Source organism: Phyllobates terribilis, unplaced genomic scaffold (genome assembly GCF_046119375.1).
Source record: "Phyllobates terribilis strain yellow unplaced genomic scaffold, ASM4611937v1 Scaffold_8__6_contigs__length_399053987, whole genome shotgun sequence".
Classification (NCBI taxonomy): Eukaryota; Metazoa; Chordata; class Amphibia; order Anura; family Dendrobatidae; genus Phyllobates; species Phyllobates terribilis.
The window spans coordinates 391863153-391985260 of NW_027362768.1; the positions used below are offsets into that span (position 1 = coordinate 391863153).

A 122108-nucleotide genomic window follows, 5' to 3' on the forward strand; every position below is an offset into this window, starting at 1 on the left:
CTGTCCTCTACCTGAGTAGGAAACTGTCGGCATGTGAGAAAAATTATTTCATTGTAGAAAAGGAATGCCTGGCCATAAAGTGGGTGGTGGACACATCATGGTACTATCTGTTAGGGTAAACATTTAAACTAGTGTCAGACCATGCCCCACTCAGGAGGCTTAGGGAAAAAAAGGGGCAAAATTCTCATGTTACCCGCTGGTTTCTAGCCCTGCATGATTTCCGCTTCCATGTAGAACATAGAGCCGAGAAGTTACAGTGGATACGGAAAGTATTCAGACCCCTTTACATTTTTCACTCTTTGTTTCATTGCAGCCATTTGGTAAATTCTATAAAGTTAATTTTTTCTCCTTACAGTCCACTCCGCACCCCATCTGGACTGAAAAAAACAGGAATGTAGAAATTTTTGCAAATTTCTTAAAAAAGAAAAACTGAAACATCCCCTGGTCATAAGTATTCAGACCCTTTGCTCAGTATTGAGTAGAAGCCCCCTTTTGGGCTAGTACATCCATGAGTCTTCTTGGGAATGATGCAACAAGTTTTTCACCCCTGGATTTGGGGGTCCTCGGCCATTCTTCCTGGCAGATCCTCTCCAGTTCCGTCAGGTTGGATGGTGAACGTTGGTGGACGGCCATTTTCAGGTCTCTCCAGAGATGATCAATTGGGTTTAGGTCAGGGCTCTGGCTGGGCCAGTCACGAATGGTCACAGAGTTGTTCTGAAGCCACTCCTTTGTTATTTTAGCTGTGTGCTTAGGGTCATTGTCTTGTTGGAAGGTGAACCTTCGGCCAAGTCTGAGGTCCAGAGCACTCTGGAAGAGGTTTTCATCCAGGATATCTCTGTACTTGGCTGCATTCATGTTTCCTTCCATTTCAACCAGTCGTCCTGTCCCTGCAGCTGAAAAACACCCCCATAGCATGATGCTGCCTCCACCATGTTTCACTGTTGGGATTGTATTGGGCAGGTGATGAGCAGTGCCTGGTTTTCTCCACACATACCTCTTAGAATTATCACCAAAAAGTTCTATCTTCGTCTCATCAGACCAGAGAATCTTATTTCTCATAGTCTGGGAGTCCTTTATGTGTTTTTGAGCAAACTCTATGCGGGCTCTCATATGTCTTGCACTGAGGAGAGGCTTCCGTCGGGCCACTCTGCCATAAAGGCCTGACTGGTGGAGGGCTGCAGTGATAGTTGACTTTGTGGAACTTTCTCCCATCTCCCTACTGCATCTCTGGAGCTCAGCCACAGTGATCTGGGGGTTCTTCTTTACCTCTCTCACCAAGGCTCTTCTCCCACAATTGCTCAGTTTGGCTGGATGGCCAGGTCTAGGAAGACTTCTGGTGGAGCTCCTTGGGCAGTTCCTTTGAGCTCATGATTCTCATTTGGTCTGACATGCACTGTGAGCTATGAGGTCTTATATAGGCAGGTGTGCGCCTTTCCAAATCAAGTTCTATCAGTTTAATTAAACCCAGCTGGACTCCAATGAAGGAGTAGAACCATCTCAAGGAGGATCACAAGGAAATGGACAGCATGTGACTTAAATATGAGTGTCTGAGCAAAGGGGCTGAATACTTATGACCATGTGATATTTCAGTTTTTCTTTTTTAATAAATTTGCAAAAATTTCTACATTTCTGTTTTTTTTCCAGTCAAGCTGGGGTGCAGAGTGTACTTTAATGAGAAAAAAATGAACTTTTTAGAATTTACCAAATGGTTGCAATGAAACAAAGAGTGAAAAATGTAAAGGGGTCTGAATACTTTCCATACCCACTGTACATGGTAATGCCGATGCCCTCTCGAGAATCCCGTGTCTAGTGGTAAAATGTGCCATGCTCCCGGCTTTAGGCAAAGGGGGAAGGTATGTAAGGCAGCTACCAGTCACATAATTGATGGGAGGTATGTATCACAGAGGTGGTTGTCCTCTGTGATGTAAACCTTTAGTATTGCTCTAGTGCACAAGGCGGCTTGTTTCGTGGATCTGGGCCAGGTTTTATGGGCAGCCTGAGAGTTGGGCGGGTCTGGCTGCTCACCATATCTCCACCCCTGGGTGGGGTCCACAGGGTAAAAATGGAGTCTGTTTTGTTTGACACATGGTCTGTGTGTGTGGAGGTAAGAAGACGTCCTGTGTGATGGCTCCAGACTGAGCTGGTGTACGGGATGCTATCCAGCCTGTGTGGTGTCTCCAGACTGAGCCGGTGTACGGGATGCTTATCCAGCCTGTGTGATGTCTCCAGACTGAGCTGGTGTACGGGATGCTATCCAGCCTGTGTGACCTGGACTCTCTCTAAAATGACTTTGTTAGAACTGTTTACTTTCTTTTGCCTGCACTGAAAGGCTGTTTATTTTCCTTTGCTTGATGCACCAATAAACCAACATGGACATTTAAATGGAAACGGTTCGTGTGTTACCTCACCGCGCACTCAAGTGAGTAGCATTCCCACACTGTATATATGTATACATGTGTATGTGAGGAGCTCCCTCTAGTGGTGACTGTATGTATATATGTACACATCTATATGTGAGAAGACCCCTCTAGTGGTGACTGTATATATACACATCTGTATGTGAGAAGACCCCTCTAGTGGTGACTGTATGTATATATGTACACATCTATATGTGAGGAGCCCCCTCTAGTGGTGACTGTATATATACACATCTGTATGTGAGGAGCTCCCTCTAGTGGTGACTGTATATATACACATCTGTATGTGAGGAACCCCCTCTAGTGGTGACTGTATATATACACATCTGTATGTGAGGAGCCCCCTCTAGTGGTGACTGTATATACACATCTGTATGTGAGGAGCCCCCTCTAGTGGTGACTGTATATATACACATCTGCATTTGAGGAGACCCCTCTAGTGGTGACTGTATATATATATATATATATATATATATATATATATATATATATATATATATATATATATATATATATATATATATACACACATCTGAATGTGAGGAGCTCCCTCTAGTGGTGACTGTATATATACATCTGTATGTGAGGAGCCCCCTCTAGTGGTGACTGTATATATACACATCTGTATGTGAGGAGCCCCCTCTAGTGGTGACTGTATATATACACATCTGTATGTGAGGAGCCCCCTCTAGTGGTGACTGTATATATACACATCTGTATGTGAGGAACCCCCTCTAGTGGTGACTGTATATATACACATCTGTATGTGAGGAACCCCCTCTAGTGGTGACTGTATATATACATCTGTATGGGAGGAGCCCCCTCTAGTAGTGACTGTATATATATACACATCTGTATGTGAGGAGCCTCCTCTAGTGGTGACTCTATATATACACATCTGTATGTGAAGAGCTCTCTCTAGTGGTGACTGTGTATATATACATCTGTATGTGAGGAGCCCCCTCTAGTGGTGACTGTATATATATATATATACATCTGTATGTGAGGAGCCCCCTCTAGTGGTGACTGTATATATATACATCTGTATGTGAGGAGCCCCCTCTAGTGGTGACTGTATATATACACATCTGTATGTGAGGAGCTCCCTCTAGTGGTGACTGTATATACACATCTGTATGTGAGGAGCCCCCTCTAGTGGTGACTGTATATATACACATCTGTATGTGAGGAGCTCCCTCTAGTGGTGACTGTATATATACACATCTGTATGTGAGGAGCTCCCTCTAGTGGTGACTGTATATATACACATCTGTATGTGAGGAGCCCCCTCTAGTGGTGACTATATATACACATCTGTATGTGAGGAGCCCCCTCTAGTGGTGACTGTATATATACACATCTGTATGTGAGGAGCCCCCTCTAGTGGTGACTATATATACACATCTGTATGTGAGGAGCCCCCTCTAGTGGTGACTGTATATATACACATCTGTATGTGAGGAGCTCCCTCTAGTGGTGACTGTATATATATATACATCTATATGTGAGAAGACCCCTCTAGTGGTGACTGTATATATACACATCTGTATGTGAGAAGACCCCTCTAGTGGTGAGACAGAACATGATATATTTAAAGGGTCGGTGTCCTGTGTAAATGAATCTTGCTCACTGTGGATAGAGATCTGATGGTCATAGTGCAGGTACTCACAGGGGGTCCGGGCAATACTCGGGTTGTGGGAGACGTCTCCCCCTGTACAGGTATCGGGTAATATCATAAGGATCCACATCTGGATATGGGGGTGCTCCTCGTGTCATCAGCTCCCAGAGCAGCACCCCGAAAGACCACTGGATGGAAAGAGAATTATGTAAGGGGTGATTATGTTTGCAGATCCCGTGCCCTCGCCCCATTCTTCTAGCCTCTCACCACGTCGCTCTTGGTGGTGAATTTCTGGGTCTGCAGACTCTCCAGCGCCATCCACTTCACTGGCAGTCGCGCGTTCTTATGGCGCCGGACGCTGTAATATTCCTTATCAAACACATCCCGAGCGAGGCCAAAGTCCGCCACCTTCACCTTATACGTCTCATCGAGCCTGGAAGACACGGACGGCGGCATCAGCCACAGCATGGGGTCCACGCCATGGTGGAAGGTGTAACAGAGGGTGGATGCTGTGTCTCCGTGTAGGCAGCTCCCCCGCCATGCGTCACTCACATGCAGTTACGGGCGGCTAGGTCTCTGTGCACAAACTTCCTCTGCGCTAAATATTCCATCCCCCGAGAAACCTGCAGCCCGAAGCCGACCAGATCCTTCACTGTGGGGCTCTGCGGAGAGACAGCGGCGGCCATTATCACCTTGTAGTATATACCACCATATACTGTGCATAGGCCCGACCCCACCACTCACCCGAGCCCACCATACCAGACCCTCAGCCGACCTCGCTGCTCACCCGAGTCCACTGATTACCCGACCCTCAGCCGACCTTGCCGCTCACCCGAGCCCATCGATTAGCCGACCTCGCCACTCACCCGAGCCCACCGATTAGCCGACCTCGCCGCTCACCCGAGTCCACTGATTACCCGACCCTCAGCCGACCTTGCCGCTCACCCGAGCCCATCGATTAGCCGACCTCGCCACTCACCCGAGCCCACCGATTAGCCGACCTCGCCGCTCACCCGAGTCCACTGATTACCCGACCCTCAGCCGACCTCGCTGCTGACCCGAGCCCATCGATTAGCCGACCTTCAGCCGACCTCGCTGCTCACCCGAGCCCACCGATTAGCAGACCTTGCCGCTCACCCGAGCCCACCGATTGGCCGACCTCGCCGCTCACCCGAGCCCACCGATTAGCCGACCTCACCGCTCACCCGAGCCCACCGATTACCCGACCCTCAGCCGACCTCGCTGCTCACCCGAGCCCACCGATTAGCCGACCCTCAGCCGACATCTCCGCTCACCCGGCCCAGCCGCTCCTCCAACCCCCACCGAGCCGACCTTCACACGTTCCTGTTGCTCCCCTGACCCCGCCGCTCACCCTATCCCGACACTCACTCGACCCGCCACTCACCCGATCCTCGCTGCGGATGAAGTGTCTCAGATCCCCATGTGACATATATGGGAGGACGACAAGTGGGAGACCCTCCCGCGGCAGAAATATCCCAATGAGGGACAAAACGTGGGGGTGATGGAACTCCTTCATCAGGATCCCCTCCCGCAGGAACTCCTCCACTTCCTCCACATCAGTGATCCCTACAGAAGCAGACAGACACAAATCTCACCCTGCTGACATCTAGAAAACATATCCACCAGTCACCTCCAGAGCTGCACTCACTATCCTGCTGTTACATCGTGTCTTACTGTCACGGGTGTGTCAGAGGTGACAGACAATCGCCCTGTAGTTGGTTGCTGTAGATCTTTACATTTGGCATTACAGACATCTTCTTAGAGGCTGTATCTAGGACACAGCAGCTACCTCCCTCTGGCTAACTAGCTCCCTGGCCTGAGTGTATAAATACCTGTTGTGTTTCAGAGGGAGGTCCCAGCGATATTCATTACTACTTGTGAGGCTTTAGCAGGAGCAGTACTTCTTCCTCTCTGGAGCTTGAGGCAGAGTTTGCATTTGTCTGGAGTCGTCTAAAGCTAAGCAATAACCCCCTGTTTGTCTACCCTTGTTGTCTATAGCGTTTAGTGGAGATCGACTAGTGCTCATCTCCTCACCTCCCTAGCCTTAGCCATACGCCAGGGAAAGACAGGGCGAGGCACGTGTGCGGCGATTGGTGAAGAGCCAATACAGAGACAGGGTGATATTAGATCAGACTAGGAGGTCTCCACTCCCCCCTTTCCCTAGAGTCTGGGCTCCCTTTCCATCTTCCCTCTGTGTTGCACTAAGTCTTTCCCACACCCTGCGTGACACTTATCCTTCAGTCACCTCCAGAGCTGCACTCACTATTCTGCTGTTACATCATTTCTTATCCTCTAGTCACCTCCAGAGCTGCACTCACTATTCTGTTGTTACATTGTGTCTTATCCTCCAGTCACATCCAGAGCTGCACTCACTATTCTGCTGTTACATCGTGTCTTATCCTCCAGTCACCTCCAGAGCTGCACTCACTATTTTGCTGTTCCATTGTGTCTTATCCTCCAGTCACCTCCAGAGCTGCAGTCACTATTCTGCTTTTACGTCGTGTCTTATCCTCCAGTCACCTCCAGAGCTGCAGTCACTATTCTGCTGTTACATTGTGTCTTATCCTCCAGTCACCTCCAGAGCTGCACTCATTATTCTGCTGTTACATTGTGTCTTATCCTCCAGTCACCTCCAGAGCTGCACTCATTATTCTGCTGTTACATTGTGTCTTATCCTCCAGTCACCTCCAGAGCTGCAGTCACTATTCTGTGTCTCCCGCCTGGCCCTTACTGTTCAGGGACTTGACCGCACAGTGCTGCTCTCCTCCGTCCTCATCTTTGTATGTTCCATGGTAAACGCTCCCAAAATGACCTGAGGGCCAAGAAAATGGAAGTGAGCGGACGGCCGAGGGCTGGACATTCCCCTCCCCCCATGATCGGCGGTGTGGGGCATTCCCACTTTGAGGGGTCACCTGAAATCAGGGGCGGAGCTTACTCTCCCAGACTGACCCCTTGGGGGCGGGCTCTCGCACTTGGCGAGCTGACCTTTGCCGATGATCCGGTCGCGGTGTGTGGTCAGGCGGCTCTCGGGGATCAGGACGTCCTTCACTTCCTCCAGCAACTCTGGCCTCAGGTTATCCAGTAAACAGGTGAGGAGGATGGGCATGGATCCGGCCCCGATGCTGCCGCCAGAGTACAGGCCGCCGCGGTACGACGCTCCCCCGGAACTGCCGCTCGGAATATCTGCGGAGGAGGAGACAGTTCACACCATGACATGTCTGCCCCGCGTGTGAGGAGCCGCCATTTCCCTGGGATGTTGCGCACCGAACACTTACAAGACGCCCTGTAGTCACCGGAAGGGAAGATGCTCGGAGAGACGGGGAGGTCGCGGTTACTGGCCAGAAGCTCCAGGTGCTCGGCGGCTGCAAAGACGGAAGAGCTGGTGAAATGAACGCGCGCGCAGGGGGGCGGACGGACGGACGCGCGCGCAGGGGGACGGACGGGCGCTCGCGCAGGGGGGGCGGACAGACGGACGCGCAGGGGGGCGGACGGACGGACGCGCACGCAGGGGGACGGACGGGCGCTCGCGCAGGGGGACGGACGGACGCGCGCGCAGGGGGGCGGACGTACGCGCGCACAGGGGGACGGACGGACGTACGTACGCGCGCGCAGTGGGACGGACGGACGCGGGCGTAGGGGGACGGACGGGCGCTCGCGCAGGGGGGGCGAACGGACGGACGGACGCGCACGCAGGGGGACGGACGGACGTACGCGCGCGCGCAGGGGGACGAACGGACGTACGTACGCGCGCGCAGTGGGACGGACGGACGCGCGCGTAGGGGGACGAACGGACGTACGTACGCGCGCGCAGTGGGACGGACGGACGGACGGACGCGCGCGTAGGGGGACGGACGGGCGCTCGCGCAGGGGGGGCGAACGGACGGACGCGCACGCAGGGGGACGGACGGACGTACGCGCGCGCAGGGGGACGGACGGACGCGCGCGCACGCAGGGGGACGGACGGACGCGCGCGCACGCACGCAGGGGGACGGACGGACGGACGGACGCTCATGCTCTTTTCACCTTTCTTCTTTCCTTTCCTTCTTTGTTTTAGTAAAAGGAAAATTAAAACTGCAACAACCAGAATGGAGGCGACGGTCCCCAGCGCGATCCCTAGGAGCGGATCCAGGAGATTATTCACAACCACGTGACCCAGATCCACGCAGACACCGTCCACGCACACCTGACGAAAAGAGGAGGGTATCAGACGGGCGGGGGCCACGGTCACAGACAGGAGACATGGGCGGGGGCCACCGTCACAGACAGGAGACATGGGCGGGGGCCACGGTCACAGACAGGAGACATGGGCGGGGGCCACCGTCACAGACAGGAGACATGGGCAGGGGCCACCGTCACAGACAGGAGACATGGGCGGGGGCCACCGTCACAGACAGGAGACATGGGCGGGGGCCACGGTCACAGACAGGAGACATGGGCGGGGGCCACCGTCACAGACAGGAGACATGGGCAGGGGCCACCGTCACAGACAGGAGACATGGGCGGGGGCCACCGTCACAGACAGGAGACATGGGCGGGGGCCACCGTCACAGACAGGAGACATGGGCGGGGGCCACCGTCACAGACAGGAGACATGGGCAGGGGCCACCGTCACAGACAGGAGACATGGGCGGGGGCCACCGTCACAGACAGGAGACATGGGCGGGGGCCACCGTCACAGACAGGAGACATGGGCGGGGGCCACCGTCACAGACAGGAGACATGGGCGGGGGCCACCGTCACAGACAGGAGACATGGGCGGGGGCCACCGTCACAGACAGGAGACATGGGCGGGGGCCACCGTCACAGACAGGAGACATGGGTGGTGAGCTTGGCACGTGGACGGTACCTGGACAGCCGCTCCCTTAGAGGGGATAACGGCGTCTTTCGGGATCCTGCAGGTAATCTCGTTCTCCAGCACTTTGGGGTTACAGTCTTTGCCCTCCAGCATCATGGAGACATTGAGGCAGCCGTTCACCCGAGCCAGATACTTGTGCTGAAAGGATGGAGACGAGGAGAAGATTGTCAGTTCCTGGGGCAGAATGATGAGAAGGCGATACAGGTAAAGCCGAACCACAGCAGAGACCCCCAAAGTCACCTCACAGCCCTTGTACAGAGAGGTCCCAGGCTATCACCCACCCCATATCTCCAACCATACGTCATGTGGCCCCTCTACAAATGCCCACACTTGGCCTTTTTACACACCCACACATGACCTCACACCTGACGTGGCCCCTCTACAGGCCCCCACACCTGACGTGGCCCCTCTACAGGCCCCCACACCTGACGTGGCCCCTCTACAGGCCCCCACACCTGACGTGGTCCCCCTACAGATGCCCACACGTGATGTAGCCCCTCTACAGGCCCCCACACCTGACATGGCCCCTCTACAGATGCCCACACCTGACGTGGCCCCTCTACAGGCCCCCACAACTGACGTGCCCCTTTACAGATGCCCACACCTGACGTGCCCCTTTACAGATGCCCACACCTGACGTGGCCCCTCTACAGATGCCCACCCCTGACGTGGCCTTTCTACACCCCCCACCTGACGTGGCCCCTCTACCGGCCCCCACACCTGATGTAGCCCCACTACAGTTGCTCACACCTGACGTGGCCCCACTACAGATGCCCACCCCTGACGTGGCCCCACTACAGATGCCCACCCCTGACGTGGCCCCACTACAGATGCCCACCCCTGACGTGGCCCCATTACAGATGCCCACCCCTGACATGGCCTTTTTACAACACCCCCCCCACACACACACACCTGACGTGGCCCCTCTACAGATCCCCCACACCTGACGTGGCCCCACTACAGATGCCCACCCCTGACGTGGCCCCATTACAGATGCCCACCCCTGACATGGCCTTTTTACAACACCCCCCCCACACACACACACCTGACGAGGCCCCTCTACAGATCCCCCACACCTGACGATGGCCCCTCTACAGGCCCCCCACACCTGACGAGGCCCCCCTACAGGCCCCCCACACCTGACGAGGCCTCTCTACAGGCCCCCCACACCTGACGAGGCCCCTCTACAGGCCCCCACACCTGACGAGGCCACTCTACAGGCCCCCCACAACTGACGAGGCCCCCCACACCTGACGAGGCCTCTCTACAGGCCCCAGACACCTGACGAGGCCACTCTACAGGCCCCCCACACATGATGTGGTCCCTCTACAGTCCCCCCACACCTGACGTGGCCCCTCTACAGGCCCCCCACACCTGACGAGGCCCCTCTACAGGCCCCCCACACCTGACGAGGCCCCTCTACAGGCCCCCCACACCTGACGAGGCCACTCTACAGGCCCCCCACACATGATGTGGTCCCTCTACAGTCCCCCCACACCTGACGTGGCCCCTCTACAGGCCCCCCACACCTGACGAGGCCCCTCTACAGGCCCCCCACACCTGACGAGGCCCCTCTACAGGCCCCCCACACCTGACGAGGCCCCTCTACAGGCCACCCACACCTGACGAGGCCCCTCTACAGGCCACCCACACCTGACGAGGCCCCTCTACAGGCCCCCCACACCTGACGAGGCCCCTCTACAGGCCACCCACACCTGACGAGGCCCCTCTACAGGCCACCCACACCTGACGTGGCCCCTCTACAGGCCCCCCACACCTGACGTGGCCCCTCTACAGGCCCCCCACACCTGACGAGGCCCCCCTACAGGCCCCCCACACCTGACGAGGCCCCTCTACAGGCCCCCACACCTGACGAGGCCCCTCTACAGGCCCCCCACACCTGACGTGGCCCCTCTACAGGCCCCCCACACCTGACGAGGCCCCTCTACAGGCCCCCCACACCTGACGAGGCCCCTCTACAGGCCCCCCACACCTGACGAGGCCCCTCTACAGGGTCCCCCACACCTGACGAGGCCACTCTACAGGCCCCCCACACCTGACGAGGCCCCTCTACAGGCCCCCCACACCTGACGAGGCCCCTCTACAGGCCCCCACACCTGACGAGGCCCCTCTACAGGCCCCCCACACCTGACGAGGCCCCTCTACAGGCCCCCACACCTGACGAGGCCCCTCTACAGGCCCCCCACACCTGACGAGGCCCCTCTACAGGCCCCCACACCTGACGAGGCCACTCTACAGGCCCCCCACACCTGACGAGGCCCCCCACACCTGACGAGGCCTCTCTACAGGCCCCCCACACCTGACGAGGCCCCTCTACAGGCCCCCACACCTGACGAGGCCCCTCTACAGGCCCCCACACCTGACGAGGCCACTCTACAGGCCCCCCACACCTGACGAGGCCCCTCTACAGGCCCCCCACACCTGACGAGGCCCCTCTACAGGCCCCCACACCTGACGAGGCCCCTCTACAGACCCCCACACCTGACGAGGCCACTCTACAGGCCCCCCACACCTGACGAGGCCCCTCTACAGGCCCCCCACACCTGACGAGGCCCCTCTACAGGCCCCCACACCTGACGAGGCCCCTCTACAGGCCCCCCACACCTGACGTGGCCCCTCTACAGGCCCCCCACACCTGACGAGGCCCCTCTACAGGCCCCCCACACCTGACGAGGCCCCTCTACAGGCCCCCCACACCTGACGAGGCCCCTCTACAGGCCCCCCACACCTGACGAGGCCCCTCTACAGGCCCCCCACACCTGACGAGGCCCCTCTACAGGGTCCCCCACACCTGACGAGGCCACTCTACAGGCCCCCCACACCTGACGAGGCCCCTCTACAGGCCCCCCACACCTGACGAGGCCCCTCTACAGGCCCCCACACCTGACGAGGCCCCTATACAGGCCCCCCACACCTGACGAGGCCCCTCTACAGGCCCCCACACCTGACGAGGCCCCTCTACAGGCCCCCCACACCTGACGAGGCCCCTCTACAGGCCCCCACACCTGACGAGGCCACTCTACAGGCCCCCCACACCTGACGAGGCCCCCCACACCTGACGAGGCCTCTCTACAGGCCCCCCACACCTGACGAGGCAACTCTACAGGGTCCCCCACACCTGACGAGGCAACTCTACAGGCCCCCCACACCTGACGAGGCCCCTCTACAGGCCCCCCACACCTGACGAGGCCCCTCTACAGGCCCCCACACCTGACGAGGCCCCTCTACAGGCCCCCCACACCTGACGAGGCCCCTCTACAGGCCCCCACACCTGACGAGGCCACTCTACAGGCCCCCACACCTGACGAGGCCCCTCTACAGGCCCCCCACACCTGACGAGGCCCCTCTACAGGCCCCCACACCTGACGAGGCCACTCTACAGGCCCCCCACACCTGACGAGGCCCCCCACACCTGACGAGGCCTCTCTACAGGCCCCCCACACCTGACGAGGCCCCTCTACAGGCCCCCACACCTGACGAGGCCCCTCTACAGGCCCCCACACCTGACGAGGCCACTCTACAGGCCCCCCACACCTGACGAGGCCCCTCTACAGGCCCCCCACACCTGACGAGGCCCCTCTACAGGCCCCCACACCTGACGAGGCCCCTCTACAGGCCCCCACACCTGACGAGGCCACTCTACAGGCCCCCCACACCTGACGAGGCCCCTCTACAGGCCCCCCACACCTGACGAGGCCCCTCTACAGGCCCCCACACCTGACGAGGCCCCTCTACAGGCCCCCCACACCTGACGAGGCCCCTCTACAGGCCCCCACACCTGACGAGGCCACTCTACAGGCCCCCACACCTGACGAGGCCACTCTACAGGCCCCCCACACCTGACGAGGCCCCTCTACAGGCCCCCCACACCTGACGAGGCCCCTCTACAGGCCCCCACACCTGACGAGGCCCCTCTACAGGCCCCCACACCTGACGTGGCCCCTCTACGGCCCCCTGCAGGGGGTCACATCTCACATGGGTGTTGATCTCGGTCTCGCCCTTTTTCAGATAAAATCGCTTCTCATCATTTTCAAACGGGAAGATAATGTAATTCTTGAAGGAGGGGAAGTTTCCGGAGTGATTGTAGGAGAAGCCGTCCAGCTCCAGGCTCAGCCCCCCAAACCACGTCCTATCATCCAAGGTGGGGGTCCTGCAGACCACATGGTCGGGGGAGGTGGCGCCATCACAGACCTGAGGAGTATAAGGGGTTAATGCCACGTACGTATATACCGTATACAGACCGGCGCAGTACACACCACAAACATCAAGTAGCCGCAGTCACACAGTACGACCCCCCCGGGACCCCGACACCCACAGATCTGGGGCCGCACTCACCTGCTCCCGGCTCTGATACCGGACCGTGATACCGGACACAGAATCCAGGTGTGAACCCCGAATGGTCAGCAAGCTGCCCCTGTAAGGAGAGACCGGGAGTGAGCCGGGCACCAGCGAGACCCCCAGACCACTCAGCGAGCGGCAGGAGACCGCCAACTGCATGCTGACTGATTCCAGTAACAACCAGCTCCAGAGCATAATACAGGATCACTAATGTAATGTACACGATGACAGCACCAGCAGAATAGTGAGTGCAGCTCTGGAGTGTAATACAGGATGTAACTCAGGATCAGTAATGTAATGTATGTACACAGTGACTGCACCAGCAGAATAGTGAGTGCAGCTCTGGAGTATAATACAGGATGTAACTCAGGATCAGTAATGTAATGTATGTACACAGTGACTGCACCAGCAGAATAGTGAGTGCAGCTCTGGAGTATAATACAGGATGTAACTCAGGATCAGTAATGTAATGTATGTACACAGTGACTGCACCAGCAGAATAGTGAGTGCAGCTCTGGAGTATAATACAGGATGTAACTCAGGATCAGTAATGTAATGTATGTACACAGTGACTCCACCAGCAGAATAGTGAGTGCAGCTCTGGAGTATAATACAGGAGGTAACTCAGGATCAGTAATGTAATGTATGTACACAGTGACTCCACCAGCAGAATAGTGAGTGCAGCTCTGGAGTATAATACAGGATGTAACTCAGGATCAGTAATGTAATGTATGTACACAGTGACTGCACCAGCAGAATAGTGAGTGCAGCTCTGGAGTATAATACAGGATGTAACTCAGGATCAGTAATGTAATGTATGTACACAGTGACTCCACCAGCAGAATAGTGAGTGCAGCTCTGGAGTATAATACAGGAGGTAACTCAGGATCAGTAATGTAATGTATGTACACAGTGACTGCACCAGGAGAATAGTGAGTGCAGCTCTGGGGTATAATACAGGATGTAACTCAGGATCAGTAATGTAATGTATGTACACAGTGACTGCACCAGAAGAATAGTGAGTGCAGCTCTGGAGTATAATACAGGAGGTAACTCAGGATCAGTAATGTAATGTATGTACACAGTGACTGCACCAGCAGAATAGTGAGTGCAGCTCTGGAGTATAATACAGGATGTAACTCAGGATCAGTAATGTAATGTATGTACACAGTGACTGCACCAGCAGAATAGTGAGTGCAGCTCTGGAGTATAATACAGGATGTAACTCAGGATCAGTAATGTAATGTATGTACACAGTGACTGCACCAGCAGAATAGTGAGTGCAGCTCTGGAGTATAATACAGGATGTAACTCAGGATCAGTAATGTAATGTATGTACACAGTGACTACACCAGCAGAATAGTGAGTGCAGCTCTGGAGTATAATACAGGAGGTAACTCAGGATAAGTAATGTAATGTATGTACACAGTGACTGCACCAGCAGAATAGTGAGTGCAGCTCTGGGGTATAATACAGGAGGTAACTCAGGATCAGTAATGTAATGTATGTACACAGTGACTGCACCAGCAGAATAGTGAGTGCAGCTCTGGGGTATAATACAGGAGGTAACTCAGGATCAGTAATGTAATGTATGTACACAGTGACTGCACCAGCAGAATAGTGAGTGCAGCTCTGGAGTATAATACAGGATGTAACTCAGGATCAGTAATGTAATGTATGTACACGATGACTGCACCAGCAGAATAGTGAGTGCAGCTCTGGAGTATAATACAGGAGGTAACTCAGGATCAGTAATGTAATGTATGTACACAGTGACTGCCCCAGCAGAATAGTGAGTGCAGCTCTGGAGTATAATACAGGAGTTAACTCAGGATCAGTAATGTAATGTATATACATAGTGACTGCACCAGCAGAATAGTGAGTGCAGCTCTGGAGTATAATACAGGAGGTAACTCAGGATCAGTAATGTAATGTATGTACACAGTGACTGCACCAGCAGAATAGTGAGTGCAGCTCTGGGGTATAATACAGGAGGTAACTCAGGATCAGTAATGTAATATATGTACACAGTGACTGCACCAGCAGAATAGTGAGTGCAGCTCTGGAGGATAATACAGGAGGTAACTCAGGATCAGTAATGTAATGTATGTACACAGTGACTGCACCAGCAGAATAGTGAGTGCAGCTCTGGAGTATAATACAGGATGTAACTCTGGATCAGTAATGTAATGTATGGACACAGTGACTGCACCAGCAGAATAGTGAGTGCAGCTCTGGAGTATAATACAGGAGGTAACTCAGGATCAGTAATGTAATGTATGTACACGATGACTGCTCCAGCAGAATAGTGAGTGCAGCTCTGGAGGATAATACAGGATGTAACTCAGGATCAGTAATGTAATGTATGTACACAGTGATTGCACCAGCAGAATAGTGAGTGCAGCTCTGGAGGATAATACAGGCGGTAACTCAGGATCAGTAATGTAATGTATGTACACAGTGACTGCACCAGCAGAATAGTGAGTGCAGCTCTGGAGTATAATACAGGATGTAACTCAGGATCAGTAATGTAATGTATGTACACAGTGGCTGCACCAGCAGAATAGTGAGCGCAGCTCTGGAGTATAATACAGGATGTAACTCAGGATCAGTAATGTAATGTATATACATAGTGACTGCACCAGCAGAATAGTGAGTGCAGTTCTGGAGTATAACACAGGAGGTAACTCAGGATCAGTAATGTAATGTATGTACACAGTGACTGCACCAGCAGAATAGTGAGTGCAGCTCTGGAGTATAATACAGGATGTAACTCAGGATCAGTAATGTAATGTATATACACAGTGACGGCACCAGCAGAATAGTGAGTGCAGCTCTGGAGTATAATACAGGAGGTAACTCAGGATCAGTAATGTAATGTATGTACACAGTGACTGCACCAGCAGAATAGTGAGTGCAGCTCTGGAGTATAATACAGGAGGTAACTCAGGATCAGTAATGTAATGTATGTACACGATGACTGCACCAGCAGAATAGTGAGTGCAGCTCTGGAGTATAATACAGGATATAACTCAGGATCAGTAATGTAATGTATGTACACAGTGACTGCACCAGCAGAATAGTGAGTGCAGCTCTGGAGTATAATACAGGATGTAACTCAGGATCAGTAATGTAATGTATGTACACAGTGACTGCACCAGCAGAATAGTGAGTGCAGCTCTGGAGTATAATACAGGATGTAACTCAGGATCAGTAATGTATGTACACAGTGACTGCACGAGCAGAATAGTGAGTGCAGCTCTGGAGGATAATACAGGATGTAACTCAGGATTAGTAATGTAATGTATGTACACAGTGACTGCACCAGCAGAATAGTGAGTGCAGCTCTGGAGTATAATACAGGATGTAACTCAGGATCAGTAATGTAATGTATGTACACAGTGACTGCACCAGCAGAATAGTGAGTGCAGCTCTGGAGTATAATACAGGATGTAACTCAGGATCAGTAATGTAATGTATGTACACAGTGACTGCACCAGCAGAATAGTGAGTGCAGCTCTGGAGTATAATACAGGATGTAACTCAGGATCAGTAATGTAATGTATGTACACAGTGACTCCACCAGCAGAATAGTGAGTGCAGCTCTGGAGTATAATACAGGATGTAACTCAGGATCAGTAATGTAATGTATGTACACAGTGACTGCACCCGCAGAATAGTGAGTGCAGCTCTGGAGTATAATACAGGATGTAACTCTGGATCAGTAATGTATGTACACAGTGACTGAACCAGCAGAATAGTGAGTGCAGCTCTGGAGTATAATACAGGAGGTAACTCAGGATCAGTAATGTAATATATGTACACAGTGACTGCACCAGCAGAATAGTGAGTGCAGCTCTGGAGTATAATACAGGATGTAACTCAGGATAAGTAATGTAATGTATGTACACAGTGACTGCACCAGCAGAATAGTGAGTGCAGCTCTGGAGTATAATACAGGATGTAACTCAGGATCAGTAATGTAATGTATGTACACAGTGACTGCACCAGCAGAATAGTGAGTGCAGCTCTGGAGTATAATACAGGATGTAACTCAGGATCAGTAATGTAATGTATGTACACAGTGACTGCACCAGCAGAATAGTGAGTGCAGCTCTGGAGTATAATACAGGAGGTAACTCAGGATCAGTAATGTAATGTATGTACACAGTGACTGCACCAGCAGAATAGTGACTGCAGCTCTGGAGTATAATACAGGATGTAACTCAGGAATAGTAATGTATGTACAAAGTGACTGCACCAGCAGAATAGTGAGTGCAGCTCTGGAGTATAATACAGGAGGTAACTCAGGATCAGTAATGTAATGTATGTACACAGTGACTCCACCAGCAGAATAGTGAGTGCAGCTCTGGAGTATAATACAGGATGTAACTCAGGATCAGTAATGTAATGTATGTACACAGTGACTGCACCAGCAGAATAGTGAGTGCAGCTCTGGGGTATAATACAGGAGGTAACTCAGGATCAGTAATGTAATGTATGTACACAGTGACTGCACCAGCAGAATAGTGAGTGCAGCTCTGGAGTATAATACAGGATGTAACTCAGGATCAGTAATGTAATGTATGTACACAGTGACTGCACCAGCAGAATAGTGAGTGCAGCTCTGGAGTATAATACAGGATGTAACTCAGGATTAGTAATGTAATGTATGTACACAGTGACTGCACCAGCAGAATAGTGAGTGCAGCTCTGGAGTATAATACAGGATGTAACTCAGGATCAGTAATGTAATGTATGTACACAGTGACTGCACCAGCAGAATAGTGAGTGCAGCTCTGGAGTATAATACAGGATGTAACTCAGGATCAGAAATGTAATGTATGTACACAGTGACTGCACCAGCAGAATAGTGAGTGCAGCTCTGGAGTATAATACAGGATGTAACTCAGGATCAGTAATGTAATGTATGTACACAGTGACTCCACCAGCAGAATAGTGAGTGCAGCTCTGGGGTATAATACAGGAGGTAACTCAGGATCAGAAATGTAATGTATGTACACAGTGACTGCACCAGCAGAATAGTGAGTGCAGCTCTGGAGTATAATACAGGATGTAACTCAGGATCAGTAATGTAATGTATGTACACAGTGACTGCACCAGCAGAATAGTGAGTGCAGCTCTGGGGTATAATACAGGAGGTAACTCAGGATCAGTAATGTAATGTATGTACACAGTGACTGCACCAGCAGAATAGTGAGTGCAGCTCTGGAGTATAATACAGGATGTAACTCAGGATCAGTAATGTAATGTATGTACACAGTGACTGCACCAGCAGAATAGTGAGTGCAGCTCTGGAGTATAATACAGGAGGTAACTCAGGATCAGTAATGTAATGTATGTACACAGTGACTGCACCAGCAGAATAGTGAGTGCAGCTCTGGAGTATAATACAGGATGTAACTCAGGATCAGTAATGTAATGTATGTACACAGTGACTGCACCAGCAGGATAGGGAGTGCAGCTCTGGAGTATAATACAGGAGGTAACTTAGGATCAGTAATGTAATGTATGTACACAGTGACTCCACCAGCAGAATAGTGAGTGCAGCTCTGGAGTATAATACAGGATGTAACTCAGGATCAGTAATGTAATGTATGTACACAGTGACTGCACCAGCAGAATAGTGAGTGCAGCTCTGGGGTATAATACAGGAGGTAACTCAGGATCAGTAATGTAATGTATGTACACGATGACTGCACCAGCAGAATAGTGAGTGCAGCTCTGGAGTATAATACAGGATGTAACTCAGGATCAGTAATGTATGTACACAGTGACTGCACCAGCAGAATAGTGAGTGCAGCTCTGGAGTATAATACAGGATGTAACTCAGGATCAGTAATGTAATGTATGTACACAGTGACTGCACCAGCAGAATAGTGAGTGCAGCTCTGGGGTATAATACAGGATATAACTCAGGATCAGTAATGTAATGTATGTACACAGTGACTGCACCAGCAGAATAGTGAGTGCAGCTCTGGAGTATAATACAGGATGTAACTCAGGATCAGTAATGTAATGTGTGTACACAGTGGCTGCACCAGCAGAATAGTGAGTGCAGCTCTGGAGTATAATACAGGATGTATCTCAGGATCAGTAATGTAATGTATGTACACAGTGACTCCACCAGCAGAATAGTGAGTGCAGCTCTGGGGTATAATACAGGATGTAACTCAGGATCAGTAATGTAATGTATGTACACAGTGACTCCACCAGCAGAATAGTGAGTGCAGCTCTGGAGTATAATACAGGAGGTAACTCAGGATCAGTAATGTAATGTATGTACACAGTGACTCCACCAGCAGAATAGTGAGTGCAGCTCTGTAGTATAATACAGGATGTAACTCAGGATCAGTAATGTAATGAATGTACACAGTGACTGCACCAGCAGAATAGTGAGTGCAGCTCTGGAGTATAATACAGGATGTAACTCAGGATCAGTAATGTAATGTATGTACACAGTGACTGCACCAGCAGAATAGTGAGTGCAGCTCTGGAGTATAATACAGGATGTAACTCAGGATTAGTAATGTAATGTATGTACACAGTGACTGCACCAGCAGAATAGTGAGTGCAGCTCTGGAGTATAATACAGGATGTAACTCAGGATCAGTAATGTAATGTATGTACACAGTGACTGCACCAGCAGAATAGTGAGTGCAGCTCTGGAGTATAATACAGGATGTAACTCAGGATCAGTAATGTAATGTATGTACACAGTGACTGCACCAGCAGAATAGTGAGTGCAGCTCTGGAGTATAATACAGGATGTAACTCAGGATCAGTAATGTAATGTATGTACACAGTGACTCCACCAGCAGAATAGTGAGTGCAGCTCTGGAGTATAATACAGGATGTAACTCAGGATCAGTAATGTAATGTATGTACACAGTGACTGCACCAGCAGAATAGTGAGTGCAGCTCTGGTGTATAATACAGGAGGTAACTCAGGATCAGTAATGTAATGTATGTACACAGTGACTGCACCAGCAGAATAGTGAGTGCAGCTCTGGAGTATAATACAGGATGTAACTCAGGATCAGTAATGTAATGTATGTACACAGTGACTGCACCAGCAGAATAGTGAGTGCAGCTCTGGAGTATAATACAGGATGTAACTCAGGATTAGTAATGTAATGTATGTACACAGTGACTGCACCAGCAGAATAGTGAGTGCAGCTCTGGAGTATAATACAGGATGTAACTCAGGATCAGTAATGTAATGTATGTACACAGTGACTGCACCAGCAGAATAGTGAGTGCAGCTCTGGAGTATAATACAGGATGTAACTCAGGATCAGTAATGTAATGTATGTACACAGTGACTGCACCAGCAGAATAGTGAGTGCAGCTCTGGGGTATAATACAGGAGGTAACTCAGGATCAGTAATGTAATGTATGTACACAGTGACTGCACCAGCAGAATAGTGAGTGCAGCTCTGGAGTATAATACAGGATGTAACTCAGGATCAGTAATGTAATGTATGTACACAGTGACTGCACCAGCAGAATAGTGAGTGCAGCTCTGGAGTATAATACAGGAGGTAACTCAGGATCAGTAATGTAATGTATGTACACAGTGACTCCACCAGCAGAATAGTGAGTGCAGCTCTGGAGTATAATACAGCAGGTAACTCAGGATCAGTAATGTAATGTATGTACACAGTGACTGCACCAGCAGAATAGTGAGTGCAGCTCTGGAGTATAATACAGGAGGTAACTCAGGATCAGTAATGTAATGTATGTACACGATGACTGCACCAGCAGAATAGTGAGTGCAGCTCTGGAGTATAATACAGGATGTAACTCAGGATCAGTAATGTAATGTATGTACACAGTGACTGCACCAGCAGAATAGTGAGTGCAGCTCTGGGGTATAATACAGGAGGTAACTCAGGATCAGTAATGTAATGTATGTACACGATGACTGCACCAGCAGAATAGTGAGTGCAGCTCTGGAGTATAATACAGGATGTAACTCAGGATCAGTAATGTATGTACACAGTGACTGCACCAGCAGAATAGTGAGTGCAGCTCTGGAGTATAATACAGGATGTAACTCAGGATCAGTAATGTAATGTATGTACACAGTGACTGCACCAGCAGAATAGTGAGTGCAGCTCTGGGGTATAATACAGGATATAACTCAGGATCAGTAATGTAATGTATGTACACAGTGACTGCACCAGCAGAATAGTGAATGCAGCTCTGGGGTATAATACAGGATGTAACTCAGGATCAGTAATGTAATGTATGTACACAGTGACTCGACCAGCAGAATAGTGAGTGCAGCTCTGGAGTATAATACAGGAGGTAACTCAGGATCAGTAATGTAATGTATGTACACAGTGACTGCACCACTAGAATAGTGAGTGCAGCTCTGGAGTATAATACAGGAGGTAACTCAGGATCAGTAATGTAATGTATGTACACAGTGACTACACCAGCAGAATAGTAAGTGCAGCTCTGGAGTATAATACAGGAGGTAACTCAGGATCAGTAATGTAATGTATGTACACAGTGACTCGACCAGCAGAATAGTGAGTGCAGCTCTGGAGTATAATACAGGAGGTAACTCAGGATCAGTAATGTAATGTATGTACACAGTGACTGCACCACTAGAATAGTGAGTGCAGCTCTGGAGTATAATACAGGAGGTAACTCAGGATCAGTAATGTAATGTATGTACACAGTGACTGCACCAGCAGAATAGTGAGTGCAGCTCTGGAGTATAATACAGGATGTAACTCAGGATCAGTAATGTAATGTATGTACACAGTGACTGCACCAGCAGAATAGTGAGTGCAGCTCTGGGGTATAATACAGGATGTAACTCAGGATCAGTAATGTAATGTATGTACACAGTGACTGCACCAGCAGAATAGTGAGTGCAGCTCTGGAGTATAATACAGGAGGTAACTCAGGATCAGTAATGTAATGTATGTACACGGTGACTGCACCAGCAGAATAATGAGTGCAGCTCTGGGGTATAATACAGGATGTAACTCAGGATCAGTAATGTAATGTATGTACACAGTGACTGCACCAGCAGAATAGTGAGTGCAGCTCTAGAGTATAATACAGGAGGTAACTCAGGATCAGTAATGTAATGTATGTACACAGTGACTGCACCAGCAGAATAGTGAGTGCAGCTCTGGAGTATAATACAGGATGTAACTCAGGATCAGTAATGTAATGTATGTACACAGTGACTGCACCAGCAGCATAGTGAGTGCAGCTCTGGAGTATAATACAGGATGTAACTCAGGATCAGTAATGTAATGTATGTACACAGTGACTCCACCAGCAGAATAGTGAGTGCAGCTCTGGAGTATAATACAGCAGGTAACTCAGGATCAGTAATGTAATGTATGTACACAGTGACTGCACCAGCAGAATAGTGAGTGCAGCTCTGGAGTATAATACAGGAGGTAAATCAGGATCAGTAACGTAATGTATGTACACGATGACTGCACCAGCAGAATAGTGAGTGCAGCTCTGGAGTATAATACAGGATGTAACTCAGGATCAGTAATGTAATGTATGTACACAGTGACTGCACCAGCAGAATAGTGAGTGCAGCTCTGGGGTATAATACAGGAGGTAACTCAGGATCAGTAATGTAATGTATGTACACGATGACTGCACCAGCAGAATAGTGAGTGAAGCTCTGGAGTATAATACAGGATGTAACTCAGGATCAGTAATGTAATGTATGTACACAGTGACTGCACCAGCAGAATAGTGAGTGCAGCTCTGGAGTATAATACAGGATGTAACTCAGGATCAGTAATGTATGTACACAGTGACTGCACCAGCAGAATAGTGAGTGCAGCTCTGGAGTATAATACAGGATGTAACTCAGGATCAGTAATGTAATGTATGTACACAGTGACTGCACCAGCAGAATAGTGAGTGCAGCTCTGGAGTATAATACAGGATATAACTCAGGATCAGTAATGTAATGTATGTACACAGTGACTGCACCAGCAGTATAGTGAGTGCAGCTCTGGGGTATAATACAGGATGTAACTCAGGATCAGTAATGTAATGTATGTACACAGTGACTCCACCAGCAGAATAGTGAGTGCAGCTCTGGAGTATAATACAGGAGGTAACTCAGGATCAGTAATGTAATGTATGTACACAGTGACTGCACCAGCAGAATAGTGAGTGCAGCTCTGGAGTATAATACAGGAGGTAACTCAGGATCAGTAATGTAATGTAATGTATGTACACAGTGACTGCACCAGCAGAATAGTGAGTGCAGCTCTGGAGTATAATACAGGAGGTAACTCAGGATCAGTAATGTAATGTATGTACACGGTGACTGCACCAGCAGAATAATGAGTGCAGCTCTGGGGTATAATACAGGATGTAACTCAGGATCAGTAATGTAATGTATGTACACAGTGACTGCACCAGCAGAATAGTGAGTGCAGCTCTAGAGTATAATACAGGAGGTAACTCAGGATCAGTAATGTAATGTATGTACACAGTGACTGCACCAGCAGAATAGTGAGTGCAGCTCTGGAGTATAATACAGGATGTAACTCAGGATCAGTAATGTAATGTATGTACACAGTGACTGCACCAGCAGAATAGTGAGTGCAGCTCTGGAGTATATTACAGGATGTAACTCAGGATCAGTAATGTAATGTATGTACACAGTGACTGCACCAGCAGAATAGTGAGTGCAGCTCTGGAGTATAATACAGGATGTAACTCAGGATCAGTAATGTAATGTATGTACACAGTGACTGCACCATCAGAATAGTGAGTGCAGCTCTGGGGTATAATACAGGATATAACTCAGGATCAGTAATGTAATGTATGTGCACAGTGACTGCACCAGCAGAATAGTGAGTGCAGCTCTGGAGTATAATACAGGATGTAACTCAGGATCAGTATTGTAATGTATGTACACAGTGACTGCACCAGCAGAATAGTGAGTGCAGCTCTGGGGTATAATACAGGAGGTAACTCAGGATCAGTAATGTAATTTATGTACACAGTGACTGCACCAGCAGAATAGTGAGTGCAGCTCTGGAGTATAATACAGGATGTAACTCAGGATCAGTAATGTAATGTATGTACACAGTGACTGCACCAGCAGAATAGTGAGTGCAGCTCTGGAGTATAATACAGGAGGTAACTCAGGATCAGTAATGTAATGTATGTACACAGTGACTCCACCAGCAGAATAGTGAGTGCAGCTCTGGAGTATAATACAGCAGGTAACTCAGGATCAGTAATGTAATGTATGTACACAGTGACTGCACCAGCAGAATAGTGAGTGCAGCTCTGTAGTATAATACAGGACGTAACTCAGGATCAGTAATGTAATGTATGTACACGATGACTGCACCAGCAGAATAGTGAGTGCAGCTCTGGAGTATAATACAGGATATAACTCAGGATCAGTAATGTAATGTATGTACACAGTGACTGCACCAGCAGAATAGTGAGTGCAGCTCTGGGGTATAATACAGGAGGTAACTCAGGATCAGTAGTGTAATGTATGTACACAGTGACTGCACCAGCAGAATAGTGAGTGCAGCTCTGGAGTATAATACAGGATGTAACTCAGGATCAGTAATGTAATGTATGTACACAGTGACTGCACCAGCAGAATAGTGAGTGCAGCTCTGGAGTATAATACAGGATATAACTCAGGATCAGTAATGTAATGTATGTACACAGTGACTGCACGAGCAGAATAGTGAGTGCAGCTCTGGGGTATAATACAGGAGGTAACTCAGGATCAGTAGTGTAATGTATGTACACAGTGACTGCACCAGCAGAATAGTGAGTGCAGCTCTGGAGTATAATACAGGAGGTAACTCAGGATCAGTAATGTAATGTATGTACACAGTGACTGCACCAGCAGAATAGTGAGTGCAGCTCTGGAGTATAATACAGGATGTAACTCAGGATCAGTAATGTAATGTATGTACACAGTGACTGCACCAGCAGAATAGTGAGTGCAGCTCTGGAGTATAATACAGGAGGTAACTCAGGATCAGTAATGTAATGTATATACACAGTGACTGCAGCAGCAGAATAGTGAGTGCAGCTCTGGGGTATAATACAGGAGGTAACTCAGGATCAGTAATGTGATGTATGTACACAGTGACTGCACCAGCAGAATAGTGAGTGCAGTTCTGGAGTATAATACAGGATGTAACTCAGGATCAGTAATGTAATGTATGCACACGATGACTGCACCAGCAGAATAGTGAGTGCAGCTCTGGAGTATAATACAGGAGGTAACTCAGGATCAGTAATGTAATGTATGTACACAGTGACTGCACCAGCAGAATAGTGAGTGCAGCTCTGGAGTATAATACAGGAGGTAACTCCGGATCAGTAATGTAATGTATGTACACGATGACTGCACCAGCAGAATAGTGAGTGCAGCTCTGGAGTATAATACAGGATGTAACTCAGGATCAGTAATGTAATGTATGTACACAGTGACTGCACCAGCAGAATAGTGAGTGCAGCTCTGGAGTATAATACAGGATGTAACTCAGGATCAGTAATGTAATGTATGCACACAGTGACTGCACCAGCAGAATAGTGAGTGCAGCTCTGGGGTATAATACAGGAGGTAACTCAGGATCAGTAATGTAATGTATGTACACGATGACTGCACCAGCAGAATAGTGAGTGCAGCTCTGGAGTATAATACAGGATGTAACTCAGGATCAGTAATGTAATGTATGTACACAGTGACTGCACCAGCAGAATAGTGAGTGCAGCTCTGGAGTATAATACAGGAGGTAAATCAGGATCAGTAATGTAATGTATGTACACAGTGACTGCACCAGGAGAATAGTGAGTGCAGCTCTGGGGTATAATACAGGATGTAACTCAGGATCAGTAATGTAATGTATGTACACAGTGACGGCACCAGCAGAATAGTGAGTGCAGCTCTGGAGTATAATACAGGATGTAACTCAGGATCAGTAATGTAATGTATGTACACAGTGACGGCACCAGCAGAATAGTGAGTGTAGCTCTGGGGTATAATACAGGAGGTAACTCAGGATCAGTAATGTGATGTATGTACACAGTGACTGCACCAGCAGAATAGTGAGAACAGCTCTGGAGTATAATACAGGATGTAACTCAGGATCAGTAATGTAATGTATGTACACGATGACTGCACCAGCAGAATAGTGAGTGCAGCTCTGGAGTATAATACAGGAGGTAACTCAGGATCAGTAATGTAATGTATGTACACAGTGACTGCACCAGCAGAATAGTGAGTGCAGCTCTGGAGTATAATACAGGATGTAACTCAGGATCAGTAATGTAATGTATGTACACAGTGACTGCACCAGCAGAATAGTGAGTGCAGCTCTGGAGTATAATACAGGATGTAACTCAGGATCAGTAATGTAATGTATGTACACAGTGACTGCACCAGCAGAATAGTGAGTGCAGCTATAGAGTATAATACAGGAGGTAACTCAGGATCAGTAATGTAATGTATGTACACAGTGACTGCACCAGCAGAATAGTGACTGCAGCTCTGGAGTATAATACAGGAGGTAACTCAGGATCAGTAATGTAATGTATGTACACAGTGACTGCACCAGCAGAATAGTGAGTGCAGCTCTGGACTATAATACAGGATGTAACTCAGGATCAGTAATGTAATGTATGTATACAGTGACTGCACCAGCAGATTAGTGAGTGCAGCTCTGGGGTATAATACTGGAGGTAACTCAGGATCAGTAATGTAATGTATGTACACAGTGACTGCACCAGCAGAATAGTGCGTGCAGCTCTGGAGGATAATACAGGATGTAACTCAGGATCAGTAATGTAATGTATGTACACAGTGACTGCACAAGCAGAATAGTGAGTGCAGCTCTGGAGGATAATACAGGATGTAACTCAGGAGCAGTAATGTAATATATGTACACAGTGACTGCACCAGCAGAATAGTGAGTGCAGCTCTGGGGTATAATACTGGAGGTAACTCAGGATCAGTAATGTAATGTATGTACACAGTGACTGCACCAGCAGAATAGTGAGTGCAGCTCTGGAGTATAATACAGGAGGTAACTCAGGATCAGTAATGTAATGTATGTACACAGTGACTGCACCAGCAGAATAGTGAGTGCAGCTCTGGAGTATAATACAGGATGTAACTCAGGATCAGTAATGTAATGTATGCACACAGTGACTGCACCAGCAGAATAGTGAGTGCAGCTCTCGGGTATAATACAGGAGGTAACTCAGGATCAGTAATGTAATGTATGTACACGATGACTGCACCAGCAGAATAGTGAGTGCAGCTCTGGAGTATAATACAGGATGTACCTCAGGATCAGTAATGTAATGTATGTACACAGTGACTGCACCAGCAGAATAGTGAGTGCAGCTCTGGAGTATAATACAGGAGGTAACTCAGGATCAGTAATGTAATGTATATACACAGTGACGGCACCAGCAGAATAGTGAGTGCAGCTCTGGAGTATAATACAGGAGGTAACTCAGGATCAGTAATGTGATGTTTGTACACAGTGACTGCACCAGCAGAATAGTGAGTGCAGCTCTGGAGTATAATACAGGATGTAACTCAGGATCAGTAATGTAATGTATGTACACGATGACTGCACCAGCAGAATAGTGAGTGCAGCTCTGGAGTATAATACAGGAGGTAACTCAGGATCAGTAATGTAATGTATGTTCACAGTGACTGCACCAGCAGAATAGTGAGAACAGCTCTGGAGTATAATACAGGATGTAACTCAGGATCAGTAATGTAATGTATGTACACAGTGACTGCACCAGCAGAATAGTGAGTGCAGCTCTGGAGTATAATACAGGAGGTAACTCAGGATCAGTAATGTAATGTATGTACACAGCGACTGCACCAGCAGAATAGTGACTGCAGCTCTGGAGTATAATACAGGATGTAACTCAGGATCAGTAATGTAATGTATGTATACAGTGACTGCACCAGCAGATTAGTGAGTGCAGCTCTGGGGTATAATACTGGAGGTAACTCAGGATCAGTAATGTAATGTATGTACACAGTGAATGCACCAGTAGAATAGTGAGTGCAGCTCTGGAGGATAATACAGGATGTAACTCAGGATCAGTAATGTAATGTATGTACACAGTGACTGCACAAGCAGAATAGTGAGTGCAGCTCTGGAGGATAATACAGGATGTAACTCAGGAGCAGTAATGTAATGTATGTACACAGTGACTGCACCAGCAGAATAGTGACTGCAGCTCTGGAGTATAATACAGGAGGTAACTCAGGATCAGTAATGTAATGTATGTACACAGTGACTGCACCAGCAGAATAGTGAGTGCAGCTCTGGACTATAATACAGGATGTAACTCAGGATCAGTAATGTAATGTATGTATACAGTGACTGCACCAGCAGATTAGTGAGTGCAGCTCTGGGGTATAATACTGGAGGTAACTCAGGATCAGTAATGTAATGTATGTACACAGTGACTGCACCAGCAGAATAGTGCGTGCAGCTCTGGAGGATAATACAGGATGTAACTCAGGATCAGTAATGTAATGTATGTACACAGTGACTGCACAAGCAGAATAGTGAGTGCAGCTCTGGAGGATAATACAGGATGTAACTCAGGAGCAGTAATGTAATATATGTACACAGTGACTGCACCAGCAGAATAGTGAGTGCAGCTCTGGGGTATAATACTGGAGGTAACTCAGGATCAGTAATGTAATGTATGTACACAGTGACTGCACCAGCAGAATAGTGAGTGCAGCTCTGGAGTATAATACAGGAGGTAACTCAGGATCAGTAATGTAATGTATGTACACAGTGACTGCACCAGCAGAATAGTGAGTGCAGCTCTGGAGTATAATACAGGATGTAACTCAGGATCAGTAATGTAATGTATGTACACAGTGACTGCACCAGCAGAATAGTGAGTGCAGCTCTGGAGTATAATACAGGAGGTAACTCAGGATCAGTAATGTAATGTATATACACAGTGACTGCAGCAGCAGAATAGTGAGTGCAGCTCTGGGGTATAATACAGGAGGTAACTCAGGATCAGTAATGTGATGTATGTACACAGTGACTGCACCAGCAGAATAGTGAGTGCAGCTCTGGAGTATAATACAGGATGTAACTCAGGATCAGTAATGTAATGTATGTACACGATGACTGCACCAGCAGAATAGTGAGTGCAGCTCTGGAGTATAATACAGGAGGTAACTCAGGATCAGTAATGTAATGTATGTACACAGCGACTGCACCAGCAGAATAGTGACTGCAGCTCTGGAGTATAATACAGGAGGTAACTCAGGATCAGTAATGTAATGTATGTACACAGTGACTGCACCAGCAGAATAGTGAGTGCAGCTCTGGACTATAATACAGGATGTAACTTAGGATCAGTAATGTAATGTATGTATACAGTGACTGCACCAGCAGAATAGTGAGTGCAGCTCTGGGGTATAATACTGGAGGTAACTCAGGATCAGTAATGTAATGTATGTACACAGTGACTGCACCAGCAGAATAGTGAGTGCAGCTCTGGAGTATAATACAGGATGTAACTCGGGGTCAGTAATATAATGTATGTACACAGTGACTGCACCAGCAGAATAGTGAGTGCAGCTCTGGAGGATAATACAGGATGTAACTCAGGATCAGTAATGTAATGTATGTACACAGTGACTGCACAAGCAGAATAGTGAGTGCAGCTCTGGAGGATAATACAGGATGTAACTCAGGAGCAGTAATGTAATATATGTACACAGTGACTGCACCAGCAGAATAGTGAGTGCAGCTCTGGGGTATAATACTGGAGGTAACTCAGGATCAGTAATGTAATGTATGTACACAGTGACTGCACCAGCAGAATAGTGAGTGCAGCTCTGGAGTATAATACAAGATGTAACTCAGGATCAGTAATGTAATGTATGTACACAGTGACTGCACCAGCAGAATAGTGAGCGCAGCTCTGGGGTATAATACAGGATGTAACTCAGGATCAGTAATGTAATGTATGTACACAGTGACTGCACCAGCAGAATAGTGAGTGCAGCTCTGGAGTATAATACAGGATGTAACTTAGGATCAGTAATGTAATGTATGTACACAGTGACTGCACCAGCAGAATAGTGAGTGCAGCTCTGGAGTATAATACAGGAGGTAACTCAGGATCAGTAATGTAATGTATATACACAGTGACTGCAGCAGCAGAATAGTGAGTGCAGCTCTGGGGTATAATACAGGAGGTAACTCAGGATCAGTAATGTGATGTATGTACACAGTGACTGCACCAGCAGAATAGTGAGTGCAGTTCTGGAGTATAATACAGGATGTAACTCAGGATCAGTAATGTAATGTATGCACACGATGACTGCACCAGCAGAATAGTGAGTGCAGCTCTGGAGTATAATACAGGAGGTAACTCAGGATCAGTAATGTAATGTATGTACACAGTGACTGCACCAGCAGAATAGTGAGTGCAGCTCTGGAGTATAATACAGGAGGTAACTCCGGATCAGTAATGTAATGTATGTACACGATGACTGCACCAGCAGAATAGTGAGTGCAGCTCTGGAGTATAATACAGGATGTAACTCAGGATCAGTAATGTAATGTATGTACACAGTGACTGCACCAGCAGAATAGTGAGTGCAGCTCTGGAGTATAATACAGGATGTAACTCAGGATCAGTAATGTAATGTATGCACACAGTGACTGCACCAGCAGAATAGTGAGTGCAGCTCTGGGGTATAATACAGGAGGTAACTCAGGATCAGTAATGTAATGTATGTACACGATGACTGCACCAGCAGAATAGTGAGTGCAGCTCTGGAGTATAATACAGGATGTAACTCAGGATCAGTAATGTAATGTATGTACACAGTGACTGCACCAGCAGAATAGTGAGTGCAGCTCTGGAGTATAATACAGGAGGTAAATCAGGATCAGTAATGTAATGTATGTACACAGTGACTGCACCAGGAGAATAGTGAGTGCAGCTCTGGGGTATAATACAGGATGTAACTCAGGATCAGTAATGTAATGTATGTACACAGTGACGGCACCAGCAGAATAGTGAGTGCAGCTCTGGAGTATAATACAGGATGTAACTCAGGATCAGTAATGTAATGTATGTACACAGTGACGGCACCAGCAGAATAGTGAGTGTAGCTCTGGGGTATAATACAGGAGGTAACTCAGGATCAGTAATGTGATGTATGTACACAGTGACTGCACCAGCAGAATAGTGAGAACAGCTCTGGAGTATAATACAGGATGTAACTCAGGATCAGTAATGTAATGTATGTACACGATGACTGCACCAGCAGAATAGTGAGTGCAGCTCTGGAGTATAATACAGGAGGTAACTCAGGATCAGTAATGTAATGTATGTACACAGTGACTGCACCAGCAGAATAGTGAGTGCAGCTCTGGAGTATAATACAGGATGTAACTCAGGATCAGTAATGTAATGTATGTACACAGTGACTGCACCAGCAGAATAGTGAGTGCAGCTCTGGAGTATAATACAGGATGTAACTCAGGATCAGTAATGTAATGTATGTACACAGTGACTGCACCAGCAGAATAGTGAGTGCAGCTATAGAGTATAATACAGGAGGTAACTCAGGATCAGTAATGTAATGTATGTACACAGTGACTGCACCAGCAGAATAGTGACTGCAGCTCTGGAGTATAATACAGGAGGTAACTCAGGATCAGTAATGTAATGTATGTACACAGTGACTGCACCAGCAGAATAGTGAGTGCAGCTCTGGACTATAATACAGGATGTAACTCAGGATCAGTAATGTAATGTATGTATACAGTGACTGCACCAGCAGATTAGTGAGTGCAGCTCTGGGGTATAATACTGGAGGTAACTCAGGATCAGTAATGTAATGTATGTACACAGTGACTGCACCAGCAGAATAGTGCGTGCAGCTCTGGAGGATAATACAGGATGTAACTCAGGATCAGTAATGTAATGTATGTACACAGTGACTGCACAAGCAGAATAGTGAGTGCAGCTCTGGAGGATAATACAGGATGTAACTCAGGAGCAGTAATGTAATATATGTACACAGTGACTGCACCAGCAGAATAGTGAGTGCAGCTCTGGGGTATAATACTGGAGGTAACTCAGGATCAGTAATGTAATGTATGTACACAGTGACTGCACCAGCAGAATAGTGAGTGCAGCTCTGGAGTATAATACAGGAGGTAACTCAGGATCAGTAATGTAATGTATGTACACAGTGACTGCACCAGCAGAATAGTGAGTGCAGCTCTGGAGTATAATACAGGATGTAACTCAGGATCAGTAATGTAATGTATGCACACAGTGACTGCACCAGCAGAATAGTGAGTGCAGCTCTCGGGTATAATACAGGAGGTAACTCAGGATCAGTAATGTAATGTATGTACACGATGACTGCACCAGCAGAATAGTGAGTGCAGCTCTGGAGTATAATACAGGATGTACCTCAGGATCAGTAATGTAATGTATGTACACAGTGACTGCACCAGCAGAATAGTGAGTGCAGCTCTGGAGTATAATACAGGAGGTAACTCAGGATCAGTAATGTAATGTATATACACAGTGACGGCACCAGCAGAATAGTGAGTGCAGCTCTGGAGTATAATACAGGAGGTAACTCAGGATCAGTAATGTGATGTTTGTACACAGTGACTGCACCAGCAGAATAGTGAGTGCAGCTCTGGAGTATAATACAGGATGTAACTCAGGATCAGTAATGTAATGTATGTACACGATGACTGCACCAGCAGAATAGTGAGTGCAGCTCTGGAGTATAATACAGGAGGTAACTCAGGATCAGTAATGTAATGTATGTTCACAGTGACTGCACCAGCAGAATAGTGAGAACAGCTCTGGAGTATAATACAGGATGTAACTCAGGATCAGTAATGTAATGTATGTACACAGTGACTGCACCAGCAGAATAGTGAGTGCAGCTCTGGAGTATAATACAGGAGGTAACTCAGGATCAGTAATGTAATGTATGTACACAGCGACTGCACCAGCAGAATAGTGACTGCAGCTCTGGAGTATAATACAGGATGTAACTCAGGATCAGTAATGTAATGTATGTATACAGTGACTGCACCAGCAGATTAGTGAGTGCAGCTCTGGGGTATAATACTGGAGGTAACTCAGGATCAGTAATGTAATGTATGTACACAGTGAATGCACCAGTAGAATAGTGAGTGCAGCTCTGGAGGATAATACAGGATGTAACTCAGGATCAGTAATGTAATGTATGTACACAGTGACTGCACAAGCAGAATAGTGAGTGCAGCTCTGGAGGATAATACAGGATGTAACTCAGGAGCAGTAATGTAATGTATGTACACAGTGACTGCACCAGCAGAATAGTGACTGCAGCTCTGGAGTATAATACAGGAGGTAACTCAGGATCAGTAATGTAATGTATGTACACAGTGACTGCACCAGCAGAATAGTGAGTGCAGCTCTGGACTATAATACAGGATGTAACTCAGGATCAGTAATGTAATGTATGTATACAGTGACTGCACCAGCAGATTAGTGAGTGCAGCTCTGGGGTATAATACTGGAGGTAACTCAGGATCAGTAATGTAATGTATGTACACAGTGACTGCACCAGCAGAATAGTGCGTGCAGCTCTGGAGGATAATACAGGATGTAACTCAGGATCAGTAATGTAATGTATGTACACAGTGACTGCACAAGCAGAATAGTGAGTGCAGCTCTGGAGGATAATACAGGATGTAACTCAGGAGCAGTAATGTAATATATGTACACAGTGACTGCACCAGCAGAATAGTGAGTGCAGCTCTGGGGTATAATACTGGAGGTAACTCAGGATCAGTAATGTAATGTATGTACACAGTGACTGCACCAGCAGAATAGTGAGTGCAGCTCTGGAGTATAATACAGGAGGTAACTCAGGATCAGTAATGTAATGTATGTACACAGTGACTGCACCAGCAGAATAGTGAGTGCAGCTCTGGAGTATAATACAGGATGTAACTCAGGATCAGTAATGTAATGTATGCACACAGTGACTGCACCAGCAGAATAGTGAGTGCAGCTCTCGGGTATAATACAGGAGGTAACTCAGGATCAGTAATGTAATGTATGTACACGATGACTGCACCAGCAGAATAGTGAGTGCAGCTCTGGAGTATAATACAGGATGTAACTCAGGATCAGTAATGTAATGTATGTACACAGTGACTGCACCAGCAGAATAGTGAGTGCAGCTCTGGAGTATAATACAGGAGGTAACTCAGGATCAGTAATGTAATGTATATACACAGTGACGGCACCAGCAGAATAGTGAGTGCAGCTCTGGAGTATAATACAGGAGGTAACTCAGGATCAGTAATGTGATGTTTGTACACAGTGACTGCACCAGCAGAATAGTGAGTGCAGCTCTGGAGTATAATACAGGATGTAACTCAGGATCAGTAATGTAATGTATGTACACGATGACTGCACCAGCAGAATAGTGAGTGCAGCTCTGGAGTATAATACAGGAGGTAACTCAGGATCAGTAATGTAATGTATGTTCACAGTGACTGCACCAGCAGAATAGTGAGAACAGCTCTGGAGTATAATACAGGATGTAACTCAGGATCAGTAATGTAATGTATGTACACAGTGACTGCACCAGCAGAATAGTGAGTGCAGCTCTGGAGTATAATACAGGAGGTAACTCAGGATCAGTAATGTAATGTATGTACACAGCGACTGCACCAGCAGAATAGTGACTGCAGCTCTGGAGTATAATACAGGATGTAACTCAGGATCAGTAATGTAATGTATGTATACAGTGACTGCACCAGCAGATTAGTGAGTGCAGCTCTGGGGTATAATACTGGAGGTAACTCAGGATCAGTAATGTAATGTATGTACACAGTGAATGCACCAGTAGAATAGTGAGTGCAGCTCTGGAGGATAATACAGGATGTAACTCAGGATCAGTAATGTAATGTATGTACACAGTGACTGCACAAGCAGAATAGTGAGTGCAGCTCTGGAGGATAATACAGGATGTAACTCAGGAGCAGTAATGTAATGTATGTACACAGTGACTGCACCAGCAGAATAGTGACTGCAGCTCTGGAGTATAATACAGGAGGTAACTCAGGATCAGTAATGTAATGTATGTACACAGTGACTGCACCAGCAGAATAGTGAGTGCAGCTCTGGACTATAATACAGGATGTAACTCAGGATCAGTAATGTAATGTATGTATACAGTGACTGCACCAGCAGATTAGTGAGTGCAGCTCTGGGGTATAATACTGGAGGTAACTCAGGATCAGTAATGTAATGTATGTACACAGTGACTGCACCAGCAGAATAGTGCGTGCAGCTCTGGAGGATAATACAGGATGTAACTCAGGATCAGTAATGTAATGTATGTACACAGTGACTGCACAAGCAGAATAGTGAGTGCAGCTCTGGAGGATAATACAGGATGTAACTCAGGAGCAGTAATGTAATATATGTACACAGTGACTGCACCAGCAGAATAGTGAGTGCAGCTCTGGGGTATAATACTGGAGGTAACTCAGGATCAGTAATGTAATGTATGTACACAGTGACTGCACCAGCAGAATAGTGAGTGCAGCTCTGGAGTATAATACAGGAGGTAACTCAGGATCAGTAATGTAATGTATGTACACAGTGACTGCACCAGCAGAATAGTGAGTGCAGCTCTGGAGTATAATACAGGATGTAACTCAGGATCAGTAATGTAATGTATGCACACAGTGACTGCACCAGCAGAATAGTGAGTGCAGCTCTCGGGTATAATACAGGAGGTAACTCAGGATCAGTAATGTAATGTATGTACACGATGACTGCACCAGCAGAATAGTGAGTGCAGCTCTGGAGTATAATACAGGATGTAACTCAGGATCAGTAATGTAATGTATGTACACAGTGACTGCACCAGCAGAATAGTGAGTGCAGCTCTGGAGTATAATACAGGAGGTAACTCAGGATCAGTAATGTAATGTATATACACAGTGACGGCACCAGCAGAATAGTGAGTGCAGCTCTGGAGTATAATACAGGAGGTAACTCAGGATCAGTAATGTGATGTTTGTACACAGTGACTGCACCAGCAGAATAGTGAGTGCAGCTCTGGAGTATAATACAGGATGTAACTCAGGATCAGTAATGTAATGTATGTACACGATGACTGCACCAGCAGAATAGTGAGTGCAGCTCTGGAGTATAATACAGGAGGTAACTCAGGATCAGTAATGTAATGTATGTACACAGCGACTGCACCAGCAGAATAGTGACTGCAGCTCTGGAGTATAATACAGGAGGTAACTCAGGATCAGTAATGTAATGTATGTACACAGTGACTGCACCAGCAGAATAGTGAGTGCAGCTCTGGACTATAATACAGGATGTAACTTAGGATCAGTAATGTAATGTATGTATACAGTGACTGCACCAGCAGAATAGTGAGTGCAGCTCTGGGGTATAATACTGGAGGTAACTCAGGATCAGTAATGTAATGTATGTACACAGTGACTGCACCAGCAGAATAGTGAGTGCAGCTCTGGAGTATAATACAGGATGTAACTCGGGGTCAGTAATATAATGTATGTACACAGTGACTGCACCAGCAGAATAGTGAGTGCAGCTCTGGAGGATAATACAGGATGTAACTCAGGATCAGTAATGTAATGTATGTACACAGTGACTGCACAAGCAGAATAGTGAGTGCAGCTCTGGAGGATAATACAGGATGTAACTCAGGAGCAGTAATGTAATATATGTACACAGTGACTGCACCAGCAGAATAGTGAGTGCAGCTCTGGGGTATAATACTGGAGGTAACTCAGGATCAGTAATGTAATGTATGTACACAGTGACTGCACCAGCAGAATAGTGAGTGCAGCTCTGGAGTATAATACAAGATGTAACTCAGGATCAGTAATGTAATGTATGTACACAGTGACTGCACCAGCAGAATAGTGAGCGCAGCTCTGGGGTATAATACAGGATGTAACTCAGGATCAGTAATGTAATGTATGTACACAGTGACTGCACCAGCAGAATAGTGAGTGCAGCTCTGGAGTATAATACAGGATGTAACTTAGGATCAGTAATGTAATGTATGTACACAGTGACTGCACCAGCAGAATAGTGAGTGCAGCTCTGGAGGATAATACAGGATGCAACTCAGGATCAGTAATGTAATGTATGTACACAGTGACTGAGCCAGCAGAATAGTGAGTGCAGCTCTGGAGTATAATACAGGAGGTAACTCAGGGTCAGCAATGTAATGTATGTACACAGTGACTGCACCAGCAGAATAGTGAGCGCAGCTCCGGAGTAAATATAATTCATGTCTCACCGTGCCAGACTGCAGTTGGGTTGGATGCTACTGATTACGGGGTTTGGTTTGTAGGTGAAGGGTTGGGGGTGAGGGGTCTCAGCATCATTCAACCATAAGGTGATGTTCTTGAGTCCCAGGGAGGAGAGTGATGGGGAGATGCAGCAGATGTCACCGTCTGGACACGACCTGGAGAGCAGATAGAGAAGGTGAATTTGTACGAAAAAGGAGAAAATGTTTGAACAAGGAAAACCGTCCCCTCCCTTGTTAGCGCTCCCCTCGGTCTCAGGACCGTGTTCACATGATGGCGTCCGGCATCAGGATAAAACATCCAATTTATTTTAAGTGCATAAAAATCCAAAGTGCTCGAAGAAGGAGACGCCGGCCATCTCTACAGATGGTGCGACATCTGTGGCAGCCGGGGCAGAGACCCCTGGAGCTGCTGGCACTCACTGGTTGTATGTGGGGCAGTCCTGGTCTCCCACATTCACGCGCTGCCTGTCCCCCACCGTCAGGTTGTGACCCTTCAGAGTGACACGAGTTCCTCCAAGCAAAGGTCCGAATGACGGAGACACCGACATCAGCCGCGGCTCCTAGAGAAACATCGTCATAAAAAGCCGGAGGCCCCCCGAGCCCACAGACCCCCCCGAGCCCACAGACCCCCCGGGCAAGCAGACCCCCCATGCCCGCAGACCCCCCATGCCCACTGGGTAATGTCCTCACCACATAGATGAAGCCGCTGGCGGTGGCGCTGCCATACACGTAGTACGAAACGGCCCTGAGGCTCTCATTTATAGTAACGGTGACGTCAGCGGGAGAAGCGGCGTCCAGGGGTCCCGCGGGCTCTAACGTGCACACCAGGCTGTACAGACAAGAAGCGCAGTGAGACCCCGAGCCACAGAGTGCGGCCTCCACACCGAGCAGCGGCGCCCGGCCTCACCTTCTGCTGCTGCTCTGTTGCGCATCCACAGAGCAAGGCCGCTGCCCCACGACTACCCGGTGCGTCTGTGCTGTGATCGGTGCATTGGGCGGCCCCCCGTACACATTATGGGACTGGAAGTCTCTGCCGCAGATAGTGACAGTTGTCTGACCGTGCAGAGGAGCGACCCTCGGATAAAACTGCCGGGAAAAAAAGAGCATGATGAGCTGCGGTCACGTAATCAGCGCGGGGTCTCAGGACCCAGTCACGTGATCAGCGCGGGGGGCTCAGGACGCAGTCACGTGATCAGCGCGGGGGGCTCAGGACCCAGTCACGTAATCAGCGCGGGGGGCTCAGGACCCAGTCACGTGATCGGCGCGGGGGGGGCTCAGCACACAGTCACGTGATCGGCGCGGGGGGCTCAGCACGCAGTCACGTGATCGGCGCGGGGGGCTCAGCACGCAGTCACGTGATCGGCGCGGGGGGCTCAGCACGCAGTCACGTGATCGGCGCAGGGGGCTCAGGACCCAGTCACGTAATCAGCGCAGGGGGCTCAGGACCCAGTCACGTAATCAGCGCGGGGGGCTCAGGACCCAGTCACGTAATCAGCGCGGGGGGCTCAGGACCCAGTCACGTGATCAGCGCGGGGGGCTCAGCACGCAGTCACGTGATCGGCGCGGGGGGCTCAGCACACAGTCACGTGATCGGCGCGGGGGGCTCAGGACCCAGTCACGTAATCAGCGCGGGGGGCTCAGGACCCAGTCACGTAATCAGCGCGGGGGGCTCAGGACCCAGTCACGTAATCAGCGCGGGGGGCTCAGGACCCAGTCACGTGATCAGCGCGGGGGGCTCAGGACCCAGTCACGTGATCGGCGCGGGGGGGGCTCAGCACACAGTCACGTGATCGGCGCGGGGGGCTCAGCACGCAGTCACGTGATCGGCGCGGGGGGCTCAGCACGCAGTCACGTGATCGGCGCGGGGGGCTCAGGACCCAGTCACGTAATCGGCGCAGGGGGCTCAGGACCCAGTCACGTGATCGGCGCGGGGGGGGCTCAGCACACAGTCACGTGATCGGCGCGGGGGGCTCAGCACGCAGTCACGTGATCAGCACGGGGGGCTGCTCAGGACGCAGTCACGTGATCGGCGCGGGGGGCTGCTCAGGACGCAGTCACGTGATCGGCGCGGGGGGCTGCTCAGGACGCAGTCACGTGATCAGCGCGGGGGGCTCAGGACCCAGTCACGTGAACAGCGAGGGGGGCTCAGGACGCAGTCACGTGATCAGTGCGGGGGGGGGCTCAGTACGCAGTCACGTGATCAGCGCGGGGGTCACATAATCGGCCTTGTTTGTCCTTGGTTACCACATGATTTCTCCTAGATACAAGTGTCTGACAGGTGAACTGTTCCCATAGCAACCAGAGCGTGGTGCCAGGAAAAACACCCGACAACCAGCCTGTGTACCATGTGTGAGAGGCTGTCGGCCCGCCCTGGACACCCCGCTTCTTACGTCAGTGATGATTGGGGGGCAGGTGTCCTGGGTCCATCCTCCCGGACAATCCTCCCTTCTAGAGCAGCCATTGTTACACCATCCGCAGCCCATGAAGCGCGGGGCGCGCAGGCAGCGGCCGCAGCTGTGGAGGTGGCGGCAGCCGGGACCCGAGACATTGACCTGGGTGACCTGCGGAGAGACAGACAATGAGACTCCCCCCACGAGACTCTGGGTTCTGGGGTCATCTCCACCCACCTGGTTCCCCGTGGTGAAGAAAAGATGGCCGCCGACGCGGACAACGTCACGTGACACAGGATGAGCGCTGCTCAGGGAGAAGTTGGACAGGAACAGCGGGTTGCTGTTCCGCTGCAGGACGACCTGTGGAGGGAGAGGGGAGACATGAGCGACAGGCGGACGTCGTGACGACCCCTTGGACTGATGGCGATGCCCAGACCTGCAGTATGCGGCCGTCCCCGGTGCCCAGGTGACCGACGGTGAGGTGGTCCTGAGTGGTGACATACAAGGCGGTCAGCAGGATCCCGCTCAGACGTCCATTAAACAGATCCACGCGGTTCATGGGCGGAGTCACTAGCGTCGGGACCCCCCAACAGCTGAGGTCCGTGTCCGAGGACTGAGCCAAAACAAAACCACAAGATGTAAGAACATTGACACCCAACATATCCAACAATCCACCACCCAGAGGTTGTCAGAGCCCCATTACTGCACTCCTCCCGCCGTCCTTACATTCTGGGGGCAGTAGTGGTCGTCCTGGTAGTAGCGGAGGCCTCGGGAAGGTCTCTCTGTGTTACCGACGCTGCAGCACTTCTTCATCCCCTCCATGATGGACTGGTCTATTAACTTCAGGGGGAAAGCGCACACCGCCGACATCTTCACGGGTTTCTCGCTGTTTGGTTCGCTTTGCGCAAATGCAGCAAACAGCACGAGGTCCCCAAGGTCCAAGTTCAGCTCGGCTGCCAAGTCGTTCCCCACCCCCACAACATGCGCTGCCTGCAGGATATTGAAGCTCCTGGGCTCGGACCTGCGGCGCCGCTTCTCCTCCACGCGGCAATCCAGGACCAGCTCCCGGTAACTGCAAGGATACGAGAAAGGTGGGGCACGATCAGCAGAGAGCCACTGTCAGCAGGGTGTGACAGGGCAGCAGTCGGCGCTGAGAGCGGTGGGCACAGGGCAGCAGTCGGCGCTGAGAGCGGTGGGCACAGGGCAGCAGTCGGCGCTGAGAGCGGTGGGCACAGGGCAGCAGTCGGCGCTGAGAGCGGTGGGCACAGGGCAGCAGTCGGCGCTGTGAGCGGTGGGCACAGGGTAGCAGTCGGCGCTGAGAGCGGTGGGCACAGGGCAGCAGTCGGCGCTGCAAGAGGTGGGCACAGGGCAGCAGTCGGCGCTGCAAGCGGTGGGCACAGGGCAGCAGTCGGCGCTGTGAGCGGTGGGCACAGGGCAGCAGTCGGCACTGCGAGCGGTGGGCACAGGGCAGCAGTCGGCGCTTCGAGCGGTGAGCACAGTGCATCAGTCGGCGCTGAGAGCGGTGGGCACAGGGCAGCAGTCGGCGCTGAGAGCGGTGGGCACAGGGCAGCAGTCGGCGCTGAGAGCGGTGGGCACAGGGCAGCAGTCGGCGCTGAGAGCGGTGGGCACAGGGCAGCAGTCGGCGCTGTGAGCGGTGGGCACAGGGCAGCAGTCGGCGCTGAGAGCGGTGGGCACAGGGCAGCAGTCGGCGCTGCAAGAGGTGGGCACAGGGCAGCAGTCGGCGCTGCAAGCGGTGGGCACAGGGCAGCAGTCGGCGCTGTGAGCGGTGGGCACAGGGCAGCAGTCGGCGCTGAGAGCGGTGGGCACAGGGCAGCAGTCAGCGCTGCAAGAGGTGGGCACAGGGCAGCAGTCGGCGCTTCGAATAGTGGGCACAGGGCAATTTTGTTGCCTCCTTTTCCGCCACAGTTCTTACCTTCTCATGTTCGAATCCTCGGTGTCGAGGCGAATCAGCCGGCTCTGATAGGATCGGGCCTGAAGACTTTCCGGCTGCACGGTTAAGAAGTACACGTGTTCTGCGGTGCTGAAGGTGTGGACGTAGCGGATGGGGTAAACGTCTAGGAACGGCGGGATGACCGTCAATGACTGGAAGTTACCAAAAAAACCATCTTCTGATGAGAGGAAACGGCGAATGGACACGGATGTTGTGCCGTAATTCAGCATCACTTCAGAATCCACGGAAGACGCCACGTAGAAGTAGATGGTGCCCCTGCCCTGTACCAGAGCGACAGTGGTGCCTCGGGGGCTGGCGATACAGTCCGGGCACGACACCGCGGTGTTATCCTGCGGCCGGAAGAGGCAGGAAGAACTATAGATTTCAGAGTCATTAAACCGATGTAAGTAGCAGAGGCCACGTAACGAGGAGCCACAGTGGAACAGGAAGTTCTCCTCTGGATCCACCAGTAGGACGATGCTGTCCGTGTCCTCACCACGGCCAGGGTGGGCACTGCCCATCTCACACCCGGTACACAGGCTGCACCCAGAGAAATCTGTGGGGCCGGTGATGAGCTCCTGTAAAGGGTGAAGGTCGGAGCTGCGGACCACGTGCAAGCGGTTGGAAGTGGTGAGGAACAGTAGAGCGTCCGGCTCTTCTTTGGCGGCCATGTTCTGGATGAGGCCCGGAATGGTGAAATGCGGCAGGTCGTAGTGGATGTTGGGGTTCAGAGACTGGAAGGACCCGGCTGGACATTGCCACGTGGAGGCTGAGGAGGCCCAGATAACAAGGAGGATCCAGCAACGTGTCCACATCATGAAGGTCTAAAGGAGACGATACACGGAGGGCCACGTTCAGAGGGAAAAGGACGGCCACCGAGTGGCCATTGTGGAGAAACTGTGAAGAGAGACAGAAATCATCACTGTAAGAGGAAGGGCCCGACCGTCCAGTCATCACCGTAAGAGGAGGGGCCCGACAGTCCCGTCATCACCGTAAGAGGAGGGGCCCGACAGTCCCGTCATCACCGTAAGAGGAGGGGCCCGACCGTCCCGTCATCACCGTAAGAGGAGGGGCCCGACAGTCCCGTCATCACCGTAAGAGGAGGGGCCCGACAGTCCCGTCATCACCGTAAGAGGAGGGGCCCGACCGTCCCGTCATCACCGTAAGAGGAAGGGCCCGACCGTCCCGTCATCACCGTAAGAGGAGGAGCCCGACCGTCCCGTCATCACCGTAAGAGGAGGGGCCCGACCGTCCCGTCATCACCGTAAGAGGAGGGGCCCGACCGTCCCGTCATCACCGTAAGAGGAAGGGCCCGACTGTCCCGTCATCACCGTAAGAGGAGGGGCCTGACCGTCCCGTCATCACCTTAAGAGGCGGGGCCCGACTGTCCCGTCATCACAGTAAGAGGCGGGACCCGACCGTCCTGTCATCACCGCAAGAGGCGGGGCCCGACCGTCCCATCATCACCGCAAGAGGCGGGGCCCGACAGTCCCATCATCACCGTAAGAGGAAGGGCCTGACCGTCCCGTCATCACCGTAAGAGGAGGGGCCCGACCGTCCCGTCATCACTGTAAGAGGCGGGGCCCACCCGTCCCGTCATCACCGTAAGAGGTGGGGCCCGACCGTCCCGTCATCACCGTAAGAGGAAGGGCCTGACCGTCCCGTCATCACCGTAAGAGGCGGGGCCCGGCCGTCCCGTCATCACCGTAAGAGGCGGGGCCCGGCCGTCCCGTCATCACCGTAAGAGGCGGGGCCCGACCGTCCCATCATCACTGCAAGAGGCGGGGCTCGACCGTCCCATCATCACCGCAAGAGGCGGGGCCCGACAGTCCCGTCATCACCGTAAGAGGAAGGGCCTGACCGTCCCGTCATCACCATAAGAGGCGGGGCCCACCCATCCCGTCATCACCGTAAGTGGAGGGACCCGACCGTTCCGTCATCACCGTAAGAGGAAGGGCCTGACAGTCCCGTCATCACTGTAAGAGGAGGGGCCCGACCGTCCCGTCATCACCGTAAGAGGAAGGGCCTGACCGTCCCCTCATCACCGTAAGAGGCGGGGCCCACCCATCCCGTCATCACCGTAAGTGGAGGGGCCTGACCGTCCCGTCATCACCGTAAGTGGAGGGGCCTTACCGTCCCGTCATCACCGTAAGAGGAGGGGCCTGACCGTCCCGTCATCACCGTAAGAGGCGGGGCCCGACCGTCCCGTCATCACAGTAAGAGGCGGGACCCGACCGTCCTGTCATCACCGCAAGAGGCGGGGCCCGACCGTCCCATCATCACCGCAAGAGGCGGGGCCCGACCGTCCCATCATCACCGCAAGAGGAAGGGCCTGACCGTCCCGTCATCACCGTAAGAGGCGGGGCCCACCCATCCCGTCATCACCGTAAGTGGAGGGGCCCGACCGTTCCGTCATCACCGTAAGAGGAAGGGCCTGACAGTCCCGTCATCACCGTAAGAGGAGGGGCCCGACCGTCCCGTCATCACCGTAAGAGGAGGGGCCCGACCGTCCCGTCATCACCGTGAGGGGCCCGACCGTCCCGTCATCACCGTAAGAGGAAGGGCCTGACAGTCCCGTCATCACCGTAAGAGGAGGGGCCCACCCATCCCGTCATCACCGTAAGAGGAAGGGCCCGACCGTCCCGTCATCACCGTAAGAGGAGGGGCCCGACCGTCCCGTCATCACCGTGAGGGGCCCGACCGTCCCGTCATCACCGTAAGAGGCGGGGCCCGACCGTCCCGTCATCACTGTAAGAGGAGGGGCCCGACCGTCCTGTCATCACTGTAAGAGGAGGGGCCCGACCGTCCTGTCATCACCGTAAGAGGAAGGGCCCGACCGTCCCGTCATCACCATAAGAGGAGGGGCCCGACCGTCCCGTCATCACCGTGAGGGGCCCGACCGTCCCGTCATCACCGTAAGAGGAAGGGCCTGACAGTCCCGTCATCACCGTAAGAGGAGGGGCCCACCCATCCCGTCATCACCGTAAGAGGAGGGGCCCGACCGTCCCGTCATCACCGTAAGAGGAAGGGCCTGACAGTCCCGTCATCACCGTAAGAGGAGGGGCCCACCCATCCCGTCATCACCGTAAGAGGAAGGGCCCGACCGTCCCGTCATCACCGTAAGAGGAGGGGCCCGACCGTCCCGTCATCACCGTGAGGGGCCCGACCGTCCCGTCATCACCGTAAGAGGCGGGGCCCGACCGTCCCGTCATCACTGTAAGAGGAGGGGCCCGACCGTCCTGTCATCACTGTAAGAGGAGGGGCCCGACCGTCCTGTCATCACCGTAAGAGGAAGGGCCCGACCGTCCCGTCATCACCATAAGAGGCGGGGCCCGACCGTCCTGTCATCACCGTAAGAGGAAGGGCCCGACCGTCCCGTCATCACCATAAGAGGAAGGGCCCGACCGTCCCGTCATCACCATAAGAGGCGGGGCCCGACCTGTCATCACCGCAAGAGCCGGGGTTACAATATGGGTAACACCTGATATTATAAAGCTGGCGGCAGATAGCCCAGGATCTACCGTTCACCACAGGTCACAGCTCACCTCCTCCCCTCTCTGCACAGCATGCCCACATCTCTCCGCCACGTCTGCAGCGGATGCCGTGTTATGCTGTGACTTGTAGTTCCTCGGACTTGTACAATGCGGTGACAATCCGCCATTCTCGTGTGACCTCGCCCGCACAGTCGCCTCAGAGTGATACGTAATATCGCGGTGACTGGTCGCCATGTTGGAGTCACCCCGATATCACAGGGTGCCACGTGGGGGGATTCTATGTACGTGGGAGAATTTTCACCATCCAGAACAAAAATATCCCTCACACTGCCAACCGGGAAAGTATACACCCCCTGTAGTGGCAGCACTGCAGCGGGGTCGTGACAGTGTGTCAGCGCAGTCCTCCGATCATAGACATTACTGGACACCGAGTTTCCACCATATTGTCCCGCTGCTGCCCCGATCTGCAGCCGCACAACCCGTCACCGATAGTGGAGGACGAGAATGGAGAGAATGTGCAAGAGAAAGAGGAGAAGCTCATGGGCTCCGCACACGACCGACAGCAAGGCCAAGAGGAGACCACCAAGACGGAAGAGGATCGGAAAAGATCGGTGGGAGCCGGGACAGGGCACCAAGGGTTAATGGCAGGAGGCAAAATCATAAAGGAGAGATCACCCCGGGGGTCTCACCGGGAAGCACCCACCCTGAATGTCGCACCCTCAGCGTCATCCCGTACAGCAGGGGGGTGTACACCGCATGACGGGAAACACTCACCTCCCCCAGTAATGCATACCTCCCAACCTTTGAAGAAGAGAAAGAGGGACAGATCATGTGATGTGGCTGCGCCCCTGGTCACACCCCAATCCACGCTCATTATCTTTCTGCCCTGGCAGGAGGAGTTGTCAGAGGGACGCTGGTAATGAGGGGCATTCAGCAGACGCCCGAGACTGCAGGGTGCAGACCCAAATCCAGGACTGTCCGCTGTATCCTGGACAGTTGGTACTAGAGATGAGCGGATGGATTCCACGTCTCTGGTCCAGAGTCCAGGTCAGTGGTCCCCGGCGGTTGGACTGGAGGCTGTGAATCTCTAATGTTCCGGCGTCTCCTGATCACCCCGGGCAGCGCGACGTCATCTGTGCGTCCTGCTCATCTCTAGTTGTGGATTATTTTTTGTTGCTTCATTCACAGTCAGAGACGCCAGAACTTCTCATCTTTATGTAGCATCACTATATGACATCTTGCTTTTTTGTGTGTGCAAGGCCGTGTCCCCTCATCCCACCAATCCTGGTATGTATGGCCCCCTCATCCCACCAATCCTGGTATGCATAGGACCCCTCATCCCACCAATCCTGGTATGCATGGCACCCCTCATCCCCCAACCCTGGTATGCATGGCCCCCCTCACCCCCAACCCTGGTATGCATGGCCCCCCTCACCCCCAATCCTGGTATGCATGGCACCCCTCATCACCAATCCTGGTATGCATGGCACCCCTCATCCCCAATCCTTGTATGCATGGCACCCCTCATCCCCAATCCTGGTATGCATAGCACCCCTCATCCCCCAATCCTGGTATGCATGGCACCCCTCATTCCCCAACCCTGGTATGCATGGCCCCCCTCACCCCCAATCCTGGTATGCATGGCACCCCTCATCCCCAATCCTGGTATGCATGGCACCCCTCATCCCCCAACCCTGGTATGCATGGCCCCCCTCACCCCCAATCCTGGTATGCATGGCACCCCTCATCCCTATCCTGGTATGCATGGCACCCCTCATCCCCAATCCTGGTATGCATGGAACCCCTCATCCCCAATCATGGTATGCATGGCACCCCTCATCCCCAATCCTGGTATGCATGGCTCCCTCATCCCCAATCCTGGTATGTATAGAACCCCTCATCCCCAATCCTGGTATGTATGGAACCCCTTATCCCCAATCCTGGTATGCATGGCACCCCTCATCCCCAATCCTGGTATGCATGGCACCCCTCATCCCACCAATCCTGGTATCACTGGCCCCCCTCAACCCCAATCTTGGTGTGCATGGCACCCCTCATCCCTATCCTGGTATGCATGGCACCCCTCATCCCCAATCCTGGTATGCATGGCACCCCTCATCCCCAATCATGGTATGCATGGCACCCCTCATCCCCAATCCTGGTATGCATGGCTCCCTCATCCCCAATCCTGGTATGTATAGAACCCCTCATCCCCAATCCTGGTATGTATGGAACCCCTCATCCCCAATCCTGGTATGCATGGCACCCCTCATCCCCAATCCTGGTATGCATGGCTCCCTTATCCCCAATCCTGGTATGCATGGCTCCTTCATCCCACCAATCCTGATATGCATGGCACCCCTCATCCCACCAATCCTGATATGCATGGCACCCCTCATCCCCAATCCTGGTATGCATGGCTCCCTCATCCCCAATCCTGATATGCATGGCACCACTCACCCCCAATCCTGGTTTGCATGGCACCCCTCATCCCCAATCCTGGTATGCATGGCACCCCTCATCCTAAATCCTGGTATGCATGGCACCCCCCATCCCCAATCCTGGTATACATGGCACCTCTCATCCCCAACCCTGGTATGCATGGCATCCCTCATCCCCAATCCTGATATGCATGGCACCCCTCATCCCACCAATCCTGATATGCATGGCACCCCTCATCCCCAATCCTGGTATGCATGGCTCCCTCATCCCCAATCCTGATATGCATGGCACCACTCACCCCCAATCCTGGTTTGCATGGCACCCCTCATCCCCAATCCTGGTATGCATGGCACCCCTCATCCTAAATCCTGGTATGCATGGCACCCCTCATCCCCAACCCTGGTATGCATGGCACCCCTCATCCCCAATCCTGATATGCATGGCACCCCTCATCCCCAATCCTGGCATACATGGCCCCCCTCACCCCCAATCCTGGTATGCGTGGCCCCCCTCACCCCCAATCCTGGTATGCATGGCCCCCCTCACCCCCAATCCTGGTATACATGGCCTCCCATCACTGCACACATGAAAAAAATAAACACTTCTACTCCACTTCCTTCCTCCCCTCTGCTCCAGTGCTGCGTCCTGTCTGCCTGCAGCTCACCTCAGCATCTGAGCAGCGCATGACGTCACTGCCGTGCGCCCTCAGACGCCGAGGTGAGCTGCGGGGATATTATTCATTCCTCTCCACGCTGGGACTATGGGAGTGGAGAGGAGTGAATAGTCATTCCCCTTAATAGTGCGCACTGTCAGCACGGCGGCAGCTCCGGCTCAGCGATACTGTGTGCTCGCTACTAAAGAGAATGAATATTCACTCTTCTTAACGCCCATGGGAGTGGAGAAGAGTGAATATTCCTTCTATCTAATAGCGGGCACAGAAGATCGCTGAGCCTCAGCAGGAAGCCGGCGGCTGCGATTGACAGTACGTGCTATTAAGGAGAATGAATATCCACTCCTCTCCACTCCTATAGTCCCGGCGTGGAGAAGAGTGAATATTCATGTTCTTTAGCAGCGGGCACACGTGGTAGCTGCAGCTGCCGGCTATTGCCTGTGCCCGCTGCTCCAGTGCCGCAACCCTCCCCCTCCGCACAAACCACTGCCAGAATGTATAGGGAGCTATGGTAATGGCTGATAACAGGGAGCAATAGATTGTAGTCTCCTGTCCTACAGTCTCCTCCCCCAGTAATGGTTGATATCAGGGAGTAATAGATTGTAGTCACCTCCCCCAGTAACGGCTGATAACAGGGAGCAGTAGAGCAGTCACCTCTGGATGTGTCGCGTCCTCTGGGGTGAAAGTCCATACACAGACGTCTGCACACTCCTGAGGGGAGGGGCCTTACACAAGCTCCGCCCTCTCTCTGGGCCCCAGTGATCAGTATGATGTACAGTTCCGGATCCTCCGCCCCCTGGATTCTCTACAGTGACCATATTTCAGCCCCCCGCAGTGGTCATGTGACCGCAGAGCGCTGTATACAGTATATACCGTCACCTCTGTGGGGTCCGCAGCAGTTTCGGTTCTCAGTCGCGCTCAGTATGACTCCGCTGATCCCACCGATCTGTCACCTGCAGCCACTGCCCTTCCTGCATTCCAGGCACCAAACCTGCAGAGTCCTGCGCCCCCAGGGCGGGGCCGCCCGAAAGACTCCACCCCCGAGATTAACACTGCGATGGCCGGATCATATCACACAAGAAAGAGACGAGATCAGCGGCGACATCACTGAGAATGCCTCCTATGCATCACTAGAGATCAGCAGTGACATCACTGAGAATGCCGCCTATCCATCACTAGAGATCAGAGGTGACATCACTGAGAATGCCACCTATCCATCACTAGAGATCAGCGGTGACATCACTGAGAATGCCACCTATCCATCACTAGAGATCAGCGGTGACATCACTGAGAATGCCGCCTATCCATCACTAGAGATCAGCGGTGACATCACTGAGAATGCCGCCTATCCATCACTAGAGATCAGCGGTGACATCACTGAGAATGCCGCCTATCCATCACTAGAGATCAGCGGTGACATCACTGAGAATGCCTCCTATCCATCACCAGAGATCAGCGGTGACATCACTGAGAATGCCACCTATCCATCACTAGAGATCAGCAGTGACATCACTGAGAATGCCTCCTATCCATCACTAGAGATCAGCGGTGACATCACTGAGAATGCCGCCTATCCATCACTAGAGATCAGCGGTGACATCACTGAGAATGCCGCCTATCCATCACCAGAGATCAGAGGTGACATCACTGAGAATGCCTCCTATCCATCACCAGAGATCAGAGGAGACATCACTGAGAATGCCGCCTATCCATCACTAGAGATCAGCGGTGACATCACTGAGAATGCCTCCTATCCATCACTAGAGATCAGCAGTGACATCACTGAGAATGCCGCCTATCCATCACCAGAGATCAGCGGTGACATCACTGAGAATGCCGCCTATCCATCACCAGAGATCAGCGGTGACATCACTGAGAATGCCGCCTATCCATCACTAGAGATCAGAGGTGACATCACTGAGAATGCCACCTATCCATCACTAGAGCTCAGCGGTGACATCACTGAGAATGCCGCCTATCCATCACTAGAGATCAGAGGTGACATCACTGAGAATGCCTCCTATCCATCACTAGAGATCAGCGGTGACATCACTGAGAATGCCGCCTATCCATCACTAGAGATCAGCGGTGACATCACTGAGAATGCCTCATATCCATCACCAGAGATCAGCGGTGACATCACTGAGAATGCCTCCTATCCATCACCAGAGATCAGCGGTGACATCACTGAGAATGCCGCCTATCCATCACTAGAGATCAGCGGTGACATCACTGAGAATGCCGCCTATCCATCACCAGAGATCAGCGATGACATCACTGAGAATGCCGCCTATCCATCACCAGAGATCAGCGGTGACATCACTGAGAATGCCGCCTATCCATCACTAGAGATCAGCGGTGACATCACTGAGAATGCCGCCTATCCATCACCAGAGATCAGCGGTGACATCACTGAGAATGCCGCCTATCCATCACTAGAGATCAGCGGTGACATCACTGAGAATGCCGCCTATCCATCACTAGAGATCAGCGGTGACATCACTGAGAATGCCTCCTATCCATCACTAGAGATCAGCGGTGACATCACTGAGAATGCCACCTATCCATCACTAGAGATCAGAGGTGACATCACTGAGAATGCCTCCTATCCATCACCAGAGATCAGCGGTGACATCACTGAGAATGCCTCCTATCCATCACTAGAGATCAGCGGTGACATCACTGAGAATGCCGCCTATCCATCACTAGAGATCAGCGGTGACATCACTGAGAATGCCGCCTATCCATCACTAGAGATCAGCGGTGACATCACTGAGAATGCCTCCTATCCATCACTAGAGATCAGCGGTGACATCACTGAGAATGCCACCTATCCATCACCAGAGATCAGCGGTGACATCACTGAGAATGCCACCTATCCATCACTAGAGATCAGCGGTGACATCACTGAGAATGCCGCCTATCCATCACCAGAGATCAGCGGTGACATCACTGAGAATGCCTCCTATCCATCACTAGAGATCAGAGGTGACATCACTGAGAATGCCTCCTATCCATCACTAGAGATCAGCGGTGACATCACTGAGAATGCCTCCTATCCATCACCAGAGATCAGCGGTGACATCACTGAGAATGCCTCCTATCCATCACCAGAGATCAGAGGTGACATCACTGAGAATGCCGCCTATCCATCACTAGAGATCAGCGGTGACATCACTGAGAATGCCGTCTATCCATCACCAGAGATCAGCGGTGACATCACTGAGAATGCCTCCTATCCATCACCAGAGATCAGCGGTGACATCACTGAGAATGCCGCCTATCCATCACTAGAGATCAGCGGTGACATCACTGAGAATGCCGTCTATCCATCACCAGAGATCAGCGGTGACATCACTGAGAATGCCTCCTATCCATCACCAGAGATCAGCGGTGACATCACTGAGAATGCCTCCTATCCATCACCAGAGATCAGCGGTGACATCACTGAGAATGCCGCCTATCCATCACTAGAGATCAGCAGTGACATCACTGAGAATGCCTCCTATCCATCACTAGAGATCAGCGGTGACATCACTGAGAATGCCGTCTATCCATCACCAGAGATCAGCGGTGACATCACTGAGAATGCCTCCTATCCATCACCAGAGATCAGCGGTGACATCACTGAGAATGCCTCCTATCCATCACCAGAGATCAGAGGTGACATCACTGAGAATGCCACCTATCCATCACCAGAGATCAGCGGTGACATCACTGAGAATGCCGCCTATCCATCACTAGAGATCAGCAGTGACATCACTGAGAATGCCGCCTATCCATCACTAGAGATCAGCGGTGACATCACTGAGAATGCCGCCTATCCATCACTAGAGATCAGCAGTGACATCACTGAGAATGCCGCCTATCCATCACCAGAGATCAGAGGTGACATCACTGAGAATGCCGCCTATCCATCACCAGAGATCAGAGGTGACATCACTGAGAATGCCTCCTATCCATCACTAGAGATCAGCAGTGACATCACTGAGAATGCCGCCTATCCATCACTAGAGATCAGCGGTGACATCACTGAGAATGCCGTCTATCCATCACCAGAGATCAGCGGTGACATCACTGAGAATGCCTCCTATCCATCACTAGAGATCAGCGGTGACATCACTGAGAATGCCTCCTATCCATCACTAGAGATCAGCGGTGACATCACTGAGAATGCCTCCTATCCATCACTAGAGATCAGCGGTGACATCACTGAGAATGCCTCCTATCCATCACCAGAGATCAGCGGTGACATCACTGAGAATGCCTCCTATCCATCACTAGAGATCAGCGGTGACATCACTGAGAATGCCGCCTATCCATCACCAGAGATCAGCGGTGACATCACTGAGAATGCCGCCTATCCATCACTAGAGATCAGAGGTGACATCACTGAGAATGCCGCCTATCCATCACCAGAGATCAGCGGTGACAACACTGAGAATGCCGCCTATCCATCACCAGAGATCAGAGGTGACATCACTGAGAATGCCGCCTATCCATCACTAGAGATCAGAGGTGACATCACTGAGAATGCCTCCTATCCATCACCAGAGATCAGCGGTGACATCACTGAGAATGCCGCCTATCCATCACTAGAGATCAGCGGTGACATCACTGAGAATGCCTCCTATCCATCACCAGAGATCAGCGGTGACATCACTGAGAATGCCGCCTATCCATCACTAGAGATCAGAGGTGACATCACTGAGAATGCCTCCTATCCATCACTAGAGATCAGAGGAGACATCACTGAGAATGCCTCCTATCCATCACCAGAGATCAGCGGTGACATCACTGAGAATGCCGCCTATCCATCACCAGAGATCAGCAGTGACATCACTGAGAATGCCGCCTATCCATCACCAGAGATCAGCAGTGACATCACTGAGAATGCCTCCTATCCATCACTAGAGATCAGAGGAGACATCACTGAGAATGCCTCCTATCCATCACCAGAGATCAGCGGTGACATCACTGAGAATGCCGCCTATCCATCACCAGAGATCAGCGGTGACATCACTGAGAATGCCGCCTATCCATCACCAGAGATCAGCAGTGACATCACTGAGAATGCCGCCTATCCATCACCAGAGATCAGCAGTGACATCACTGAGAATGCCGCCTATCCATCACCAGAGATCAGCGGTGACATCACTGAGAATGCCTCCTATCCATCACCAGAGATCAGCGGTGACATCACTGAGAATGCCTCCTATCCATCACTAGAGATCAGCAGTGACATCACTGAGAATGCCGCCTATCCATCACCAGAGATCAGCGGTGACATCACTGAGAATGCCGCCTATCCATCACCAGAGATCAGAGGTGACATCACTGAGAATGCCGCCTATCCATCACCAGAGAACAGCGGTGACATCACTGAGAATGCCGCCTATCCATCACTAGAGATCAGCGGTGACATCACTGAGAATGCCGCCTATCCATCACTAGAGATCAGTGGTGACATCACTGAGAATGCCGCCTATCCATCACCAGAGATCAGCGGTGACATCACTGAGAATGCCTCCTATCCATCACTAGAGATCAGAGGTGACATCACTGAGAATGCCTCCTATCCATCACTAGAGATCAGCGGTGACATCACTGAGAATGCCTCCTATCCATCACCAGAGATCAGCGGTGACATCACTGAGAATGCCTCCTATCCATCACTAGAGATCAGAGGTGACATCACTGAGAATGCCTCCTATCCATCACCAGAGATCAGCAGTGACATCACTGAGAATGCCGCCTATCCATCATCAGAGATCAGCGGTGACATCACTGAGAATGCCTCCTATCCATCACTAGAGATCAGCGGTGACATCACTGAGAATGCCGCCTATCCATCACCACAGATCAGCGGTGACATCACTGAGAATGCCGCCTATCCATCACCAGAGATCAGCGGTGACATCACTGAGAATGCCTCCTATCCATCACTAGAGATCAGAGGTGACATCACTGAGAATGCCTCCTATCCATCACCAGAGATCAGAGGTGACATCACTGAGAATGCCTCCTATCCATCACCAGAGATCAGCGGTGACATCACTGAGAATGCCGCCTATCCATCACTAGAGATCAGCGGTGACATCACTGAGAATGCCGCCTATCCATCACTAGAGATCAGCGGTGACATCACGGAGAATGCCGCCTATCCATCACTAGAGATCAGCGGTGACATCACTGAGAATGCCGCCTATCCATCACTAGAGATCAGCGGTGACATCACTGAGAATGCCTCCTATCCATCACAAGAGATCAGCGGTGACATCACTGAGAATGCCTCCTATCCATCACTAGAGATCAGAGGTGACATCACTGAGAATGCCGCCTATCCATCACCAGAGATCAGCGGTGACATCACTGAGAATGCCTCCTATCCATCACCAGAGATCAGCGGTGACATCACTGAGAATGCCTCCTATCCATCACTAGAGATCAGCAGTGACATCACTGAGAATGCCTCCTATCCATCACCAGAGATCAGCGGTGACATCACTGAGAATGCCACCTATCCATCACTAGAGATCAGCAGTGACATCACTGAGAATGCCTCCTATCCATCACTAGAGATCAGCGGTGACATCACTGAGAATGCCTCCTATCCATCACTAGAGATCAGCGGTGACATCACTGAGAATGCCTCCTATCCATCACCAGAGATCAGCGGTGACATCACTGAGAATGCCTCCTATCCATCACTAGAGATCAGCAGTGACATCACTGAGAATGCCACCTATCCATCACTAGAGATCAGCAGTGACATCACTGAGAATGCCTCCTATCCATCACCAGAGATCAGCGGTGACATCACTGAGAATGCCGCCTATCCATCACCAGAGATCAGAGGTGACATCACTGAGAATGCCTCCTATCCATCACTAGAGATCAGCGGTGACATCACTGAGAATGCCGCCTATCCATCACCAGAGATCAGCAGTGACATCACTGAGAATGCCTCCTATCCATCACTAGAGATCAGCGATGACATCACTGAGAATGCCTCCTATCCATCACTAGAGATCAGCAGTGACATCACTGAGAATGCCGCCTATCCATCACCAGAGATCAGCGGTGACATCACTGAGAATGCCTCCTATCCATCACCAGAGATCAGCGGTGACATCACTGAGAATGCCTCCTATCCATCACTAGAGATCAGCAGTGACATCACTGAGAATGCCGACTATCCATCACCAGAGATCAGCGGTGACATCACTGAGAATGCCTCCTATCCATCACCAGAGATCAGCGGTGACCTCACTGAGAATGCCGCCTATCCATCACTAGAGATCAGCGGTGACCTCACTGAGAATGCCGCCTATCCATCACCAGAGATCAGCGGTGACATCACTGAGAATGCCTCCTATCCATCACCAGAGATCAGAGGTGACATCACTGAGAATGCCTCCTATCCATCACTAGAGATCAGAGGTGACATCACTGAGAATGCCGCCTATCCATCACTAGAGATCAGCAGTGACATCACTGAGAATGCCTCCTATCCATCACTAGAGATCAGAGGTGACATCACTGAGAATGCCGACTATCCATCACCAGAGATCAACGGTGACATCACTGAGAATGCCTCCTATCCATCACTAGAGATCAGAGGTGACATCACTGAGAATGCCTCCTATCCATCACTAGAGATCAGAGGTGACATCACTGAGAATGCCGCCTATCCATCACTAGAGATCAGCGGTGACATCACTGAGAATGCCTCCTATCCATCACTAGAGATCAGCAGTGACATCACTGAGAATGCCTCCTATCCATCACTAGAGATCAGCGGTGACATCACTGAGAATGCCTCCTATCCATCACTAGAGATCAGCAGTGACATCACTGAGAATGCCTCCTATCCATCACCAGAGATCAGCAGTGACATCACTGAGAATGCCTCCTATCCATCACTAGAGATCAGCAGTGACATCACTGAGAATGCCTCCTATCCATCACCAGAGATCAGTGGTGACATCACTGAGAATGCCTCCTATCCATCACAAGAGATCAGCGGTGACATCACTGAGAATGCCGCCTATCCATCACCAGAGATCAGCGGTGACATCACTGAGAATGCCTCCTATCCATCACTAGAGATCAGAGGTGACATCACTGAGAATGCCGCCTATCCATCACCAGAGATCAGAGGTGACATCACTGAGAATGCCTCCTATCCATCACCAGAGATCAGCGGTGACATCACTGAGAATGCCTCCTATCCATCACTAGAGATCAGAGGTGACATCACTGAGAATGCCGACTATCCATCACTAGAGATCAGAGGTGACATCACTGAGAATGCCTCCTATCCATCACCAGAGATCAGCGGTGACATCACTGAGAATGCCGCCTATCCATCACCAGAGATCAGCGGTGACATCACTGAGAATGCCACCTATCCATCACTAGAGATCAGAGGTGACATCACTGAGAATGCCGCCTATCCATCACCAGAGATCAGCGGTGACATCACTGAGAATGCCTCCTATCCATCACCAGAGATCAGCGGTGACATCACTGAGAATGCCTCCTATCCATCACCAGAGATCAGCGGTGACATCACTGAGAATGCCGCCTATCCATCACCAGAGATCAGTGGTGACATCACTGAGAATGCCGCCTATCCATCACCAGAGATCAGTGGTGACATCACTGAGAATGCCGCCTATCCATCACCAGAGATCAGCGGTGACATCACTGAGAATGCCGCCTATCCATCACTAGAGATCAGCGGTGACATCACTGAGAATGCCGCCTATCCATCACCAGAGATCAGCGGTGACATCACTGAGAATGCCACCTATCCATCACTAGAGATCAGCGGTGACATCACTGAGAATGCCTCCTATCCATCACTAGAGATCAGAGGTGACATCACTGAGAATGCCTCCTATCCATCACCAGAGATCAGCGGTGACATCACTGAGAATGCCGCCTATCCATCACCAGAGATCAGTGGTGACATCACTGAGAATGCCGCCTATCCATCACCAGAGATCAGTGGTGACATCACTGAGAATGCCGCCTATCCATCACCAGAGATCAGCGGTGACATCACTGAGAATGCCGCCTATCCATCACTAGAGATCAGCGGTGACATCACTGAGAATGCCGCCTATCCATCACCAGAGATCAGCGGTGACATCACTGAGAATGCCACCTATCCATCACTAGAGATCAGCGGTGACATCACTGAGAATGCCTCCTATCCATCACTAGAGATCAGAGGTGACATCACTGAGAATGCCGCCTATCCATCACCAGAGATCAGCGGTGACATCACTGAGAATGCCTCCTATCCATCACTAGAGATCAGCGGTGACATCACTGAGAATGCCACCTATCCATCACTAGAGATCAGAGGTGACATCACTGAGAATGCCGCCTATCCATCACTAGAGATCAGCGGTGACATCACTGAGAATGCCTCCTATCCATCACTAGAGATCAGCGGAGACATCACTGAGAATGCCGCCTATCCATCACCAGAGATCAGCGGTGACATCACTGAGAATGCCTCCTATCCATCACCAGAGATCAGCGGAGACATCACTGAGAATGCCGCCTATCCATCACCAGAGATCAGCGGTGACATCACTGAGAATGCCTCCTATCCATCACCAGAGATCAGAGGTGACATCACTGAGAATGCCACCTATCCATCACTAGAGATCAGCGGTGACATCACTGAGAATGCCTCCTATCCATCACCAGAGATCAGCGGTGACATCACTGAGAATGCCGCCTATCCATCACTAGAGATCAGCGGTGACATCACTGAGAATGCCTCCTATCCATCACCAGAGATCAGCAGTGACATCACTGAGAATGCCGCCTATCCATCACTAGAGATCAGCGGTGAGATCACTGAGAATGCCTCCTATCCATCACTAGAGATCAGCGGAGACATCACTGAGAATGCCGCCTATCCATCACCAGAGATCAGCGGTGACATCACTGAGAATGCCGCCTATCCATCACCAGAGATCAGCGGTGACATCACTGAGAATGCCTCCTATCCATCACTAGAGATCAGAGGTGACATCACTGAGAATGCCTCCTATCCATCACTAGAGATCAGCGGTGACATCACTGAGAATGCCTCCTATCCATCACCAGAGATCAGCGGTGACATCACTGAGAATGCCTCCTATCCATCACCAGAGATCAGCGGTGACATCACTGAGAATGCCGCCTATCCATCACCAGAGATCAGCGGTGACATCACTGAGAATGCCGTCTATCCATCACCAGAGATCAGCGGTGACATCACTGAGAATGCCACCTATCCATCACTAGAGATCAGAGGTGACATCACTGAGAATGCCTCCTATCCATCACCAGAGATCAGCGGTGACATCACTGAGAATGCCTCCTATCCATCACTAGAGATCAGAGGAGACATCACTGAGAATGCCACCTATCCATCACTAGAGATCAGAGGTGACATCACTGAGAATGCCTCCTATCCATCACCAGAGATCAGCGGTGACATCACTGAGAATGCCTCCTATCCATCACCAGAGATCAGCGGTGACATCACTGAGAATGCCTCCTATCCATCACCAGAGATCAGCGGTGACATCACTGAGAATGCCTCCTATCCATCACCAGAGATCAGAGGTGACATCACTGAGAATGCCTCCTATCCATCACTAGAGATCAGAGGAGACATCACTGAGAATGCCACCTATCCATCACTAGAGATCAGAGGTGACATCACTGAGAATGCCTCCTATCCATCACCAGAGATCAGAGGTGACATCACTGAGAATGCCTCCTATCCATCACCAGAGATCAGCAGTGACATCACTGAGAATGCCTCCTATCCATCACCAGAGATCAGCGGTGACATCACTGAGAATGCCTCCTATCCATCACCAGAGATCAGCGGTGACATCACTGAGAATGCCTCCTATCCATCACCAGAGATCAGCGGTGACATCACTGAGAATGCCTCCTATCCATCACTAGAGATCAGCGATGACATCACTGAGAATGCCTCCTATCCATCACCAGAGATCAGCGGAGACATCACTGAGAATGCCTCCTATCCATCACCAGAGATCAGCGGTGACATCACTGAGAATGCCTCCTATCCATCACTAGAGATCAGCGGTGACATCACTGAGAATGCCGCTTATCTATCACCAGAGATCAGAGGTGACATCACTGAGAATGCCGCCTATCCATCACTAGAGATCAGCGGTGACATCACTGAGAATGCCGCCTATCCATCACTAGAGATCAGCGGTGACATCACTGAGAATGCCGCCTATCCATCACTAGAGATCAGCGGTGACATCACTGAGAATGCCTCCTATCCATCACCAGAGATCAGAGGTGACATCACTGAGAATGCCTCCTATCCATCACCAGAGATCAGCGGTGACATCACTGAGAATGCCTCCTATCCATCACTAGAGATCAGCGGTGACATCACTGAGAATGCCTCTTATCCATCACCAGAGATCAGCGGTGACATCACTGAGAATGCCTCCTATCCATCACTAGAGATCAGCGGTGACATCACTGAGAATGCCGCCTATCCATCACCAGAGATCAGAGGTGACATCACTGAGAATGCCGCCTATCCATCACTAGAGATCAGCGGTGACATCACTGAGAATGCCGCCTATCCATCACCAGAGATCAGCGGTGACATCACTGAGAATGCCTCCTATCCATCACCAGAGATCAGCGGAGACATCACTGAGAATGCCTCCTATCCATCACTAGAGATCAGCGGTGACATCACTGAGAATGCCTCCTATCCATCACCAGAGATCAGCAGTGACATCACTGAGAATGCCGCCTATCCATCACCAGAGATCAGAGGTGACATCACTGAGAATGCCGCCTATCCATCACTAGAGATCAGCAGTGACATCACTGAGAATGCCTCCTATCCATCACCAGAGATCAGCAGTGACATCACTGAGAATGCCTCCTATCCATCACCAGAGATCAGCGGTGACATCACTGAGAATGCCTCCTATCCATCACCAGAGATCAGCAGTGACATCACTGAGAATGCCGCCTATCCATCACCAGAGATCAGCGGTGACATCACTGAGAATGCCTCCTATCCATCTCTAGAGATCAGAGGTGACATCACTGAGAATGCCGCCTATCCATCACCAGAGATCAGCGGTGACATCACTGAGAATGCCGCCTATCCATCACTAGAGATCAGAGGTGACATCACTGAGAATGCCGCCTATCCATCACCAGAGATCAGCGGTGACATCACTGAGAATGCCGCCTATCCATCACTAGAGATCAGCAGTGACATCACTGAGAATGCCTCCTATCCATCACCAGAGATCAGCGGAGACATCACTGAGAATGCCTCCTATCCATCCCAGAGATCAGCAGTGACATCACTGAGAATGCCTCCTATCCATCACTAGAGATCAGCGGTGACATCACTGAGAATGCCTCCTATCCATCACCAGAGATCAGAGGTGACATCACTGAGAATGCCTCCTATCCATCACCAGAGATCAGCGGTGACATCACTGAGAATGCCTCCTATCCATCACCAGAGATCAGCAGTGACATCACTGAGAATGCCGCCTATCCATCACCAGAGATCAGCGGTGACATCACTGAGAATGCCGCCTATCCATCACCAGAGATCAGCGGTGACATCACTGAGAATGCCTCCTATCCATCACCAGAGATCAGAGGTGACATCACTGAGAATGCCGCCTATCCATCACCAGAGATCAGCGGTGACATCACTGAGAATGCCGCCTATCCATCACTAGAGATCAGCAGTGACATCACTGAGAATGCCTCCTATCCATCACCAGAGATCAGCGGAGACATCACTGAGAATGCCTCCTATCCATCACCAGAGATCAGCGGTGACATCACTGAGAATGCCTCCTATCCATCACCAGAGATCAGCAGTGACATCACTGAGAATGCCGCCTATCCATCACCAGAGATCAGCGGTGACATCACTGAGAATGCCTCCTATCCATCTCTAGAGATCAGAGGTGACATCACTGAGAATGCCGCCTATCCATCACCAGAGATCAGCGGTGACATCACTGAGAATGCCTCCTATCCATCACCAGAGATCAGAGGTGACATCACTGAGAATGCCTCCTATCCATCACCAGAGATCAGAGGTGACATCACTGAGAATGCCTCCTATCCATCACTAGAGATCAGCGGTGACATCACTGAGAATGCCGCCTATCCATCACCAGAGATCAGCGGTGACATCACTGAGAATGCCTCCTATCCATCACTAGAGATCAGCGGTGACATCACTGAGAATGCCTCCTATCCATCACTAGAGATCAGCGGTGACATCACTGAGAATGCCGCCTATCCATCACCAGAGATCAGCGGTGACATCACTGAGAATGCCGCCTATCCATCACCAGAGATCAGCGGTGACATCACTGAGAATGCCGCCTATCCATCACTAGAGATCAGCGGTGACATCACTGAGAATGCCTCCTATCCATCACTAGAGATCAGCAGTGACATCACTGAGAATGCCTCCTATCCATCACCAGAGATCAGCGGTGACATCACTGAGAATGCCTCCTATCCATCACTAGAGATCAGCAGTGACATCACTGAGAATGCCGCCTATCCATCACTAGAGATCAGCGGTGACATCACTGAGAATGCCTCCTATCCATCACCAGAGATCAGTGGTGACATCACTGAGAATGCCGCCTATCCATCACCAGAGATCAGCGGTGACATCACTGAGAATGCCGCCTATCCATCACTAGAGATCAGCGGTGACATCACTGAGAATGCCGCCTATCCATCACTAGAGATCACCGGTGACATCACTGAGAATGCCGCCTATCCATCACCAGAGATCAGCGGTGACATCACTGAGAATGCCGCCTATCCATCACTACAGATCAGCGGTGACATCACTGAGAATGCCGCCTATCCATCACCAGAGATCAGCGGTGACATCACTGAGAATGCCGCCTATCCATCACCAGAGATCAGCGGTGACATCACTGAGAATGCCGCCTATCCATCACTAGAGATCAGCGGTGACATCACTGAGAATGCCTCCTATCCATCACTAGAGATCAGAGGTGACATCACTGAGAATGCCGCCTATCCATCACCAGAGATCAGCGGTGACATCACTGAGAATGCCGCCTATCCATCACCAGAGATCAGCGGTGACATCACTGAGAATGCCGCCTATCCATCACTAGAGATCAGCGGTGACATCACTGAGAATGCCGCCTATCCATCACCAGAGATCAGCGGTGACATCACTGAGAATGCCGCCTATCCATCACCAGAGATCAGCGGTGACATCACTGAGAATGCCGCCTATCCATCACCAGAGATCAGCGGTGACATCACTGAGAATGCCGCCTATCCATCACTAGAGATCAGCGGTGACATCACTGAGAATGCCTCCTATCCATCACTAGAGATCAGCGGTGACATCACTGAGAATGCCGCCTATCCATCACTAGAGATCAGCGGTGACATCACTGAGAATGCCACATATCCATCACCAGAGATCAGCGGTGACATCACTGAGAATGCCGCCTATCCATCACCAGAGATCAGAGGTGACATCACTGAGAATGCCTCCTATCCATCACTAGAGATCAGCGGTGACATCACTGAGAATGCCGCCTATCCATCACTAGAGATCAGCAGTGACATCACTGAGAATGCCTCCTATCCATCACCAGAGATCAGCGGTGACATCACTGAGAATGCCTCCTATCCATCACTAGAGATCAGCGGTGACATCACTGAGAATGCCTCCTATCCATCACTAGAGATCAGCGATGACATCACTGAGAATGCCTCCTATCCATCACCAGAGATCAGCGGTGACATCACTGAGAATGCCTCCTATCCATCACCAGAGATCAGCGGTGACATCACTGAGAATGCCGCCTATCCATCACTAGAGATCAGCGATGACATCACTGAGAATGCCTCCTATCCATCACCAGAGATCAGCGGTGACATCACTGAGAATGCCTCCTATCCATCACCAGAGATCAGCGGTGACATCACTGAGAATGCCGCCTATCCATCACTACAGATCAGCGGTGACATCACTGAGAATGCCGCCTATCCATCACCAGAGATCAGCGGTGACATCACTGAGAATGCCGCCTATCCATCACCAGAGATCAGCGGTGACATCACTGAGAATGCCGCCTATCCATCACTAGAGATCAGCGGTGACATCACTGAGAATGCCGCCTATCCATCACCAGAGATCAGCGGTGACATCACTGAGAATGCCGCCTATCCATCACTAGAGATCAGCGATGACATCACGGAGAATGCCACCTATCCATCACTAGAGATCAGAGGTGACATCACTGAGAATGCCTCCTATCCATCACCAGAGATCAGAGGTGACATCACTGAGAATGCCTCCTATCCATCACCAGAGATCAGCGGTGACATCACTGAGAATGCCGCCTATCCATCACCAGAGATCAGCGGTGACATCACTGAGAATGCCTCCTATCCATCACCAGAGATCAGCGGTGACATCACTGAGAATGCCGCCTATCCATCACTACAGATCAGCGGTGACATCACTGAGAATGCCGCCTATCCATCACCAGAGATCAGCAGTGACATCACTGAGAATGCCGCCTATCCATCACTAGAGATCAGCGGTGACATCACTGAGAATGCCTCCTATCCATCACCAGAGATCAGCGGTGACATCACTGAGAATGCCGCCTATCCATCACCAGAGATCAGCGGTGACATCACTGAGAATGCCGCCTATCCATCACTAGAGATCAGAGGTGACATCACTGAGAATGCCTCCTATCCATCACTAGAGATCAGCGGTGACATCACTGAGAATGCCTCCTATCCATCACCAGAGATCAGCGGTGACATCACTGAGAATGCCTCCTATCCATCACTAGAGATCAGCGGTGACATCACTGAGAATGCCTCCTATCCATCACTAGAGATCAGCGGTGACATCACTGAGAATGCCGCCTATCCATCACCAGAGATCAGAGGTGACATCACTGAGAATGCCTCCTATCCATCACCAGAGATCAGCGGTGACATCACTGAGAATGCCGCCTATCCATCACCAGAGATCAGAGGTGACATCACTGAGAATGCCTCCTATCCATCACCAGAGATCAGCGGTGACATCACTGAGAATGCCCCCTATCCATCACCAGAGATCAGCGGTGACATCACTGAGAATGCCTCCTATCCATCACTAGAGATCAGCGATGACATCACTGAGAATGCCTCCTATCCATCACTAGAGATCAGCGGTGACATCACTGAGAATGCCTCCTATCCATCACTAGAGATCAGCGGTGACATCACTGAGAATGCCTCCTATCCATCACTAGAGATCAGCGGTGACATCACTGAGAATGCCTCCTATCCATCACTAGAGATCAGCGGTGACATCACTGAGAATGCCGCCTATCCATCACTAGAGATCAGCGGTGACATCACTGAGAATGCCGCCTATCCATCACTAGAGATCAGCGGTGACATCACTGAGAATGCCGCCTATCCATCACTAGAGATCAGCGGTGACATCACTGAGAATGCCTCCTATCCATCACTAGAGATCAGCGGTGACATCACTGAGAATGCCTCCTATCCATCACCAGAGATCAGCGGTGACATCACTGAGAATGCCTCCTATCCATCACTAGAGATCAGCGGTGACATCACTGAGAATGCCTCCTATCCATCACTAGAGATCAGCGGTGACATCACTGAGAATGCCGCCTATCCATCACTAGAGATCAGAGGTGACATCACTGAGAATGCCGCCTATCCATCACCAGAGATCAGCGGTGACATCACTGAGAATGCCGCCTATCCATCACCAGAGATCAGCGGTGACATCACTGAGAATGCCTCCTATCCATCACTAGAGATCAGCGATGACATCACTGAGAATGCCTCCTATCCATCACCAGAGATCAGAGGTGACATCACTGAGAATGCCTCCTATCCATCACCAGAGATCAGCGGTGACATCACTGAGAATGCCGCCTATCCATCACCAGAGATCAGCGGTGACATCACTGAGAATGCCGCCTATCCATCACCAGAGATCAGCGGTGACATCACTGAGAATGCCTCCTATCCATCACTAGAGATCAGCGATGACATCACTGAGAATGCCTCCTATCCATCACCAGAGATCAGAGGTGACATCACTGAGAATGCCTCCTATCCATCACCAGAGATCAGCGGTGACATCACTGAGAATGCTGCCTATCCATCACCAGAGATCAGCGGTGACATCACTGAGAATGCCGCCTATCCATCACTAGAGATCAGCGGTGACATCACTGAGAATGCCTCCTATCCATCACTAGAGATCAGCGGTGACATCACTGAGAATGCCGCCTATCCATCACTAGAGATCAGCGGTGACATCACTGAGAATGCCTCCTATCCATCACTAGAGATCAGCGGTGACATCACTGAGAATGCCTCCTATCCATCACCAGAGATCAGCGGTGACATCACTGAGAATGCCTCCTATCCATCACCAGAGATCAGCGGTGACATCACTGAGAATGCTGCCTATCCATCACCAGAGATCAGAGGTGACATCACTGAGAATGCCTCCTATCCATCACCAGAGATCAGCGGTGACATCACTGAGAATGCCGCCTATCCATCACTAGAGATCAGCGGTGACATCACTGAGAATGCCTCCTATCCATCACTAGAGATCAGCGGTGACATCACTGAGAATGCCGCCTATCCATCACTAGAGATCAGCGGTGACATCACTGAGAATGCCTCCTATCCATCACTAGAGATCAGCGGTGACATCACTGAGAATGCCTCCTATCCATCACTAGAGATCAGCGGTGACATCACTGAGAATGCCGCCTATCCATCACCAGAGATCAGAGGTGACATCACTGAGAATGCCGCCTATCCATCACTAGAGATCAGAGGTGACATCACTGAGAATGCCGCCTATCCATCACTAGAGATCAGCGGTGACATCACTGAGAATGCCTCCTATCCATCACCAGAGATCAGCGGTGACATCACTGAGAATGCCTCCTATCCATCACTAGAGATCAGCGGTGACATCACTGAGAATGCCGCCTATCCATCACTAGAGATCAGCGGTGACATCACTGAGAATGCCTCCTATCCATCACTAGAGATCAGCGGTGACATCACTGAGAATGTCTCCTATCCATCACTAGAGATCAGCGGTGACATCACTGAGAATGCCGCCTATCCATCACTAGAGATCAGCGGTGACATCACTGAGAATGCCGCCTATCCATCACCAGAGATCAGAGGTGACATCACTGAGAATGCCTCCTATCCATCACTAGAGATCAGAGGTGACATCACTGAGAATGCCTCCTATCCATCACTAGAGATCAGCGGTGACATCACTGAGAATGCCGCCTATCCATCACTAGAGATCAGAGGTGACATCACTGAGAATGCCGCCTATCCATCACTAGAGATCAGAGGTGACATCACTGAGAATGCCTCCTATCCATCACCAGAGATCAGAGGTGACATCACTGAGAATGCCGCCTATCCATCACTAGAGATCAGCGGTGACATCACTGAGAATGCCTCCTATCCATCACTAGAGATCAGCGGTGACATCACTGAGAATGCCGCCTATCCATCACTAGAGATCAGCGGTGACATCACTGAGAATGCCGCCTATCCATCACTAGAGATCAGCGGTGACATCACTGAGAATGCCGCCTATCCATCACTAGAGATCAGCGGTGACATCACTGAGAATGCCGCCTATCCATCACTAGAGATCAGAGGTGACATCACTGAGAATGCCTCCTATCCATCACTAGAGATCAGCGGTGACATCACTGAGAATGCCGCCTATCCATCACTAGAGATCAGCGGTGACATCACTGAGAATGCCTCCTATCCATCACTAGAGATCAGCGGTGACATCACTGAGAATGTCTCCTATCCATCACTAGAGATCAGCGGTGACATCACTGAGAATGCCGCCTATCCATCACTAGAGATCAGCGGTGACATCACTGAGAATGCCGCCTATCCATCACCAGAGATCAGAGGTGACATCACTGAGAATGCCTCCTATCCATCACTAGAGATCAGAGGTGACATCACTGAGAATGCCTCCTATCCATCACTAGAGATCAGCGGTGACATCACTGAGAATGCCGCCTATCCATCACTAGAGATCAGAGGTGACATCACTGAGAATGCCTCCTATCCATCACCAGAGATCAGAGGTGACATCACTGAGAATGCCGCCTATCCATCACCAGAGATCAGAGGTGACATCACTGAGAATGCCTCCTATCCATCACCAGAGATCAGCGGTGACATCACTGAGAATGCCGCCTATCCATCACTAGAGATCAGCGGTGACATCACTGAGAATGCCGCCTATCCATCACCAGAGATCAGCGGTGACATCACTGAGAATGCCGCCTATCCATCACCAGAGATCAGCGGTGACATCACTGAGAATGCCACCTATCCATCACCAGAGATCAGCGGTGACATCACTGAGAATGCCGCCTATCCATCACCAGAGATCAGCGGTGACATCACTGAGAATGCCGCCTATCCATCACTAGAGATCAGCGGTGACATCACTGAGAATGCCTCCTATCCATCACCAGAGATCAGCGGTGACATCACTGAGAATGCCTCCTATCCATCACTAGAGATCAGAGGTGACATCACTGAGAATGCCTCCTATCCATCACTAGAGATCAGAGGTGACATCACTGAGAATGCCTCCTATCCATCACTAGAGATCAGAGGTGACATCACTGAGAATGCCTCCTATCCATCACCAGAGATCAGCGGTGACATCACTGAGAATGCCGCCTATCCATCACCAGAGATCAGCGGTGACATCACTGAGAATGCCTCCTATCCATCACTAGAGATCAGCTGTGACATCACTGAGAATGCCGCCTATCCATCACCAGAGATCAGCGGTGACATCACTGAGAATGCCTCCTATCCATCACCAGAGATCAGCGGTGACATCACTGAGAATGCCTCCTATCCATCACTAGAGATCAGCGGTGACATCACTGAGAATGCCTCCTATCCATCACCAGAGATCAGCGGTGACATCACTGAGAATGCCTCCTATCCATCACTAGAGATCAGAGGTGACATCACTGAGAATGCCTCCTATCCATCACCAGAGATCAGCGGTGACATCACTGAGAATGCCGCCTATCCATCACCAGAGATCAGCGGTGACATCACTGAGAATGCCTCCTATCCATCACCAGAGATCAGCGGTGACATCACTGAGAATGCTGCCTATCCATCACCAGAGATCAGCGGTGACATCACTGAGAATGCCTCCTATCCATCACTAGAGATCAGCGGTGACATCACTGAGAATGCCTCCTATCCATCACTAGAGATCAGCGGTGACATCACTGAGAATGCCTCCTATCCATCACTAGAGATCAGCGGTGACATCACTGAGAATGCCTCCTATCCATCACCAGAGATCAGAGGTGACATCACTGAGAATGCCTCCTATCCATCACCAGAGATCAGAGGTGACATCACTGAGAATGCCTCCTATCCATCACCAGAGATCAGCAGTGACATCACTGAGAATGCCGCCTATCCATCACCAGAGATCAGCGGTGACATCACTGAGAATGCCTCCTATCCATCACCAGAGATCAGCGGTGACATCACTGAGAATGCCGCCTATCCATCACCAGAGATCAGCGGTGACATCACTGAGAATGCCTCCTATCCATCACCAGAGATCAGAGGTGACATCACTGAGAATGCCTCCTATCCATCACTAGAGATCAGCGGTGACATCACTGAGAATGCCTCCTATCCATCACCAGAGATCAGCGGTGACATCACTGAGAATGCCTCCTATCCATCACCAGAGATCAGCGGTGACATCACTGAGAATGCCTCCTATCTATCACCAGAGATCAGCGGTGACATCACTGAGAATGCCGCCTATCCATCACTAGAGATCAGCGGTGACATCACTGAGAATGCCGCCTATCCATCACCAGAGATCAGAGGTGACATCACTGAGAATGCCGCCTATCCATCACTAGAGATCAGCGGTGACATCACTGAGAATGCCTCCTATCCATCACCAGAGATCAGCGGTGACATCACTGAGAATGCCTCCTATCCATCACTAGAGATCAGAGGTGACAACACTGAGAATGCCGCCTATCCATCACTAGAGATCAGAGGTGACATCACTGAGAATGCCTCCTATCCATCACTAGAGATCAGCGGTGACATCACTGAGAATGCCGCCTATCCATCACCAGAGATCAGCGGTGACATCACTGAGAATGCCTCCTATCCATCACTAGAGATCAGCAGTGACATCACTGAGAATGCCGCCTATCCATCACCAGAGATCAGCGGTGACATCACTGAGAATGCCGCCTATCCATCACTAGAGATCAGAGGTGACATCACTGAGAATGCCGCCTATCCATCACTAGAGATCAGCAGTGACATCACTGAGAATGCCGCCTATCCATCACCAGAGATCAGCGGTGACAACACTGAGAATGCCGCCTATCCATCACTAGAGATCAGAGGTGACATCACTGAGAATGCCGCCTATCCATCACTAGAGATCAGCAGTGACATCACTGAGAATGCCGCCTATCCATCACCAGAGATCAGCGGTGACATCACTGAGAATGCCGCCTATCCATCACCAGAGATCAGCGGTGACATCACTGAGAATGCCACCTATCCATCACCAGAGATCAGCGGTGACATCACTGAGAATGCCGCCTATCCATCACCAGAGATCAGCGGTGACATCACTGAGAATGCCTCCTATCCATCACTAGAGATCAGCGGTGACATCACTGAGAATGCCGCCTATCCATCACCAGAGATCAGAGGTGACATCACTGAGAATGCCTCCTATCCATCACTAGAGATCAGCGGTGACATCACTGAGAATGCCGCCTATCCATCACCAGAGATCAGAGGTGACATCACTGAGAATGCCGCCTATCCATCACCAGAGATCAGCGGTGACATCACTGAGAATGCCGCCTATCCATCACCAGAGATCAGCGGTGACATCACTGAGAATGCCGCCTATCCATCAGTAGAGATCAGCGGTGACATCACTGAGAATGCCTCCTATCCATCACCAGAGATCAGCGGTGACATCACTGAGAATGCCGCCTATCCATCACCAGAGATCAGAGGTGACATCACTGAGAATGCCTCCTATCCATCACCAGAGATCAGCGGTGACATCACTGAGAATGCCTCCTATCCATCACCAGAGATCAGAGGTGACATCACTGAGAATGCCTCCTATCCATCACCAGAGATCAGCAGTGACATCACTGAGAATGCCGCCTATCCATCACTAGAGATCAGCGGTGACATCACTGAGAATGCCGCCTATCCATCACTAGAGATCAGCAGTGACATCACTGAGAATGCCGCCTATCCATCACTAGAGATCAGCGGTGACATCACTGAGAATGCCGCCTATCCATCACCAGAGATCAGCGGTGACATCACTGAGAATGCCGCCTATCCATCACCAGAGATCAGCGGTGACATCACTGAGAATGCCACCTATCCATCACCAGAGATCAGCGGTGACATCACTGAGAATGCCGCCTATCCATCACCAGAGATCAGCGGTGACATCACTGAGAATGTCTCCTATCCATCACCAGAGATCAGCGGTGACATCACTGAGAATGCCGCCTATCCATCACCAGAGATCAGCGGTGACATCACTGAGAATGCCTCCTATCCATCACTAGAGATCAGAGGTGACATCACTGAGAATGCCTCCTATCCATCACCAGAGATCAGCGGTGACATCACTGAGAATGCCTCCTATCCATCACTAGAGATCAGAGGTGACATCACTGAGAATGCCTCCTATCCATCACTAGAGATCAGCGGTGACATCACTGAGAATGCCTCCTATCCATCACTAGAGATCAGCGGTGACATCACTGAGAATGCCTCCTATCCATCACCAGAGATCAGAGGTGACATCACTGAGAATGCCTCCTATCCATCACCAGAGATCAGAGGTGACATCACTGAGAATGCCTCCTATCCATCACCAGAGATCAGCGGTGACATCACTGAGAATGCCTCTTATCCATCACCAGAGATCAGCGGTGACATCACTGAGAATGCCTCCTATCCATCACCAGAGATCAGCGGTGACATCACTGAGAATGCCTCCTATCCATCACTAGAGATCAGCGGTGACATCACTGAGAATGCCGCCTATCCATCACCAGAGATCAGCGGTGACATCACTGAGAATGCCTCCTATCCATCACCAGAGATCAGCGGTGACATCACTGAGAATGCCTCCTATCCATCACCAGAGATCAGCGGTGACATCACTGAGAATGCCTCCTATCCATCACCAGAGATCAGCGGTGACATCACTGAGAATGCCTCCTATCCATCACCAGAGATCAGCGGTGACATCACTGAGAATGCCGCCTATCCATCACCAGAGATCAGCGGTGACATCACTGAGAATGCCTCCTATCCATCACCAGAGATCAGAGGTGACATCACTGAGAATGCCTCCTATCTATCACCAGAGATCAGCGGTGACATCACTGAGAATGCCTCCTATCCATCACCAGAGATCAGCGGTGACATCACTGAGAATGCCGCCTATCCATCACCAGAGATCAGAGGTGACATCACTGAGAATGCCGCCTATCCATCACCAGAGATCAGCGGTGACATCACTGAGAATGCCTCCTATCCATCACCAGAGATCAGAGGTGACATCACTGAGAATGCCTCCTATCCATCACTAGAGATCAGCGGTGACATCACTGAGAATGCCGCCTATCCATCACTAGAGTTCAGCGGTGACATCACTGAGAATGCCTCCTATCCATCACCAGAGATCAGCGGTGACATCACTGAGAATGCCGCCTATCCATCACCAGAGATCAGCGGTGACATCACTGAGAATGCCTCCTATCCATCACCAGAGATCAGAGGTGACATCACTGAGAATGCCTCCTATCCATCACCAGAGATCAGCGGTGACATCACTGAGAATGCCTCCTATCTATCACCAGAGATCAGCGGTGACATCACTGAGAATGCCTCCTATCCATCACCAGAGATCAGCGGTGACATCACTGAGAATGCCGCCTATCCATCACCAGAGATCAGAGGTGACATCACTGAGAATGCCTCCTATCCATCACCAGAGATCAGAGGTGACATCACTGAGAATGCCTCCTATCCATCACCAGAGATCAGCGGTGACATCACTGAGAATGCCGCCTATCCATCACTAGAGATCAGCGGTGACATCACTGAGAATGCCGCCTATCCATCACCAGAGATCAGCGGTGACATCACTGAGAATGCCGCCTATCCATCACTAGAGATCAGAGGTGACATCACTGAGAATGCCTCCTATCCATCACTAGAGATCAGCGGTGACATCACTGAGAATGCCTCCTATCCATCACTAGAGATCAGAGGTGACATCACTGAGAATGCCTCCTATCCATCACCAGAGATCAGAGGTGACATCACTGAGAATGCCTCCTATCCATCACTAGAGATCAGCGGTGACATCACTGAGAATGCCTCCTATCCATCACTAGAGATCAGCGGTGACATCACTGAGAATGCCGCCTATCCATCACTAGAGATCAGCGGTGACATCACTGAGAATGCCGCCTATCCATCACTAGAGATCAGCGGTGACATCACTGAGAATGCCGCCTATCCATCACCAGAGATCAGCGGTGACATCACTGAGAATGCCTCCTATCCATCACTAGAGATCAGAGGTGACATCACTGAGAATGCCTCCTATCCATCACCAGAGATCAGAGGTGACATCACTGAGAATGCCTCCTATCCATCACCAGAGATCAGCGGTGACATCACTGAGAATGCCTCCTATCCATCACTAGAGATCAGAGGTGACATCACTGAGAATGCCGCCTATCCATCACCAGAGATCAGCGGTGACATCACTGAGAATGCCGCCTATCCATCACCAGAGATCAGCGGTGACATCACTGAGAATGCCGCCTATCCATCACCAGAGATCAGCGGTGACATCACTGAGAATGCCGCCTATCCATCACCAGAGATCAGCGGTGACATCACTGAGAATGCCACCTATCCATCACCAGAGATCAGCGGTGACATCACTGAGAATGCCTCCTATCCATCACTAGAGATCAGCGGTGACATCACTGAGAATGCCTCCTATCCATCACTAGAGATCAGCGGTGACATCACTGAGAATGCCGCCTATCCATCACCAGAGATCAGCGGTGACATCACTGAGAATGCCACCTATCCATCACCAGAGATCAGCGGTGACATCACTGAGAATGCCTCCTATCCATCACTAGAGATCAGCGGTGACATCACTGAGAATGCCTCCTATCCATCACCAGAGATCAGCGGTGACATCACTGAGAATGTCGCCTATCCATCACTAGAGATCAGCGGTGACATCACTGAGAATGCCTCCTATCCATCACCAGAGATCAGCGGTGACATCACTGAGAATGCCGCCTATCCATCACCAGAGATCAGAGGTGACATCACTGAGAATGCCGCCTATCCATCACTAGAGATCAGAGGTGACATCACTGAGAATGCCTCCTATCCATCACTAGAGATCAGCGGTGACATCACTGAGAATGCCGCCTATCCATCACTAGAGATCAGAGGTGACATCACTGAGAATGCCGCCTATCCATCACCAGAGATCAGCGGTGACATCACTGAGAATGCCTCCTATCCATCACTAGAGATCAGCGGTGACATCACTGAGAATGCCGCCTATCCATCACCAGAGATCAGCGGTGACATCACTGAGAATGCCGCCTATCCATCACCAGAGATCAGCGGTGACATCACTGAGAATGCCGCCTATCCATCACTAGAGATCAGAGGTGACATCACTGAGAATGCCGCCTATCCATCACCAGAGATCAGCGGTGACATCACTGAGAATGCCGCCTATCTATCACTAGAGATCAGCGGTGACATCACTGAGAATGCCGCCTATCCATCACTAGAGATCAGAGGTGACATCACTGAGAATGCCGCCTATCCATCACTAGAGATCAGAGGTGACATCACTGAGAATGCCTCCTATCCATCACCAGAGATCAGCGGTGACAACACTGAGAATGCCGCCTATCCATCACCAGAGATCAGAGGTGACATCACTGAGAATGCCTCCTATCCATCACCAGAGATCAGCGGTGACATCACTGAGAATGCCTCCTATCCATCACCAGAGATCAGCGGTGACATCACTGAGAATGCCGCCTATCCATCACCAGAGATCAGCGGTGACATCACTGAGAATGCCTCCTATCCATCACCAGAGATCAGCGGTGACATCACTGAGAATGCCGCCTATCCATCACCAGAGATCAGTGGTGACATCACTGAGAATGCCTCCTATACATCACTAGAGATCAGCGGTGACATCACTGAGAATGCCGCCTATCCATCACTAGAGATCAGCGGTGACATCACTGAGAATGCCGTCTATCCATCACTAGAGATCAGCGGTGACATCACTGAGAATGCCACCTATCCATCACTAGAGATGAGCAGTGACATCACTGAGAATGCCGACTATCCATCACCAGAGATCAGCGGTGACATCACTGAGAATGCCGCCTATCCATCACTAGAGATCAGCGGTGACATCACTGAGAATGCCTCCTATACATCACTAGAGATCAGAGGTGACATCACTGAGAATGCCGCCTATCCATCACTAGAGATCAGCGGTGACATCACTGAGAATGCCTCCTATCCATCACTAGAGATCAGCGGTGACATCACTTAGTATGCCTCCTATCCATCACCAGAGATCAGCGGTGACATCACTGAGAATGCCTCCTATCCATCACTAGAGATCAGCGGTGACATCACTGAGAATGCCTCCTATCCATCACCAGAGATCAGCGGTGACATCACTGAGAATGCCGCCTATCCATCACCAGAGATCAGCGGTGACATCACTGAGAATGCCTCCTATCCATCACCAGAGATCAGCGGTGACATCACTGAGAATGCCGCCTATCCATCACCAGAGATCAGCGGTGACATCACTGAGAATGCCGCCTATCCATCACTAGAGATCAGCGGTGACATCACTTAGTATGCCTCCTATCCATCACCAGAGATCAGCGGTGACATCACTGAGAATGCCGCCTATCCATCACTAGAGATCAGCGGTGACATCACTGAGAATGCCGCCTATCCATCACTAGAGATCAGCGGTGACATCACTGAGAATGCCTCCAATCCATCACCAGAGATCAGCGGTGACATTACTGAGAATGCCACCTATCCATCACCAGAGATCAGCGGTGACATCACTGAGAATGCCTCCTATCCATCACTAGAGATCAGAGGTGACATCACTGAGAATGCCGCCTATCCATCACTAGAGATCAGAGGTGACATCACTGAGAATGCCGCCTATCCATCACTAGAGATCAGAGGTGACATCACTGAGAATGCCTCCTATCCATCACTAGAGATCAGAGGTGACATCACTGAGAATGCCGCCTATCCATCACTAGAGATCAGAGGTGACATCACTGAGAATGCCGCCTATCCATCACTAGAGATCAGCGGTGACATCACTGAGAATGCCTCCTATCCATCACTAGAGATCAGCAGTGACATCACTGAGAATGCCGCCTATCCATCACTAGAGATCAGCGGTGACATCACTGAGAATGCCGCCTATCCATCACCAGAGATCAGCGGTGACATCACTGAGAATGCCGCCTGTCCATCACTAGAGATCAGAGGTGACATCACTGAGAATGCCGCCTGTCCATCACTAGAGATCAGCGGTGACATCACTGAGAATGCCGCCTATCCATCACCAGAGATCAGCAGTGACATCACTGAGAATGCCGCCTATCCATCACCAGAGATCAGCGGTGACATCACTGAGAATGCCGCCTATCCATCACCAGAGATCAGTGGTGACATCACTGAGAATGCCGCCTATCCATCACTAGAGATCAGCGGCGACATCACTGAGAATGCCTCCTATCCATCACTAGAGATCAGCGGTGACATCACTGAGAATGCCGCCTATCCATCACTAGAGATCAGCGGCGACATCACTGAGAATGCCTCCTATCCATCACTAGAGATCAGAGGTGACATCACTGAGAATGCCGCCTATCCATCACCAGAGATCAGCGGTGACATCACTGAGAATGCCTCCTATCCATCACCAGAGATCAGCGGTGACATCACTGAGAATGCCGCCTATCCATCACCAGAGATCAGTGGTGACATCACTGAGAATGCCGCCTATCCATCACTAGAGATCAGCGGCGACATCACTGAGAATGCCTCCTATCCATCACCAGAGATCAGCGGTGACATCACTGAGAATGCCGCCTATCCATCACTAGAGATCAGCGGTGACATCACTGAGAATGCCGCCTATCCATCACCAGAGATCAGCAGTGACATCACTGAGAATGCCGCCTATCCATCACCAGAGATCAGAGGTGACATCACTGAGAATGCCGCCTATCCATCACTAGAGATCAGAGGTGACATCACTGAGAATGCCGCCTATCCATCACTAGAGATCAGCGGTGACATCACTGAGAATGCCGCCTATCCATCACCAGAGATCAGCGGTGACATCACTGAGAATGCCTTATCCATCACCAGAGATCAGCGGTGACATCACTGAGAATGCCTCCTATCCATCACCAGAGATCAGCGGTGACATCACTGAGAATGCCTCCTATCCATCACCAGAGATCAGCGGTGACATCACTGAGAATGCCGCCTATCCATCACTAGAGATCAGCGGTGACATCACTGAGAATGCCTCCTATCCATCACCAGAGATCAGCGGTGACATCACTGAGAATGCCTCCAATCCATCACCAGAGATCAGCGGTGACATCACTAAGAATGCCTCCTATCCATCACCAGAGATCAGTGGTGACATCACTGAGAATGCCGCCTATCCATCACTAGAGATCAGCGGTGACATCACTGAGAATGCCTCCTATCCATCACTAGAGATCAGCGGTGACATCACTGAGAATGCCGCCTATCCATCACCAGAGAACAGCGGTGACATCACTGAGAATGCCGCCTATCCATCACCAGAGATCAGAGGTGACATCACTGAGAATGCCTCCTATCCATCACCAGAGAACAGCGGTGACATCACTGAGAATGCCGCCTATCCATCACTAGAGATCAGCGGTGACATCACTGAGAATGCCACCTATCCATCACTAGAGATCAGCGGTGACATCACTGAGAATGCCGCCTATCCATCACCAGAGAACAGCGGTGACATCACTGAGAATGCCGCCTATCCATCACCAGAGATCAGAGGTGACATCACTGAGAATGCCACCTATCCATCACTAGAGATCAGCAGTGACATCACTAAGAATGCCTCCTATCCATCACCAGAGATCAGTGGTGACATCACTGAGAATGCCGCCTATCCATCACCAGAGAACAGCGGTGACATCACTGAGAATGCCGCCTATCCATCACCAGAGATCAGAGGTGACATCACTGAGAATGCCTCCTATCCATCACCAGAGATCAGCGGTGACATCACTAAGAATGCCTCCTATCCATCACCAGAGATCAGTGGTGACATCACTGAGAATGCCGCCTATCCATCACTAGAGATCAGCGGTGACATCACTGAGAATGCCTCCTATCCATCACTAGAGATCAGCGGTGACATCACTGAGAATGCCGCCTATCCATCACCAGAGAACAGCGGTGACATCACTGAGAATGCCGCCTATCCATCACCAGAGATCAGAGGTGACATCACTGAGAATGCCTCATATCCATCACCAGAGATCAGCAGTGACATCACTGAGAATGCCTCCTATCCATCACCAGAGAACAGCGGTGACATCACTGAGAATGCCGCCTATCCATCACCAGAGATCAGAGGTGACATCACTGAGAATGCCTCCAATCCATCACCAGAGAACAGCGGTGACATCACTGAGAATGCCGCCTATCCATCACTAGAGATCAGCGGTGACATCACTGAGAATGCCTCCAATCCATCACCAGAGATCAGCGGTGACATCACTGAGAATGCCTCCTATCCATCACCAGAGATCAGCGGTGACATCACTGAGAATGCCTCCTATACATCACTAGAGATCAGCGGTGACATCACTGAGAATGCCTCCTATCCATCACTAGAGATCAGCGGTGACATCACTGAGAATGCCTCCTATCCATCACCAGAGATCAGCGGTGACATCACTGAGAATGCCGCCTATCCATCACTAGAGATCAGAGGTGACATCACTGAGAATGCCGCCTATCCATCACTAGAGATCAGAGGTGACATCACTGAGAATGCCGCCTATCCATCACCAGAGATCAGAGGTGACATCACTGAGAATGCCGCCTATCCATCACCAGAGATCAGCAGTGACATCACTGAGAATGCCGCCTATCCATCACCAGAGATCAGAGGTGACATCACTGAGAATGCCGCCTATCCATCACCAGAGATCAGCGGTGACATCACTGAGAATGCCGCCTATCCATCACCAGAGATCAGCGGTGACATCACTGAGAATGCCGCCTATCCATCACTAGAGATCAGAGGTGACATCACTGAGAATGCCGCCTATCCATCACTAGAGATCAGTGGTGACATCACTGAGAATGCCGCCTATCCATCACCAGAGATCAGCGGTGACATCACTGAGAATGCCACCTATCCATCACCAGAGATCAGCGGTGACATCACTGAGAATGCCTCCTATCCATCACTAGAGATCAGCGGTGACATCACTGAGAATGCCTCCTATCCATCACCAGAGATCAGCGGTGACATCACTGAGAATGCCTCCTATCCATCACCAGAGATCAGCGGTGACATCACTGAGAATGCCGCCTATCCATCACCAGAGATCAGCGGGGACATCACTGAGAATGCCTCCTATCCATCACCAGAGATCAGCGGTGACATCACTGAGAATGCCGCCTATCCATCACCAGAGATCAGCAGTGACATCACTGAGAATGCCGCCTATCCATCACCAGAGATCAGCAGTGACATCACTGAGAATGCCGCCTATCCATCACCAGAGATCAGCGGGGACATCACTGAGAATGCCGCCTATCCATCACCAGAGATCAGAGGTGACATCACTGAGAATGCCTCCTATCCATCACCAGAGATCAGCGGTGACATCACTGAGAATGCCGCCTATCCATCACTAGAGATCAGAGGTGACATCACTGAGAATGCCGCCTATCCATCACTAGAGATCAGAGGTGACATCACTGAGAATGCCTCCTATCCATCACCAGAGATCAGAGGTGACATCACTGAGAATGCCGCCTATCCATCACCAGAGATCAGCGGTGACATCACTGAGAATGCCTCCTATCCATCACTAGAGATCAGCGGTGACATCACTGAGAATGCCACCTATCCATCACTAGAGATCAGCGGTGACATCACTGAGAATGCCTCCTATCCATCACCAGAGATCAGCGGTGACATCACTGAGAATGCCACCTATCCATCACCAGAGATCAGCGGTGACATCACTGAGAATGCCGCCTATCCATCACCAGAGATCAGCGGTGACATCACTGAGAATGCCGCCTATCCATCACCAGAGATCAGAGGTGACATCACTGAGAATGCCGCCTATCCATCACCAGAGATCAGAGGTGACATCACTGAGAATGCCTCCTATCCATCACTAGAGATCAGCGGTGACATCACTGAGAATGCCACCTATCCATCACTAGAGATCAGCGGTGACATCACTGAGAATGCCTCCTATCCATCACCAGAGATCAGCGGTGACATCACTGAGAATGCCACCTATCCATCACCAGAGATCAGCGGTGACATCACTGAGAATGCCGCCTATCCATCACCAGAGATCAGCGGTGACATCACTGAGAATGCCGCCTATCCATCACCAGAGATCAGAGGTGACATCACTGAGAATGCCGCCTATCCATCACCAGAGATCAGCGGTGACATCACTGAGAATGCCTCCTATCCATCACTAGAGATCAGCGGTGACATCACTGAGAATGCCACCTATCCATCACTAGAGATCAGCGGTGACATCACTGAGAATGCCTCCTATCCATCACCAGAGATCAGCGGTGACATCACTGAGAATGCCACCTATCCATCACCAGAGATCAGCGGTGACATCACTGAGAATGCCGCCTATCCATCACCAGAGATCAGCGGTGACATCACTGAGAATGCCTCCTATCCATCACTAGAGATCAGGGGTGACATCACTGAGAATGCCGCCTATCCATCACCAGAGATCAGAGGTGACATCACTGAGAATGCCTCCTATCCATCACTAGAGATCAGCGGTGACATCACTGAGAATGCCACCTATCCATCACTAGAGATCAGCGGTGACATCACTGAGAATGCCTCCTATCCATCACCAGAGATCAGCGGTGACATCACTGAGAATGCCACCTATCCATCACCAGAGATCAGCGGTGACATCACTGAGAATGCCGCCTATCCATCACCAGAGATCAGCGGTGACATCACTGAGAATGCCGCCTATCCATCACCAGAGATCAGAGGTGACATCACTGAGAATGCCGCCTATCCATCACCAGAGATCAGCGGTGACATCACTGAGAATGCCTCCTATCCATCACCAGAGATCAGCGGTGACATCACTGAGAATGCCTCCTATCCATCACTAGAGATCAGCGGTGACATCACTGAGAATGCCACCTATCCATCACCAGAGATCAGTGGTGACATCACTGAGAATGCCACCTATCCATCACCAGAGATCAGTGGTGACATCACTGAGAATGCCACCTATCCATCACCAGAGATCAGCGGTGACATCACTGAGAATGCCACCTATCCATCACTAGAGATCAGCGGTAACATCACTGAGAATGCCACCTATCCATCACTAGAGATCAGCGGTGACATCACTGAGAATGCCGCCTATCCATCACTAGAGATCAGCGGTGACATCACTGAGAATGCCACCTATCCATCACTAGAGATCAGCGGTGACATCACTGAGAATGCCGCCTATCCATCACCAGAGATCAGCGGTGACATCACTGAGAATGCCACCTATCCATCACTAGAGATCAGCGGTGACATCACTGAGAATGCCGCCTATCCATCACCAGAGATCAGAGGTGACATCACTGAGAATGCCACCTATCCATCACTAGAGATCAGCGGTGACATCACTGAGAATGCCGCCTATCCATCACCAGAGATCAGAGGTGACATCACTGAGAATGCCGCCTATCCATCACCAGAGATCAGAGGTGACATCACTGAGAATGCCGCCTATCCATCACCAGAGATCAGCGGTGACATCACTGAGAATGCCGCCTATCCATCACCAGAGATCAGAGGTGACATCACTGAGAATGCCGCCTATCCATCACCAGAGATCAGCGGTGACATCACTGAGAATGCCGCCTATCCATCACTAGAGATCAGCTGTGACATCACTGAGAATGCCGCCTATCCATCACCAGAGATCAGCGGTGACATCACTGAGAATGCCGCCTATCCATCACCAGAGATCAGCGGTGACATCACTGAGAATGCCTCCTATCCATCACCAGAGATCAGCGGTGACATCACTGAGAATGCCTCCTATCCATCACCAGAGATCAGCGGTGACATCACTGAGAATGCCGCCTATCCATCACCAGAGATCAGCGGTGACATCACTGAGAATGCCGCCTATCCATCACTAGAGATCAGCGGCGACATCACTGAGAATGCCGCCTATCCATCACTAGAGATCAGCGGTGACATCACTGAGAATGCCGCCTATCCATCACCAGAGATCAGCGGTGACATCACTGAGAATGCCGCCTATCCATCACTAGAGATCAGCGGTGACATCACTGAGAATGCCTCCTATCCATCACTAGAGATCAGCGGTGACATCACTGAGAATGCCTCCTATCCATCACCAGAGATCAGAGGTGACATCACTGAGAATGCCGCCTATCCATCACTAGAGATCAGCGGTGACATCACTGAGAATGCCGCCTATCCATCACTAGAGATCAGCGGTGACATCACTGAGAATGCCTCCTATCCATCACCAGAGATCAGAGGTGACATCACTGAGAATGCCGCCTATCCATCACTAGAGATCAGCGGTGACATCACTGAGAATGCCGCCTATCCATCACTAGAGATCAGCGGTGACATCACTGAGAATGCCGCCTATCCATCACTAGAGATCAGCAGTGACATCACTGAGAATGCCTCCTATCCATCACCAGAGATCAGAGGTGACATCACTGAGAATGCCTCCTATCCATCACTAGAGATCAGCGGTGACATCACTGAGAATGCCGCCTATCCATCACTAGAGATCAGTGGTGACATCACTGAGAATGCCTCCTATCCATCACCAGAGATCAGAGGTGACATCACTGAGAATGCCGCCTATCCATCACAATAGATCAGCGGTGACATCACTGAGAATGCCGCCTATCCATCACAAGAGATCAGCGGTGACATCACTGAGCATGCCTCCTATCCATCACTAGAGATCAGCGGTGACATCACTGAGAATGCCTCCTATCCATCACCAGAGATCAGAGGTGACATCACTGAGAATGCCTCCTATCCATCACCAGAGATCAGAGGTGACATCACTGAGAATGCCGCCTATCCATCACAAGAGATCAGCGGTGACATCACTGAGAATGCCGCCTATCCATCACCAGAGATCAGAGGTGACATCACTGAGAATGCCGCCTATCCATCACAAGAGATCAGCGGTGACATCACTGAGAATGCCGCCTATCCATCACCAGAGATCAGAGGTGACATCACTGAGAATGCCTCCTATCCATCACAAGAGATCAGCGGTGACATCACTGAGAATGCCTCCTATCCATCACCAGAGATCAGAGGTGACATCACTGAGAATGCCGCCCATCCATCACCAGAGATCAGAGGTGACATCACTGAGAATGCCACCTATCCATCACCAGAGATCAGAGGTGACATCACTGAGAATGCCTCCTATCCATCACCAGACATCAGCGGTGACATCACTGAGAATGCCGCCTATCCATCACCAGAGATCAGAGGTGACATCACTGAGAATGCCTCCTATCCATCACCAGAGATCAGAGGTGACATCACTGAGAATGCCTCCTATCCATCACCAGACATCAGCGGTGACATCACTGAGAATGCCGCCTATCCATCACTAGAGATCAGCGGTGACATCACTGAGAATGCCGCCTATCCATCACCAGAGATCAGCGGTGACATCACTGAAAATGCCTCCTATCCATCACTAGAGATCAGCGGTGACATCACTGAGAATGCCGCCTATCCATCACCAGAGATCAGCGGTGACATCACTGAGAATGCCGCCTATCCATCACTAGAGATCAGCGGTGACATCACTGAGAATGCCTCCTATCCATCACCAGAGATCAGCGGTGACATCACTGAGAATGCCTCCTATCCATCACTAGAGATCAGCGGTGACATCACTGAGAATGCCACCTATCCATCACCAGAGATCAGTGGTGACATCACTGAGAATGCCACCTATCCATCACCAGAGATCAGTGGTGACATCACTGAGAATGCCACCTATCCATCACCAGAGATCAGCGGTGACATCACTGAGAATGCCACCTATCCATCACTAGAGATCAGCGGTAACATCACTGAGAATGCCACCTATCCATCACTAGAGATCAGCGGTGACATCACTGAGAATGCCGCCTATCCATCACTAGAGATCAGCGGTGACATCACTGAGAATGCCACCTATCCATCACTAGAGATCAGCGGTGACATCACTGAGAATGCCGCCTATCCATCACCAGAGATCAGCGGTGACATCACTGAGAATGCCACCTATCCATCACTAGAGATCAGCGGTGACATCACTGAGAATGCCGCCTATCCATCACCAGAGATCAGAGGTGACATCACTGAGAATGCCACCTATCCATCACTAGAGATCAGCGGTGACATCACTGAGAATGCCGCCTATCCATCACCAGAGATCAGAGGTGACATCACTGAGAATGCCGCCTATCCATCACCAGAGATCAGAGGTGACATCACTGAGAATGCCGCCTATCCATCACCAGAGATCAGCGGTGACATCACTGAGAATGCCGCCTATCCATCACCAGAGATCAGAGGTGACATCACTGAGAATGCCGCCTATCCATCACCAGAGATCAGCGGTGACATCACTGAGAATGCCGCCTATCCATCACTAGAGATCAGCTGTGACATCACTGAGAATGCCGCCTATCCATCACCAGAGATCAGCGGTGACATCACTGAGAATGCCGCCTATCCATCACCAGAGATCAGCGGTGACATCACTGAGAATGCCTCCTATCCATCACCAGAGATCAGCGGTGACATCACTGAGAATGCCGCCTATCCATCACCAGAGATCAGCGGTGACATCACTGAGAATGCCGCCTATCCATCACTAGAGATCAGCGGCGACATCACTGAGAATGCCGCCTATCCATCACTAGAGATCAGCGGTGACATCACTGAGAATGCCGCCTATCCATCACCAGAGATCAGCGGTGACATCACTGAGAATGCCGCCTATCCATCACTAGAGATCAGCGGTGACATCACTGAGAATGCCTCCTATCCATCACTAGAGATCAGCGGTGACATCACTGAGAATGCCTCCTATCCATCACCAGAGATCAGAGGTGACATCACTGAGAATGCCGCCTATCCATCACTAGAGATCAGCGGTGACATCACTGAGAATGCCGCCTATCCATCACTAGAGATCAGCGGTGACATCACTGAGAATGCCGCCTATCCATCACTAGAGATCAGAGGTGACATCACTGAGAATGCCGCCTATCCATCACCAGAGATCAGAGGTGACATCACTGAGAATGCCGCCTATCCATCACTAGAGATCAGCGGTGACATCACTGAGAATGCCACCTATCCATCACTAGAGATCAGCGGTGACATCACTGAGAATGCCTCCTATCCATCACCAGAGATCAGAGGTGACATCACTGAGAATGCCGCCTATCCATCACTAGAGATCAGCGGTGACATCACTGAGAATGCCGCCTATCCATCACTAGAGATCAGCGGTGACATCACTGAGAATGCCGCCTATCCATCACTAGAGATCAGCAGTGACATCACTGAGAATGCCTCCTATCCATCACCAGAGATCAGAGGTGACATCACTGAGAATGCCTCCTATCCATCACTAGAGATCAGCGGTGACATCACTGAGAATGCCGCCTATCCATCACTAGAGATCAGTGGTGACATCACTGAGAATGCCTCCTATCCATCACCAGAGATCAGAGGTGACATCACTGAGAATGCCGCCTATCCATCACAATAGATCAGCGGTGACATCACTGAGAATGCCGCCTATCCATCACAAGAGATCAGCGGTGACATCACTGAGCATGCCTCCTATCCATCACTAGAGATCAGCGGTGACATCACTGAGAATGCCTCCTATCCATCACCAGAGATCAGAGGTGACATCACTGAGAATGCCTCCTATCCATCACCAGAGATCAGAGGTGACATCACTGAGAATGCCGCCTATCCATCACAAGAGATCAGCGGTGACATCACTGAGAATGCCGCCTATCCATCACCAGAGATCAGAGGTGACATCACTGAGAATGCCTCCTATCCATCACCAGAGATCAGCGGTGACATCACTGAGAATGCCTCCTATCCATCACCAGAGATCAGAGGTGACATCACTGAGAATGCCGCCCATCCATCACCAGAGATCAGAGGTGACATCACTGAGAATGCCACCTATCCATCACCAGAGATCAGAGGTGACATCACTGAGAATGCCTCCTATCCATCACCAGACATCAGCGGTGACATCACTGAGAATGCCGCCTATCCATCACCAGAGATCAGAGGTGACATCACTGAGAATGCCTCCTATCCATCACCAGAGATCAGAGGTGACATCACTGAGAATGCCTCCTATCCATCACCAGACATCAGCGGTGACATCACTGAGAATGCCGCCTATCCATCACTAGAGATCAGCGGTGACATCACTGAGAATGCCGCCTATCCATCACCAGAGATCAGCGGTGACATCACTGAAAATGCCTCCTATCCATCACTAGAGATCAGCGGTGACATCACTGAGAATGCCGCCTATCCATCACCAGAGATCAGCGGTGACATCACTGAGAATGCCGCCTATCCATCACTAGAGATCAGCGGTGACATCACTGAGAATGCCTCCTATCCATCACCAGAGATCAGCGGTGACATCACTGAGAATGCCGCCTATCCATCACCAGAGATCAGCGGTGACATCACTGAGAATGCCGCCTATCCATCACTAGAGATCAGCGGTGACATCACTGAGAATGCCTCCTATCCATCACTAGAGATCAGCGGTGACATCACTGAGAATGCCACCTATCCATCACTAGAGATGAGGGTACAGCTGGTCGTGCAGCGGTATGGTGGAGCGAGGACCCTGCCCGCGAGGGCTCACAGTCTACAGGGGATGGGTGAGGATACAGTAGGTGAGGGTAGAGCTGGTGTTGCAGCGGTATGGTGGAGCGAGGACCCTGCCCGCGAGGGCTCACAGTCTACAGGTGATGGGTGAGGATACAGTAGGTGAGGGTAGAGCTGGTCGTGCAGCGGTATGGTGGAGCGAGGACCCTGCCCGCGAGGGCTCACAGTCTACAGGGGATGGGTGAGGATACAGTAGGTGAGGGTAGAGCTGGTCGTACAGCGGTATGGTGGAGCGAGGACCCTGCCCGCGAGGGTTCACAGTCTACAGGGGATGGGTGAGGATACAGTAGGTGAGGGTAGAGCTGGTCGTACAGCGGTATGGTGGAGCGAGGACCCTGCCCGCGAGGGTTCACAGTCTACAGGGGATGGGTGAGGATACAGTAGGTGAGGGTAGAGCTGGTCGTGCAGCGGTATGGTGGAGCGAGGACCCTGCCCGCGAGGGCTCACAGTCTACAGGGGATGGGTGAGGATACAGTAGGTGAGGGTAGAGCTGGTCGTTCAGCGGTATGGTGGAGCGAGGACCCTGCCTGCAAGGGCTCACAGTCTACAAGGGATGGGTGAGGATACAGTAGGTGAGGGTAGAGCTGGTCGTTCAGCGGTATGGTGAAGCGGTGGTTACTGCAGGTTGTAGGCTTGTCGGAAGAAGTGGGTCTTCAGGTTCCTTTTGAAGGTTTCCACGGTAGGCGAGCGTCTGATATGTTGGGGTAGAGAGTTCCAGAGTAGAGGGGATATAGGGGAGAAATCTTGTATGCGATTGTAGGAAGAGGAGATAAGAGGGGAGTAGAGGAGGAGATCTTGTGAGGATCGGAGGCTGCGTGCAGGTATGTACCGGTAGACTAGGTCACAGATGTATGGAGGAGACAGGTTGTGGATGGCTTTGTATGTCATGGTTAGGGTCTTGAACTGGAGTCTCTGGGTAATGGGGAGCCAGTGAAGGGATTGACAGAGAAGACTGGGAATAGCGGGGGGACAGGTGGATTAGTCGGGCAGCAGAGTTTAGGATAGATTGGAGGGGTGCGAGAGTGTTAGAGGGGAGGCCACAGAGCAGGAGGTTGCAGTAGTCGAGGCGGGAGATGATGAGGGCGTGCACTCGTGTTTTTGCAGATTCGTGGTTGAGGAATGTGCGGATCCGGGAGATATTTTTGAGTTGGAGTCGGCAGGAAGTGGAGAGGGCTTGGATATGTGGTGTGAAGGAGAGATCAGAGTCCAGGGTTACCCCGAGGCAGCGAGCCTGAGGGACTGGGGAGAGTGGGCAGCCATCGACATTGATGGATAGGTCAGTTGGGGGGGGGTGAATGAGATGGTGGAAAGATGAGGAATTTTGTTTTATCCATATTTTTAGAAATCTGGCAGAGAAGAAGGATGAGATAGCGGACAGACATTGTGGGATTCTGGTTAGTAGAGAGCTGATATCGGGTCCAGAGAGGTAGATCGGTGTCATCAGCATAGAGGTGATAATGAAAGCCGTGAGACTCTATGAGCTGTCCCAGGCCGAAGGTGTAGATGGAGAAGAGCAGGGGTCCTAGAACTGAACCTTGGGGGACACTGACAGATAGGGGGCGAGATGAGGAGGTGGTCTGTGAGTGGGAGACGCTGAATGTCCGGTCTGTTAGGTATGAGGAGATCCAGGATAGGGCCAAGTCTGTGATGCCGAGAGATGAGAGAATCTGTAGTAAGAGGGAATGGTCCACTGTGTCAAAGGCAGATGACAGGTCCAGAAGGAGGAGGACGGAGTAGTGTCGCTTGGATTTGGCGGTTAGTAGGTCGTTGGTGACTTTAGTCAGTGCAGTTTCAGTAGAATGGTGCTGTCGGAAGACAGATTGTAGGCGGTCAAAGAGGGAGGAGGAGGAGAGGTGGGAGGACAGCTCAGAATGGACGTGTTGTTCCAGTAGTTTTGAGGCAAAGGGGAGAAGTGATATGGGGCGATAGCTAGACAGAGAGGAAGGGTCAAGGGAGGGCTTTTTGAGGATGGGTGTGATTGCGGCATGTTTGAAACATGAGAAGACACCAGTTGTTAGTGACAGGTTGAAGAGGTGGGTTAGGGTTGGAATGAAGACTGTGGTTAGGTTAGGGATGAGGTGGGACTGAATTGGGTCAAGTTCACAGGTGGTGAGGTGTGATTTGGAGAGTAAAGAGGAAAGTTGATCTTCCGTAATGGTGGAGAATGTAGTTTTGGAGGAGGAGGGTTGAGTAGGTGTGGGGAGGGGCTGTGGGGGCTTTAGGCAAAAGCTTTATCTGATGGTGTCAATCTTCTGCTTGAAGAATGAGGCAAAGTCTTCAGCTGAGATGAGAGGAGAGGGAGGAGGCGCTGGGGGACGGAGGAGAGAATTGAAAGTGTTGAATAGCTGTTTGGGGTTGTGAGACAGGGAGGATATGAGAGACGAGAAGGTTTTTTGGAATGGATGAAAATCCCTCAATTAAGCTACAAAAAGTGTTTACAAGCTGTGATACTTTCAAAAGGGGGTGCTACTAGGTACTAACCATGCAGGATGCCAAAACTTTTGCATTGGCCCATTTACCTTTTTGTAATTTTTAAAATGTAAAATATGACAATATAATATTTTTTTTTTTACCTAAAATACAAATGAAATGTGTCATCTGTAACTTTAGGCCTTTTAGATCATTTCATCTTCAACTTGCTTCACTGTTCACAATAACAGGAATATTGACCAGGGGTGCACAAACTTTTACATGCCACTGTATATAGCACAGTCTCCTATGCAGCTGATTCCTTGTGCACACTGTGACGAAGCTGCAGCTGTGCGATCTCAAGATGAGGTCCTGGCTGTTCCGTTCTCCTGCAGCAAATCCCAAATCTCCAGCACTAAATGTCAGCACAGCATCTGAGCTGTGTATCTCAGCCTCGGGCCGTGGCGCCGGTGTATCTCAGCCTCGGGCCGTGGCGCCGGTGTATCTCAGCCTCGGGCCGTGGTGTGCGGCTGATCTGGGTGATCTCCATGTCTGGGAGCCTTTGTCCCTCTGACAACTCTTCCTGGCAGTTTGCACTGGATCTTTTTCATCCATTACAGAATTTGGCCATCGCTGACTCTTCGGATGACAACACCCTGGTGCAGCGCCAGCACTGGAGGACTACTGCTCCCAGTATTGCCAGCCAACACAGGAAATACAGAACCCGGTGCTCCTCTGCTCTCCTGGATTCTGCAGAACTACAACTCCCAGCAGACTCCTGCAACTTTCTGGCATATGTGGAACTGCAAGACTGAACTTGTCACCTGACCCCGCACTGCACATCTGGAGTCGTACCTGCAGGAACGTCAGGAGCGCCGCCCCTTTAACGATACAGACAGTACACAGGAAATGATGGTGATCTATGGGCGAGTGGGTAAACAAGGGAGCGGCACGAAAATCCCCGGGGAACCCACTGCTGGGGAACCACAGCCTCCTGTCAGACCAGAGGGTGGAGGACTACAACTCTCAGCAAACCCAGACGACAGTAAATGGCGCAGCGGTATCCACACTGCAGTGTCTCATCTCTGCCTGTACAGGACACTAATGGTGGCCATATGGGTCATCACACAACCGCCCCTGCAGAGATGACCCATTGCCAGGAAGAGTTACCAGAGGGTCCTGCACCCCCCACATCACTGGGTAAGAGGACACAGAAGGAGCCTGAGCAGTGTGAGGAGGAAGGTGGAAGCATCTACTGACCAATCACAACTGGCCGCCATCACCATGCTGAGCCAACGCACCAGATCCCATCCTGCCCAACATGGCGGATCACATATACACCGGAGGCTCAGAAATGTGCAGCCACGACGAACCCGGTGATCCCAGCGCCCAGGATCACAACATGATGATGAGAGACAAGATCCCGAGGAATGAGAGATGCCGAAGAAAGAATCAGACAGATCCCGAGGAAAGATCCTGGAATCAGACAGATCCCGAGGAGAGATCCTGGAATCAGACAGATCCCAAGGAAAGATCCTGGAATCAGACAGATCCCGAGGAAAGATCCTGGAATCAGACAGATCCCGAGGAAAGATCCTAGAATCAGACAGATCCCGAGGAAAGATCCTGGAATCAGACAGATCCCAAGGAAAGATCCTGGAATCAGACAGATCCCGAGGAAAGATCCTGGAATCAGACAGATCCCGAGGAAAAATCCTAGAATCACAGAGATCCTGAGGAAAGATCCTAGAATCACAAAGATCCCGAGGAAAGATCCTAGAATCAGACAGATCCTGAGGAAAGATCCTAGAATCACAGAGATCCTGAGGAAAGATCCTAGAATCACAAAGATCCTGAGGAAAGATCCTAGAATCACAGAGATCCCGAGGAAAGATCCTGGAATCAGACAGATCCTGAAGAAAGATCCTAGAATCACAGAGATCCCAAGGAAAGATCCTGGAATCAGACAGATCCTGAGGAAAGATCCTAGAATCACAGAGATCCAGAGGAAAGATCCTAGAATCGCAGAGATCCTGAGGAAAGATCCTAGAATCACAGAGATCCTGAGGAAAGATCCTAGAATCACAGAGATCCTGAGGAAAGATCCTAGAATCACAGAGATCCCCAGAAATCCTGATCCCGGCGGCCTGGCACTTACCTGCTGGAGCTGAGGAATGTGTCTGGGGAGGAGGATGGGAGTTGTGCTCTGACCGGGAGCAGCTGGAGGCAGAGAGGAGGAGGAGGAGGAGGGAGCAGCGACTCCACCCGCGGCCTCCATGTTACACAATCAGCGCAGCCACCTACCTGCCCCACCTCAGGGCTCCGCCAGCATCTGATGGTCCGGAATCAGATCCCCGCTGACCTCCGACTCCGGCCTCACGGCAGGGAAATAATGGCAATAATATTAATAATAATAATAATAATGTGGAGGAGGCAAAAATGTCAAAAGGGAAATGTAAAAATGCTGAAAACAGGAAGAATGTGAAGAAGCAGCAAAAACTGATGTGAAAGACAGAGAAAAGGAAAAAAACTGGAAACAGAACTGATCAGCGAGAAAACGACCAACCTGCGAGCGATCCGCCAGTGCACGGAGGCGATCTGACCGCGCCGGCCCTTTAAGAAGAAGGAGGGAGGAATCCTGGAGGCCTGAGAAAATAAAACCAAAGACAGGCAGGAAACGTCGTCATCCAACACCGTCCCGTCACACAGAGCCTGCACATAAGGGCCGACCCTGCTACCGTCCAACATGCCCAGGAAGTGCCCCGAATATCCAGCCATCCGCTCCTGAGTGACAGGCTCCTCCACAGCATTCTGCTAGCACTATAGGAGCTGGAACATTCTTTCCCTTACATTGCTCCTGCCAGTATCCAAGAGCTGTCCTGCATGGAAAACCAACTGTAATGTACAAAGGGGAGGGGCATAGAATAAGACATGCCTCTGTCTCCTCAGTCACTGTGTGTCACCCACTCAGGACACCCCACACATACAGAGACCTCCAAAATCAATGACCAACAGTTTTGAACAATCTACAGTTGTCCCTATCTCCGATCTCCTCCCTCTCCCGTCCAGACTCCACATTGTCACATTATAATAAGACATTGTACGCCCTCTCCTATTACTGTCGGGGTTCCGAAGGGCTCAGTTCTAGGTCCCCTCCTCTTACTATTGAGGTTCGTCAGGGCTCAGTCCTAGGTCCCCTCCTTTTAATACTGGGGTTTCTCAGAGTTCAATCCTAGGTCCCCTCCTCTTACAGTGGGGGTTCGCCAGGGTTCAGTCCTAGGTCCTCTCCTCTTACTGTCTGGGTTCCACAAGGTTCAGTCCTAGGTCCCCTCCTCTTACTGTGGGGGTTCGCCAGGGTTCAGTCCTAGGTCCCCTCCTCTTACTGTGGGGGTTCGCCAGGGTTCAGTCCTAGGTCCTCTCCTCTTACTGTCTGGGTTCCACAAGGTTCAGTCCTAGGTCCCCTCCTCTTACTGTGGGGGTTCGCCAGGGTTCAGTCCTAGGTCCCCTCCTCTTAGTCTCGGGGTTTCCCAGGGTTGAATCCTAGCTCTCCTCCTCTTACTGTCGTAGTTCCTCGTGGTTCAGTCCTAGGTTTCCTCCTTTTACTATTGGGGTTTCTCAGAGTTCAGTCCTAGATCTTCTCCTCTTACTGTCGGGGTTCGTAAGGGTTCAGTCCTAGGTCCCCTCCTCTTATTGTCGGGATTACTCTGGGTTCCGTCCTAGTTCTCCTCTCCTCTTACTGTTGAGGTTCGACAGGGCTCAGTCCTAGGTCCCCTCCTCTTTCTGTCGGTATTCCTCAGGGTTAGGTCCTAGGTCCCCTCCTCTTACTGTCGGTGTCAGGAAAATGCTGGCCGGTGGGTGCAGCTCTCTGGCGCCCCCTTGCCTCTCAGGTCCGTCAAGGTACTGCACCTCGAGTAAGTAGTGCCAGGAAGCTGCTACCAGCGGGGGAAAACACGGTGGTGTGTTGTCCCTTACACGTCACCAATCCGTGACGCCACAATACAGGCACAACTCTCTGGCGCCCCCTCGCCTCTCAGGTCAGTCAAGGTACTGCACCTAGAGCGAGTGGTCGCCGGAGAGGCCGTCCTGTAGCCCACTGGGTATTTGAGGCCCTCTGCAGTGAGGGCGATATATATATATTTCCCTGACTGCGCCAGTAATATATATCCACACCTCTGACCGTCACTGCCAGCCTTCCTCAAATCCCCCAGATGGTATGCTGCCACCAGTTCTGGTTTGATACAGCCCGGTATTAATGGACTTGTATCGGGTCAGGAACCAACCCGGTAGCGTTTATGGCTTCGGGGAGGAGAACGATTACAGAACAAAAGAAACAGAACTATTAAATTTTATATTTAATCCAAAAGGAAGGCAGTGTTTAGGAAAAATATATACAAGGATGTTACAAAGGGGGCATTAAAATACATAAACAGTTACATAAAATAAACAGGATAAAGAGTGAAAATTACTTACACTACACGATCACGGAGACGATTCAATATAGTGGGAGGGGGGGTTCTCCAGATTGCTGTTATTGAACAGGACCCTTTGCGTATAATTCTTATTCCCCCCAGCAATGAGTGCTTCTGTCTTCCCCATAGATTACTTTATTCCTAAGGGAGATCTGGCCACACGACCCTTGCGGTGATATCATGTGGGCCGGTCTCCAGCCTGTAGATTTTTATTAGAAATGCTGACTTTTGCGATAACTCATCGCTCGTTAATCGCAGAAGCTCGCAAACTACGCCATATTTTCCCTCATGATTTTATCTTTCTTTTGATATTACGCATCATATCGCTGCAGTCTGCTATTCCGGGGTTCTTGCACTACGGCCCCCCGATGTTGGTTACGGCCGTGGAAAAATACCTGCATATTCCGGGGCTGATTTGGTTACTCCACATATGGGTCCCGTTATTGTCGGACCTATAGAACTCATATTATTTCATATCTAATATCGGAGTCATCATGTCTGCAAATTCCCCTTTGAAGCTGGGGAACTGGTCTTCAACAGTTACATGTAAATTAGCACAAGCCCACATAGTAATTACCCCCTGCTCTCTCAGAGACAAGAGGCCTGCTTCCTAACGAAGTTTTCACACTTCTTCCCTGGCCGTGTGTGAATAACTATTTATCAGTCGTGCGTTAATTGGGGCTTTTGTGCTGAGCAGAAAGGGAATATAAGGGAGGGGGGTGAACATGAGCGTCACGCAGATGGAGGGACATTTTCCTGATATTAATATTTTATAATATTCCTGACAGTCGGAATTCCTCAGGGTTCAGTACTAGGTCCCCTCCTCTTACTGTCGGGGTTCGTCAGATTTCAGTACTAGGTCCCCTCCTCTTAATATCGGGGTTCCTCAGAGTTCAGTCCAAGGTCCACTCCTCTGTCGGGGTTCCTCAGGTTTCAGTCTTAGGTCCCCTCCTCTTACGGACTGGGCTCAGTTCTTGGTTCCCTCCTCTTACAGTCGAGGTTCTTCAGGGCTCAGTCCTAGGTCCCCTCCTCTTTCTGTCGGGATTCCTCACGGTTCAGTCTTAGGTGCCCTCCTCTTATTGTTGGGGTTCCTCAGGGTTCAGCCCTAGGTCTTCTCTTCTTACTGTCGGAGAATCCTCCGGGTTCAGTCCAGGGTCCTCTCCTCTAACTGTCGGGGTTCCTCAGGGTTCAGTCCTAGGCCCCCCTCATCTTACTAATCAGGGTTCCTCATGGCTCAGTCCTAGGTCCCCCCCTCTTACAGCTGAAATTCCTTAAGAATAAGTCCTAGGGCCCCTCCTTTTACTATTGGGGTTCCTCAGGGTTCAGTCTTAAGTCCCCTCCTCTTACTGTTGGGGTTCATCAGGGTCCAGTCCTAGGTCTCCTCCTCTTACTGTTGGGGCTCATTGTAACGGGTCCGGGAGGCGGAACCTCTGAGCTACTATACAAGGGGGCGGCCCTTGTAAGGGAGCGGGTGGCAGTCTCTGGGTGAACGGACAGGGAGTTACGGCAAGTGATCAGGGCAGTCTCTGGGTAAGTGGTAGGTACGACCTGTGATGGCAGAGCCTCCGGGTAGGCTAGCAGGCAGATGGTAGATGTGCGCTCCCAGGTGAGCAAGCGAGAGTCTCTGGAATAGCAGGTGGTCACGGCACGTGACGGCGGAACCTCCGGGCTGGCAGGCAGGTAGGTAACGGAGATGCGCTCCCAGGTGAGCGGGCAAGAGTCTCTGGAATAGCTGGTGGTCACCGCACGTGACAACGGGACCTCCGGGCTGGCAAGCAGGCAGGTAACGGAGATGCGCTCCCAGGTGAGCGGGCAAGAGTCTCTGAGATAGCTGGTGGTCACAGCACGTGACAACGGAGCCTCCGGGCTGGCAAGCAGGCAGATAACGGAGAAGCGCTCCCAGGTGAGCGGGCAAGCTGGTCCATAGACAGACTGACCGGAGTAGTAAGGCAGACCGTCGGACCTCAGGCAAGCAGGCAGGTAGCTGATATGCGCTCCCAGGTGAGCGGGCAGACTGGTCCTTTAGACAGACTGACAGGAGTAGTAAGGCAGACCGTCGGACCTCAGACTGGCAGACAGGTAACAAGTATTCAGGCAGGAATCAGGCAGGTAACTAGCAGGAAACTGGCAACGGGACCTGAGGGCTGAAGCACAGGTGAGACACAGGTGCAAACAACATTGCTCGGGCACCTCCATTTTGGAGGAGGTGCCTTATATATGATGAAGTCCTCCGGCCATTGGCCGGGGACTCTTTAGGGCGGCGCGCGCGGCCCCTTTAAGAGGAGGGAAGCGCGCGCGCGCGCCCTAAGCACAGGGGCCGGGAAGGAGCGCGCGCTGAGAGCAGAGCAGGAGGAGGACGCCGGGACGGAGCGCGCGCTGACAGCAGAGCAGGAGGAGGACGCCGGGACGGAGCGCGCGCTGACAGCAGAGCGGGGAGAGGACGCCGGGACGGAGCGCGCGCTGACAGCAGAGCGGTGAGGGGAGCAGCGTCCCTGCCTAGCAGAGGGCAGGGACGCCGGCGCTACAGTACCCCCCCCCCTTTAGGCCCCCCCTTTTTTAGGCCAGACAGAAATTTAGCTAGGATGAGAGGGGCATGGATATTCTCCCGGGGCTCCCACGTTCTCTCCTCAGGACCAAACCCCCTCCAAACTACCAAGAAAAAGGTCTTTCCTCTTACCCTTTTGGTGGCAAGAATGTTCTCTACCTCAAACTCGTCCTCAGCAGAAACCGGAGCAAGAGGCGTACCTGTAGACTTGGAAAAAGAGTTAAGTACCACAGGTTTGAGGAGAGATACATGGAAGGAGTTAGGGATCCGTAAGTTGGCCGGGAGTTTCAATTTATAGGCCACCGGGTTGATCTGACTGATAACCTCCAGTGGGCCGATGAACCGAGGCCCCAACTTATAGGAAGGGATCTTGAGCCGGACATATTTGGACGAGAGCCAGACTTTATCCCCAGGACGGAATTGAGGAGGATCCAGACGTCCTTTGTCAGCGTGCCTTTTCATACGCTCGGATGACAGAAGGAGTGCGGACCGGGTACTCTCCCATATGGAGGAAGACTCGCTCTTGTGATTGTTGTACGAGAATTCGGCCCATGGCAGGAGATCCACCCAGTCAGAATGGTGAGCATTAACGAAGTGCCGGAGGTAACTGGTCAGGTTCTGATTGATCCGCTCCACTTGACCATTAGACTGTGGGTGGTAAGCGGAGGAGAAGTCCAGAGTGACGTCTAGCAATTTACAAGTGGCTCTCCAGAAACGAGAAGTGAACTGTACTCCTCGATCCGACACGATGTGGAGGGGTAGGCCATGAAGACGGAAGATGTGGCGGATAAAGACTCTAGCCAGCTCGGATGCAGACGGAAGACCTGGCAGGGGAATGAAGTGAGCCATCTTGGAAAAGCGGTCAGCGACCACCCAAATGACCGTACAACCGGCAGAGACGGGCAGATCAGTTACGAAGTCCATCGCTATATGCTGCCAGGGGGCAGCAGGTGCTGGCAGAGGAAGAAGGCGGCCGGCCGACAGGTGTCTCGGAACCTTGTTGCGGGCGCAGGACACACAGGCAGAAACAAAGTCCATAACATCCTTGTGCAGGTTAGGCCACCAGTAGTGCCGGGTAATAAGCTGGAGGGTCTTTTTCCGACCGGCGTGGTCAGCTAGTTTAGACGAATGACCCCAGTGTAGGATCCTCTCCCGATCAGGTACCGATACGAACGTCTTACCAGGAGGGAGACAATTTAGACTCACGGGGGCCACCTGCATTACTCTGGCGGGATCGATGGGGCAGTCACATGGTCTATGAGGTGGTAATGTCTCTGCCTCCTCCATATCAAAGACATCAGCACAAGACCAATAAGGAATTGGAAGTCCAGGTAGATTAGCTGGGATAGGAGAGGGACGGACGGAATGGATGGGAACCAGACAGGTTTTATGACAGTCTTGTCCCCAGCGAAGGACTTCTCCGGTTTGCCAGTCAAGCACGGGTGCATGTCTCTGGAGCCAAGGCAGACCTAGCAAGAGGGCGTGAGAGAGTCCAGGCAGAACGTGAAGGGAGATACTCTCTGAATGCAGCATACCCACTTGCAGAGTAATGGATTCGGTGATGAATTGGATGGGGCGAGATAAGAGGCCCCCATCCACGGCAACAACAGACAAGGGTACAGCCAGAGGTTTGGTGGGGATGCGGTATTTCTCCACCAGGGACAGTGAAATAAGATTTCCGGCTGCTCCAGAGTCAAGTTGGGCTAGTTCGGAATAACGATTCTCCCCGCAGATGATTGAGACAGACAGCAGCAGGGATGGAGAGGATTTATTTTTGTCTAGATCAAGTCCTCTGAGCGAACCTAGACACAGGCGTTCTCCCGACCTCTCCGGGCAGGCACGGATCCGATGCTCCTTACTGCCACAGTAGAAGCAGCTCCCCTCGGCACGGCGAAAGTCCTGACGGGATTTGACCATCTTGGTCTGGTCGACCTGCATAGGCTCAGGAGAGTGTACCTGGGGAGAAACGGAAGGAGTGACGGGTTTCAGAAAAGTAGGAACCAGACGTGGAAGCCCCTTTTCACGGGTGACCTCTTTGGCACGTTCCTGGAACCGTAGGTCAATCCGGGTGGCAAGAGTTATTAGGTCATCGAGAGTGGTAGGAATGTCCCGACCAGCAAGTTCATCTTTAATACGGCCGGACAGACCCTCCCAGAAGACGGATACCAGAGCTTCGTTATCCCAGGCCAGCTCCGAGGCAAGGGTACGGAACCGTATGGCATATTGACCCACGGTGAGGCTTCCCTGACGGAGGCGTAGCAGAGATGATGCGGATGAGGTCCTCCGTCCGGGTTCGTCGAAGGCTTTCCGGAAAGCCGTGAGAAAGGCAGGCAAGTCGGACACCAGGGGGTCTCCTCTCTCCCATAGAGGATTTAGCCAGGCCAGAGCCTCCCCGGTGAGATGGGACATGATGAATGCAATTTTGGCTCGGTCGGAGTTAAACTGGTGGGACAATAGTTCAAAATGCAGGGTGCACTGATTTATGAAGCCCCGAGCCAGGACGGAGTCGCCTCCGAAGCGAGGAGGTGCAGAGAGCCGGGGTCCGGAAAAGGATACCAAGGTACTGGCCGTAGTTGCAGGATCAGACAGGGTGTTCAGGCGAGTATTAACATTCCGCAGATGACCCAGGATGGCCTCCTGTTGGGACTTCTGACGGGACAGTTCAAGACAGAGGTCCGAGAGCGAGGGAGCTTGGGTGCCACCGGGTTCCATGGCCCGAGCAAACTGTAACGGGTCCGGGAGGCGGAACCTCTGAGCTACTATACAAGGGGGCGGCCCTTGTAAGGGAGCGGGTGGCAGTCTCTGGGTGAACGGACAGGGAGTTACGGCAAGTGATCAGGGCAGTCTCTGGGTAAGGGGTAGGTACGACCTGTGATGGCAGAGCCTCCGGGTAGGCTAGCAGGCAGATGGTAGATGTGTGCTCCCAGGTGAGCAAGCGAGAGTCTCTGGAATAGCAGGTGGTCACGGCACGTGACGGCGGAACCTCCGGGCTGGCAGGCAGGTAGGTAACGGAGAAGCGCTCCCAGGTGAGCGGGCAAGAGTCTCTGGAATAGCTGGTGGTCACCGCACGTGACAACGGGACCTCCGGGCTGGCAAGCAGGCAGGTAACGGAGATGCGCTCCCAGGTGAGCGGGCAAGAGTCTCTGAGATAGCTGGTGGTCACAGCACGTGACAACGGAGCCTCCGGGCTGGCAAGCAGGCAGATAACGGAGAAGCGCTCCCAGGTGAGCGGGCAAGCTGGTCCATAGACAGACTGACCGGAGTAGTAAGGCAGACCGTCGGACCTCAGGCAAGCAGGCAGGTAGCTGATATGCGCTCCCAGGTGAGCGGGCAGGCTGGTCCTTTAGACAGACTGACAGGAGTAGTAAGGCAGACCGTCGGACCTCAGACTGGCAGACAGGTAACAAGTATTCAGGCAGGAATCAGGCAGGTAACTGGCAGGTAACTAGCAGGAAACTGGCAGGTAACTGGCAACGGGACCTGAGGGCTGAAGCACAGGTGAGACACAGGTGCAAACAACATTGCTCGGGCACCTCCATTTTGGAGGAGGTGCCTTATATATGATGAAGTCCTCCGGCCATTGGCCGGGGACTCTTTAGGGCGGCGCGCGCGGCCCCTTTAAGAGGAGGGAAGCGCGCGCGCGCGCGCCCTAAGCACAGGGGCCGGGAAGGAGCGCGCGCTGAGAGCAGAGCAAGAGGAGGACGCCGGGACGGAGCGCGCGCTGACAGCAGAGCAGGAGGAGGACGCCGGGACGGAGCGCGCGCTGACAGCAGAGCGGGGAGAGGACGCCGGGACGGAGCGCGCGCTGACAGCAGAGCGGTGAGGGGAGCAGCGTCCCTGCCTAGCAGAGGGCAGGGACGCCAGCGCTACACTCATTCCTAGGTTTCCTCCTTTTACTGTTGGGGTTCCTCAGAGTTTAGTCCTAGTTCCCCTCCTCTTACTGTCGGGGTTGCTCAGGTTCTGTTCTAGGCCCCTTCCTCTTACTGTCGGGGATCCTCTGGGTTCAGTCCTAGGTACTCTCCTCTTACTGTAAGGGTTCCTCAGAGCTCAGTCCTAGGCCCCATCCTCTTACTGTCAGGGTCCAGTCCTAGGTCTCCTCCTCTTAATATCGGGGTTACTCAGGGCTCAGTCCCAGGTCCCCTCCTCTTACTGTCGGGGTACCTCAGGGTTTAGTCCTATGTCCCCTCCTCTTTCTGTCACGATTCCTCAGGGTTCAGTCCTAGGTCTCCTCCTCTTACTGTCAGGGTTCCTCAGAGCTCAGTCCTAGGTCCCCTCCTTTTACTGTCGAGGTTCCTCTGGGCTCAGTCCTAGGTCCCCTCCTCTTTCTGTCGAGATTCCTCAGGGCTCAGTCCTAGGTCTCCTCCTTTTTCTGTGGAGATTCCTCAGGGTTCAGTCCTTGGTCCCCACCTCTTACTTTTGGGGTTCGTCAGAGTTCAGTCCTAGTTCTCCTCGTCTTACTGTTGGGGTTCCTCAGGGCTCAGTCCTAGGTCCCCTCCTTTTACTGTCGAGGTTCCTCAGGGTTCAGTCCTTGGTCCCCACCTCTTACTGTCAGGGTTCCTCATAGCTCAGTCCTAGGTCCCCTCCTTTTACTGTCGAGGTTCCTCGGGGCTCAGTCCTAGGTCCCCTCCTCTTTCTGTCGAGATTCCTCAGGGCTCAGTCCTAGGTCTCCTCCTTTTTCTGTGGAGATTCCTCAGGGTTCAGTCCTTGGTCCCCCCACCTCTTACTGTTGGGGTTCCTCAGGGCTCAGTCCTAGGTCCCCTCCTCTTACTGTTGTGGTTCCTCAGGGTTCAGTCCTAGGTCCCCTCCTCTTTCTGTTGAGATTCCTCAGGGCTCAGTCCTAGGTCTCCTCCTTTTTCTGTGGAGATTCCTCAGGGCTCAGTCCTAGGTCTCCTCCTTTTTCTGTGGAGATTCCTCAGGGTTCAGTCCTTGGTCCCCACCTCTTACTGTTGGGGTTTGTCAGAGTTCAGTCCTAGTTCTCCTCGTCTTACTGTTGGGGTTCCTCAGGGCTCAGTCCTAGGTCCCCTCCTTTTACTGTCGAGGTTCCTCAGGGTTCAGTCCTTGGTCCCCACCTCTTACTGTTGGAGTTCGTCAGGGCTCAGTCCTAGGACCCCTCCTCTTACTGTCAGGGTTCCTCATAGCTCAGTCCTAGGTCCCCTCCTTTTACTGTCGAGGTTCCTCGGGGCTCAGTCCTAGGTCCCCTCCTCTTTCTGTCGAGATTCCTCAGGGCTCAGTCCTAGGTCTCCTCCTTTTTCTGTGGAGATTCCTCAGGGTTCAGTCCTTGGTCCCCCCACCTCTTACTGTTGGGGTTCCTCAGGGCTCAGTCCTAGGTCCCCTCCTCTTACTGTTGTGGTTCCTCAGGGTTCAGTCCTAGGTCCCCTCCTCTTTCTGTTGAGATTCCTCAGGGCTCAGTCCTAGGTCTCCTCCTTTTTCTGTGGAGATTCCTCAGGGCTCAGTCCTAGGTCTCCTCCTTTTTCTGTGGAGATTCTTCAGGGTTCAGTCCTTGGTCCCCACCTCTTACTGTTGGGGTTTGTCAGAGTTCAGTCCTAGTTCTCCTCGTATTACTGTTGGGGTTCCTCAGGGCTCAGTCCTAGGTCCCCTCCTTTTACTGTCGAGGTTCCTCAGGGCTCAGTCCTAGGTCCCCTCCTTTTACTGTCGAGGTTCCTCAGGGCTCAGTCCTAGGTCCCCTCCTCTTACTGTCGAGGTTCCAGACAGTAAAGACAGGACAGGGCCCAGACGCATCGCACAGTAAACTGTATGATAGAAAATAAATTATACAAAAGGCCGTCAGAGGGTAATAAATGGATCTGGTACTTATCAGAGCATGTCCTGAGTAGCTGCCTCCACGCGTTTCCCCATCAGCTTCATCAGGAGGCTTGATACAAAACAAGATGTCAGGTCTACATGTTCAACATTGTGTGCCGTGATAACAAGATGTCTACATTTAAGTATCTCACAGAGCGTTGATGGATGCACTGACCACTACACCCATGTCAGCCCCAGGTTCATGGGTGTAGAGAGAAGAGATAATTATTGACCCCAAATGCGCAATGCAAAAGACAATGTTACTAGAGGTCCACAAAAGCAGATACAGCAATCATTGCATTGCCCTAATCTAAGAGCACGTGTCCGGGATATGGTGCGTTCCACCGCGGAGCGCAAGGTGCAAACGGGCCAGAAACATGTTATCCACGAGTGCGCATGTCTGAAAGTACTGCGCTCCACACCGGGGCGCAAGATGGATAACCAGCACTGGGTCGGATAAAGATGCGGTCCATCAACTGGAACGGAAGCGCAGTGCCTCACAAATAAGGGGAATTTGCTGGAAAAAGTTGCCAAAATCATTTCACTGCCTGTTTTTAAGTAATGTTTTACGTCACAGAAAGAATCAGCTGCGATCCCGGCTGTCCTCTCTGTAGACTCTCCTGCGTCCTCCCCGGCCGTCCTGTCTGTAGACTCTCCTGCGTCCTCCTCGGCCTTCCTCTCTGTAGACTCTCCTGCGTCCTCCTCGGCCTTCCTCTCTGTAGACTCTCCTGCGTCCTCCCCTGCTGTAATGTCTGTATACTCTCATGTGTCCTCCCCGGCCGTCCTGTCTGTATACTCTCCTGCGTCCTCCTCGGCCTTCCTCTCTGTAGACTCTCCTGCGTCCTCCCCGGCCGTCCTGTCTGTAGACTCTCCTGCGTCCTCCTCGGCCTTCCTCTCTGTAGACTCTCCTGCGTCCTCCCCTGCTGTAATGTCTGTATACTCTCCTGCGTCCTCCCCGGCCGTCCTGTCTGTAGACTCTCCTGCGTCCTCCCCGGCCGTCCTGTCTGTAGACTCTCCTGCGTCCTCCCCGGCCGTCCTGTCTGTAGACTCTCCTGCGTCCTCCCCGGCCGTCCTGTCTGTATACTCTCCTGCGTCCTCCTCGGCCTTCCTCTCTGTAGACTCTCCTGCGTCCTCCCCTGCTGTAATGTCTGTATACTCTCCTGCGTCCTCCCCGGCCGTCCTGTCTGTATACTCTCCTGTGTCCTCCCCGGCCGTCCTGTCTGTAGACTCTCCTGCGTCCTCCCCGGCCGTCCTGTCTGTAGACTCTCCTGCGTCCTCCCCGGCCGTCCTGTCTGTAGACTCTCCTGCGTCCTCCCCGGCCGTCTTGTCTGTAGACTCTCCTGCGTCCTCCCCGGCCGTCCTGTCTGTATACTCTCCTGCGTCCTCCCCGGCCGTCCTGTCTGTAGACTCTCCTGCGTCCTCCTCGGCCGTCCTGTCTGTAGACTCTCCTGCATCCTCCCCGGCCGTCCTCTCTGTATACTCTCCTGCGTCCTCCCCGGCCATCCTGTCTGTATACTCTCCTGCGTCCTCCTCGGCCTTCCTCTCTGTAGACTCTCCTGCGTCCTCCCCTGCTGTAATGTCTGTATACTCTCCTGCGTCCTCCCCGGCCGTCCTGTCTGTATACTCTCCTGCGTCCTCCCCGGCCGTCCTGTCTGTATACTCTCCTGCGTCCTCCTCGGCCTTCCTCTCTGTAGACTCTCCTGCGGCCTCCCCTGCTGTAATGTCTGTATACTCTCCTGCGTCCTCCCCGGCCGTCCTGTCTGTATACTCTCCTACGTTCTCCCCGGCCGTCCTGTCTGTAGACTCTCCTGCGTCCTCCTCGGCCGTCCTCTCTGTATACTCTCCTGCGTCCTCCCCGGCCGTCCTGTCTGTATACTCTCCTGCATCCTCCCCGGCCGTCCTATCTGTAGACTCTCCTGCGTCCTCCTCGGCCGTCCTGTCTGTAGACTCTCCTGCGTCCTTGTAACGGGTCTGGGAGGTGGAACCTCTGTGCAACTATACAAGGGGGCAGTCCATGTAAGGAAGCGGGTGGCTCCCAGGGAAGACGGGCAGGTAGTCACGGCAAGTGACAGGGACAGTCTCTGGGTAGAGGGGCAGGTAGTCACGGCAAGTGACAGGGACAGTCTCTGGGTAAAAGGACGGGTACTCACGGCAAGTGACAGGGACAGTCTCTGGGTAGAAGGACAGCAGGCAGGTGGCTGGTGAGCGCTCCCAGGTGAGCGGGCGAGAGTCTCTGGACAGGCAGGTGGTCACGGCAAGTGACGGCGGAGCCTCCAGGTAGGCTAGCAGGCAGGTAGCAGATGAGCGCTCCCAGGTGAGCGAGCAGGCTGGTCCATAGACAGACTGACAGGTGTAGGAAAGCAGACCATCGGACCGCAGGCTTGCAAGCAGGTAAACGGATATCAGGCAGGTATCAAGCAGGAATCAGGCAGGTAACTGGCAGGTAACAGGCAGGAATCCGGCAGGTGACTGGCAGGTAACAAGCAGGAATCTGGCAGGTGACTGGCAGGTAACAAGCAGGAATCTGGCAGGTGACTGGCAGGTAACAAGCAGGAATCTGGCAGGTGACTGGCTGGTAACTGGTAACGGGACCTGAGGGCTGAAGCAGAGTGAAGGCTTTGCAACAACATTGCTTGGGCACCTCCATTTTGGAGGAGGTGCCTTAAATATGGGAGGTCCTCCGGCAATTGGCCGGGGACTCCTTAGGACGGCGCGCGCGGTCCCTTTAAGAGAGGGGGAGCGCGCGCGCCCTAAGCACACTGCCGGGGAAGGAGCGCGTGCCGGAAGCAGCGGGGAGAGAAGCGCTGGAGGACGCCGTGCCAGGAGCGGGGAGGTGAGAGGGACGGCGTCTCTACCTAGTACGGGGCAGAGACGCCGATGCTACAGTCCTCCTCGGCCGTCCTCTCTGTATACTCTCCTGCGTCCTCCCCGGCCGTCCTGTCTGTATACTCTCCTGCATCCTCCCCGGCCGTCCTGTCTGTAGACTCTCCTGCGTCCTCCTCGGCCGTCCTGTCTGTAGACTCTACTGCGTCCTCCCCTGCTGTAATGTCTGTATACTCTCCTGCGTCCTCCCCGGCCGTCCTGTCTGTAGACTCTCCTGCGTCCTCCCCGGCAGTCCTGTCTGTATACTCTCCTGCGTCCTCCCCGGCCGTCCTGCCTGTAGACTCTCCTGCGTCCTCCCTGGCCGTCCTGTCTGTATACTCTCCTGTGTCCTCCCCGGCCGTCCTGTCTGTAGACTCTCCTGCGTCCTCCCCGGCCGTCCTGTCTGTATACTCTCCTGCGTCCTCCCCTGCTGTAATGTCTGTATACTCTCCTGCGTCCTCCCCGGCCGTCCTGTCTGTAGACTCTCCTGCGTCCTCCCCGGCCATCCTGTCTGTATACTCTCCTGCGTCCTCCCCGGCCGTCCTGCCTGTAGACTCTCCTGCGTCCTCCCTGGCCGTCCTGTCTGTATACTCTCCTGCGTCCTCCCCGGCCGTCCTGTCTGTAGACTCTCCTGCGTCCTCCCCGGCCGTCCTGTCTGTAGACTCTCCTGCGTCCTCCCCGGCCGTCTTGTCTGTAGACTCTCCTGCGTCCTCCCCGGCCGTCCTGTCTGTAGAATCTCCTGCGTCCTCCCCGGCTGTCCTGTCTGTAGACTCTCCTGCGTCCTCCCCTGCTGTCCCGTCTGTATACTCTCCTGCGTCCTTCCCGGCCGTCCTCTCTGTAGACTCTCCTGCGTCCTCCCCGGCCGTCCTGTCTGTATACTTTCCTGCGTCCTCCCCGGCCGTCCTGTCTGTAGACTCTCCTGCGTCCTCCCCGGCCGTCCTGTCTGTATACTCTCCTGCGTCCTCCCCGGCCGTCCTGTCTGTATACTCTCCTGCATCCTCCCCGGCCGTCCTGTCTGTAGACTCTCCTGCGTCCTCCCTGGCCGTCCTGTCTGTAGACTCTCCTGCGTCCTCCCCGGCCGTCCTGTCTGTATACTCTCCTGCGTCCTCCCTGGCCGTCCTGCCTGTATACTCTCCTGCGTCCTCCCCGGCCGTCCTGCCTGTAGACTCTCCTGCGTCCTCCCTGGCCGTCCTGTCTGTATACTCTCCTGCATCCTACCCGGCCGTCCTGCCTGTAGACTCTCCTGCGTCCTCCCCGGCCGTCCTGTCTGTATACTCTCCTGCATCCTCCCCGGCCGTCCTGCCTGTAGACTCTCCTGCGTCCTCCCTGGCCGTCCTGTCTGTATACTCTCCTGCGTCCTCCCCGGCCGTCCTGCCTGTAGACTCTCCTGCGTCCTCCCCGGCCGTCCTGTCTGTATACTCTCCTGCGTCCTCACCTGCCCAGGAGCTGTGGTATGATCACACCATGTTCCTGCACGGTCAGACCCGGCCATTACACAGGACACAGCAGGGGCACATTTATAAGATTATCTCAGCACAGGAACATTTTTTATTAAACAAATCCAATTGTGGAACTTATTATTATTTAAAGATCTAGTGATTAAAATTAACTTTGTTTATGGGAAAATCCCTTTTAAGTCCTATAAGGTGTATAGCAGACGGGATCTCCACTAGGTCTACGAAATGCTGGTTAGTGAATAGTCATTTGTGCGTCTGACTATGACGGGAAATATGGGCGAAAGTGTTGATGAAAGAAATAGGACAAATGAAACAGGGTGATAATGAAAAATAACATAATAGATAGAACATCCCTAAAATATAATCATTGTGTGAGTGCAAGGGGACGGAAGACGTGCGGTGGGGTAGATGGGAAAAGGGGGTAAAAAATAAATGAGTGTAGGAAAAGGAAGACATAGTGACTGTAGTGTCGGCGTCCCTGCCTCCTGCTAGGCAGGGACGCCGTTCCCCTCACCTCTCCGCTCCGTGCCCGGCGGCTTCCTCCCGCTCTGCCTGCAGCGCCCGCTCTCCCCCGGTCACTGTGCTTAGGGCGCGCGCGCGCTCCCTCTCTCTTAAAGGGGCCGCGAGTGCCGTCCTAAGAAGTCCCCAGCCAATGGCCGGAGGATCTCACCATATATAAGGCACCTCCTCCAAAATGGAGGTGCCCGAGCAATGTTGTTGTAAAGCCTTTCAACTGTGCTTCAGCCCTCAGGTCCCGTTGCCAGCTTGTTTTCCAGTGCTGTCTACCTGCTTGCAATCCTGCGGTCCGACAGTCTACCAGCACCTGCCAGTCTGTCTATGGATCAGTGCGCCTGCGGACCAGGAAGCACCTGCCTGATACCTGCCTGCCTGCCAGCCTGTCCAGAGACTCTTACCAGCTCACCTGGGAGCGCTCACCTGCTACCCGCCTGCTAGCCTACCTGGAGGCTCTGCCGTCACATGCTGTGACCACCTGCCTGTCCAGAGACTCTTATCCTGCTGTCACTTGCCGTGACCACCTGCCTGTCCAGAGACTCTTTTCCTGCTGTCACTTGCCGTGACCACCCGCCTGTCTAGAGACTCTTATCCTGCTGTCACTTGCCGTGACCACCCGCCTGTCAAGAGACTCTTACCCTGCTGTCACTTGCCGTGACCGCCCGCCTGTCTAGAGACTCTCATCCTGCTGTCACTTGCCGTGACCACCCGCCTGTCAAGAGACTGTCCCCGTCACTCGCCGTGACCTCCTGCCCTTCTACCCAGAGACTGTCCCCGTCACTAGCCGTGACTACCTGCCCGCTTTCCCTGGGAGCCACCCGCTTCCTTACAAGGACTGCCGCTTTGTATAGTTGCTCAGAGGTTCCACCTCTCAGACCCGTTACAGTTTGCTCGGACCATGGAACCCGGTGGCACCCAAGCTCCCTCGCTCTCGGACCTATGTCATGAACTATCCCGTCAGCGGTCCCAACAGGACTCCATCTTGGGCCACCTGCGTATTGTTAACTCCCGCCTGGACACATTGTCTACCTCTTCGGGACCTGCTTCCACCCGCACAACTAATACTCCGGCAGCACCGCTGCCCATCAACACCATGGCATCCCTTCCCGGTCCACGCCTTTCCGCCCCGCCTCGTTTTGGTGGAGATCCCGGCCTGGCACGAGGCTTCATTAACCAGTGCACCCTGCACTTTGAACTTTTGGCATACCAGTTCACCACTGACCGAGCCAAGGTGGCCTTCATCATGTCCCATCTCACTGGGGAGGCACTGGCTTGGCTACATCCTCTATGGGAGAGAGGAGACCCCCTGGTATCCAACCTGCCAGCCTTTCTCACGGCCTTCCGGAAAGTCTTCGACGAACCAGGACGAAAGACCTCATCCGCCTCATCTCTGCTACGCCTCCGTCAAGGGAGTCTCACCGTGGGCCAATATGCCATACAGTTCCGTACCCTTGCTTCCGAGCTTGCCTGGGATAATGAGGCACTGGTTTCCGTCTTCTGGGAGGGTCTGTCCGGCCGTATTAAAGATGAACTCGCCGGTCGGGACATTCCTACCACTCTCGATGACTTAGTGACACTTGCCACCCGGTTTGACATCCGGTTCCAGGAGCGCACCAAAGAGGTCACCCGTGAGAGGAGGTTTCCACGCCTTGCTCCTACTTTTCTGAATCCCGTCTCTTCCTCTGTAACTTCCCTGGTGCACTCACCCGAGCCTATGCATGTCGACCAGACCAAGATGGTCAAAACCCGTCAAGAGTCACGCCGTGCCGAGGGGAGCTGTTTCTACTGTGGCAGTAAGGAGCACCGGATCCGTTCCTGCCCGGAGAGGTCGGGAAACGCCTGTGTCTAGGGTCGCTCAGAGAGGTCGTCCTAGACAAGAATAAATCCAATGGCTGGATGTCCTTAAGGACAAAAATGTCCTGGAAGGATGGGAAATTTTTAAAAATGAGATTCTCAAAGCACAATCGTTAACAATCCCGAAAAGTAGGAAGAATGGGAAGCATTTAAGGAAACCAGGATGGATGAACACAGAACTTAAACACATGCTAAAAAGAAAGAAAGAAATGTTTATTAAATGGAAAGAGGGAGGCATATCTAAAGAAGATTATAATGCAGTCTGCAGATCCTGCAGGGCACGTATCAGGTTAGCTAAAGCTGACAATGAATTAAGGCTTGCAAGAGATGTCAAAAGCAATAAAAAAGGATTTTGGGGGTATGTCAAAAGTAAAAGAAAAGTCAAAGATGCTATAGGATTTTTACAGGATGAAAATGGAGAAATGGTAAGAGAGGATGTTGAGAAGGCCGAACTTTTTAATTCCTATTTTGCATCTGTTTTCTCTCAGAAAGAAAATATAACATCAACTGATCTTCACTGTCCTTTCAAAGGAATAGAAGAATCCAAGTTATCTGTAAACAGAAAGATTGTGAGGGAATATTTAGCTAACATAAATGAGTTCAAGTCTCCAGGTCCAGATGAATTACACCCCAGAGTACTGAAGGAGATCGTAGAAGAAATTTTAGAACCACTCTCCATAATCTTTGAAAATTCTTGGAGAACAGGAGAAGTCTCAGAAGACTGGAGAAGAGCAAATGTTGTTCCTATCTTCAAAAAGGGGAAGAATGTGGACCCAGGGAACTATAGGCCGGTGAGTCTGACTTCTATACCAGGAAAGATCTTTGAACAAATTATTAAACAACATGTATGTAAGTACCTGGATAAGAATGAAGTGATTAACCAGAGTCAGCATGGGTTTGTAACTAACAAGTCATGTCAGACTAACTTAATTTCCTTCTATGACAGAATCACTGACTGGGTGGATCAGGGAAATGCTGTAGATATAGTATATCTTGACTTCAGCAAAGCATTTGACAAAGTATCTCACACCATCCTTATTGAAAAAATGACCAAGTATGCAATGGACCAGGCAACTGTTAGGTGGATTCATAACTGGCTTAGTGATCGGACTCAAAGGGTGGTTGTAAATGGCTTCACATCCAGCTGGATGAATGTCTCAAGTGGGGTACCACAGGGCTCCGTCCTGGGACCTGTATTGTTCAACATCTTTATCAATGATTTAGATGAAGGAATTGAGGGTAAACTGATTAAATTTGCTGATGACACAAAGCTAGGAGGGATAGCTAATACTAGAGAAGAGAGAGAGAAGATTCAAAAAGACCTAAATAAACTGGAGCAGTGGGCAGCAACCAACAGAATGGTTTATAACAGGGAAAAATGCAAAGTACTACATCTGGGCAATAAAAATTAAAAAAGCATATACAGAATGGGAGGAATAGAGCTAAGCAACAGTACATGTGAAAAAGACTTAGGTATACTAATAGATCATAGACTGAACATGAGTCAACAGTGTGATGCAGCAGCAAAAAAGGCAAATACAATTCTGGGATGTATTAACAGAAGCATACAGTCTAGATCACGTGAAGTCATTATTGGACTTTACTCCTCTTTGGTCAGACCTCATCTGGATACTGTGTACAGTTTTGGGCACCACATTTTAAAAAAGACATAGACAAACTGGAGCAAGTTCAGAGAAGAGCGACCAGAATGGTGACTGGTCTGCAAACCATGTCCTATGAGGAACGGTTGCAGGATTTGGGAATGTTTAGCTGCAAAAAAGAAGACTGATAGGAGATTTAATAGCTGTCTACAAATATGTCAAGTGCTGTCACATTGTAGAAGGATCATCTTTATTCTCATTTGCACAAGGAAAGACTAGAAGCAATGGGATGAAACTACATGGGAGGAGACACAGATTAGATATTAGAAAAAACTTTTTGACAGTTAGGAGATCAATGAGAGGAACAGGCGGCCACGAGAGGTGGTGAGTTCCCCTTCAATGGACGTCTTCACACAGAGGCTGGACAGACATCTGTCTGAGATGATTTAGTGAATCCTGCTTTGAGCAGGGGGTTGGACCAGATGACCCAGGAGGTCCCTTCCAACTCTACCATTCTATGATTCTATGAAATCCTCTCCTTCTCTGATGCTGTCAGTCTCTATCATCTGCGGGGAGAACCGTTACTTTGAACTTGCTCAACTTGATTCTGGAGCTGCCGGAAATCCCATTTCTCAGTCCCTGGTAGAGAAATACCGCATTCCCACCAAACCTCTAGCTGTACCCTTATCTGTCGCTGCCGTGGATGGGGGCCTCTTACCACATCCCATCCAACTCATCACCGAATCCATAACCCTGCAGGTGGGAATGCTGCACTCTGAGAGCATCTTCTTTCATGTTCCGCCTGGACTCTCTCATGCCCTCTTGCTAGGCCTACCTTGGCTCCAGAGACATGCACCCGTGCTTGACTGGCAGACCGGAGAAGTCCTTCGCTGGGGACAGGACTGCCATAAGACTTGTTTAGTTCCCGTCCATCCTGTCCGTCCTTCTCCTACTCCAGCCAATCTACCTGGTCTTCCGGCTCCTTATTGGTCGTATGCGGACGTCTTTAATAAAAGAGAAGCAGAGACATTACCCCCTCATAGACCATACGACTGCCCAATCGACCTGATGCCCAGCGCTACTCCTCCCCGTGGGCGTATTTATCCATTATCCGCTGCTGAGACCCGGTCCATGTCTGAATATATCGAGGAGAATCTGGCCCGGGGATTTATCCGGAAATCTACCTCCCCGGCGGGAGCAGGCTTCTTCTTCGTCAAAAAGAAAGACGGCTCACTCCGTCCCTGTATAGACTATAGAGGCCTTAACCAGATCACGGTGAAAAATAAATACCCCCTTCCGCTCATTCCTGAATTATTTGACCGTCTGAGGGGGGCTAGAATCTTCACCAAGCTGGACCTCCGTGGGTCGTATAACCTGGTCCGTATCCGTCAGGGGGATGAATGGAAGACGGCATTCAACACTCGGGACGGCCACTATGAATACCTCGTAATGCCCTTCGGTCTCTGTAATGCTCCCGCCGTCTTTCAAGAGTTGGTCAATGACATCTTCCGTGACCTTCTCTACTCCTGCGTAGTGGTGTACCTGGACGACATCTTGGTCTTCTCTCCGGATCTTCCCACACACCGGAGGGACGTTCGTCAGGTCCTGCTCAGGCTCAGGCAGAACCACCTCTTCGCTAAATATGAGAAGTGCCTCTTTGAGCAGACCTCGCTTCCGTTTCTGGGCTACATAATCTCTCAGACCGGCCTACGAATGGATCCTGAGAAACTGTCTGCCATCCAGAAGTGGCCCCGACCGGAGGGGTTGAAGGCTATTCAGCGGTTCCTGGGCTTCGCCAACTACTACCGCCTCTTCATTCCGCACTTCTCTTCCCGGACTGCCCCAATCTCTGCGCTCACCCGTAAGGGCACTAATCCCAGAGAATGGCCGCCCGAAGAAGAGGAGGCCTTCCTTTCCTTGAAACAAGCTTTCTCCTCCGCCCCTGTGCTGCATCGTCCGGAGGGCAACAAACAATTCTTCCTAGAAGTAGACTCTTCCTCCTCCGGAGCCGGAGCGGTACTCACCCAAAAGTCGTCTTCCGGAAGAATGGTAACCTGCGGCTTCTTCTCCAAACTCTTCTCCTCTTCTGAGCTCAATTATTCTATAGGAGACCGAGAATTATTAGCCATTAAGCTGGCACTGGAGGAGTGGCGTTACCTGCTCGAGGGGGCTCTTCACCCGGTAATAATTTACAAGGACCACAAGAACTTGGCTTACCTCCAGGGTGCCCAGAGACTTAACCCGCGCCAAGCCCGGTGGTCCTTGTTCTTCGCCCGCTTTGATTTCATTCTTCATTTTCGCCCGGCAGACAAAAACATCAAAGCCGATGCCTTATCCCGATCCTTTTTGGTCTCTAGCGAATTTTCCTCCATTTGGGAGAGTACCCGATCCGCACTCCTTCAGTCATCCGAGCGGATGAAAAACACGCTGACAAAAGACGCCTGGATCCTCCACAATTCCGTCCTGGGGATAAAGTCTGGCTCTCGTCCAAGTATGTCCGGCTCAAGATACCTTCTTACAAGTTAGGGCCTCGGTTCATCGACCCACTGGAGGCTATCAAACAGATCAACCCGGTGGCCTATAAATTGAAACTCCCGGCCAACTTGCGGATCCCTAACTCCTTCCATGTATCTCTCCTCAAACCCGTGATACTTAACTCTTTTTCCAAGTCTACAGGTACGCCTCCTGCTCCGGTTTCCGCTGAAAACGAGTTTGAGGTAGAGAACATTCTGGCCACCAAAAGGGTAAGAGGAAAAACCTTTTTTCTAGTAGATTGGAAGGGGTTTGGTCCTGAGGAGAGAACTTGGGAACCCAGGGAGAACATCCATGCCCCTCTCATCCTTGATAAATTTCTCTCTGGCCTAAAAAAGGGGGGGCCTAAAGGGGGGGGTACTGTAGCGTCGGCGTCCCTGCCTCCTGCTAGGCAGGGACGCTGTTCCCCTCACCTCTCCGCTCCATGCCCGGCGTCCTCCTCCCGCTCTGCTGGCAGCGCGCGCTGCTTCCCGGCCACTGTGCTTAGGGCGCGCGCGCTCCCCCTCTCTTAAAGGGGCCGCGAGTGCCGTCCTAAGGAGTCCCCGGCCAATGGCCGGAGGATCTCACCATATATAAGGCACCTCCTCCAAAATGGAGGTGCCCGAGCAATGTTGTTGCAAAGCCTTTCAACTATGCTTCAGCCCTCAGGTCCCGTTGCCAGCTTGTTTTCCAGTGCTGTCTACCTGCTTGCAATCCTGCGGTCCGACAGTCTGCCTACCAGAACCTGCCAGTCTGTCTATGGATCAGTCCGCCTGCGGACCAGGAAGCACCTGCCTGATACCTGCCTGATACCTGCCTGCCTGTCCAGAGACTCTTACCCGCTCACCTGGGAGCACTCACCTGCTACCCACCTGCTAGCCTACCTGGAGGCTCTGCCGTCACTTGCTGTGACCACCCGCCTGTCCAGAGACTCTTATCCTGCTGTCACTTGCCGTGACCACCTGCCTGTCTAGAGACTGTCCCCGTCACTCGCCGTGACCTCCTGCCCTTCTACCCAGAGACTGTCCCTGTCACTTGCCGTGACTACCTGCCCGTCTTCCCTGGGAGCCATCCGCTTCCTTACAAGGACCGCCCCCTTGTATAGTAGCTCAGAGGTTCCACCTCCCAGACCCGTTACAGTGACGTGAGACGGGAACCCCTATATATACACAAAATACTTCTAGGACAATGTATGTGGAAGTCAATTCAGCATAAGTAATGTATGGAGAGTCATGTAACAGAATGAGAACCAAAGAAAAATCAAGTGGATAAAAATGGATAGAGATTATATGCTAAATAATATATTATTATTTATTATTATAATGCTACTCATTCCATGTGAAAAGGGGTATACATATACATAGATAATGAAACGGCACCTGGGCCACACAGCAACACGCTGGCTGAACAGAGCTGATAGGGATTCCCGTCATAGGCGCTGTACACACTATCTAATAATTTGCATTACCTTTTCTACACATTTGCTTTTTGCGGCCCCCCCATTGGGTTACTCCACCTTACTTATTTTGGGTTATTATTTTATTTACCTTAATAAAATAGATTATTTCGGAGACTTTCCAGCACTATTTCTTGGAGTTGGTATTTATAGACAAATCCGTCTAGATATGTGTCCATCAATAAAATATATTTACATATGCAATTGCTTCATTGTTCATAGTATAATGGATCCCAAAGGAATAACCAGAGAAATCCATCCAGTGGAGAAAGCAGCGAGAGCTTCAGGGTGGACACCGAGCGGAACGGGGCCATGGGGGGGGTATGGCATTGAGGGTCCATATCCATTTTGTTTCCCTCTGTACAAATATTTGGCTAATGTATCCCCCTCGTATCTAGGGGGATGATCCTATCAATTCCTCTTTCAGTAGGGATGGATCACGGTGAGACATTTTGAAGTTCTTGGGAATCGTTTCGAGCAAGGAGTCGCCATGTTCTTTTTCGGCTGCAATAATCCCATCCATGTGCTCCTTTACTCGGACTTTTGAGTTGCCGGGTAGTGAGACCTACGTATATTTTGGGACAAGGACACACAGTGGTGGGTGATGTTTTACGTTTTGGACCCGGAGGACTTGTGGAAAGTATTAATGCGATCTCTATTGGGGAGGCCACAGTGTGAACATCCCCAACGAGGTCGGACCTTCTCCAGAAAAGTGCAAGGTTCGTTTTGATAGTGACTGGTGACTAGATGGTCTCATAGGCTTTTTGAGTAACGAAAGGCAATGCTGGATTGTTTCACGAGATATCGAGGTGCAGGAGGATCAGCCATGATTTTTTAAGGAGAATTCCTCATTCGCCAGGGAACGATAGTTGGTAATAAAGCGTGTTTAGTTGGAAGATGATGGTGTTCTTGAAGAGTACAATAGTTCACGTCTAGAAACCTTTTTGCGCATTTCATACCCCGATGACTTATTGGTTATTGGAGTACCATCTGACCCCAATGACTATATCCCTGATGGATAAATCTCAACTTCAGATCTTCAGCCTTGGGTTCAAAATCGGCGTTCGTGGAACATTGTCGTCTTAAAACGTAAAAAAGGTCTCACTGGTATTGGAGGTATCAGCGGGGCAGGACGGGAGGAGGACGCGTATAGCCGGGTACACGGATGTGGGCTTCCTGAAGGTATCAGCTTGTAGTGTGTTATTGGAGTACCATCTGATGGGAACATCTGGGAACTCGATGGTATGTAAGATGAATATTGAGATTGTTGGGAGTCAAGAAAAGATATGAACTCATCATATGACTCTGGGGAGCCCTGCCAAACTCACGTACCGCGCCCGAGAAAAGACACGGTCCACCCATGGGCATCAGCCAGAGAAGAAGAGGTCACGAGGGTCACCAGGAGCGGGGGGTGGCAACCCTCGGCCACCTCCTGAGCATGTATGCACCAAACCAAACCCTACGTCACTTCTTATTGGCTAAAGTGATAAAATTAAAAGGTTATCACCCCCCCCCCACACTCCCTTAGATAACATCACCCCCTGATGAAGGGTATTGTCTCGTATGGCCTTACACCACAAGGTCTATTATCCATTGTACTTCTTTTTATGTGCCTGTAACTTCATCGATGCCTCTACCTTGAGTCAGTCATTGCATTGGTTACCCTGACGAAGGCTGACGCCGAAACACGCGTCGGGGTAGGCGCTTCATCGTGTGTCCCCCTTGGCTCCAGACCCATATCCAGATACATATAGTAACATTGCCTAAACCATTTACTAGTACTGGGGTCCGCTTCATGGCAGCATACTGATCAGAAGCTATATCTACCACCGCACTTTTTCTGAGATCTACGAGGTTGCTCCATGGTAGCACACTTGCCAGGAGCTGTATCTATTATTGTACTTTCCCTCACAGCGTGAAGCTTTTTTTTGCACTTTACTTACACCCTGATGTGGGAGATGATAATACCTCAGATTTGATATACCTCATCATATACCTTGTTATACATTGATTTGATGTATTGATATATTTATTTCAAGCATATGTAAGGTGGATAATGGTCGCGTAGTCGATGGGAGGTATGTAACCCGGTGTATTTCTCTAGTGCACGTAGCACTAAGAGGACTGATTGGTGCACCTGGGACCGGGTTACGGGTAGCTTGGAGAGATGGGCGGGTCCAGCTACCCACATACCTCACCTCTGGGTTACCAGCCTATATAATGGAGGCTGTTGTTTGGCACATGGTCTGTGTGTCTGGAGGGAGAAGGCCTCCTGTGTATGTTTTGTCTCCAGACTAAGACAGGATACTGGATGCTGTCCAGCCTGTGTGACCACAGGACTGGCTGAGCAGAGACTTGTGCTAAAAGGACTGTTTACTTTGCTTTGCTTTTTGCCTGCACTGAAGGTTGTTTGATTGCATTTTACTTTCTGGCCAGTTTATGAAGCCAATAAACTGTACTGGACATTTAAAGGAACATGCCTCCTGTTTGCCTCACGTCGCACCTATGTGAGTACAATCCCTACCCGTTTATTTGTTGGTGATATCCATGCAGATGTGGGGAACACATGCCGCTCTAGCGCCTTCTTCCTGGTTGTTTCTTTTTCCCACCCCCTTGTATGTTTTTTTTAACTTTACTTAATAAAATTGTTATATTTTTTTACCATATTTGGCCTCTTTCGGTTTTATATCTTTGGTTTCAATGTTTCATAACCGATTGGTCAGTACAATCCAGTCTACACATGTATCCTGATTAGGAATCACTTACATTCCTCTCTTTAGGATTGTTCATCATTTCACGTGTATCATAATTTTAGTTTGAGTTTTTTTGTTTAAAAAAATCTCCTTATCTGTCTACCACCAACCCGTCCTCTCCACAGTGCTGCACCGCCCTACATCTCCTCATCTCTGTCTACCACCTACCCGTCCTCTCCACAGTGCTGCACCGCCCTACATCTCCTCCTCTTCTGTCTACCACCTACCAGTCCTCTCCACAGTGCTGCACCGCCCTACATCTCCTCCTCTTCTGTCTACCACCTACCAGTCCTCTCCACAGTGCTGCACCGCCCTACATCTCCTCCTCATTGGTCTACCACCTACCTGTCCTCTCCACAGTGCTGCACCACCAGACATCTCCTCATCTCTACCACCTACCCGTCCTCTGCCCAGTGCTTCACCACCCTAGATCTCCTCACCTCTACCACCTACCCGTCCTCTCCACAGTGCTGCACCGCCCTACATCTCCTCCTCATCTGTCTACCACCTACCCGTCCTCTCCACAGTGCTGCACCGCCCTACATCTCCTCCTCATCTGTCTATCACCTACCCATCCTCTCCCCAGTGCTTCACCACCCTAGATCTCCTCATCTCTGTCTACCACCTACCCGTCCTCTCCACAGTGCAGCACCACCCTACATCTCATCTCTGTCTACCACCTACCCGTCCTCTCCACAGTGCTTCACCACCCTACATCTCCTTATCTCTACCACCGACCCATCCTCTCCACAGTGCTGCACCGCCCTACATCTCATGTGTCTACCACCTACCTGTCCTCTCCACAGTGCTGCACCGCCCTACATCTCCTCATCTCTGTCTATCACCTACCCATCCTCTCCCCAGTGCTTCACCACCCTAGATCTCTTCCTCTCTACCACCTACCCATCCTCTGCCGAGTGCTTCACCACCCTACATCTCCTCATCTCTACCACCTACCCGTCCACTCCACAGTGCTGCACCACCCTACATCTCATCTCTATCTACCACCTACCTGTCCTCTCCACAGTGCTGCACCGCCCTACATCTCCTCATCTATCACCTACCTGTCCTCTCCACAGTGCTGCACCACCCTACATCTTCTCATCTGTCTATCACCTACCCATCCTCTGCCCAGTGCTTCACCACCCTAGATCTCCTCATCTCTACCACCTACCCGTCCTCTCCACAGTGCTGCACCACCCTACATCTCATCTCTGTCTACCACCTACCCGTCCTCTCCACAGTGCTGCACCACCCTACATCTCCTCCTCATCTCTGCCTACCACCTACCTGTCCTCTCCACAGTGCTGCACCGCCCTACATCTCCTCATCTCTGTCTATCACCTACCCATCTTCTCCCCAGTGCTTCACCACCCTACATCTCCTCATCTGTCTACCACCTACCCGTCTTCTCCCCAGTGCTTCACCACCCTACATCTCCTCATCTGTCTACCACCTATCCATCTTCTCCCCAGTGCTTCACCACCCTAGATCTCCTCATCTCTACCACCAACCCGTCCTCTGCCCAGTGCTTCACCAACCTAGATCTCCTCACCTCTACCACCAACCCGTCCTCTCCACAGTGCTTCACTGTCCTACATCTCATCTGTCTACCCCCTACCCGTCTTCTCCCCAGTGCTTCACCAACCTAGATCTCCTCACCTCTACCACCTACCCGTCCTCTCCACAGTGCAGCACCGCCCTACATCTCATCTCTGTCTACCACCTACCCGTCCTCTCCACAGTGCTTCACCACCCTACATCTCCTCATCTGTCTATCACCTACCCATCCTCTGCCCAGTGCTTCACCAACCTAGATCTCCTCACCTCTACCACCAACCCGTCCTCTCCACAGTGTTTCACCAACCTAGATCTCCTCACCTCTACCACCAACCCGTCCTCTCCACAGTGCTGCACCGTCCTACATCTCCTCCTCATCTCTGTCTACCACCTACCTGTCCTCTCCACAGTGCTGCACCACCCTACATCTCCTCCTCATCTGTCTACCACCTACCTGTCCTCTCCACAGTGCTGCACCGCCCTACATCTCCTCTTCATCTGTCTATCACTTACCCATCCTCTCCGTTTCGCTAATTTACCGCCTCTATAACCTGAGCCTCCCATCTCCAGGACTTCTTTTGTGCTGCATCAGTTCTCTGGAACACACTACCCCGGATAATCCGGTTAATTTCCAGTATGCAGTGTTCAGCGTGCTCTAAAAACACCTTTCTTTAGATTAGTGAGGTGATAGGCCAATTAACTATTCCCTGTTCTTCCTTCCTAACTTTTCCCCAGAATCTGTCCATCCTCATCTTTTGTATCCCCTCTGCTTCCTCATAGATTATAAGCAGGACCCTCCCTCCTCTTTGGTATTTGTTGAACTGTGTGTTACTCAATGTCTATTTTGCCTGTATATGTTCCCTCTGATGTGTACAGCGTTACAGAATATGTTGGCGCTATAAAAATAAAATTATTAAGCTCCACCCCCACTTCCTGTAGTGGCACAAAGCCCCGCCCCACTTCCTGTAGAGGCACAAAGCCACGCCCCACTTCCTGTAGAGGCACAAAGCCACGCCCCACTTCCTGTAGAGGCACAAAGCCCCACCCCACTTCCTGTAGAGGCACAAAGCCCCGCCCCACTTCCTGTAGAGGCACAAAGCCCCGCCTCCCATTTTGGTAATGCATCTGGGGTAGTTGCTGCCACAGTCGGACTCCTGAAGGTGCACAGGAGGAAGACGCCGTCTCTCCTCACATCATCTATCAGATCACAGTATGGGGGTCTGCTCACAGGACGGGAGCGCACCAAGTGTGGGGACGAGAACAAGGAGCTGCGGCTGCACAGATGGCAGCGCACGCGGGACACTGGGCCGCAGATCTGGACTCGCAGTTACGGTGTCAGACGCTTTTCTATTCGCCTTCTCATGGGCGACTGACTTTATACTTTGCACCGTCGCTGACTGTATGACAGTAAGAAATGTGCCGCATGTTACCAATCTACCAACAGTCCTACAGATGGATAAACGAGGGCGGGCAGCACTCCAGCGCCCGGCAATTCTCTCACTGCGTCTCTTTCCAATCCAAGCACCCGCTAGTGACGCAGGGTCCGTCTGAGGGTCCCGGGAAAGCGACCGGGAATTAACGGTATCAACATATCAGGGTTGTAAGAAAGCGACCGGCAGCACATTACATGTAATGTCATCCATGGAAGGGTCTAATCCGAAAAAACTCACCCCCCGCTCCTCGGACCGTGGCCACGAGCAGCACCCGCTGGATCCCCAGCTCCTCGGGCCGTCCCCGCGAGCAGCGCCCGCTCCTCGGGCCGTCCCCGCGAGCAGCGCCCGCTCCTCGGGCCGTCCCCGCGAGCAGCGCCCGCTCCTCGGGCCGTCCCCGCGAGCAGCGCCCGCTCCTCGGGCCGTCCCCGCGAGCAGCCCCCGCTCCTCGGGCCGTCCCCGCGAGCAGCCCCCGCTCCTCGGGCCGTCCCCGCGAGCAGCCCCCGCTCCTCGGGCCGTCCCCGCGAGCAGCCCCCGCTCCTCGGGCCGTCCCCGCGAGCAGCCCCCGCTCCTCGGGCCGTCCCCGCGAGCAGCCCCCACTGGGTCCCCTGCATCCCGGGCCGTCCCCACGGGTAGCGCCCCCCCCCCCCCCCTCCGCTTCCTGGGCCGTCCCCACGAACAGCGCCAGCTGGGTCCCCCACTCCCCGGGCCGTCCCCACGAACAGCGCCAGCTGGGTCCCCCGCTCCCAGGGCCGTCCCCACGAACAGCCCTCGCTGGGTCTCCCGCTCCTCGGGCCGTCCCCACGAGCGGCCCCCGCTGGGTCCCCCGTTCCTCGGGCCGTCCCCACGAGCGGCCCCCGCTGGGTCCCCCGTTCCTCGGGCCGTCCCCACGAGCGGCCCCCGCTGGGTCCCCCGTTCCTCGGGCCGTCCCCACGAGCGGCCCCCACTGGGTCCCCCGCTCCTCGGGCCGTCCCGAGCGGCCCCCGCTGGGTCCCCCGTTCCTCGGGCCGTCCCCACGAGCGGCCCCCGCTGGGTCCCCCGCTCCTCGGGCCGTCCCCACGAGCGGCCCCCGCTGGGTCCCCTGCTTCCCAGGCCGTCCACACGAGCGGCCCCCGCTGGGTCCCCCGCTCCCCGGGCCGTCCCCACGAGAAGCCCCAACTGGATCCCCCGCTCCTCGAGCCGTCCCCACGAGCAGCCCCAACTGGATCCCCCGCTCCTCGAGCCGTCCCCACAAGCAGCCCCAACTGGATCCCCCGCTCCTCGGGCTGTCCCCACGAGCAGCCCCAACTGGATCCCCCGCTCCTCGAGCCGTCCCCACAAGCAGCCCCAACTGGATCCCCCGCTCCCCGGGCCGTCCCCACGAGAAGCCCCAACTGGATCCCCCGCTCCTCGAGCCGTCCCCACGAGCAGCCCCAACTGGATCCCCCGCTCCTCGAGCCGTCCCCACAAGCAGCCCCAACTGGATCCCCCGCTCCTCGGGCTGTCCCCACGAGCAGCCCCCGCTCCTCGGGCTGTCCCCACGTGGGGCCCTCAACAGCAGCCTCGCCCGTACAGCGTACAAGCCTCTGAGAGCC

At 51.6% G+C, this 122108-nt stretch overlaps 1 protein-coding gene across 5 annotated transcripts; it reads right to left on the bottom strand.

The window, feature by feature from the left end:
• Positions 1 to 4070: 4070 nt before the first annotated feature.
• On the bottom strand, positions 4071 to 92616 carry MST1R (macrophage stimulating 1 receptor). 5 transcript variants are annotated; one of them, XM_073645198.1, is made up of 22 exons: positions 92288 to 92616; positions 92026 to 92096; positions 42030 to 42944; positions 40823 to 41168; positions 40533 to 40709; positions 40334 to 40456; positions 40097 to 40267; positions 38614 to 38792; positions 38397 to 38535; positions 38127 to 38266; positions 37695 to 37862; positions 13268 to 13346; positions 12908 to 13123; positions 8903 to 9049; positions 8080 to 8239; positions 7332 to 7418; positions 7042 to 7239; positions 6788 to 6868; positions 5441 to 5622; positions 4588 to 4697; positions 4303 to 4468; positions 4071 to 4223 (listed from the first exon to the last, which is right to left on the bottom strand). In XM_073645198.1, the coding sequence occupies exons 3-22, from the start codon at positions 42863 to 42865 to the stop codon at positions 4083 to 4085; spliced, it is 3846 nt and encodes a 1281-aa protein (XP_073501299.1). In that variant the 5' UTR covers positions 42866 to 42944; positions 92026 to 92096; positions 92288 to 92616; the 3' UTR covers positions 4071 to 4082. The 5 variants fall into 5 exon arrangements, with proteins under 5 accessions (XP_073501299.1, XP_073501297.1, XP_073501298.1 ...); XM_073645196.1 differs by lacking the exons at positions 92026 to 92096; positions 92288 to 92616 and adding an exon at positions 91880 to 91992; XM_073645197.1 differs by lacking the exons at positions 92026 to 92096; positions 92288 to 92616 and adding an exon at positions 49533 to 49679.
• Positions 92617 to 122108: the final 29492 nt, after the last annotated feature.

Excerpts from the sequence above, each read along its gene's own strand:
- MST1R (XM_073645198.1), bottom strand. The coding sequence starts at position 42,865 with ATGATGTGGACACGTTGCTGGATCCTCCTTGTTATCTGGGCCTCCTCA. Across the intron at positions 13,124-13,267 it reads GGTATCAGAGCCGGGAGCAG|GTCTGTGATGGCGCCACCTC; the intron begins GTGAGTGCGGCC and ends TATACTCCTCAG. Across the intron at positions 5,623-6,787 it reads TGCGGTCAAGTCCCTGAACA|GGATCACTGATGTGGAGGAA; the intron begins GTAAGGGCCAGG and ends CTGCTTCTGTAG.